The following is a 111,409-nucleotide window of genomic DNA, read 5'->3' as shown; positions in this document are numbered from 1 at the left end:
AAGCCCAAATCTGTACTAATACAGTCACGTTCCTGGGAGTCTCACTCACACCTCCTACCAAGGCCCTAACCCAAGATCGCCTCCAAGCCCTCCAGACCCTGTCCCCACCTACCAATGCAGACGAAATCCTCTCCTTCCTGGGTCTAGTAGCCTTCTTCCGACACTGGATCCCTAACTTTGCTATACACGCAGCTCCCCTATACAAAGCAGCCAAAGAAACCCCCCAAGGCCCACTCTCCAGCCCGGGATCGGTCGCAAGGGCCTTCCAACGGCTGGTCACATCTCTAGTCACTCAACCGGTCCTTTCCCTCCCTAATGTTTCAAAGCCTTTCCTCTTATACACAGATGAGAGGGCTGGAATTGCCACAGGGCTCCTAACCCAACTGTGTGGCCCTAAGTTACAAGCTGTCACCTACCTTTCTAAACAACTGGACCCTATGATCAGGGGGTGGCAACCCTTCCTTAGAGCACTTGCAGCAGCCGCCACTCTAACCCAAGACGCACTCAAACTCACCCTACACTGCCCCCTAACGGTACTTTCATCGCACCATCTGATCTCCTTACACTTAAGGCCCTGGCACACCTCTCCCCATCACGCATACAATTGTTCCATCTGCTCTTTATTGCAAATCCTGAAGTATCTCTCCAGCTCTCCCCCAGACTCAATCCTGCCACGCAACTTCCACAAATCAACCCCAAAGACACTTCACAGCCACCCTTCCACTCCTGCACTGAACTTATAGATATTCTCTCCAAACGTCCATCTAACTTAAAGGACCTTCCCCTCACTTCCCCTGATCTCCCTCTATTTGTAGACGGCAGCTCACTAGTTGACTGCAGGGCCACCGACAAGCAGCGTACGCTGTAGTTACATTAAACCAAACTCTAGAGACCCAGACACTACCCACAGGAACCACATCCCAGAAGGCTGAACTCACAGCCCTCATGAGGGCTCTCCAATTGTCCAGAAACAAAAGGGTCACAATATACACAGACTCAAAATACGCTTTCCTTATTGCATATACACACTCCCATTTATGGGAAGAAAGAGGATTCCTCACAACTAAGGGTACCCCCATCATCAACGGGCCACTCATAGAGAAACTCCTTGAGGCCCTCAAGCTCCCACAGGAAGTGGCCATTGTCCACTGCAAGGGCCATCCACCCCTAACCACAGAGACAGCTATAGGAAATCACAAGGCTAACAACACTGCCAGACAAACAGCTCTCTCTCTCGACCCAGTTCCTATGGGCATCCTCACCGAAGATACAACTCGCGATTGTACCCCAGATGAACAAAAACAATATATGGCCCATCCCGATGCCCACACCAACGCAGGCTGGATCATGCTGGGCCCCTGACTGGCCCTCCCAAATAGCCTAGGCCCGTCCCTACTAACAAAAATCCACAAAATCCTACACATGGGGCTGGAGGCCACCTTCCGCTTCCTTGAGCCCATTATGTACCACCCCCACCTACGACAACTGATCGCCAACAATGCACCACATGCACCGCAGTCAGTTCCCAAGGTAGGATGAGGCACCCAGGCCCCACTCATCAGATGTGGGGCCATCTCCCAGGCGAAGACTGGCAAATAGATTTCACTCACATGCCAAAACACAAAAAATTACGGTATCTCCTTACTATAATTGACACATTTATAGGGTGGAAAGACAGAAGTCTTCCCCACCTCATCTGAAGGGGCCTCCACAGTGGCTGAGATCCTACTCAAGGACATCATTCCCCGCTTTGGTCTACCAAGAAGGATACAGTCTGACAACGGGCCTGCTTTCATCTCAGCAGTCACCCAACAGGTCTCCAAAGCTTTGGGTATTACTTGGAAACTCCATATACCATACCACCCCCAGTCCTCGGGTAAGGTTGAAAGGGCCAATGGCCTCATAAAAGACCATCTCACTAAACTCTCCATAGAGACTCGGCTTTCTTGGCCTCAACTCCTACCTATAGCACTCACCCGACTCCGAGCCACTCCCCGAGGACCCACAGGCCTCAGCCCATTTGAACTCCTATACGGGCGACCGTTCCTGTTACCCCAACCCCTACCAAAAGATCCTCCTCCTTTGGCTGCCTATCTCCCTTACCTCAGCCTGCTCCGACACCTGATTCGACAGTACGCTGACCTCACTCTACCAGCTCCCATTGATCTCTCCTCTCCCTCACTATCTGTAAACCCAGGAGACTCAGTGCTCCTTCGAGTAAGACAAAAACCAACCCTTGCCCCCCAGTGGGAGGGTCTCTACACGGTCATACTCACAACCCCCACGGCTGCTAAATTATTGGGCCACACCCCGTGGGTTCACACCTCTGACCTCAAACGGGCCCCCCCTTTACCCCCTATACCAGAAGAGTCGTGGACCTCCCAACCAACCGGCCCCCTCACCCTCAAACTAACCCGACAGGCCCCTTCATGACGGACCCTTCCCATTGGTTTTCCACCTTCACACTCACAATATTACACAAGCTACAACTCTCCCACTCATCGGACCCCATCACCCTCCCCTTATTTCTCTCCTGGGTCTCTGACTGTTGGCTTCAGGGAACTCTCTCCGATTTCTCCCCCATCGAAATCTCCTTCTTTACCTTTTTACTAACCATACTTATATATCATGATGATACTTCCCCGTTACTCCTTGTTAACATCATCCCCCTTATGCGCTCACAACCCTCCTATAGGTGGGTTTTTTTACCTATCTGAAACGTTTAATGGACACACCTCTATCATATCCTCTACCCCTTGCCCCATTGTTGGGTGCCAAAATCAAGTCACCTTTAAATTTCCCTCCTTCAACACACTCCAAGCCTCTACGCGGATTACTCCCGCCATTTGCTTTTTATATGACCAGACCAACAACATATGCTCCCAGACCTCCCCCAACCAATATGGAGGATGCCTCTATCACTATTGTAACATACACTGGCTCAACCTATACTGCTTCACAGGGCCAAGGATGGGCCGCTTCTGCTTAAAAAATGGCAACTTTACCCTTACTGTCCCTGATCCATGGGATCCCCGCTGGCAAACCAGAATAAAGGGCAAACTGTATCAGAACGGCCACTTCTCTAACCCCATCTCCTCTTTAACCATCTATCGAACTTATGAGCCCTCTATGTCTCCTTCCCTCTCCAACCTTAAAGCTTTTACCCAAGTAATCATGGACCAAGAAGACCAGCTCAACACACAACTACAGACACCCCCTGCACAACATCCCTTCTCATGGCTTACATTGATCACACAAGGAGCGATCCTGCTTAACCACTCAGGCTTAACCAACCTGTCACACTGCTTTCTTTGTGCATCCCTTCAGCAGAATCCAGTAATAGCCGTCCCATTACCCACCCCCTTTCCCAACACCACTAACTCCATCAACCACCCCAGAAGTCAAATCTCCCCACAGATTCCCATCCTCACTGAGACCCCTCAAAGCAACATGTCTCACCCAATATGCTACTCCTCTCATGCCTCCCCAACTTGGCCCTCCCCGCTGCCTATGCCTAGCCACAACCCTCCCCCAGGGGGATTCTATTGGTGTAATGGCACAGCTTATAAACAAATGCCCAAAAATGCTTTTATCTGTCTCCCAGTCACCATTATCCCCCAATTCACCCTACACGGACAGGAAGAACTCCATCAACTCCTTGAATTCCATCTCCAAAAATGAGCCGTTTTCCTCCCACTAATGGTCGGACTATCCCTAGCCATGTCCCTATTGGCCGCCGGGGTTGGGACCGGCTCCCTCGCACACTCCATTACCTCCTCCAGGGACCTGTCAAACAGGCTCCAAATCACAATAGAAGCCTCAGCAACCTCCCTATCCACCTTACAAAGGCAGATCAACTCCATAGCACAGGTCACTCTATAAAACCGACAAGCCCTAGATCTCCTAATAGCAGAAAAAGGGGGAACATGCCTGTTCCTGAGGGAAGAATGTTGCTACTGAAAGGGTGGATCTACGCCAGCTGACTCCATCTTGTTCTGCGTCCTCCACCTTGAGTGACTATGTCCCCAACATGCCCCCTTTCTGGGAAAATCGCAGAAACCTCAGACCACGCCTCCTCCCCTTGAGTAACTTCCTGATCAAAACACGCCCAGCGACCTGCGTAACAGGACTCTGACCCTTCCCCAGCCAATCGGCTGAGGCCACAGCCATTACCTCACCAACTGCCCCTAGACCCCTATAAAACCTTTGTGCTTTTGAAACTCGCTCTCTCTCTCCGGCATCTCACCGCTGCATCAGTGCAGGTAGGGGATTGAGCTCAAGCTAGCTCGAGTGAAAACTCTTTTGCTTTTGCATCAGACTCAGCTCCCTGGTGGTCTTTGGGGATCACGAATTCTGGGCATAACATTTGGGGGCTCATCCGGGATCCCCAAGACCCCCAAGGGACCCCCGACCCGGAGAGCCTGACTGGCCACGGTTAGTGTCTGTTTGTTCCATCTTTTCTGTGTGAGCTCATTTCTGAAATCGGTTTTGGAGGGACGTGGAATCCCCTCATCTGGTAGTGCCTGGCACAGTCTAAGTGGACGCACTGGAGGACCACGGGCCAGGAGTTTTGGAAGATGTTCCGATCCTCCCTTCTGGAGGGACGTGGAATCCCCTCATCAGTTTTGGAGGGACGTGGAATCCCCTCAAAGGTCTGAGCTAGCTTTCAGTTTTGCTTCCACGGAGTTGGAAGACTGTTTCTAAGGGCCCTCTGTTTGTCTGTTTCTGTGTTTCTCTGTTTTGTTCTGTGGACTTACTGGACGGATGTTATGGGACAGACTCAGACTACCCCTCTACCCACCCTCTTGGCTTAAGCCCTTCCTAGCCCCACTCCCTCCAGAGCCAAAGCCCATTCTTGCCTTGCAGGGGACAGAGAAGAAGGAAAACAAGTCTTACCCAGTCTTCAACACCCCTCTACCCTGTCCTACAGGGGGAAACTGAAGAAGAATTAATTGTTCCTCCCCCGTATAACCCCCCTAGGATGCCGGAAGAACACCATCCTCCCCCTCCGGGGGAGGCAGACGCTGTTCAGAGAACGCGAGGTGGAAATGCTCCAGTGGGAAGCCTGCCCTTTACCAGACAAAGGGCTCAGAGGGAGCAATCCGCCTCTGCCGCCAACTCCACTATTCCACCCCTGCAAGACACCGGACCCCCAGACGCGGAGGGGAATCAGCCCCATCACTATTGGCCTTTCGCCACTAGTGACCTCTACAATTGGAAAGCTCAGAATCCTAAGTTTTCCGAGAAACCGGCTGGGCTTATTGATTTATTAGACTCTGTTCTTTTTACTCATCAGCTCACGTGGGACGATTGCCAGCAGCTTTTGCAGGTCCTGTTCATGACTGAAGAAAGAGAAAGGATTCTCAATGAGGCCCGAAAACTAGTTCCGGGCGCAGATGGGAATCCCACCACCAACCAGGCTCAGATAGATGCCTCCTTCCCCTTAACTCGGCCCCAATGGGATTTCAACACGGCAGAAGGTAAGGAGAGCTCCGGGTCTACCACCAGACTCTAATGGGGGGTCTCCGAATGGCTGCTAGAAAGCCAACCAATTTGGCCAAGGTAGGAAATGTACAACAGGGAAAAGATGAATCTCTGGCTGCCTTTTTAGAATGGATCATGGAGGCATTCCGTACCTATACCCCCATGGATCCAGAGGCTCTGGAAAGCAAGGCAGCTGTTATCACGGCCTTTGTAAACCAATCGGCCATTGACCTTAGGAGGTAATTACAGAAAATAGATAGACTAGGAGAAAAAAGTCTGCAGGACTTACTGGTGGTAGCCGAAAAGGTATATAATAACTGGGAGTCTCCTGAGGACAAGCAGGCTCGCGCCATGGTGGCTGCCAGCAGTAAGCAGACTCGAGACCTGGCCAGAATACTACTAGCTACCACTGTTGACTCCCCCGAAGAACGAGACCGCCGTCTCCGGCAGCTGGCAGACAACACAAGAAAAGGTAAAGGAACCACCAAGGGGGGGAAGCAGAGGCTGAAGAAAGATCAGTGCACATACTGCAAGGAGATAGGGCATTGGGACCGAGATTTTCCGAAAAGGGCCGGCGGGAAGGGAAGCAAGACTGATCGACTAAAAGTCCTAGAGTTGATGAACTGAGTGATTAGGGGAGTCGGGGTTCGGACCCTCTCCCCAAACCCAGGGTAACTCTTAAAGTGGAGGGGACCCCTGTTGACTTACTCGTCGACACCAGAGAGCAACATTCGGTCCTCCGCACCCCACAAGGAAAACTAGCCAGCAAGAAGTCCTGGGTACAAGGGGCAACTGGTATGAGCCAGTATTCATGGACTACCCAAAGACTGGTAGATGTGGGGACGGGATGGGTATCCCACTCCTTTATGGTAATACCAGAATGCCCCTACCCGCTGTTAGGACGGGACTTACTGACCAAGATTGGAGCTCAGATAACTTTCAGACAAGGGGGGCCTCAGGTCACCGATGGCAAGGGCCACCCCATCCAGGTCCTGACCATGAAACTGGAGGATGAATACTGCCTCCACCAGGAGGCGCTCCCAAGAGAGGATAATATAGACAGACAGATGGCTACAAGAATTCCTTTCGGTTTGGGCAGAGACGGGGGGGGGGGGGGGGTGGATAGGACTAGCCACTCACAGGACCCCGGTCCTGGTAGAGCTCAAGCCAGGAGAAAGTCCAGTAAGGATCAAACAATACCCCATGTCTCAGGAGGCCCGGAAGGGGATCCAGCCACACATCCGGAGACTACAAAGCTTAGAGGTACTAGTTCCTTGCCAGTCTCCCTAGAACACCCCCCTACTGCCGGTCAAAAAGCCTCACACAAATGACTACCGACCGGTACAAGACCTCCGGGAAGTAAATAAGAGGGTCACGGACATACACCCAACTGTTCCCAACCCATATACTCTCTTGAGCTCCTTGACGCCCTCCAGGGTCTGGTATACTGTACTAGATTTAAAGGACGAAAAAAAATAAATAAATAAATAAAATAAAAAATTAAAAAAATAAATAAATAAATAAATAAATAAAGGACGCCTTCTTCAGTCTGCCTCTGGCACCCCAAAGCCAATGCTTGTTCTCCTTCAAGTAGCATGATCCAAAGGAGGGCTACAGTGGGCAACTCACCTGGACATGGCTACCTCAGGAATTCAAAAATTCGCCCACCATCTTCAACGAGGCACTACACGAGGACCTGGGTGAGTACAGAAGGGAGCACCCTGGCCTCACCCTCCTACAGTACGTAGATGACATCCTGATTGCTGCCGACACAGCCAAAGACTGTGAGCGAGAGACCCAGGACCTGCTGGCTACCCTGGGGGCCTTAGGGTACCGGGCATCTACGAAGAAGACTCAGATATGCAGGGAGAGGGTAAGTTACCTGGGATATATCCTGGAGGGCGGACAGCGGCGGTAATCAGATGCCAGAAAAGAAACTGTCCTAAAGATCCCTACTCCACCTCCCGAAGAGAAGTAAGGGAATTCCTAGGCTCGGCCGGCTACTGCCGCCTCTGGGTTCCAGGTTTTGCTGAGATCGCCAGGCCCCTATATGAAGCCACCAAAGAGGGGAAAACATTTAAATGGGCTGAAAAAGAAAAAACTGCCTTTAATCAGCTAAAAAAGGCCCTCCTAAGTGCCCCAGCCCTGGGCCTACCAGACATTACGAAGCCCTTCCCCCTCTTTGTGGACGAACATAAGGGAATAGCAAAAGGGGTTCTAACTCAAGCCTTAGGCCCCTGGAACCGCCCAGTGGGTTACCTAAGAAACTAGACCCAGTGGCTGCCGGCTGGCCGCCATGCCTAAGAATTATTGCGGCGACAGCACTCCTAGTCAAGGACGCAGACAAACTGACCCTAGGACAGGAGATCTGGATCGTGACCCCACACGCCATTGAAGGGGTCCTGAAACAGCCTCCGGATAGATGGATGAGCAATACACGTGTGACTCATTACCAGAGCCTCCTACTCAACCCTCCACGGGTGCGGTTCCACCCCAGTGCAGCCTCAATCCTGCAACCCTGCTGCCCGACCCTGACCTAGGTGCTCCACTGCATGACTGTGCGGGAATCCTGGAACAAGTACATGGATTCCGGACGGACCTGACCGACCGGCCCCTCCCGATGCCGAGGCTACTTGGTTCACTGATGGCAGCAGCTTTGTGCGAGACGGACACAGGTATGCGGGTGCAGCGGTGGTCACCGAAACGGACACCGTATGGGCGGAGGCTCTACCCTCCAGAACGTCAGCCCAGCGAGCAGAGCTCATAGCCCTCACCAAGGCACTGATGCTGGGAGCTGGAAAACGGCCTAACATCTACACAGACAGCCGTTATGCGTTTGCCACAGCTCATATCCATGGGGCAATTTATCAGGAGAGGGGGTTACTAATGGCAGAAGGACGGACTATAAAAAATAAGCAGGAGATACTTAACCTGCTTACGGCTTTATGGCTTCCTGCCAAGCTAGCCATTATCCACTGCCAAGGGCACCAGAAAGCTGATAACCCAGTAGCTAGAGGTAATCAAAAGGCTGATCAGGCAGCCAAGGCAGTAGCCCTTACTTCAGTCCCCATCATGACCGTACAACTACCGGACCCGGGAGACCCGGTTTTACCAGCCCAGCCCAAATACTCCCAGGAGGAGTTACAGCGGATCAAGAAACTCCCCATGGCCCAGGAGATAAAGGGATGGTGGTATACACCTAACAAGGAGCTCGTGCTGCCAGACCGGCTCGGAGTCTCAATATTAGAGCACATGCATCAGTCTACTCACATGGGGGCCCAAAAATTAAAAGACTTAATCCGACATGCCAGAATCAAGATTCGCCAACAGGACACCAAAATAGAGCAAGTTGTATCTGCCTGCAAGACCTGCCGACTCACCAACGTGAGAGCCACATCAAATAAAAAAAAGGAACCAGGCTCAGAGGCACCAGACCGGGAGCCCAATGGGAAGTCGACTTCACTGAAGTCAAACCAGGAAAGTATGGTTATAAATATCTTTTAGTATTTACAGACACCTTCTCTGGCTGGGTGGAGGCATACCCAACCAAGCATGAAACGGCTCAGACGGTGGCTAAGAAGCTACTAGAAGACATCTTACCCAGGTATGGTTTTCCTGCCATGGTAGGATCAGACAATGGACCAGCTTTTATCTCGCGGGTAACACAGGCAGTAGCCAAGGCGGTGGGGGCAAACTGGAAATTACATTGTGCTTATAGGCCCCAGAGCTCAGGACAGGTAGAAAGAATGAATAGAACCCTAAAAGAGACCCTTACCAAATTAACTATGGAGACTGGCGGGGACTGGGTGACTCTCCTACCGTACGCCCTTTACCGGGTTAGAAACACTCCTTACACTCTGGGTTTTACTCCCTACGAGATCATGTTTGGTAGGCCACTCCCTATTATTCCCAACCTTCTTGCTAAGTTTAAAGATCAAGAACTTTTTCTTTCCTTGAGAGGGCTCCAGAGGGCGCACGAGGACATTTGGCCACACCTCTGTGCCAACTACGAGGCTGGCCCGACCCCGACGCCTCATCAGTACAGGCTGGGAGACTGGGTCTACGTCAAGAGGCACCAGTGAGAGACCCTCGAGCCGCGTTGGAAGGGACCCTACATCGTGGTGCTGACAACCCCCACCACTCTCAAAGTAGACAACATCGTGACCTGGCCCATCACACCCACGTTCGGCCAGCGGACCCCTCCTCGATCCGGAAGGACTTCGTCACGCGATGGGCTGTCAATTGGGACCAACACAACCCGCTCAAGCTCCAGTGCATTCGACCCACCTAATATTAGTAACTCTGTTAACTCTGCTTGTCATCAGACATGCTGCCGGGAGTCCCCACGCCCCCCAAAACATCACCTGGCAGATCATAGATACCAGCTCGGGGACAATACTTAATCAGACCTCCCAGAGCCACCCCAGGGACACTTGGTTCCCAGAACTTTGCGTAGACTTCCAAACTCTGTTTCCCTTATCACCATATGCCCCCGGATTAAATGCAGCCAGTCCCATGATTGGGTCCGCAAGCTAGATGACAAGGAGGGAATGAAAGGGCGGACCTACGCCGGCCGACTCCATCTTGTTCTGTGTCCTCCACCTTGAGTGACTATGTCCCCAACATGCCCCCTTTCCGGGAAAATCGCAGAAACCTCAGACCGCACCTCCTCCCCTTGAGTAACTTCCCGATCAAAACACGCCCAGCAACCTGCGTAACAGGACTCCAACCCTTCCCCAGCCAATCAGCTGAGGCCACAGCCATTACCTCACCAACTGCCCCTAGACCCCTATAAAACCTTTGTGCTTTTGAAACTCGCTCTCTCTCTCCGGTATCTCACCGCTGTGTCTGTACAGGTAGGGGATTGAGCTCGAGCTAGCTCGAATAACGGCTCTTTTGCTTTTGCATCGGACTCGGCTCCGTGGTGGTCTTTGGGGATCACGAATTCTGGGCATAACAGCTACTACCTCAATGAATCAGGCTTAGTTGAAACCAATATAAAACACCTAAAGGAAATCCAAAAAATTCTATCCGCCCACCCAGGATCCTCAGACCCCCTAATCTCCTGGTGGCAATCACCCCTCTTAACTTGGCTCCTCCCCATAGTCACCCCACTAGTTGCTCTCTGTATAATACTTACGCTCTTACCTTGTTTTCTCCATTTCGTACAAAAATGAATGCATGAAGTTTCCCAGGTTGCATTTCATCAGATGGTGGTCCGGTCCTATTCCCTCATTCCACCTCAGACCCCACATACTATGGCGTCACCCTTACACCCACGGGAAGCAGCCAGATCAGATCCGTCGCCCATTATCACCAATAAGAGGTTAGAATGTTAGGATGTCCCTGGAAGGGGACAGCCCTCTGGCCAGCGCGCCGGAAGAAACATCGCCAGGGCGCCAGAAGAAACTGAAGGGCAACCAATCACCGAACGCCAGCACAACCCAACGGAGAGCCCCGAGCGGCTCTCCAGAACGAACTGAAGGTCAACCAATTACCGAGCAACAGCACGACATGGCACGAGAGAAAGACCCACCCGAGCCTAAACCCATAACTGCTACAGCTTAAAATCCCTACCCCACCATACCCGGGCGCAACTTCCCTGACTCCCTCCTTGAGTGACGGAACCTCGCCCGGAACCTTAGTTCCCAATAAAGCCTTAAACTGCAAAAATTCTTTTTGACTCTAACTCCTATCTTTATGCCGCACAACGCCTGACACTAACAATGGCAACAATCACCTTCCAGTGAAAGAGTTGAGGCCCCTCTCACTACTGAAAAAGGAGTGCCCTTATCTCTAATGCTCAACAAGGGCTCTAGTTTCATGAATTTGGTGAAATATATTTTGCTGGTTTGGTGGATGGGAAATTACACCAAATCCATTGTCCTATTTTCATTTTTCTAATGATGAGTGAGGCTAGATGTTCATCACTTACAGCCATTTCTTGAATCTAGTCACTGTTCTCAGTTTTGGGGTGAACCTGCTGAACACACTCTCCTGACATCCCCAGAGGACACAGACTGTGACCCACGTCCAGCCAGGAAACTTCCCTCCTTGTGAAACCACTAAGCTGTTAGTGACTGCCTTCTAACCAACGGAACACAGAGTGATAGGAGGTCAGTTTCAAGATTTCATGACACAAATTCTGTCGTTCCTTCTTACTTGCTTTGTCTTGTGTTCCACCTCTTTCTATGTCTCTCTACCTCTCTCTCTCTCCCTCCACTCTCCATCCTCATTTCTTCCCTCTGTCTTTCCTCTACCCCTGGAAATGGGGAAACAAGCACTTAAGTTAAGTACTACCCTGTGAGAAACCTATATAGGAGAGAAACAAGTTCCCAGGTCAAAAGATTGAAATAGGCTCTCAGTTCAAATTGAATTCTGACATTGCCTGTGTGGGTGACCTTGGAGTAAAGTATCACCCTGTTGAGTCTCAGATGAGACCAGAGCCCTGGCTTCATAGAGACTTTGAGGCAGTGTCATGCAGCTAGGCTGTGCCTGGATTCCTCTCCCACAAAAATTGCGAGTTATTAAATATTTGTAGTTTTAATATTTAAGGTATTGGCATAATGCTATTAGATAGGAATGAATAACTCATGGTCTACCAGGTCCCAGCATCTGGCCTATCCTCTGCTTCCCCCCTGCTTCTCCCCTCCCACAATCCCACAGCCACACTTTCCACCTTTCTTACGTTTTCTGGACAAACTCAATTCTGTCTCCTATTATCGGCACCAGCCATATCTTCTCCCTGAAACACTGAAGACATGTGCAGGGTGGTTCCTTCTTGCCATTCTAGCCCCAGCACATGTCACCTCAGTGAGGCCTCTCACACCCTCCAGTGACTCCCCAGTCTCATACCCTCCAGTGACTCATTATTTTCACTATTACAGTTCTTGCCCTTTTTTTCACATGTCTTGTCTTTCATACCTTTGTTCATCTCCCCTCCAGACTGTGAAGACCTGGCAGGCAGGGACCCCTTTGTTATTGTAAGCCTTGCACTTAGGCCCACCAGATCCCCCAGCACAAGGTGAGTGCTTGGAGCAGTTACTGAATGAATAAACAGAAGGATCATGGAGCACTCCATCTAGATTTTGAACTGCTTATTCTATGGAGATAATTGTTGGTAATAGGAGATCCAAATTACGTCTGAGGCAGGAGAAATCCAGAATTATCTCTGCATGAACTTTCCCTGGTTCACTTCCTCTAGCAAAACTCAGTGGGAACCACGGACACAGGAGGCTGCCTGTTTCCTGGCGTCCAGCAATAACACTGGAGCCACAGGCATGAAGATATTCAAACAAAATCATCACCCTTATGTGGCCGCCATGAAGGCAGTGGTCCTATAAGGTCCCAGGGTAAATCTCGGGACCTACAGCCTCCAGAGCTGTGCAAGGGATCCCAGGATTCTGCCATTACCTTTCTCGTCCTAGTCCCAGTGTATACTTTTTACTCATGAGGCATCCTCATGTCAGCCAGGACAATGACCACACCCCCCCCCATTTCCCAATGAAGACCCTGGGGGTCTAGCAAGAACTGTTCTTTTACGTGGACTCTATACTCAGTGTATAGTGTTCTGACGTGTCTTTCCCTATCCCAAGTCTTCACCAACCTAAATCCCCAAGCCTCTCTAGGCTCTAAAAGGCTTCCAGAAAGTATAAACGCAGTGAGTCACTGATGGAGAGCCAAGGCCAATTGACACTTTATGATTATATGGAACTCTGAAGAAAACCACAGGTAACACAACACTATACAGGAGAACACGGAAGCCTTTTCTTCTGTAGCTATTATCTAAACTAAGGGGAGTTAGTTAATCATAATTCCAGGTGCCCACAGAGTTTGAATGCAGTACTCTAGTCCTTTCGTCTGGAGGCTGGGCCAAGGATAGTCCTGCATCCAGCAGAAACCTATGAACTTCAAGCATTCCTTGCCTATCTTTGGGCATTTGAGCATGCAGCTATGAAAATGGATGCTGCTGCCCCATGACAGAGTCCACGCTAACCTCTTTACTATTTCTCTCTTGTCATTTCCCCGGTGCCCACTCTTTCTTGAACACACTTTCAGTATGTGTGTGCCAGTGCACATGTAGGGATTTGGACAGTAAAATGACCCCAAATGGAGAGCAAGTAGGCACGATTCCTCCCAGAATATTAGAGTCTCTCATTTCTAAAGCAAACATGATGGGAGGGGGTTGATCCATGGCCTAAAATGGCAGAGCCCAGCCTTATCCTCTGGACTCTTCCCACTTCCTGTGATCTGATCCAGTCCTATTCTCTTGGTAAGATCAGTCATCCCATTGTACAATGAGAGATTGGATACATAACTACAAAAGCCAGTTCTCAAGAGGGTGTGATGTCAGACTCCATTATCACTGGAAGAGGCGGGAAGTGCTCAACCACACCTGTATATAGGTATAAAGTGTACTGGTTTACTTTATACAGGCATCAAAACCTGCATAAAACAGGCAAATGTTTGAAGCCAATGAAGAAGGATCAGGTCTGTCTCCACCACCAGGTAGGCAGGACATCACTAACTCCAGTGCACCAATGTGCTCCCTGCCTTATGAGGCATAGTAATGCAGCAAAGACTCTTTACGTGTTGAAAGTAGGTTTTAAGCCACCACCCCACCACAGTACCACCCACTGTTCCCTGTAGAGAGACGGCATGGATATCAACCAGGAAGAAACCCTATGTCTCAGAATCATACAATATGCTTTTATACCTGCCTCTGCTGCTAGGCATCCAGAGATCTGTCCTTCAGAAGGACATATATCCTTTCTAAAGTCACACAGTGTTCTAATGGTAAAGTTCTTGCTTTGGTTAGGGTTAAATTTGGGCACCTGTAGTAGATGTCAAAATACTAGTGCACAAACAGATACATATGTGTTTCTTTTTCATATAAATGAAACCAGGACATGGCTAGTCTATCACTGATTATACATTGTCCACCATGTGATCACATATTATTGATCTCCTGGCTCTAACATCTTAGTATAGGATTTCCTTTTTTAAAACTTAAAATAACAGAATCTATACTTAATGCATTATGGTGTGGATAAAACATCCAGGCATTTACATCAAAATGAATTTGTCCTGAAAAAATAATTATAAAATAAATGCAGATAAACTAGAACTGGTATGTTGAGCTATATATTTTTTATTGATCAAGTAATTAAAATGTTTTACTGTTTTTCCCTGGAAAACACTTTATCCACAAAAATTGTATGTTAATATATTTCTGATTTCAATGTTTCTTAGGCACAGAACCAATGTTTCTTAAGCATAAATGTGTCCCTATGTGTTTTGTGTGTGTGTGATCGAAGTTCTCCAAGATAAAATGTCTGAGTCAGGATAGCAGAGTCAAAGTGGAGGTGTAGAAATAGCAAAAATTAATAATAATAATAATAATAATAATAATAATAATCTGCTCACTTTTTTCTATTTTTTCCCCAAATTTTTGTTTAAGTTCTTGTTAGCTAACATACAGTGCAATATTGGTTTCAGGGTTAGAATTCAGTGATTCATCACTTACATACAACACCCAGTTCTCATCATAACAAGTTCCCTTCTCAACACCCATCACCCATCTAGCCCATCCCCCACCCCCCCAGAAAAAGAAATCAATGCACTGATGCCATTACAATTGCACCCAAATTCATAAGATACCTGGGAATCAACCTAACCAAAGACGTATAAGATCTGTACTCTGAAAACTTATGAAGGAAATGGAAGAGGACACAAAGAAATGGGAAAACATTCCCAGCTCATGGATTGGAAGTACCAACATTGTTAAAATGTCTTAACTACCCAAAGCAATCTACATATTTAAGCAATCCATATCAAAATACCACCAGCATCTTTCATAGAGGTAGAACAAACAATCCTAAAATTTGTATGGAATCACAAAAGACCCGGAATAGCCAAAGTAATCCTGAAAAAGCAAAGTGGAGGCATCATTGTTGAACATATTCCAAAGAGCACTTAAAAAAAAAAAGGAAAAAAATGCCTAATGAATTATTGTGATGGACTCTCTTATTCCAAGAATGCTTGTTTTTATTTTGTTTTTATGCTTATATTTCAGCAGTAACAGAATGAAATCAAATGTCTGTCTCTCAAATATTTAGAATAAAAGGGGGGGAATGAGAGCAGATGTGTTATGGTGAAGTTTCCATGTTTCTTTATGGCATTTTCTAATCAGACATGTTTCAAAATATTCAAGTAATCATTTCTAGGTGATAGTAGAATTTGAAAAAATCCAGGAACTACAAATGACAGACTGTCTTTCACCTGAATTTAGATATTTCTATCTTTCTGTCAGATATCAGTTACCTGTTTGGAGATCACACAGAATTACTCAAAGCTCAACCTCTGGAGGGCTTCCCACTTTAGTCAAATATGTTATTATAATGTCCACAGCAGCTGAAGACATAAAACAAAGAGTAATTTGTCCCTATGTGTTTAATACAATCCCCCAAAATATATCATGCTGCAAAACAATCAGATTTTAAATCAGATTGTAAATAGAGAATATAAAAACCAAATGCACATCTTTTTTTAAATCTTCTTTTAATATAATTTATTGTCAAATTGGCTCACATACAACATCCAGTGCTCATCCCAACAAGTGCCCTCCTCCATGCCCATCACCCATTTGCCCCCTCCCCCACCCCTCCCCCATCCACCCTCAGTTTGTTCTCTGTGTTTAAGAATTTCTTATGGTTTGCCTCCCTCCCTCTCTGTTTGCAACTATTTTTTCCCCCTTCCCTTCCCCCATGGTCTTCTGTTAAGTTTCTCAAGATCCACATATGAGTGAAAGCATATGATATCTGTCTTTCTCTGACTTATTTCACTCAGCATAATACCCTCCAGTTCCATCCACGTTGCTGCAAATGGCATGATTTTATTCTTTCTCATTGCCAAGTAGTATTCCATTGTATATATAAACCACATCGTCTTTATCCATTCATTGATTGATGGGCATTTAGGCTTTTTCCATAATTTAGCTATTATTGCATTTTTATACACATAGGGGTACATGTGCCCCTATGAATCAGCACTCCTCTATGCCTTGGGTAAATTCTTAGCAGTGCTATTGCTGGGTCATAGGGTAGATCTATTTTTAATTTTTTAAGGACCCCCACACTGTTTTCCGGAGTGGCTGCACCAGTTTCCATTCCCACCAACAGTGCAAGAGGGTTCACATTTCTCCACATCCTCACCAGCATCTGTAGTTTCCTGATTTGTTCATTTTAGCGACTCTAACTGGTGTGAGGTGGTATCTCAATGTGGCTTTGATTTGTATTTCCCTGATGAGGAGTGATGTTGAGCATCGTTTCATGTGTCTGTTGATCATCTGGATGTCTTCTTTGGAAAAGTGTCTATTCATGTCTTCTGCCCATTTCTTCACTGGATTATTTATTTTTGGGGTGTGGAGTTTGGTGTGTTCTTTTTAGGTTTCGGGTACTAACCCTTTATCTGATAGGTCATTTGCAAATACCTTTTCCCATTCTGTCAGTTGCCTTTTAGTTTTGTTGATTGTTTCCTTTGCAGTGCAGAAGCTTTTTATCTTCATGAGGTCCCAAGAGTTCATTTTTGCTTTTAATTCCCTTGCCTTTGGAGATATGTCAAGTAAGAAATTGCTGCAGCTGAGGTCAAAGAGGTTTTTTTCTGTTTTCTCCTCTAGAGTTTTGATGGTTTCTTGTCTCACATTCAGGTCCTTCATCCATTTTGAGTTTATTTTTGTGTATGGTGTAAGAAAGTGGTCCAGTTTCCTTCTCCTGCATGTTGCTGTCCAATTCTCCCAGCACTTTTGCTAAAGAGACTGTCTTTTTTCCACTGGATACTCTTTCCTGCTTTGTCAAAGATTAGTTGGCCATATATTTCTGGGTCCAATGCTGGGGTCTGTATTCTATTCCACTGGTCTATGTGTCTGTTTTTGTGCCAATACTGTGTTGATGATTACAGCTTTGTAGTAGAGGCTAAAATCTGGGATTGTGATGCCTCCTGCTTTGGTTTTCTTCTTCAACATTATTTTGGCTATTTGGGGTCTTTTGTGGTTCCATACAAATTTTAGGATTGTTTGTTCTAAAAGGAAGTGTTCTTTTAATTAATTAATTAATTAATTTAAAAAACAGCTCTTAGCTTTGTTGATTTTTTCTATTATTTTTCTGGTCTCTATTTTATTATTTTCCACTTTGATCTTTGTTATTTCCTTCCTTCCTTCTCCCAACTTTGTGCTTAATTTGTTCTTTTTTTTTCTAGTTCCTCGAGGTGTAAAATTAGGTTGCTTATTTGAGATCTTCTCATTTTCTTAATAAACACATTTATTGCTATAAACTTCCCTCTCAAACCTGCCTTTGCAGCATCCCATAAATTTTTGTTATGTTGTGTTTCCATTTTCATTTTTTTCAAGATATTTTTTATTTCATTTTTTATTTCTTCTTTGACTCCTTCTTTATTTAAGCATGTGTTAATTTCCACATATTTGTAGATTTTCCAGTTTTCCTTTGTGGTTGATTTCTAGTTTCATATCTTTGTAGTTGGAAAATTTACTTGATATGATTCCAGTCATCTTAAATTTGGGAAGGTTTATTGTGTGTCATATCATATGGTCTATCCTGAAGGATGTTTCATGTACACTTGAGAAGAAGAGGTATTCTGCTCTTCTGAATGGAATGTTCTATATGCTCTTTTGAATGGAATGTTCTTCTGAATACCTGAGAGCAGGTATTCTGCTCTTCTGAATGGAATGTTCTATAAATGTTTAAGTCCGTTTGGTCTAAGGTAAGGTTCAAGTCCACCATTACCTTGTTGATTTTATGTCTGGATAATCTATCCATTGCTGAAAGAGGGCTATTGAAGTCGCCTACTATTATCGTATTGTCCATTTCTCCCTTTAGATCTGTTAGTATTTGTTTAATATATTTAGGTTCTCCAATGTTGGGTACATATATATGTACAATTGTTATATCTTCTTGATACATTGATCTGTTTATCACTATATAATGGCCTTCTTTGTCTCTAGTTATGATTTTTGCCTTAAAGCCTATCTTGTCTCATATGAGTATAACTATCCGCACTTTCTTTTGGTTTCCACTAGCGTGAAATATCTTTTTCCATTTTTTCACTTTGAGCCTACGTGTGTCTTTAAAACTGAATTGAGCTTCTTGTAGGCAGCATACATCTGAGTCTTATTTTTTTTAAATCCATCTAGCCACTTTATGCCTTTTGATTGATGAATTCATGCCGTTTACATTTAGTTATTATTGACCTGTGAGGGATTACTGATGCCAGTTTGCTGCTTTGTAGTTGTTTTGTATTTCCATTGCTTCTTTTTCCCTTTATTCCTGCCTACCTTTGCAAATTGATGATTTTCCATGGTGGTATGCTCTATTTCCCTTTTCTTTATCTTTAGTGCATCTGCTCTTAGTTTTGTTTTGTGGTTACCATGGAGCTTACATAAGATATCTCATAGATAAAACAGTCCATTTAAAGCTGATAGCAACTTAACTTTGATCATCATTTTACTCCCACCTGTTCATATTACTAATGTCTTTATTATCTTCTATTAATATTGTATATTCTTTAACACATTATAGTAGCTACAATTATTTTTAATACTCTTATCCTTTGGCCTTTGTACTATAGTTAAGTAGCTAACACATTATCCTATTGTATATGTAAAGTTTCCTAGCTCTGACTATATATTTACCTTTACCGGTGTGTCATATACTTTTTTATGTTTTTGTGTTGCTGATTAGCTTCTTTTGATTTTAGCTTGAAGAACTCCTTTTGGCATTTCTTGCAAGGCAAGTCTAGTGTGGTGAACTCACTCAACTTTTGTTTGTCTAAAATATTCTTTATTTCTCCTTATATCTCCTGAAGGGTAACTGCCAGATAGAGAATTCTTGGCTAGCAACGTTTTTCTTTCAACATTTTGATTATGCCATTCTACTCTCTCCTGGCCTGTAGGATTTCTGCTGAGAATCTGTTGATAGCCTAATGAGAGTTCCTTTGTAGGTTACAATCTTTTTTCTCTAGCTGCCTTTAGAATTCTTTCTTTATCCTTGATTTTTGGCAGTTTTATTGTAATATGTCTTGGAGAAGGGTGTTTTGCATTAAGATAATAAAGTGATCTATTAGCTTCACATATTTAGATGTTCAATTCTCTCCAGGTTTGAGAAGTTCTCAGTTATTATTTCTTTAAATAATTTTCTGATTTCTTCTTCTCCTGAAATCCCAATTTTCCTATTTTTTTTATGGATCTCGTAGATCACACTAGGCTTTTCTCACTCTTTCTCATTCTTTTTTGTTGTAGTTCACTTCTAACTGGGTTATTTCAAAATTCCTACCTTCTAACTCATTTATGCTGCCTTCCACTTGTTCTACTCACTGCAGATGATCTCTATTGCATTTTTCATCTCATTCATTGAGTTCTTCAGCTCCAGAATCTCTGTTTGGCTCTTTATTATTACTTTTTTTTTTCTCTTTGGAATAAATTTAATTTTGATCACTTTTTTGAGGATGTGTTAAATTGTCTGCATTTTCTGATGGCCTGTTGAGTTTGTTCAAAAAAGCTATTTTGAATTTTTTATCAGCTAGGTCACAAAATTCTGTGCCTTTGAGCTCAGTTATTAGAGAATTATTATTTTCTTTTTGTGGTTATATGTTTCTCTGATTTTTCATGTTTCTTGTAGTTCTGCATTACTCTTTTTGCATTAAAGTAGCAAATGCTTCCTTAAATCTCTGCCAGTTGCTTTCAGATGGAGTATGCTGTTGTTATTATCTGGGGTTTAATCTCTTTGTATTGGTACATCTGCTCAACTCTTCTTGCTCCCTCTTGTGGCAGGATTCTTAACATTTTATGTCTTCTCTGGTTCTTACAAGTCACCAGGCTGACTACTAGAAACCTCTTCATTTTCCAGAAGATGGCACTACAGCTCAAGCTTGAGGTTTCTTTGCTCACAGACAGTGGCTGGTTTTCTGATTGCTCACTGCCTACAGGGAGCTCTCCCTTGATGCCACATGTGGAAGTGAGTACAAGGAGCTGGCCACACAATGGGAAGAGGTCTGGGTTAGCACTTGGGGCATTGTGGGTGCCTGTGCATCTGACAGAGAGATTCCTGGATATGGTATTCCCAGAGGTTTGTGAATGGATTTCCTGAAGACAGCAGTCAAGCAGGAATGCAGTCTCTTACCTGCCTCTTGCCCCAATCTTCTCTCTTCCCCCAATCATGGATGTCTCACATCAGATACACTGGGTGCTGTGGGGAAAAACAACAGGTTTCTCCAGTCACTTCTTGCACAGCTAGGGTAGTGGGCCCTCACTCAGTGTTATCTTTTTCCCCTAAGAGAGATTTAGCAGCTGCTGGATACATCAGCCTGGGTGCAGCGTTTTCTGGGGAAGTGGGGCAAGGGGACACACTGGGAAAGTTTTTCTTACTACCACCTCCACTGTGACCAAACTCTTATTTTTTTCTCTAGAATGGTGTGTTGGAATCTTCCCTTGGGAGGGCTGGACTTCTGCAAATTCTTTCCCATGCATGGGTATCTACTCAGGTCAGTACTCTCCAGGTTTCTTCCCAACCACGCTTTGAGGGATCTGAGCAGGCTGGCTGGCTTCCCTGGTTTTATGGCCCATACCAAGGTCTATTCAACTATTACTGGCTACACAGGTGTACATAATTCTTCCCAGATCCCTTGGCATAAGGTGCTAAATCCCACAACACCTACACAAGTACTTTTGTTCATGGATAGTTGTATGTTTCAGTGTTTAAAAGGGAGAGTAAAAAGAAGAAATGTCTACACTACCATGATGCTGACACCACTCCTAGGCAGCACATCTGATGGCCTTGCTTGGGGTCACATGAGCAGTTAGACAACAGTTTGGCTGGGAGCTGGCACTTAGTTTCTAAGGGCCTCATCCACAGATCTGGTGGTCAGTCTAGGTTGTGCACTTTGATCCTCCTTCACATCATCCCACTAGCAGGATAGCACATAATTGTTTCCTTGGCAACAGGACTCAAGAGAGCAAGTACCAATGTACAAGTGCTTATCAAGCCTCTGCTTGCTTCAGATTTACTGACGCTCCGTTGGTCAAAATAAACCCCATGTCCAAATCCAGAGTTGATATGGAAAGGACCACATGGGTGAATCCTGAGAGCCATGATTTGTTGGGAGGTGGGGGTGGGGAGTGGTGGCAGTAATGTAACATGCTACCATAGTTCTATAAGATTCAGTTTGAGAATTGGCCATTTAATTTAGCGACATAGACATTATTGATGTCCTTGACAAGTTCTGTTGTGGGGAGAAAACATGATTGGAAAGTGTTCAAGAAGACGATGGAAAGAGACATAGGAGATAACAGGAATCAACAACTCAAAGAGTTTTGTGGGAAGAGAGCAAAGAAAAGGTACATGGAGGGAGACATGACATAGAGTTTTTTTTTTTTAAGAGAAATTTTGAAACATGCTTTTATTCTGATAAAAATGACTCAATAGATGATTCATGGGACCATTATGTTTCTATAATCTTTATAAGGCAACTGTTAACATCTGCTTTAAAGTTTTTCATGGCCAAAATTATTCCACCATGCTTGAGGTTTAGAACTTTAAGGGTTCCACCAAGCATGTGCTGAAACTGATCTAAAACTGATCCAGAAAAGTCTGCCTTTGTGTACAGGTGTTCTTCTATTCAGGGTAGGGTTTGGGGTTTTTTTTGTTTTTTTGGTTTTTTTTTTTTTTTTTGGTAATTTTATAATTGGATATCAACTCTCCTCCTGCTGATGTAAATTCCAAAGCATATGGAATCTTCCAGTCGTCAATATAAGACACTAGCATTTCCATCTCTCATTAGAACATTGTGTCTTTTCTAGTCCCTAGCAAAAGCTAGGCTGGGGAAAATGACATTCAGAGAAAAGACCAACAAATAAGCTTCCATATACTCCTCCAAAATCTCTAAATTCACTCCTTAGAACAAGAGTTGGACACCTAGGGGTGCCTGGCTGGCTCAGATAGTGGACCATGCGACTGTTGATCTCACGGTTGTAAGTTCAAGCCCCGTGTTGGGTGTACAGATCGCTTAAAAATAAAATCTTGAAAAAAAGATTTGGACACTTAATGGATAAATGGTAAACATGATTTTTTTATCACCTTACTGAATCATCTTCACACTGAGTTACATTTTGATGTCATTCCCACAACCTTCCATAAGAAACAACCACATTCAATAGTTACATGTGTGTGAGGAGGATTTCAAGTGATTTTTATTCTTTTCCATGAGCAAAGTGGGGTTTTTTTTTCCCAAATAAAAAAAGTAGTTTCTGTCCTGACATGTAAAGAGCTTGGAAATGGTCATTCCCATTTTCCCAAGAAAAAAACTGGATAAACTGACAATAGCAATTCTTAGATCCATCAGAAAATTTAGGTCACAAGGCAAGCAACCTTGTGACCTTGTCTTACCAAAAAGACTAATAAACATGGCTCTCTGGAAACATGATATAAATTGTAATCAAATGCTTCTAAAACTCACAATGTTATTAAGAGAGCTGTATTGACAAAAAGTGTCCCACACATATCAAACCCGGACGATTAAAAAAACAAAACAAACAATCTGACTCTGTTCAAGATAAAAAAGGATCTTCTGGGCTTCTGTCTTTTAAAGGCAAGGAGCTGATTGAGAAAGCTGCTCTGCCCCCCAAGAAAGGCATATTATTCCCATATGGCCTCTTCAGAAGAGGCTAAGGAAAATAATGGAAAATGAAAGACTTCCTAGAGTGTAGAGCCACAGTGGTGAAGAACAATGAACTTTGGAGCCACTCCTAGGAAGAGGCTCAGGGCCCCCTAGGGCAGGAGAACCTGACACTTGCCCAGTTGTCTTTCAGAATTGCTATGAATATGGCTGCTCAGTCTCCCATTCTTCTCCCTTTTCAAATCTAAATGTTGATTTTGGTCATCCCATCCCTGTGCCATAACTCTATTTAAAGGATGCTGGGGTGGAGAGGAGATAATTTGCATTCTTTGTTCATAGGCCTCCTGACCAAGCAGACATGATGTTGTAATCACATAAAACTTCAGCGGGGGTGGGGGTGGGGCATTTGGAATGGGTGTGAGTGTATTCTGCAAGAAGGAGGGTTGTGAATAATTTTGTAGGCTGAATTATTGGTTCTAATTATTTGCTCCCTTGTCATAGCAGAATATGTTGACATTTACTATGGACTGAATTGTGGCCCTTCAAAATTCATATGTTGAAGTTCTAACCAGCAATATGACTGCATTTGGAACAGGTTCTTTGGGAGGTAAAGTTAAATGAAGTCATAAAGGTGGGTCCCTAATCCAATAGGATTAGTGGCCTTATAATAAGAGGATGAGAGAGAGCGCTCTCTTTCCACGTGCAGCACTAACGAAAGTCCACGTGAGCACGTGGCGAGATGCAGTCACCTACAAGCCAAGAGAAAAGGCCTCAAAATGAAATTTCTTTTTCTGGCACCTTTATCTTGGATTTCCCAGCTCCCAGAAAAATGAGATGTGAGAAATAAATGTCTGCTGTTTAAGCCACCCAAACTATGGTATTTTGTTAAGGCAGCCTGAGCAGACTGAGACAACACTTTTACCATGATGCCAGGGTGGACAGAGTGTATTTCTCCAGCTGTAGATGTTGGGCATGGCCATTGGACTTATCTTGACTAACAGGATGTTAATGAACATAGTATGAGCAGAGGATTGACATGTGCTTGCAGGGTGGGGCTTACCACTTATGCTCCAGGGATCTGTCATGAAGCGCTTCCTCTGGGTAACTGATTCTTCAGCTTCATCCCAGCCCTAAAAATCCGGTGGTTTATAATACAAGTATTTGTTTTTGTGTTCATTTGTCTTTAGGTCAACTATGGATCAGATGCTACAGGTTGGGCTAAGGTCTGCTGCACATGCTGTTGTCTGGAGACCCGGCTCAAGAAGCAGCTCCCCAGGGGAAACCCTTCATTTCCATTCAGAGCATCCAAGGCAAGTCCCACTGTGCAAGCACAGGTCAATTCTCTGCTCACATCCTGTCGTTGTGCAGCAAAAGCTGACTACGACAGCATTTGAATTTTGAGACTACATTTTCTCAAACAATGATGTTCTCTATCTATTATTCAGTGTTCCTTGTAAGGCACATGAGAAATTTGATGTATTCTTCTCTGCTAAGAGAAAACTTTTTTCTGTCGAAGAACTAGTTTGTTTTTTCCTTTCCAATAAAGAGGTTTCTCTGTAAAAAGAAGACAGGAAAAATATATCCAAAAATAGATGTGGGAAAATTACTTCAAGAACTATGGTATTATTGGGGTGCCTGGGTGGCTTAGTCTGTTGAGATCTGACTTCAGTTCAGGTCATGATCTCGCCATCTGTGGGTTCAAGCCCTGCATTGGGCTCTGTGCCGACAGCTCGGAGTCTGGAGCCTGCTTCAGATTCTGTGTCTCCCTCTCTCTGCCCCTCCCCTGCTTGCATTCTCTCTCTCTCTCTCCCTCTCTCTCTCTCAAAAATAAAAACATTACAAAATTTTTTTTAAAAAAATTAGAAAAAGAATTTTGATGTTATTGATCCAATAGTTTGTGGGTTCGAGCCCTGCATTGGGGTCTGTGCTGACCATGTGGTGAGCCTCCTTCAGATTCTCTCTCTCTCTCTCTCTCTCTCTCTCTTTACCCCTTGCCCACTCTCTCTCTCTCTTTCAAAATAAATAAATAAATAAACTTAAAGGGGAGTGCTCCTGGGTGGTTCATTTGGTTAAGAGTCTGACTCTTGATTTCAGCTCAGGTCATGATCCCCTGGTTTGTGGGTTTGAGCCCCACATTGGGCTCTGTGTTAACAGTGGGGAACCTGCTTGAGATTCTCTCTGTCTCTCTCTGCCCCTCCCCCACTCTCTCTCTCTCTCTCACTATTTCTCTCAATAAATAAATAAACACTTAAAAAAAGAAATATGGTATTACAAAGATCTGAGAAAACTCTGAACTGAAATATATCATAAGTAACCTCAATGGACAAGAAACCTGAAACCATGCCCTATAAGGAAGTCTTGAAGAAAACAGGAATATTTAGTGAAGACTTAAAGAGACAGAACAGGGGCACCCAGATGGCTCAGTCAGTTAAGTTTCCCACTTCGGCTCAGGTCATGATCTTGTGGTCTGTGAGTTCAAGCCCTGAGTCGAGCTCTGTGCTGACAGCTCAGAGCCTGGAGCCTGCTTTGGATTCTGTGTCTCCCTCCATCTCTGCCCCTCCCCTGCTCACACTCTGTCAATCTCTCTCAAAAAGTAAATAAACACTGAAATGTTTTGAAAAAAAATGAGACAGAAGTTTTTAAATATTGACAAGATTGTTATGTTAGATTTGGTTTTGAGTCATCTCAGGCTGAGACTAGGAGCAATCAATGAATATTGTAGAAGAGAGTGGGTTGTAGGCATGACAATAAGCTGAGAGATTAGGAAGAACCACTATGAATGGGCTCTATTGAGCTATCCTCTCAACTCCTACCCAGTGTAAATGAAAATGAGCTCTTGACCTGGGCCAGCCCTGAGGAGGAAGGTAAAGCAAGAGAGTTGCTGGATCCTTATCCCCAACTCTGTTTAAAGTCTCTCTGTCTGGTCTGACATGTAAAGAGCTTGGAAGTAACCACTCCTATCCTCACAAAAAGAAAATAAAAAGCCAAACAAACTGAAAAATCAACCAGTCCCTCAATCAAGGAATTGAGGTTACAAGAAAAATTGTCACCTCCCCCCCCAAAAAAACTAGAGAGCCAGGCAAATACAAAGAATCATAGTTTACCAGGAGCAAAAGCCACAGTTGGTGCCTGGTAGGAACACATAAAGGACAATAGACTACTAGAGACTGTGCCTAGTCTGGCTTAAGATGTAAACATTCCCCCCACCCAACTTTCCCGAGTTTTATGTCCAGAAACTCCACCAGGTTCTCAGGGTGAATATGGAAGAAAAATTCCCTTGTATTTCATACAGGGGAAGGGGGAAAGTCGCCATTTACAAATAAGCCCAGGGGCACCTGAGCAGCTCAGTCAGTTGAAGAATTGACTCTTGACTTCGGCTCAGGTCATGATCCCAGGGTTGCGGGTTCCAGCCCCGTCTCAGGCTCCACTCTGAGCATGAAGCCTGCTTAAGATTCTCTCTTTCATTCTGCCCCTCTCCCTGACTCATGCACTCTCTCTCTCTCTCTCTTAAAACAAGAAAAAATTAAAAATAAGTCCAGAGTGCTCTGTTCTCCTTGACAAAGGCTTGCCTTCAAGGGAAACTGTTTTACCAAATTTTAAACAAATTGAGCTTCTCAGAGCAAATTGGGGGAGGGGAAATACCCAATTTCAGCCCCCTGTTCTAGTCTCATTTAAAGGGGAAGAGGGAGGAACCTGAGAATCAGAGACACAGGTTTGCTAAAACACTAAGACCTAATCATAGATTATAGTATGTTGCTCCCCCCCCCAATAGTTTACCAACATATAAATGGGGCTCCAGTATAATAACAGGGGCTTGGAGCTAAAAAGAACTATAAGCTAAAAGAACTATAAGAGTCTCTAAGAATATCCAAAGACAACAAGGGACACAAAAACAAAAACACTGGAAGAAATTTTAGCCTCACCTACAGCAAAGAGTAAACACAGCCTAACTCCTAGCCCCCCAAACAATCCTTTTACCTAAGAGCTTATGTATGGCTTCTAAGAAAAATTTTAAGGTATGCTAAAAGGCCAAAAAAAAAAAAAATCACAGTTTGAAGAGACAAAATAAACATTAGAGCCAGACTAAGATATGGCAGAGATTTTGGAATTATCAAACTGGGAAGTTAAAATAACTACAATTATTATGTTGAGGGCCTTAGTGTAAACGGTGTATAATACACAAGAACAGATGGGTAATGTCAGTAGAGAGATGGAGATGCTAAGAAAGAATCAAAAAGAAATTCTAGAAATCAAAAACACTGCCACAGAAATGAAGAATGCTTTTGCTGGGCTCATCAGTAGACTAGACACAGCCAAGGAAAGAATCAATGAGCTTGAAGATATGTCAATAGAAACTTCCCAAACTAAAACACAAATACAAACAAAAAACAGGAAAACAAACACAGAACTATGAGAAAATTACAAATGGTGTAACATACCCATAATGGAAATACCAGAAGAGACAGAGAAAAGAAAAGAAGAAATATTGAAGTAATTATAGCTGAGAATTTCCCAAAGTTAATGACTGATACCAATCACAGATCTAGGAAGCTAAGAAAATACCACACAGGAAAATACCAAAAAATATACACCTAGGAATATAATATTCAAACAACATAAGATCAAAAACAAACAGAAAATCTTGAAAGAAGCCAGGGTAATAAAAATACCTTTCCTATATGGAAACAAGGCTAAGAATTACATTGGACTTCTTTTCAGAAACCTTGCCAACAGGAAGCGAGTGGAGTGAAAGAAAAAGCATCCCTGTGGTAGAGACAAAAATCCAAGCTCTCCTTTTCAGTGTGTGGAGCTGTTATTGGAAAGTGACTGCTCAGACATGCTCTACATCTCCCTGCCCCTTTTCATATAAATGTCACCATGGAAGATGGACCCAGTCTGCCCCTGGACCCAGTCTGGTTTTGAAGGTGTGCCCAGCCTGATTTTTGATTCAGTACTGTTTTCTAAGTCAGACCCTTTCCAACCCCAGACCCAGTCCCACTCCGGCTCATTTCTGGAACCAGTCAGGGGAGGAGGCCGGAGGTGGGGGCGGGTAGGGAGAAGCTCATATAAAGTCTGAAAATGCATAATGCCAAAGATTTGGAGCTAGGATCCAAAATCCAGGAATGGCTTATCCACCACCTCCAGAGGCAGCAAGAAAGCAGCAGAATTTAAGCTCAACCCGCCAGATCATGCCCACCAGGCTCAGTGTAGTCTGAATGAAGGAAGATGGCGGTGTAGGAGGACGCTGGGCTCTCTTCATCCTGCTGATTGCTTAGATTCCACCCACATCTGCCTAAATAACCCAGAAAACCATCAGAAGACTAGCAGGATGGACTCTCCAGAGCCAAGCATAGACAAGAGGCCCATGGAAGAGGGTAGGAAGGGTGGAGAGGCAGTGCATGCTACACGCACTGGCAAGAGGGAGCCAGAGCAGTGGAGGGGCAGCCCGCCTGGCAAGGCAGAGCCCCCAAAGTCTGGCTTGCAAAAGCAGAGGGGTCGGACTGCATGAGTTCTGACAGCCAGTGGGACTTGACATCTGGAATGTTAAAAGTCAACAGCTCTGCTCTCAGAGAGCTGGGAGGGTGAGAGGATGCAGGGAGGGAGAATTGTTGAGCCCCGGAAGACAGAGCTCAGCTCGGTGGGGGAACAAAGGTGCTAGCTAGCGCCATTTCTCTCTCCCATCCCCCGGCCGAAATTCCAAAGGGAGCCAGTTCCCATCACCGAACTTGCTTGCACTGCGCAAACGCCCAACGCTGTGCTTCTGTGGATCCATCCCTCCGACGGGCCTGCCTTCCTCCAGGTGCTGTAGGGCCCCTCCCAAAGGGGACCACCAATGGCAAAGTGAGCTAAGCCTGTCCCCTCTCGCCCCTGTGCACCTTGTGGATCCACCCCATCTAATACGCCCTTGGCCAGATCCCATCGAAGCAGCACCACAAGCCTGGCAGTGTGCAAGTAGCCCAGACAGGGGCCACACCATTCCACAGTGAGCCCTGCCCCTGGGAGAGGGGAAGACAAGGTACACACCAGTTTGACTGTGGCCCCAGCGGTGGGCTGGGGCCAGACATCAGATCTGACTGTGACCTCACCCACCAACACAAGTCTCTCCAGACAGCACAGGGGATGTGCCCTGCAGTTTGGAGCTACCGCAGGGACCACCCAAACTGATGAAATGGAAGAAGTCTCCTCAAAAGAAACTCCAGGAAGCAGTGACAGCTAATGAATTGCTCAAAACTGATTTAAACAATATAATGGAACAAGAATTTAGAATAATAGTCATAAAATTAATCACTGGGCTTGCAAAAAGCATAGAGCACAGCAGAGAATCTATTGCTACAGAGATCAAGGGACTAAAAAATAGTCATGAGCAATTAAAAAATGCTATAAATGAGGTACAAAATAAGATGGAGGTGGCCATAGCACCAATTGAAGAGGCAGAGGAGAGAGTAAGTGAATTCGATGATAAAATAATGGAAAAAAGGAAGCTGAGAAAAAGATTTAAAAAATTCAGGAGTATGAGGGGAGAATTAGAGAACTAAGTGATGCAATCCAATGGAACAGTATCTGTGAAGAGAGAGAGAAAGGGACTGGAGGTGCACTTGAACAAATCATAGCTGAGAACTTCCCCGACCTAGGGAAGGAAACAGACATTGAAATCCAAGAGGCACAGAGAACTCCCTTCAGACGTAACTTGAATCGATCTTCTGCACGACATATCATAGTGAAACTGGCAAAATACGAGGATGAAGAGAGAATTCTGAAAGCAGCTAGGGATAAACAGGCCCTAACTTACAAAGGTAGACACATAAGGATAGTAGCAGACCTATCTACTGACACTTGACAGGCCAGAAAGGAATGGCAGGAAACCTTCAATGTGATGAACAGAAAAAATAAGCAGCCAAGAATCCTTTATCCAGCAAGTCTGTCATTCAGAATAGGAGGAGAGATAAAGGTGTTCCCAAACAAAAACTGAAGGAATTCATCACCACCAAATCAGCCCTACAAGAGATCCTAAGGGGGACCCTGTGAGTGAAATGTTGCAAGCACCACAAAGTACCAGAGACATCGCTACAAGCATGAAACCTACAGACATCACAATGACTCTAAACCCATATCTTTCGATAACAACACTGAATGTAAGTGGATTAAATGCTCCAACCAGAAGACATAGGGTATCAGAATGGAAAAAAAAACAAAAACCCAAGACCCATCTATTTGCTGTCCACAAGAGACTCATTTTAGACGTGAGGACACCTTCAGATGGAAGGTGAGGGGATGGAGAACCATCTACCATGCTACTAGAAATCAAAAGAAAGCTGGAGTAGCCATACGTATATCAGACAAAATAGACTTTAAATTAAAGGCTATAACAAGAGATGAAGAAGGGCATTATAAAATAATTATAGAGTCTATCCACCAGGAAAAGCTATCAACTATAAATGTGCACCAAATACAGGAGCCCCCAAATATATATAAAACAATCACAAACATAAGCAACCTTATTGATAAGAATGTGGTAATTGCAGGGGACTTTAATACCCCACTTATAACAATGGATAGATCATCTAGACACAGAATCGATAAAGAAACAAGGGCCCTGAATGATACATTGGATCAGATGGACTTGACAGATATATTTAGAACTCTGCATCCCAAAGCAACAGAATATACCTTCTTCTCAAGTGCACATGGAACATTCTCCAAGATAGATCACACACTGAGTCACAAAACAGCCCTTCATAAGTATAAAAGAATTGAGATCAGCCATGCACACTTTCAGACCACAATGCTATGAAACTTGAAATCAACCACAGAAAAAAGTCTGGAAAACCTCCAAAAGCACAGAGGTGAAAGAACACCCTACTAAAGAATGAATGGGTCAACCAGGCAATTAGAGAAGAAATTTAAAAATATATGGAAACAAATGAAAATGAAAATACAACAATCCAAGTGCTTTGGGATGCAGCAAAGGCAGTCCTGAGAGGAAAATACATTGCAATCCAGGCCTATCTCAAGAAACAAGAAAAACTCCAAATACAAAATCTAACAGCACACCTAAAGGAAATAGAAGCAGAACAGCAAAGACATCCCAAACCCAGCAGAAGAAGAGAAATAATAAAGATCAGAGCAGAAATAAACAATATAGAATCTAAAAAAGCTGTAGAGCAGATCAATGAAACCAAGAGTTGGTTGTTTGAAAAAATAAAATTGATAAGCCTCTAGCCAGGATTCTCAAAAAGAAAAGGGAGATGACCCAAATAGATAAAATCATGAATGAAAATGGAATTATGACAACCAATCCCTCAGAAATACAAGCAATTATCAGGGAATACTATGAAAAATTATGTGCCAACAAACTGGACAACCTGGAAGAAATGGACAAATTCCTAACCACCCACACACTTCCAAAACTCAAACAGGAAGAAATAGAAAACTTGAACAGACCCATAACCAGCAAAGAAATTGAATCAGTTCTCAAAAATCTCCCAACGAATAAGAGTCCAGGACCAGATGGCTTCCCTGGGGAATTCTACCAGACATTTAAAGCAGAGACAATACCTATCCTTCTCAAGCTGTTCCAAGAAATAAAAAAGGGAGGAAAACTTCCAGACTCATTCTATGAAGCCAGCTTTACTTTGATTCCCAAACCAGAGAGAGACCCAGCAAAAAAAGAGAACTACAGGCCAATATCCCTGATGAATATGGATGCAAAAATTCTCAACAAGACGCTAGCAAATCGAATTCAACAGCATATAAAAAGAATTATTCACTATGATCAAGTGGGATTCATTCCTGGGCTGCAGGGCTGGTTCAACATTCGCAAATCAATGTGTGTGATACAACACATTAATAAAAGAAAAGATAAGAACCATATGATCCTGTCAATCGATGCAGAAAAAGCATTTGACAAAATTCAGCATTCTTCCTTCCTTCCTTTCTTTCTCTTTCTTTTTTATTTTTAATTTTTTAAAATTTACATCCAAATTAGTTAGCATGTAGTGCAACAATGATTTCAGGAGTAGGTTCCTTAGTGCCCCTTACCCATTTAGCCCCCCCCCAAGCCCCTCCAGAAACCCTCAGTTTGTTCTCCATATTTATGAGTCTCTTCTGTTTTGTCCCCCTCCCTGTTTTTATATTATTTTTGTTTCCCTTACCTTATGTCCATCTGTTTTGTCTCTTCAAGTCCTCATATGAGGGAAGTCATATGATTTTTGTGATTTCACTTAACATAATACCCTCCAGTTCCACCCACGTAGTTGCAAATGGCAAGATTTCATTCTTTTTGATTGCCAAGTAATACTCCATTGTGTATGTATATATATATATATATATATATATATATATATATATATATATATATATAACATCTTCTTTATCCATTCATCCACTGATGGACATTTGGGCTCTTTCCATACTTTGGCTATTGTTGATAGTGCTGCTATAAACATGAGAATGCACGTGTCCCTTTGAAACAGCACACCTGTACCCCTTGGATAATACCTAGTAGTGTGATTGCTGGGTCATAGGGTAGTTCTATTTCTAGTTTTAGTTTTTTGAGGAACCTCCATACTGTTTTCCAGAGTGGCTGCACCAGCTTGCATTGCCACAGTGTCCTTTCTTAATAAAAACCCTTGAGAAAGTCGGGATAGAATGAACATACTTAAACATCATAAAAGCCATTTATGAAAAGCCCACAGCTAATATCATCCTCAATGGGGAAAAACTGAGAGCTTTCCCCCTGAGATCAGGAACATGACAGGGATGTCCACTCTCACCGCTGTTGTTTAACATAATATTGGAAGTTCTAGCATCAGCAATCAGACAACAAAAGGAAATCAAAGGCATCAAAATTGGCAAAGATGAAGTCAAGCTTTCACTTTTTGCAGATGACATGATATTATACATAAAAAACCCAATAGATTCCACCAAAAGTCTGCTAAAACTGATACATGAATTCAGCAAAGTCTCAGGATACAAAATTAATGTACAGAAATCAGTTGCATTCTTATACACTAATAATGAAGCAACAGAAAGACAAATGAAACTGATCCCATTCACAATTGCACCAAGAAGCATAAAACACCTAGGAATAAACCTAACCAAAGACGTAAAAGATCTGTATGCTGAAAACTATAGAAAGCTTATGAAGGAAATTGAAGAAGATACAAAGAAATGGAAAAACATTCCGTGCTCATGGATTGGAAGAATACTGTTAAAATGTCAATACTACCCAAACCAATCTACACATTCAATGCAATCCCAATCAAAATTGCACGAGCATTCTTCTCGAAGCTAGAACAAGCAATCCTAAAATTTGTGTGGAACCACAAAAGACCCCGAATAGCCAAAGTAATGTTGAAGAAGAAGACCAAAGCGGGAGGCATCACAATCCCAGACTTTAGCCTCTACTACAAAGCTGTAATCATCAAGACAGCATGGTATTGGCACAAAAGCAGACACATAGACCAATGGAATAGAATAGAGACTCCAGAATTGGACCCACAAAAGTATGGCCAACTAATCTCTGACAAAGCAGGAAAGAATATCCAATGGAAAAAAGACAGTCTCTTTAACAAATGGTGCTGGGAGAACTGGACAGCAACGTGCAGAAGAATGAAACTAGACCACTTTCTTACACCATTCACAAAAATAAACTCAAAATGGATGAAGGACCTGAATGTGAGACAAGAAACCATCAAAACCCTCGAGGAGAAAGCAGGAAAAAAACTCTCTGACCTCAGCCCCAGCAATTTCTTACTTGACACATCCCCAAAGGCAAGGGTATTAAAAGCAAAGATGAACTATTGGAACCTCATGAAGATAAAAAGCTTCTGCACTGCAAAGGAAACAATCAACAAAACTAAAAGGCAACCAATGGAATGGGAAAAGATCTTTGCAAATGACATATCAGGCAAAGGGCTAGTATCCAAAATCTATAAAGAACTCACCAAACTCCACACCCGAAAAACAAATAATCCAGTGAAGAAATGGGCAGAAGACATGAATAGACACTTCTCTAAAGAAGACATCCAGATGGCCAACAGGCACATGAAAAAATGCTCAACATCACTCCTCATCAGGGAAATACAAATCAAAACCGCACTGAGATATCACCTCATCCCAGTCAGAGTGGCTACAATGAACAAATCAGGAGACTGTACATGCTGGAGAGGATGTGGAGAAACGGGAACCCTCTTGTACTGTTGGTGGGAATGCAAACTGGTGCAGACGCTCTGGAAAACAGTGTGGAGGTTCCTCAAAAAATTAAAAATAGACCTACCCTATGAGCCAGCAGTAGACTGCTAGGAATTTGCCCAAGGGATACAGGAGTGCTGATGCATAGGGGCACTGGTACCCCAATGTTTAAAGCAGCACTCTCAACAATAGCCAAATTATGGAAAGAGCCTAAATGTCCATCAACTGATGAATGGATAAAGAAATTGTGGTTTATATGTACAATGGAATACTCCTTGGCAATGAGAAAGAATGAAATATGGTCTTTTGTAGCAACGTGGATGGAACTGGAGAGTGTGATGCTAAGTGAAATAAGTCATACAGAGAAAGACAGATATCATATGTTTTCATTCTTATGTGGATCCTGAGAAACTTAACAGAAGACCATGGGGGAGGGGAAGGTGAGGAAAAAAAACCTTAGAGAGGGAGGGAGGCAAACCATAAGAGACTCTTAAAAACTGAGAATATGCTGAGGGTTGATGGGGGGTGGGAGGGAGGGGAAAGTGGGTAATGGGCATTGAGGAAGGCACCTGTTGGGATGAGCACCGGGCATTGTAGGAAACCAATTTGACAATAAATTTCATATTAAAAAAATAATAAAAAAAAATAACTGTCACCATGATCCTAACCAATGGAATATAAGCAAAAGACATATGTATTACTTTAAGGCCAAGAAAACGATGTGCCTTCTCCATTTTCTACTTTCCCTTCACTCTGGTGAATGAAGAAAACCACAAGGTCCCAAGGGTGTGGCTGAGCCACAAGATGAAAGGAGCCTGGGTCCCTAAATCACAGCATAGAAGAAAGTCACCTGTAAACTGGGAATACCCACAGAGAACTACTACATAAGTGAAAAATAAATTTCTATTGTTGAGACTCCTTTGGGAGTCTGTTATAGCAGCTGGTACTACAGTAGATATTACACTTCTCTTCTTCTTCTAGAGAAACCTTTAAGTGTTCCTTAACCCTCTGAGGTACTCGAACCACATTCTTCTTCTCCAGGAACCTTCTTTTTAAAAAAATTTTTTTAATGTTTATTTATTTTTGAGAGAGACAGAGACAGAGCTTGAGCAGGAGAGGGCCAGAGAGAGAGGGAGACACAGAATCAGAAGCAGGATCCAGGCTCTGAGCTGTCAGCACAAAGCCCGACGCAGGGCTCAAACCCACGGACCGTGAGATCATGACCTGAGCCGAAGCCGGACGTCCAACCGACTGACCCTCGCAGGCGCCCCTCTCCAGGAGCCTTCTATCTAAGCCCTTCCAGAAACTGCCCAAATCAAGATTTCCCTTACCATTTTATCAAGATCTCGCAGGAATCTTTTAAGGCTTTATTGGGAAATAGCCAATGTTGATATCATGTCTTGATCTTCTGAGGTTCCAGAATCCTGGAAAAGAGATACAGTCAGCAGTGACACACCCTTTCCCCTCTGACCAATTTGTTTCTCTCCTCCCCATCTAGCATATCTAGGAGTTTCCACCATGAGATGGCAATTCTCATTTCCCCTGCCTCAGAGCATACCTGTGAAGGCCAATATTGGGAGCCCTAAGTCCAAGGTTGCCCACTGATACTGTGTCTATTAGCCACAAAAGGCTAACTAGTAAGCCACCCCAGGACTCAATAGCTTAAAACAAAACAATGATCCCTTCGCATTTTCACAGGATGGCTGTGTAGAACAGGTCTCATTCTGGAGCCCAGGCTGGAGGGGTGTTGACTGCCTAGGCGTGGTTTTCTCACGGCAAAGGACAAAAGCTCCCGGAGGTGCAAGTGGAAACATGTGAGACCTTTTTAGGATCTACGCTCAGGAACTACACATAGTCATATTCTACTGGCCAAAGCACGTCATATGGCCAGGCCAAGTGATGGGGCATTGAAGTCCATTCTGCACACATGAGGTCTCAGCAGGTATGCTATTTACCAGCAGGGTGAACTACCACAAGGATGTATTAATTCCATTTACCACAGTCCCTGAGAAATGGAGGAAGGAAGGGCTGGTAGCTAGGCTTACCTGTAGTCTAGGGGTAACGGGTATTTTCTGGGACTTGGGCTCTTTAGAATCCCTATGGCTTGTGGACTGCAATAATTCAATAGGAAGAAGCATGAAGCCAGACCAGTAGCCTCATTAAAGAACTATTATGTTAATTTCATAGGTGTTCAGCTCATATTTATTAAGTACCTACTGACAGAAACCCATCCTACCAATTATCAAAGCCATGCACTGTCTCAAAAATGAGCTTCAGTCACTCCCCATGCAGACTCAAATGAAGTCTTTTTGGGAAATGGAATTGCTGAATTAGAGTTGAGGGGAAGCTCTGACAACATCTGGCTGGCACAATTCCCTCTTCCTTTCTTTTTTTGTTTTTAAGTTTATTTATTTATTTTGAGAGAAAGAGGGAGGGCCTGCCACTGGAGGAGGGGCAGAGAGAGGGAGAGAGAGAGAGAGAGAGAATCCCAGGCAGGCTCTGCACGGTCAGTACAGAGCCCGATGCAGGGCTCAAAATCACAAATCATGAGATCATGACTCGAGCCAAAGTCGGACACTTAATGGACTGAGCCACCCAGGTGCCCGCAATTCCCTCTTTCTGAAGCTGAGGAAACCCGGGCAGAGACGAGCAGCATGACTTATAAGTGATTTCAACATGAATGTCTGGCAGAGCATTGTGCCTACCCCAGCACTTTGTTCCTGCGAGGAAGTCCTGTTAGCAATTACGGACTTGTACCAAGGTGGGCCCCATGGCAATAATTGAGATCTTAGGGCTGTGGGTCCAAAGTCAAGAATTCAGGCGATTGTCCTCTTCCCAGAAAAAAAAAAAAACCAAAAAACTAATCACAGCCGCCGGAGAACATTAGGACTCTCAGAGTCTAAAACCCTTTGGTTTCTTCTCGACACTCTCCTCACTTTTCCATTTGAAGTCGCCATTCCTCAGAAAAGTTAAGATGGGAAGGTCAATCAACTTGAGCTAAGAAGTCAGGCCTGTTCTAACAATGCTAATTTTACACACAAAAAGAACTGTTCGTGATCGCAAACAAGAAACGCTAACATCTTCCTCGCTCCCCGTATTTGAATAACGTTCTCTTTCAGTTAAACTTGCTCTGGTCTGGGGTCGTCCACCACAATTACACTTCAAAGATGTGCTTGTCATAGTACACTTTACCAACTGGGAGCTCCACAGCTCCCCATTAGCCTCTCCATGACAGAGAGAAGTAACATTCACAAATGTTTACTTATTCATAAACAACCAGGAATGGCCACAAACACTTGGAGAGAGACGCCTCTCCCAGGAGCTACTCAGATCTCAGGGACAGTCAGAGAAGTTTGACAAAAACTCTTGACTTGATCAAATGTTAGTCGGTCTCCTCTGAGCCCTCTTCTCCGGGAGGCCTTGGTCTTCGGCTCCTCCTCCACTCCTCGGCCTGCGCAGCCCAGCTTCCTCAAGAATCCTGCAGACTCGGTTTAGAGAGAACCTGCCCCCATCGTGGAAATCTGACCGGGCTGGCCGGCCGGCAGCAAGATTCCTCTCTCCCTACTGTCTCCTCTAAACGAATTTCTGCCCACTGACTCCCTGACTTTGCCTGTGGGCTATCTTTCGCCAACTTTTAGAGTTGAGCGGATGTCTCTCCCTTCGTGTGATAGTATGGACACCTACTTCCATATTTCTAAATAAAGTCCTCCTTCCTGTTTTAACAAGTGTCAGAAATGATTTTATTTTTTCCTTAACGACTTCCCAACAAAAACCCAAACCCAGAATCTTTTTTTCTGGAATCAGAAGGGCTTCAGGGCTTGTCTGCTCTTTTTTGTGGAGCCTTTTGACGATCCTGCTACAGAGAGAGAGAGTTATGTCCTCCACGAGATTACAAGCTTGGGCTTTAGCAGGTAACAAGTACTATCAGGAAGTTCCTTCTTCGTATATACTACGAACGAAGTTCTGGACCTATGCTTGCCAGAATCCGAGCACGGTTCGGCAAAGATCCAGGACCCCTCTTCAGCCCCCTTGGTCTACTCTTCCTAACGCGTCCCTTGAAGCGTGGCGAGCCTGCCTTGAGTGCTCACCCCAGCAAATGCAAACCACCGGTGAATGCAAATCAGCACAGGGATAAATGCTCCCAGGTCACACACTCTGCTAAAGCAGAAATCCTTCATGCCCTTCCTGCCTCCGGCCCGCCGAGGGCGCCCACAGCGCACGGGAAGCCGACGACCGCGGGGGAAACGGGGAGGGCGGAGGGCACGGCGCCGCTGGCCGGCCAGAGGGAGCCGCGAGCAGGGTCGAGAACTCCGCCGGGAGGAGAGTGCCGCGCGGTCCTGCCGGAAACCGCGCCGGGAGGAGGGTCCGGAGCTGGCGCGGGCGCCGTCTCCCGGCGCCGCCGAGGCCCGCTGACATCAGCCGCGCTCCTCCCCTCTCCTCCCAACACCCTCAGCTCGCGGCCGGACCCTCCTCCTCCCACCACGTGTCCTCCCCGCTCCCTCCCGAGGGGCCGCGCGCACGGGAAGCCGGAGAGGCGGCAGGGATGGCGCTGTGACAGCGGGGCCGGAGCCCTCGGCGTCTCCTCCCGCGGCCCCGGCCCGCGTCCCGGCCGCTCGGTGAGTGCGCGCGGGCGGCGGGCCGGAGGCCCGGGGCGGCGCGGCCCTTCCCGCGGCTCCGGGGCTGCGCGGCGGCGGCAGGGGCGGGGGCGCGAGGCTGCAGCTGCGGCGGCCGCCGTCGCCTTTGTTGCGGGCCCGCCTGGTGGCAGGCGGCGCCGGCTCCGGCCGCCCGGCAGGTGCGCCGGGGACGGGGAGGGGGCCCGGCGGGGAGGCGGGCCGGGGGCGGCGGGAGCCGGGGGCGGCGGGAGCGCTCCCGGCGCGGGGCCGCGGAGAAAGGGAAATGGGACAAGATGGCTGGAGATATCCGAGCGCGCCCGGGGGCGCGGCGGCTGCGGGCGGGGCGCGGGGCCGTGGGCGGGTGGGCGGGTGGGCGGCGGCGGCGGCGGCCGCGGCCCTGGCCGCGGGCACCTCGCCGCGGGCACCTTTGCTGCGGGGCGGTGCCACCTCCGCCCCCACCTCCTGCCCGGGAGAGGGCGGGGGAGGCGGCGGCAAGTTTGGGCCCCTGCCCCGGGGATCTGAAGCCTTTTCCGCCCGCCCCTGACCTGGCCTTGCCGTGTTCGCCCGTCCCTTTTGGCAATACCGAAGAAGCACACTGAACTCTGGAAGGATCTTTTCTTCCGAAGCCCGGGAGGATGCGGCCCACAAGATGCACACTCACTCCACACCTAGGAGTTGCCCGCGCCCCTAGAGGGCAGGAGCGCGGCCCTTTGTATTGGCCTACAGCTGGACCCAAGAGAATATTCTTTTCGCCACGGAGGCATTTCCCGGTGGGGGTGGGCCCTAACAGATTTCTGCACCTTCTCGGGTATCCAGGCATACACCTCACTGTGTGTCACTGAATCTCGGGTTTGGAAAATCTCCTAAGGCAGAATGACTATTTTCTGAACCGGCTCATGGACAAAATCTTTCGCTTTGGAAAATCCAGGTGATGGGTATTCTGGGCCAGCCAACTTCCAGGTGCTTAACTGGCCTGTAGGGAGAACCCAGTTGAGCAAGTGTCCGGGCTGTGTTCGGACATCTTCATTGGTAAAGAAGCTAACACCCGTCTCCTGCCGCTTATTTCATGTTCAGGTGGCACTGGCTGTGAGAAAGTTCTGCCTTTCAAAGCACTGTTAAAACCTCTCCCAGGAATGTTTACCCACCAGCCCGTTCTGCCCCTGGGTCTCTACAGAACCAGTCTGGTCTCTTCCACAGGTAGCCTTTTTAATACATGAAGGCAGTCAGGTATACTCTCTGCCTGCAGCCCCTCTTAACATAATTAATATGCCACCTTCCAGCTTCCTGGTGCTTTTCCTAAAGCCCTTCCTCCCCAGGCCTGACTCTTCCTTCCCTTATTCCAGCCTGAACAGTGCTTGGGGATAAGAGGTTTGCACAGGCACCCCCATCCCAGGCTTCAGAGAGTTCACACTAGTGCCTGATTTTTCTCAACTGAATCTTGCTTGCAGAGATGGATTCCACAGCCTACGCTCTCAACTTGACCCTGAAAGAAGAAGAAGAGGAAGAAGAGATTCAGAGTCGGGAACTGGAGGATGGCCCCACAGATATGCAGAAAGTCCGGATCTGCTCAGAAGGTGGTTGGGTAAGTAGGAAGATGGGTCCACACAGCTGTGAGGAGAGGTCTGGGAGCCAGGCTTGTTTTAAGTCTCCTCCTCAGTCAAGCATAGGAAGTAAAAATAGCCCAGCCCAGCCCGGTATGTTTGCATTCCTGAGAAAACAGTCCTGTGGCTTTAAAAGGCACTGTGAAGAATGGAGCTGGTTATGGGAACAGTCTCTTCAGCCATGTGGCTTATCGTCGTTCGGACTGGAAATCTGAGAGGCTTGCCTCTCTCCTGTGCCCCTGAATCCCCTACGTTTTACTTAGTGCCAGGCACGTTGCAGACACCAGCTAAATGTTTGCTGACCTCTGTTAAAGAAAAAATTACTCTGACGCTTGTGAAGACGGTAAGGAAGATTGGTCGGGACTGTTGAGATGGGTGTCAGGACTCTTGCAGTGGGAGAGAGCTGGGGCTCAACACTGAATACAGTGAGACAAGCAGGGATTTCCAGCCAGGGATCCAGAGTGGGTGAAAAGTTACTAAGAGGGGACATCAAGAATAGGGGGATTCTTGCTAAAGGCAGACTAGGGTGATCAGCTGTCAAAGGTGGGGGAATCTTTCTGAGGTAAAGTAAAAGCAGGTTTCTTGCTAAAACTGGGCCAGGCAGGCTGAGGACAGGAGGGGAGCCCCCATGGAGGCCTGGTAGGGAAGAGGGCCCAGAGGCCCGTCACTGAAGTTTGGGAAGGAGAGAGTCTTTTACACCCACTGCCGGCTGAAGGGAACCTTTTTAAATAAGACTTGGGGCGTTGAGCTGACAGGAGGAGAGCTTCAGTCGGTTCCGTGTGAGGACGTCTTGTGATAGCACACCCAGGAGAGCGGCATCATCGGCCTGCCCGAATCGAGGGATTGGGGTGGTAGGCAGCAGAGAATATGGAACATATCCAAACAGAAGCGTGTGATGGAATGAGAGTAAATTCATAAGAATATAAATGCAGCGTGGCCCCTCCTAATCCCCGCCAGTCTGCCTGGGGCCTGCCAGGTTTTGCTCGTGCACCAGAGAGCTGTAGAAGCCTCCCCCAGAAAAGTGAACAGACAGCGCGCCTGTGCCCGGGGCACTTCTGGATACCCCGGGGGCGGGGAGTGATGTAAGTGCAAGAGATATTTATCCTTATAATCGTGTATAATTATTCACAGTGCATCCCGGACATCATGACATTTAGGCATGAATGGTAAAAACTTTAAATATGCAACAAGTTGCATTCCTTTTCTCCAGCGAGTCCTGTGTATGAACATTATCAGTATCCATTCTATTCCTTTGTTTCCAGTAGGAGATTGGTGTTCATAGAAACATGGCTCTCCCAAATGTCCGGTCCAGCTCCCCTCCCGCACAAGAGGTCTGGGGAGCAGAGAGGTTATCTACTTTGCCCCAAAGTTACACATGTACGCTGACATGTGTTCTTAAAAAAATAAATGTCTCTCAAGCTGGACCCTTAAAAGCAGTGCATTTTATTGTATGTGTGTCATACCTCGATGAAACACAATGCACCACCAGGCTCTGGGTTTTCAGTCGGGCTCTGTAGGCTGCACTGCCATTCTCTTTTTGTGTTCTCTGCTCACCCCCACCGCCTCTCTAGTTCTGATCCTCGCAGCTGGGGAGACCTTCGAGGACAGGAGTCAGTCCCATTTAGCCTGCAACAAGACCTCAAGGCAGTAGAAACCCTGGGCTTTAAGGCTAAATTGGCCCACCCAGAACCTCTAGGTAGCATGGAGAACCTTGGAAAATGGGTGCAGTAAAGGTGGACGTTTAAGTGTTGTCGGAACAGTGAGAAGGGAGCAAGGCAAAGGCCATTCTTAGCTGGGAAGGAAGAAGGTCGCTGGAAGAGCGGGGCTGGTTTTTGTGGCCTCCAGGCAGTCTGCCCCCTGTCCGCAGTCATTGAGCACAGTGGTGGTGTTAAGACAAGATCCCTAGTCTCCTGGAGTTGCCAGTCTCGCAAGGAAGGTGGGGAAGAGAACATAATTCATAGTACAATATTCAGAGTGCAGTGGGTGAAGTCAGCTCAAGAGCAGGGTCTCATTCAGCTGGAGAACTCAAGAGGCTTTGTTCAGGGGGCATGCATGGACCTGGTCTTAAGCAGTGGGCAGGTTGGCTCCCAGGCCCATTTCCCTCCTGGGGACATTTGGCAATATCTGGAGACGTTTTTGGCTCTTGTGATTTGGGTGGGGGTTGGGGAGTGGGAGATCCTACTAGGCATCTCCTGGGGAGAGGCCACGGACACTGCTAAATATCTCCAATGCACAGGACAGCCCTCATGACAAAGAATTATCTGGCCCAAAATGTCCATAGTGCTGATGTTGAAAAACCCTGTTCTAGGGCATTGAACTAGGGAAAGAAAAGAAATGAATCTGTTCCTTAAATATGTATTTTGGTTGTAGAGAATTGTGTTAGGGTGATCAATAAAAGCCTTTCCAACATAAGAACTATGCTATATATTAGGATAATATTCCACAGGAGAATTGGAATAGAAATAGAGTTTCAAGTAGAGAAAAAGAGGAATGTACCCTGAACTGAGTCTCGTTCATAAGTGGCACTGGCCAAGGGAGGAGAGAGAGCTTGCACTCCAGACACAGGGAAAGCAGGAACAGAGGCACCCGAGAGGAGCGCTCCTGTGCAGAGTTGGAACAGCTCCCGGAGCTGGAAGCAGAGAAGGTGAGAGAAGTAGGGCAGGCCCCGGGGCCGGCCGGCCAGCCAGAGGGCGTGGTGAGCAGTGCTGAGGGGTGTAGTTCTCTCCCCAGGAGCTCTGCGGGACAGGTCCCTTGCCCGTCTCTCTTGCGAGGGCCAAGGCTCACTACAGTCTGCGTGCTAAGTGGCCTGCTGAAAAAGTCTGGGCTTTGGAGTCAGACTATTTATTTATTTATTATTTATTTCACGTTTATTCATTTTCGAGAGACAGTACGAGTGGGGGAGGGACAGAGACAGAGGGAGATACAGGATCCGAAGCAGGCTCCAGGCTCTGAGCTGTCAGCACAGAGCCTGATGCGGGGGCTTGAACTCACGAACCGCGAGATCATGACCTGAGCCCAAGTTGGACGCTTAGCCAACTAAGCCACCCAGGCGCCCCTGGAGTCAGACTTTCTGACTCTGTGACTGTGGGCAAGTCATTTAGCAGCTGTTTCCTCACCCATAAAAGTGGGGTAGTGATTCCCATTTCTTTATTATTACTTCAAGGATTCAATAAGATAATTATTTCAACACGCGAGAGGGAGTGCCCCACGCAGATGCTCTCTCGTGCACTGGTAACGGCCGTCTGCTCTGAGACCTTCGTTACACAGCTTCGCCAGCGTGCGGCTGTGCGGGGTGTAGGTACTTCCTGACAGTTCCCCTTGGAGATGGTCTCTGGAATGCCCACTTGCCGGCAGAGCAGGGCAGTACCTGCAAGCCGAAGGAAGAACACCTATCTGATGCATCCTGGGTCTTCTGAGGGAAGGGAGGAGGACAGGGATGGAGGGTCCCTACCTGTGAGGCCAAGAAAGGGCCTCCCAACTTCGGAGTTTTGCCCGGGGCAGGCCCTGTTTACCTTCTGCTGTGCTCAGCCGGATAAAAAGCCTCTGTGGAGAGAGAGGAGGCCTGCGCCACGGGGCCTGGCTGAAGGCTCGCTCACTTCTCACAGAGGGTTGCTGTGAGGAGAATTTCTAAGCCACTGGACTATGCGTCTTGGAGTATAATGTGGGCTTGTTTGAAGATCCTCTGTGGCCCAGCCATAAATATGAGGACGTGAATCTGGCACCAGTCACCCTCCAGCCACCTTACAACTTTGGGGCTCCTGAGATTTTTACCAGGCCTAGGACGTTTTACTTCTGTGAGTGTCGGTAGCCCTTCTGAAATGACAGGCGTAGCCAGTCCTGTGTCCCGTTTTATCAGCAAAGGGAAAGGGACTATAAATAGGTATGGCCTGGATCTGGAATTTCCTAGGGAGAGAAAAGGCCAAAAGGAGAGTCGTTCAAAAGGCTGGGAAGTGAGAAGGGGTGGGGTGGAAAATTCCTGGCTGACAGGCTTTCCAGATTGATGAAGGTCTGAGGAAAGCCTGGAGATTCATCCCTTTTTACCTCCTAGTATTTCACACTTACTCCAAAGAGGAAGCTTGGTTTCGTAAGAGACTGAATTTAATGAGTATTTGAAACTATTCTAAGTGGAACAAGAGAAAGGAAATTTGGATATCGTTTGCTTAAATCTTTTATTCACATATACATTTTGGGGGCACCTGGGTGGCTCACTCAGTCGGTTAAACTCTTGGTTTCGGCTCAGGTCATGGTCTTGTGGTTTGTGAGTTCGAGCCCTGCATCGGACTCTGTGCTGATGGCAAGGAGCCTGCTTGGGATTCTCTCTGTCCCTCTCTCTCTGCCCCTCCCCTGCTCACACTGTTTCTGGCTCTCTCTAAATAAATAAACTTAAAAAATACTTTCTTAAGCGATTACTATCTACAAGAAGTGTCCTAAGTTTAGGGAGATGGAATAAACATAGGTTTTGTCCTCAATGAGCTTGAATTCTACTGTAAGAAGCAGACAAGTAAACCAAGAGAATACTGCGTTGTGATAAGTGCCACCGTAGTGTGGAGCCCAGGGTGCCACAGGGCTGTGTAGTGGGCGCACAACCCACGTCAGGGTGAGCTTCCCAGGGAACGGCACATCTGGGCTAAGTCTTGGAAGGTGGGTGGGTGGGTGTCAGCCAAGCCAAGAATGGGGAGGACCTCTGAGGCAGTGGGAGAGCCATGTGGGGGGACACGAGAGGTAAAAGAATGGTTTGCTCAGGAAACTGCAAGCGCTGAGAACCACTGAGCACGGAGGTAGGGGAGAGTGAAGGGCTGGTCGCCAGGGAGGCCACTTTGCTCTTTGTAGGAGCTAGAGCCTTGAACTCAGACAGTGCTAGGTCCACATCTCAACCCTGCCATTTGTTGGCTGTGTGACTTCCAGTAGCAACAAGGCCTCTCCGAGCCCGTTTCCTCCTTGGTGAAATGAGGTTGTTGGGGAAAACAGATGAAGCAGACACAGCCTTTCCTGGGAAGTACTCTGTACTTGTAGAGTGCTGTGAGTGGGAAGGGAGGACATGGACTTGGCGAATAAGGAGAAAGTCCAGTGTGTCCAGGTGACTGATGGCTGGACACCTGAAGAAGCTACACACTGTGCAGATGCTAATTTCCTAAGCTGGTGAAAAAACAGTCTCATGATCACCCAGGCTCTGGATTCGGCCTTGGGGAATAGCTTTGAAAGCAGTAACCCTGAAACCCCGGCCCAGTGATTTCTTACCACCGAATATGATGAACTTCAGAGTGGGATTTTTCATGACTGAAAGAAACGACATGGCAAAAAGAAGAGCAGAGTCGAGTAAACAAGAGGAGGTTGGTTTGGGCGGCCCGGCCCCTCCCACAGGGGTGGGGGAGCGGGGTCAGTGGGGAGAGGGAAGGAGAGCTGCCTTTGTCCTTGGCCGAAGGTCTAGGCATCAAAGCAAACTAGTTTGCTCTGCTGTTTCATTACATAAATTTAAGCTCTAATTAGCTCTTCTGTCCTCCTACTCTTGCTCTTGCAGATTGGAAAAGGCAGGATGAGGCCCCCTCTCTCACTGGCTCCTCCCTGGGCTTTGGGTTCTGAGTCAAATGCTAGAGCTGGTACCCCAGGAAATGGAGAACGGTGCCCAGGAGCTGCCCCCCACCCCCATGCCGGGCCAGGGATCTGTGACTTGGGGGAGGGCAGGGGGTGGCTGGGTGTGTGTATTTTGGTGGGGGAACTGCCTCAGGGTGTTTACTTGGGGGCAGTTGCTCCTGAATCTGGAGCCGGGGCTGAGCCCAGATCGGCTGGCCCTGCAGCGTGTGTCCCGATCTGGTGATCACTGCTGGGGAGTTTTCTTCTCAGGGTGCTGCTCTCCTCCTCTGTGAACCGAGGCGGTAAGCGACCCTAAGCAGGGCGTGCGGGACCTGTGCTGTGTCCTTGTTTTGCCTCCACTCGCCTAGTGAGTGTGGATGGACCGTGTCCCCCGGTCAGAGCCCCTCCCCTGTGAGACGAAGGTGTGTGAGTCTGTGTCTGCTTATGCCTATTAGTTGTTCCCTGTTCCAGGTGCCGGCCCTATTCGATGAGGTGGCCATATATTTTTCCGATGAGGAGTGGGAAGTTTTGACGGAGCAACAAAAGGCCCTCTACCGGGAAGTCATGAGGATGAATTATGAAACTGTCCTGTCCCTGGGTAAAGCTTTGTTTTTTCTTTGTCTCCTGGAAGCTCTGAGCCCAGAGAATTGTTTCCATGTCTCTTCTCTGGTGTATCCAACATCCCTTTCTCCTGAACTTGGACTCTGTCCCCTCAATGCCTGTGCCCATTTGATTTCCTGTTTTTGACTTCGGCAGGATATAAATATTGTGTCCTTCTACTCAGCAACTTGCGCCAGCTCTCAGAACCATCCTCACTCGACCTAGGCATTCGTGTAAAAAAAAAAAAAAAAAGACCTAACCTAAGAAATGTCACCACAGACCTGGGCCTGTGTTTCATATGTTCCTCAGGAGGGAAGGCAGACTTCATTGTTACCCCGTCAGCCTCAGACGCTTGGGAACTCAGCCCCAAAGAATCCTCGTTCCCCTCCTGGCATTGATGATCCGTATCATTAGAATGTAACCAGCTGGAGGGATTTCCTAGTTTCTCATCTAGGTACCAGAAGGTTCAATAGGTCAGGGACTGCATCCTGCTAAATGAAGTTGTTTTTGTTGTTGCTAGCACCAGCCCTCATTAGCCGAGATCCCAAAATTCCCTTGGACAGACTTCTTTCCTATCATGTTTTTTCTTTCGTTACCCCTCAGCCCTTTCCCCCTGACTTTTGTAAACCCCCACATGGAGAGAGTGTGTGTTGTGTGTCAGGGTGGGGGAGGGATTCCTTAAGTAGCATAAAGTACTGATTTTGGCAGGGCTCCAAGGCAGGAACACACAGCTATTACCTGTTTTATTTCCTATAAACAGAATTCCCATTCCCTAAGCCAGACATGATCACTCGGTTGGAAGGTGACGAGGAGTCTCAGAATTCTGATGAATGGCAGCTCCAAGGAGGAACCTTGGCAGGTACTACAATGAAATCACCCCAGCATACATCCAGTGGGAGCATTGTGAACCTGGACTTTAAGTTTCCATGTACCTCGTGTGGGGTGTTTAAGAGTTGAGGCAAGGTTATGAGGCAGGAAGATGATGGGCTTTGGATGTTCAAAATCTTTCTAGTGCTGTGTGACTTTAGGCCACTTCATTCACCTCTCTGAGCCTCCATTTCTTCCTCCATCAGCAGTGGGTAATAAGTCTCAATGTGCAACCTTGTACGCGCATGAAGTAAATTGAAGTTTGTATGGCGTTTGGTCCTGTGCACATGCTGGGTGAAGGAGGCCACCTCAGTAGCGCACCATATACGTTTGAAGACTAAGGAAAATAATGCGACAAAGCACGTGGCCGGGGCGATTTACCCTGGTTTCTTGTCCATCTCTTCTTGGATGGAAAAAGCAAGAGCAGCTGTAGTACATGTGTGAGTAGGTACGTCTGAGAAGCACATGGCCCTTTATCAACAACATAGTTAGGATAACAGTTGGCCAAAAACAGCTTCTAAGCAGCCAGTGATTTTATTCACCTTCTCTCTATAGGGAAGAGTGTGAAATGCCATATTTCATTGATTCTAAGACATGTTTCCCCCCCGCCCACCACATTAACATCTCTGAAATTGAGAACTCCTCTTAAAATTGATGGCATTTTTTTTTTTCTTTTCCCATGGTGTATCTTGCAACTGATGGCATCTTAGTTTGGGTGAGACACGCTATCTTCCCAAGTCCTGTTCAGTTTCCGCGACCACTTTGTAAATATAGAAGTTCTGACATTGGTGTGAGGGGACGAAGTATGCTTTTGCTATAGATTTTCTTGGCGTAAGGGACGTGAGTCAGGCCATCCCTTTAGCAGTGCATCTAAATTCTGTACCTACTGTATGGGTTACATTTGGCTTCTCGTGCCCACAAAAACCGTTTTGACCAAAGCGTGGCCCACAAAATGATCGTGTGATCCAAGTTTGGTACCTGTGTTCAAGTCCCAGCTCTGGCACTTTGTAGCTCAGCTCCCTTGATGTATTACTTCACTTCTGTAGCTCCACCTGCAAAGAAGGAGTAGCGATACACAGGTATTGTGGGAAGTAGGTGTGGCGATCCATAGGACTTAGGGGAACGTCATCTGTTACTAAAGGGCCTCCTTTGAGTGAACCTCAGATTAAGGTATTCTTAGCGTTTTCACCCAGGAAATCGGAATAGGCCAGAAGGCATTTTTCTTACTGTCGTTGTGTTCGCCCCTCCCTGTTTGTCTCCTAGAAAATGAAGAGACTGACGTCAAGCCCCCGGACTGGGCGGGTCCGATGAACGCCACCCCCCACTTTCCTCAGCCACAGCACCTGGACGGCTTTGGCCTCCGCCTGCCTCGGGACCTCACGGAGCTGCCCGAGTGGAGTGAGGGGTACCCCTTCTACATGGCCATGGGCTTCCCGGGGTACGACCTCTCGGCGGACGATATTGCCGGGAAGTTTCAGTTCAGCAGGGGCATGCGGCGCAGTTACGACGCGGGGTTCAAGCTCATGGTGGTGGAATATGCTGAGAGCACCAACAACTGCCAGGCTGCCAAGCAGTTTGGAGTGCTGGAAAAGAACGTTCGGGACTGGCGCAAAGTGAAGCCGCAGCTGCAGAATGCCCACGCCATGCGGCGGGCGTTCCGCGGCCCCAAGAACGGGCGCTTTGCCCTGGTGGACCAGCGCGTGGCCGAGTACGTCAGGTACATGCAGGCCAAAGGGGACCCTATCACCAGGGAGGCCATGCAGCTGAAAGCCCTCGAGATCGCCCAGGAAATGAACATTCCGGAGAAGGGGTTCAAAGCCAGCTTGGGTTGGTGTCGAAGAATGATGCGGAGGTATGACTTGTCCCTGCGGCATAAGGTGCCGGTGCCCCAGCAGCTGCCCGAAGACCTGACGGAGAAGCTCGTCACCTACCAGCGGAGCGTGCTGGCCCTGCGCAGGGCGCACGACTACCAGGTGGCGCAGATGGGGAACGCCGACGAGACGCCCATCTGTCTAGAGGTGCCCTCGCGGGTGACCGTGGACAACCAGGGCGAGAAGCCCGTCTTGGTCAAGACGCCGGGCAGGGAGAAGCTGAAAATCACGGCAATGCTGGGTGTCTTGGCAGACGGGAGGAAGCTGCCCCCGTACATCATCTTGAGGGGCACGTACATCCCCCCCGGGAAGTTCCCCAGCGGGATGGAGATCCGCTGCCACCGGTACGGGTGGATGACGGAGGACTTGATGCAGGACTGGTTGGAAGTGGTGTGGCGTCGGAGGACCGGCGCGGCGCCCAAGCAGCGAGGGATGCTGATCCTGAACGGCTTCCGCGGCCACGCCACGGATTCCGTGAAGAGCTCCATGGAGAGCATGAACACCGACATGGTCATCATCCCCGGAGGCCTGACCTCGCAGCTGCAGGTGCTGGACGTGGTGGTCTACAAGCCGCTCAATGACAGCGTCCGGGCCCAGTACTCTAACTGGCTCCTGGCCGGGAACCTGGCGCTGAGCCCCACCGGGAACGCCAAGAAGCCGCCCCTGGGCCTCTTCCTGGAGTGGGTCATGGTCGCGTGGAACAGCATCTCCAGCGAATCCATCGTCCAGGGCTTCAAGAAGTGCCACATCTCCAGCAATCTGGAAGACGAAGACGACGTCCTGTGGGAGATCGAGAGCGAGCTGCCGGGAGGAGGGGAGGGACCCAGAGAATGCGATACCGAGAGCGCGCCAGAGGGCAACTGACCGCGGAGGGGAGAGCCCAGGTAACCCGCAGGCACACGCACACGCCCCGCACCTTCACAGACAGGCCTGTTCGTGTTCCGCGGACACCTTCCCCCTTGCCGTGATTTTCTGTGCCTTCGAGAACTCTCAAGCCTGGGCTGCCGTACCACGGATCAGAGGCCTTCAGCTCTCCTTTGGGTCCAAGTGCCGTTGCCTGGCTTACTTTGTGGGTGTTCTGCTCTGAGGCCTGGCCCTCCCCACAAGGAGTGAGCTGCCAGAACACTGAATCTGAGGGCTGTCATGTTCAAATTATTTGGGCCTGAAGGAGCGTGGTCTATCTGACGTTGCTCAGTCCGCAAAGAATTTGGTCTGAAGAGCCAGCTTTTTCCTTCCCCTTATAAATCCCGGGGAGCGTCAGGGCCGGGGTGTGTATCTGACACGCTTGGAGCGGCTGTGCTCCCTTCCGCTGGCCTCCGGGGCCGGCCGGCGGTACGGGGAGAGCACCGGGCGCTGGGGCCTCCGCGCCCAGACTTCGCGTGGTCTGCTCGGGAGCCCACTTGGCACAGAAAAACGATAGCGTAGGTCTGCTTCTCCCTAGGAGTTCAAAAGAGTTTTAAAACATTATCTTATTCTCATAATGACCTTCACATGGGTGGTGGGAGCAATTGCAGTAATTGCTTGTCCACTGATGTCCGAAGGATATATTTCTAAATTGAATCTCGGCACCAAAAAAAAAAAAAAGAGAGAAAGAAAGAAAGAAAAGAAAGGCACATAGCTAAGACTACCATGAATAAAGTCTGAGGACTGAGAGCAAGAGGTCTGGAATTTTCAGAGTTGACTGTAGAAGGGCAGCTTCAAGAGGAAGTGGGGGACGGGGACTAACAGCTCTAGTGGATGTGAACTTAACACGTACCACCCCCCCGCACACACACCTTGGGAGAGAACAGCCAGCCAGGCACAGCGGGAAACCTACAGAAGGAGCAAGCAATTCATTTTACCCTCTTGCTCTCATTTCCCTAATTGTCAATTAATTTTTTTCCCTAGACACGTTTAGTATGAAGAAGGTCATTCCTTCCTTTACAGAGGCCCTAAAACCGTCTTGACGTGTCTTCTTCCTTTTACAGCGTAACTAAGGGGTCCCATCCTAGTTGCTTTTTTCTCCAAAGGAAATGCTAACTGAAATCTTTCACCTCACTCCTCGCCGTACAAGTGCAAGAGGGACGTAGGTCTCCTTCCCTGCCCTCAAATCAAATTGTACTCATACTGCCGAACCCCGCTGTGATTCTGGGACCCCTCGTATAACGGTGGAGCCAAGGAGGAGTTCTCAGTGTTAAATTCAAATCACCAAAATTGCTTTTTCTGTCCCTCTCATGTCCCCTACCCTTCCCCTCCATGAATTCAGCCTTTTTCTGCTAACCATGGTCAAACTTTGAATTCTAGTGAGTTGTTAATCCTTGTCTTATTTTACTTTTTGTTTTTTTCCCTCTCCTTGTTAAACAACATTTCTGTGCATTTTTTTTTTTTTTTTTTTTTTTTTTTAATTTTCTAAGCTCTTTGCTACCAGAAGAGGAAAGGGAAAAGACAGGGCGAGGCTGCAGCTGTGAAGATAGGCATTTACGTCCGATATCAACCATGACCTTCTGACCATCATGACCACCGGTTCTCTGTTCAGCTGCCCTTTTGTGAACTGAGGAAGTGATAGAAGCAGTTAGGGATTCTCAGCAAACAGGAGATTTAATAGTGGACAGATGGGCATAAAACTGGTTCTCCTCATCTATTTGGAAATCTGACTAATGGAATAATCATGTTTGCTAAAATGTATACGATTTCTAAAATCCAAGGGTTAATTCACACTTAGGTTCTCTCTGTTTTCCAGCAATTGGAACTGTTTGAAACAGGTGAGAGGAAAATCCTCAAGAAGATTCCTCAAAGTGTGGACGCACAGGGAGCAGCAGAAGGCCGGGGGGGCTGGAACAACCCCATGTCTGGACTGTGCACCCTGTCCTGTGACATAGCCCACCCCCGCCCCACATCCACGTGTCAGAAAAGTCTAGGACCCTTGATTTCAGCAGAGAACATGATTAGGGAAGAAACTGCTTCTGCCCCATTTTTTGTTTTAGAGATTAATCCATGTGTCCATCAAAAGAAACCTGTAAATATGAATGAACAAAGGTATTTGTTCCTGGAGAAGAGACCGTTTGTTCAACACCAACAGGAGACTCCTATGGGCCCAATTCCACTGATGTCCTCTCTGTGGAGAAAACCTCAAGTAAATGTTTTCTTTTGCCTTTAAAAATGCTTCCAAGAGTAGAACCTGTCCCCACACAGGTCAAGACTGCAAAGAAGGCTTTGTAGAAACAAGTCCCATACGTACACCTGCTACTTACACATTTCCTCTTTTGGAAAAATGAGATACTAATGATAAAATTCAGGCATACTGGCCTGGTGCCAGCAGATGGCTTTTCCACAGACGAACTAGGTTAGAGTGGAAGATGCAGGTTAGGAAACTATGCTGTTGTATTTCTCTTCCCAATCTCGTTGGCAGCTAGAATTTTTTAGGGTCTTTGGTGGCCCTCTGTGTCATATTTAATGATGGGGCAGCATTTAGTATACAAGCTCTTCTGTTTCTCAGGCTGCCTGCAGAAGAAGTCACTATAAATTATCTGCTATCTACATGGTACAAGGCTCATTGACTCATCGGATACTTGTTGGTTTCTTTAGTATTTTGATCACAAGGGTATGAGAGGACGTGGGCCTTTAGCCACAGCTGTTTCAAGACTTCTAATCTCCTTCTGCCCTGCGGGAATAGATGGGAGGTCTTTGAATTTTTACATTCTAGTAATTTGCATTCCCACCTAAGTTGAGTGTCACGAAAACATTCCGAGCTATCTATGCTACAAAAAAATATGCCGGGACCTTCTGGACAAAGCCATTGCCAGAAATGTCATTCCAATGTCTGATCTGAATAACAGGCTACCATAACCACTTTTCCTTCTGGTAGACTCTGCTCATTTATATACTATACTGTTCTTGGCATCCTGAAACACCTATTTCTACTCAGGTACTCATTTTCCTATTAGTGACTCACCTTTGTCATTTGTTTAAAACCAGTTTTCCTCCAAGGTAGGAAACTTCACTTAGTTTCTGGTATATCTGAATAACTTTGAATATTGGAATTGTTCCCCATTTGCTTTCACCTGTACTGTATTATTTGTTGTCTCAAATGGCATCTAAATACAGCTATTTTCCATTCCAGAAGTTTCCATTCCCTCTACTTCCACTTAATTTATCCTCCACTACCCTGGTCCCTGGCCCTTTCCTCTTTATGTCCTGTTTTACTTGCTTTGGGAGCCTAAATGATTTTATAAGATCTAATTTTGGGTTCTTGCATTGGAGCCATAGTTTTCTTGCAGAGAAGAGTAGAAAATGGGTTCAACTCCTATTTCATTCCACCAACATCTTCTTGAGTCTCATCTTCAGCTGATAGATGATGCCTTACAGGTTGCATAGCACTGGAACTTTCCTAGAGTAATGGCTCTACTGTCAGGGTTTTTCTGGGCTCATTCTTCCACTGAATTATGATCTATGCTTAACAGAGTCCCAGTACAACTATTTTGCAGAAAGGCTATTACCCTAGAATTACTATAGCACATATTGAGACATAGTTGTACTCCCTGGTAGATAGAAAATTGACCCCAACAATAAACTTTGATAATAAAGACAATAGGCTATGGTGCTTTTATTTATTATTTACCTCTAGCATTGTGAAAGGTCACATTTCAAACTATCTTTTATGCTATATTCTCAGGTCTGGGGTGTATGTATGGAATATCCTTGAATCAAAAAAGTGTCCGTTCATGGGATGGCAATATAAATGTTGGTGTCTGAAGACAGGGAAGAAAAATGGTAACATGTGGTTTTAAACTCAAAAGTCCAGGGTGGGGAGTTGGGGGGAGGCCTGGCATAAATAGCTTTTTTCCTCATTCAGTCATGTTTCAGATGTTCTCGGGGATGGTACACTACCAAATCCCGTGAAGGAAATCCATAAAGGGATATTGATCTTAAATGGGTGAAGACATGCTAGCAAGTTGAGGAGCAGATCAGAAAACTTAGTTTTCACAAATTTCTTTAAAAATGAAAGCATGAAGAACCTACCTGCCCTTTCCTGGTGTGCTTTTAGTTAAATTACTCCTGGGAATCTACCATGCCCATAGATTCAATTAAATAAGTAGTGGTCTACTCTCTAAGAAGTCTCCAGACTTTTGTCCTTTTTTAAGCCATCAGAATCAAGTGCTGACCCAATCTGTTGGCCACAGCATTTAAGTCTGACCCCTAAAACCAAGCTTCCTTACCCTTACTCTACATCCTGGAGGCATTTTGGCAGGAGCCAAAAAATGTGAGGGAACACAGGCATTTATCTAATGGTCAAAGAGTAATCCTTTAGAAGCTTGTGAGGTCCAATTGGGAACCTCAGGCAATGGTGGGGTGTTGGGGGGTGCATGCCGAGGAACGTGTGCTTGGTCACAGCAGAGGATGTTCAAGGTTATAAGAATGTGTGCTAAGCCAGCACTCTGGGTAGAAAGTAAGGTGGGCATTATGAAACTTGGTTTTGCAGTGATAACACCTATATATGAAAGACAACTACTGAAACTCCTGCAGGAAAAATAAGCTTTATTCTAAGTCTGAAATTATCTGGTTTCTTTTTTAAAAACTTTTTTTTCAACATTTATTTATTTATTATTGAGAGACAGAGAGACACAGAGCGTGAGGAGAGGGGCAGAGAGAGAGGGAGACACAGAATCCTAAGCAGGCTCCAGGCTCCGAGCTGTCAGCCCAGAGCCCGACACGGGGCTCAAACTCACAAACTGCAAGATCATGACCTGAGCTGAAGTCGGTCGCTTAACCACCTGAGCCACCCAGGTGCCCCTGAAATTATCTGGTTTCTAATAGCGTTTTCCTCATTGACAGTTATTTTTCTAAATGCTTGGGAATAAGCAGTCACAATTTCACTCAGGATCCCACAGTTGGCAACACTGCTGGAGTGGAAGCTAGCCTTTGGCGGGACAGAGGTGTTCAAATCTTTCAAATCCTAACTATCCCTCTACCTTCAACCCCATCTTTCCACTTTACAAAGTGATTCTTAAGGAAAACTGGCACAGAAAGCAGATTTTCACGTAGGCCGGAAACACGAGGCAAAGGGAGTCCTCTGGCATCCTGTGGTCCCACCAGAGTAGGTGACTGTAGAGGTGAAAGCCAGGGCCACCCATGGACGCCGCCATTGCGATGGGCGGCAGGACGGGGCTGAGCCTCCCAGCTGCCTCTCCACGTAAGGACTCCATGAAATTTAACACATACTTCGCATTAAGTTCCCGGCATATGGATGGCTCAAAACAAAACCGCTACATTCAGCTAGGTATCAGTCCAAATTCTTCTAAACCTGAAAATTATCTAAAAAAGGACTTTTCAGACTTGTGCCGAGAACTGAAACTAAGCTGTTTATTTATTTTTTTCTGTCTACACATTCCAAAAGGAAAGAAATGACAGGATCTCAAGGTTTGTGGGTTCAAGCCCGTGTCGGGCTCTGTGCTGCCAGTACAGAGCCTGCTTAGGATTCTCTCTCTGCCCTTCCCCTGTTCCTGCTCTCTCTCAAACTTTAAAAAAAAAAAGAGAAGGAAAGAAAGAAAGAAAGAAAGAAAGAAAGAAAGAGAAAGAAAGAAAGAGAGAGAAAGAAAGAGAAAGAAAGAAAGAAAAGCAAGCAATGACATACCTAAGTTGGAACCTGTTTTTTAATCTTTCTCATCTAGTACATCCCTCTAAAAGTCTGCTAAGATCTCCTAAAGCAGGGCTTTTCATACCTCAATGGAAGGCAGTATTCCTTATACGTTTACTTTAGTAAACACAGGAAAGGGAAGTTTTCTCCCAAAAGGTTTATTTGTCACATTTAAAGTACAAAACCAAATAGATCCAAATATTGAACCATGTATACATATCTATACATATATTACTTAGGCCTACACAACCCATCTGTACATTCTAATATAGTCACCAACACCTTCTCTTTAGTAAAAAGCATCACCTCTAAAAAAACAAATTTTATTATTAGTTAACACTGCCAGATGTAAATTATGTTCACTTTATCATCTGAAAGGAGAGGAACAGATACTTCATAGGAATTAGGGAGTTTTTAAGTATAAATCCCGCATGTTTACGTGGGCTTCTTAAAATATATTCTATAGGAATAATCAACAGGTGAAACTACCAATAAAAGTCTTTGGGCGTATTAACTGTAAAAGAAACTTAAGTTCTGAGAAGAAACTTTATAAGGTCAATTACATTCCAGAGTTTTTATTTTGGCTTTTAATGCAAAGAAAGGACTTTATTTTGCCTAACAGCACAGCATTTCTAAGTCCTATTTTCTACGGAGTTGTAATGAATTTTTAGGGAGCTACCCAAATCTGTTAAAAAATTAAACCGGTCACTAAAGGAGGTATATGATTTTTAACACTGTGTAGGTTATTTCAACCAAAATGCGAGAGCACAGTTCTTCAGGAGAAAGGCAGAAATTTTAGGCTTGCCAGATACAGAGTATATGCTGTCACTGAACACACAGATGTCCTGCTGATCACGGGGACTAAATTATAACGGCTTCTTTGTTCTAGGATGTCATCTACCTCACATGCAGACCCAAGGATACTAAGCCTCAGGTGCCTAAAAACATCATTCCCGGCACAGACTTTTTCTCAGTGCTCACTCCCATAACTGGGAACACATACAGACATACAGAGATATGGGTCATTATCAAAGTCAGATTTGTATGAACGGCTTCACAGTAGCAACGCAAAAGGTACTCAGTGCCACATTTCCACAGGAAAGGCTATATTTACACCACACACTTCAGTCATGAAATGTGGACCCCCCAAAACATTCAATTCTCAATAACCAATGAATTTGCTGAGGCCCCCCTACCCTCAAGTCACCCTAGTTCAGCACAGCGAAAGCCCCTCCTTGGCTGCGAGGCGCTGGCGGTGGACTTTGTCTTGCTGCAGCTCTTCGTGATTTGGATGCCAGAGTTTCGTGATGATCCTTTCAATGTTGAGAGCGTATACGGTGTGTGTAGGAATGACTTCCCTGTGTACCTGCGATTAAAACAGTAGCGTGCCTCCTGTTACGCTTTGGTATATCCCTCTTCCCGACACGCACAATTAAAAAGTAAGGTTTACATCAACGAAACACTCACACGCCAACCTCTAAGCTACAAGCCAGAGCCTAATGAAGCTCCAACTAGGAACAAGAAAACAAAGAAATGACAAGCTTCTGAAATAGGAGCGGGAACAAGAGGATTTCTTTTTTCCCCTTTTCTTTTTCACTGGGCAAGTGGGGGCTGGGAGAGGTAAGTTAGGAGGGAGGTGTGGGCCCCGGATTTGAAAAATGACGGTAGTACTAATGGCTTGAATAACAAACAACAGGGGCACCTGGGTGGCTCAGTGGGTTAAGCGTCCGGCTCTCAATTTCGGCTCAGGTCACGATCTCACAGTTCTGCGGGTCTGAGCCCCACGTTGGGTCTTGGGCACCTCTCTCTCCCCCAACTCCCACACTTGCTCTCATGTACAATGTCTCTCTCTCTCTCTCTCTCTCAAAATAAGTAAAGTGACTTAAAAAAGATAAATAACAAACAATAAAAACTGAAAACCAAAAAGCCAAGAAGAGGAAAAGCTACTGAATATCTTTGTATCTTTGCAAACTTAAAGAAACTCTGAACCCACCCATAAATCTAGGTAAACCTTAAGGAGCCAAGAGTTTTACCTGCAAAGCTTCAAAAAGGTCATACATGTTGACTGGAGGCAAAGCGGCAGGCAGAGTGTCCCCAGAGCATGCCAGCAGGAGGGCGGCCTGCTGCTCGGCGTCATCAGGGGGCGGGTGAGAGGCCGGGTTATGACCCGCACAAGGAGCAGAAAAGGCTGGAGGACTGAAAACAAGGTATTTTCAAAACATTCCCAATAACTATGAACGAGACAAGCGGATAACGAAAATAGGAATGGGCTTTTAATACATCTTGCAAAAATATCTTAAAAATAATTAAAAACCCAATTAGAAATTACTTTTTAGCTAGTATATTACGTGAGTGGCCTGTAATTTTAATTTTTAAAGGCAGCCCATCTGGCAGGCTGGAAACAAAATGTAGAGCAACTAAATTTACACTCCTCTCCCCACAATGTTGAAATATTTATTAAGCTCAGGATGCTGGGCCAAAATTGTTTCCTGCCCTTCAAATGCTTCTAGTCGGGAGCGGGGGAGAAAAAAGACCTTAACTAAAGGAGAATGAAATTGAAAAACTGACTTGGGAGAGGAAGATACATGTAACTGGAGACAACAGGATTGAAAAATTACATGCAAGAAGACACAGCGCAGAATAAGCAACAGAATAAGCAAACGGAGGATGAAGAAAATCCAAATCTTGCCAGTTTCCCAAAACAGGACCCAGATACAGTATCAGCGGGGAAGTCGGGCATAATTGGTGTGTCCCGATACAGTAGGAGATGACCTATACAGTTTCGAAGAACACCCAGAAGGTAAAACAACAGTGAGGAGGCAGCTCAGACGAACGCACAGGCGGGTAGAAGCGTGGGGGTGAGCACCGGACAAAGGCGGCCCTGTTGGGCAAACAAGCAGTGACAGGGAGCCAGTCGCCCTCCAGGGGCAGGCCAGCGGCGAGGGGGCAAGCTCGGGAGGCCTGGCAGGGTCACAGACGCTGCTGTCAGCATTCACCCACTTTGTCGGTTGGGTTTTTCTTCTAGAAAAGGGAGGACTTACAAATGAGAACAAATACTCCCACACAGACATGCCTGAATGAGACTGAGAGTAGAAATCTTCACATTTGACGATCTAAATATAAATAGTGAACCCAATTTAAGATGGCGCTCTTCGGGACGCCTGGGTGGCTCAGTCGGTTAAGCATCCGACTCTTGGTTTCGGCTCAGGTCACGATCTCATGGTTTGGGAGTTCGAGCCCCCGTGCCAAGGCTCTGTGCTGTCAGTGTGGAGCCTGCTTGGGATTCTGTCTCTCTCCCTCTTGCTCCCTCTCTCTGCCCGCTTCCCTGCCCACGCTCTCCCTCGCCCTCTCAAAATAAGTAAATAAACTTAAAAAAAAAAAGAGGATGCTCTTCAAAACGGGCCTTGTGAGCCACCTCAAGGTTTTCAGCCATGAAGCAGGCACTGGTCCGACCCCTTTCCATGTGGTGTCCACACTCTTGGCCGTGTCCAACTCTCTTCTTGGTTTTCCCACCCGCACTCTCCCCTACCACACCTCCTCCCTTCCTTTCTTGTCAGTTCCTCACTATCATCACTCCCACCAGGTTCCGGGTCACACTTTTCTCTCTGGACTTGTACCTCCCTGTCATCTCCCTCACCAACCAGCTAACGAGCGCTCAAAGAAACCCAGTCACTTCAGTTACCACAAAGAACATTACATCGCTGCTTTTTCTTTCCCAAAGGGCTTAAAACTTGGACTACATTATTTGCAGGGAAGGCAGAAAGGAAGTAGAGGGCTGAAGACAGACAACACACGGACGAAAAGAAAGGTAATCCAGGTCATCTCGTAAAGCGAAGACTGAGGACATCAGAAGTCCTGGGAGACCCTCCGTGGAACGTGGATGGAGGAAGCCCAGAGACGGGGGCAGGGACCAGGCTGCACACCAGCATGCCAAGAACAACCTGATGACACCCAACACAGGCCACTCTCTCAAGGTAGAGCTACAGAACCTGGAGGAACACCTCCCACCCCTCCTCCCGCCATCAAGATACCCAACCCTGACCCAACAATCATAGGCCGTGCTTCTGACTGAAAGCCCGCCTCCACGACCAAGCAGGTGCTGCCCCTTACGAGCCCTCAGAACTCCTCACCTCGGGGAACCGCTCCAATCCACCTGAGAAAGTGGGCCCGGGGCGCTTGCATAACCACATGCGGCAGCCAAACTCTGCGCCCTCACTTGTGACAAGCGATACCAAACTAATTCACTAGTTATCGTGCAAGGATGCAACTTAAAATAAAACTGCACTGCTCTCAAAGGTACCTTAGACTGACAGAAACACAGTTATTTAACAGCGGTCTAACACATAATAGTAGTGTACCAGCTGGAAAGGATGGATGCAAAACCACAAGAAACTTCATATACCTTTCTATTAAGCTGTTGTAAGCTACTACGCTATTCTTCAGGTATGGCTGTGGGGTTACGTTACTACCAAAGGCATATTTAAAATGACCATCACGTAACCGATAAGCTTTCCTTCTCGACACGACTGATGTCAATATATCTTTAAGGTGATTCTGTAAAAACAAAGAAAAGAAAAAGAACATGAACGCCTGTTTAAGAGCAAATCATAAAACTTCCATTGACCAAAAAATGTTTCCTAGCACTTAGCGGATGGAGATATGAGACAGGCTAGCATGTGGTGGCACCAAAGTTCACCAAAAGGCCACAGAACCACATCAGAGCAGGAAGGTACGGGAAAGAGAGAGATGCGTTGTTTTTATTTGGTTCCATTTAATAGGTGCTTGCTCTACATGAAATTTATTAAAGTTATTTATGGTTTCTAAATTGACTCCTCTCTCAAAAGAGATTTTCAGACAGTTTTAAATAAAAGTACAAAAATAAATACATAAAATTTCTAAAAGGAGGCAAACTACCCTGAAACCTGGTTTAAAATAGGACAAAAAGTTCCAAGATGTCAGATTTATTGGCTACAATGCCCAATCTACTAGAATCCTGCCATAAAAGAACCATGGCTCTCTCAAAAGTCACATACACAACAGATATATAGGAAATAAACCAAAAATTAGGTATTTGATACTTCTTTATGACAGCCAAGTACATAAGGGATAGAAAGTGTCTGTGAAAATAAAAAGAGCTGATCCCAGCCTGCCATTAATAACAGGTGAGGCAGGATCACCTGTTTCAACTATACCAGTAAGATAATTTCATATCCAGGCCTTCATGATACAATTTGTAATTTCCACACACTGAATTTATTAAATGTGTGTAACTTCATGAGATAGCGATTATAATCTTTGAGGTACATGTGAGGAAACGGGAGGCCCCAAGTACTGGAAGAATTACCCAGTATTATCTGACATGTCCGTGCACTATAGAACCCAATGTGTATTTTGGTAAATAACTAAATGAATAAAGTGAATGGATAAATGAGTGGGCTGAGAGAAGGATCCTACTGTTTAGACACCAAGTCTAATGCTCCTTAACTGCTGGGACACAACAAAAAACAGTGATTTTCATCGTTAGGATTCTCAATCTCAATTTTTTTCCTTAAAAACTGTGCCGGTGTTAACAAATTAAACACCAAAACACGCCAAAGTGGTAGGCCATAAGTAGCCTCTCTGAAAAGCTTAGTCTGCTAACTGAAGGCAACTGCATGGACTATGAGGTGTTTCTCCCCTCAAAAGAACACAATTCCGGGGTGCCTGGGTGATTCAGTCGGTTAAGGGTCCGACTCTTGATCTCAGCTCAGGTCTTGATCTCAGGATCATGAGTTCAAGCCCCGCATTGGGCTCCACGTGGGCATGAAGCCTACTTGAAAAAAAAAAAAGAGAGAGAGAAAAAAAGAAAAAGAGGGAAAAAAAAGAAAACAATTTCAATGACGACAATTCTGACATCGGTAATATTTTGATTCTTTTCTTGCAGTACCAACTTTCAACAACACACACAAGCTCGTTACATTCAACCTGTAAAACTGTTTCTGCCACCAGCAAACCAACCTCCACCGCGTAGACAACAGCTGAGACGGCCTCCTCCGTGACGTTGTCCAACCCGTGCTCGTAAGCTGTCACTATCATTCTCCCTTCAAGCTGACCCCGGGTGGGAAGCATCATTGTGTGGGAACAAAGTTTCAACTCATCATCATCTTGGGGATCCTTTGCCACAAACTGCTGGGCTCCCGAGAGGGGATTTTGAGGCTGGAATCTATGCTATGGGCAAGAAAACTTTTCAAAATGATTCATCACAGTGGCAAGTAAGAAGACACGATATATCGGACTCGGGCTCCCACAAATTAATGCCACCAAAACAATACTACAGGATTTAAAAAAAAAGAAGTCACTCATGCACAAATAATCACAGATTCACACCCATTACATAGCAATAATGAAGACATGAATTAAGGGGAATAATGGTAGTATACCCAGCAGTTTATTCTATTCAACTGATACCTTGGTGATCACAGAATATACGGCTCTGTGCTAAAAATAACAATTAGGGGAAAGGAGAAGATATAAAACTATTTTCAAACAACTCAGAGCATTCTCAGTATACTTGTAAGTAAGCAGGTTCTGAAAGTAGAAATATATAGTAATACTTCGTTTAAGCTCTAAAAATAAGCGTAGCTAACCAACATAACAGACCTAATAACAGATATTCCAAGAGAATGCCAGATAGTATAAACTATCTTGCTATCATCTTCTACTTACAATTCTCAACACAGAATCTTGCTAAGACATAGTCATTCGAATTATTTAAAATAGTTTTTGTCAAACTTTTTCCACTCGTAAAACCTCTGCCTCCTCTGGTAGACTCTGACAGCCCATCTGTATTCTCCATCATCAGTGGTAGCTCCTGCTTAAGCTCAACATATAAGATTTAATAGCGAAAATGGCTTGTCCCTGTTTGAAGTTTGTATTATAAAAGAAACATTGGTTGTTTTCTCCATTGTCCAAGTATAAAACTGTATTTTTTATCAAATATCCCTTTCTAAACTAAGGTATGCCTCTCTAGAGGTACCGATGCCCTCCATATTGAATAGTATCGATAGAAAACACAGAGCAAAGGTACAAATGAATGTTTGTTGATGTTAATCAATAAAGCTATCAACACCCAGTCAAACCTATAAAAGGAAGACTTTTGGGAAACTGTTCCCCAAATACAAAAGGAAAAAACAATTTATCCTAAAATGTTTGCAAATTTTATAGCCAAATGCCTTCATGACTTCTCTGCTGATTCCGAAAGGCTCAGGGCCTAGCTGGGCATCGCCAGGATCCTGCCAAAGACCTACAGGCCTCCTGGAGCTGTGGAACAGAAGTCTTCAATGTAAGAAACATTCCCGAAAAAGATTTAAGAGGAGAAATAATACAGGCATACTTTTTGAGTCATTAAAAAATCGTTAGGTTCTAATGAAAACATATTAATATTTATGCAGTAACAAACTAGAATTATAAAAATTCAGACACCTGGGACTCACACTCTTTGAAACTCTTGTCAACCTCAAATATAATAACACCTTTCTTCCCCAAATCATGCCCTCCTTTTTTTCAACTCTACTACCAGTATTTTAAGATTTAAAAACTAAAGCCTGTTCCATCACACCAGCACTTAAATCAGTTGTTACCAAGATCTACTGGAGAACAACCTACGTCAAATTTCTGACGAACAGAAGAAAGCTTTTTCTTTCCCTTTGGTTTTCCAGGTTTAGCTGCAGAACCCCCCGTCCAGGGTAAAGATCCAGCACCCTCTGTAAGACAGAAAAATAACCATAAGAGAAAACAGAGACAGTTGTCAACTGTTGTGTTTGGTTTCATTACAGGCTAAAAAAGTATGGAATGCTCAAGTAATGAAAATAATCAATGCTTAAATTCAGATCTCTATTTCTCCAAGCAAAATTATGAATTCTCTCAAATCACATTTTTTTCTAGCTGTAACCAAAATTATTCCTTTAGGAAGGCAAATTTGTTTTTCATATTTTAAATTAATGTTTATTGGGTGTTTTGTTTGCTTTATTAGTAGCATTATAAGTAGTATTACCAAAGTAGGACAAAATTTTCTAGTTCAAGATGGTGAACTGAGCACATGAATGTATCTCACCTCTCTTTCTAGACCCTACTAAAAAAAGGTAATAGCAGAAAGTAAACAGCACACATCCGCAACTGAGATAGAAAGGAAATTGAAACAAGATGAGATGTCAACAAATTTCAACAATGGGCTAAAAAGGTGTTCACTCACATGGAGACACACAGAAGCCATAACCTAGGCTAGGCAAGATTTGGAAATGAGGTGGAAACAAGTTAACCTGCAGAGCAGAAATCCACAAAGAATCTGGATTTGGAGAAGGTGAGTACAGTGGAAACCAGGGAGGGGTCAGTGAAGCCAAAAACAAGATCAATGGGAGGTCTACATTCGAAAGTCGTCTACACAAACCCCTTCCCCCTCACCACTAGCAGTGGGCTCAGTACAAAACAAAAATGCAGGGTCTCTTATTCAAACACTTAGAATTGCAAGGCAACCACAGTTGAGCACTAAGCCAAGCGTGGGGCCCTTCTGAGTTCACAGGCAGTTCACAGGCCCCGGAGCCAGCCCTGCTCTCTCCCATACATAGCACAGTATTTACAATGGCAGGGGGATGCTGTTGGGGGGTATGGAGGACAAGAGAGTGGAGAACTCTCCTCTAGTTAAACTGGACCAAATTTCTGGGATTTACTAAGGTGGTTGATATGGATGTTGACACCCTAAAGCACAGCTCTCTGCATGCTGGCATGAGGATCCCCAGTTTAGCTGGCTTCCTGTCAGATCACTCTACAGCAAAACCCCCACACAACTGTATACTTCATTCTTAAATGTGAATCACCCGACATTTGATGACAATCTATAACAGAATAAGAAAGACCCAGATAAACAAACAGAAAATAGAAGTCCTAGATTAAATAATTCAGGGGCACCTAGGTGGCTCAGTCGGTTGAGCGTCCGACTTCGGCTCAGGTCATGATCTCACAGCTTGTGAGTTCGAGCCCTGCATCGCACTCTGTGCTGACAGCTCGGAGCCTGGAGCCTGCTTCGGATTCTGTGTCTCCCCTCTCTCTGCCCCTCACCTACTCGCGTTCTGTCTCTGTCTCTCTCAAAAATAAATAAACATTAAAAAAAATTTTTTTTTAAATAATTCAAGCAACACGGACTTCAAAAATACTTTCTAACTGGTATATTCAGAGAAGTCTGAAAAGACGTGTGTCCATAAAACAAAAAGAAGGTATTATAAAAATTGCTGAATTAAAGAATGCATTGGGCAGAAAGGCTGAAAGAACTGAGGAAATCTCATAAAGCATAAGCCAGATGTCTAAAATCAGTAAACCCAGAAAGAGATTTAAGCTCCAATGAGGAGCTATCAAAGTCCTACCAGAAGAACAAAAAACAAAGTAGTTGTCTTTGAGAAAAGTCTAGAAGTGGGAAGAAGCTTTTCATTATAAGACCTTCTGTATTATTTCTAACCATGAGCACATTTATATATAGTATTAAAGAAAAACAATCAAAGCAATTCAAGCTCATTACAGTACACTTGAAAAAACTACACCCCAAAATTTTTATAGGCAAAAAAAAAAAAAAAAAACATCATCTTAGCAAAAACATTATTTCCGTTTTGATGTTTTTTTGAAGAATGAGTTTTTAAAGCTTTGAAAAAAAAAATACTCCAAGTTCATCAGTTAAAAAAGGGCTGTTTGGACACTTACCATGATGAGCACTGAGTCATGTAGGGAATTGCTGAATCGCTATATTGTACCCCTGAAACTAAACTCTGTATGTTAACTACACTGGAATTACAAAAAAAACAAAAAAAAAAAAACAAAAAAAAAAACAACCTGCTAGGGAAGTCAAGCTCTTCTCTCCACCGCTTTAAATGTCTCTGGTACATCCAGGTCTCACTGATGAGGTCAGCCAATCTTAGAAGATTGCCAAAGAAACCCACCGCTGCTGGATGGCCCGGATGCTAGGTGATGCCACCGATGTGTGGCCAACACACTCCAGGCAAGGAAGCAAAGCTTGGTGAGTCAGGCCTGACTGACAACCAGGACAGCTTTCCAGCGGCGGGCAGGTTTAGGGGTGGATCCAACACTTCCATCCACTGGCTGGGTTATTTCTCTATCAAACCCCCAAAATGTATTTCCTCAAAATGAAATTAACAGTTGCTGGCAACAAAGAGATGATTTGTATTAAAAGTAAAATATAGAAATGTAGTTCTTCGTACTTGCGGGTGGGTTTTCTGTTTTCCTAAGCTAGGTGGGAAAGATGATTTTTAATAATATTATTGATCGAGTGACCGCTGTGTAACAGACACTTTGCATTCTTTTTAATCCTCACAGCAACTCTTCAGGGTAGGTATTAGCCTCTTTATAGATTAGCAAACCAACTTCAGAGAAAACAAAATGAAAGAAAAAGCAAAACAGAGAGGGAGGCAAACCATAAATACAGAGAAAATATATTTTAAATACAGAGAACAAACTGAGGTTTGCTGGAGGGGAGGTGGGTGGGGGGATGGGTTAGGTGGGGGGATGGGCATTAAGGAGGGCACTTTTTGGGATGAGCACTGGGTGTCATATGTTAAGAGATTAATCACTGGGTTCTACTCCTGAAGCCAAGACTACACTGTATGCTAACTAACTTGAATTTGAAAGAAAGAAAGAAAGAAAGAAAGAAAGAAAGAAAGAAAGAAAGAAAGAAAGAAGGAAGGAAGGAAGGAAGGAAGGAAGGAAGGAAGGAAGGAAGGAAGGAAAGAAAGAAAGAAAGAAAGAAAGAAAGAAAGAAAGAAAGAAAGAAAGGAAGAAAGGAAGAAAGAAAGAAAAGGAAAGAAAGAAAACAAAGAAAGGTTTTTAATCAATGATCAACACAATCACCACAGGCCCTTTAAAAACAACAACAAAAAATTCAACTTAATCTACAGTAGGCGGTACCTACAAATCTAAGTTTTTAACAACAGTTCAGGATAAGTTTTATTGTGAGGCAAATTGTTTAATGTATTTAATCATTTATTTTTGACTACTTGATTAATATAAGATGGATGAAAGAAGTACCTTGTACCACTTAAACTCCAAACAATTTGGGATAAAGGGGGTCATTGTTTCTACCTATACCTAATTAGGTTGAAGTGACAGATTTAGCTTCTACCTAACTCCCCAACATGCTGAAGCTCTAACCTTCCAGGTGCTGGTATCTTACTTGAGAATACAACTGAAAGCCCAGGTTCTCACCACATGTTGTGGTTTCCCCTCCACCTAACCCTAACTCACCTTCCCTGCATCTATGGAAACCCTCGTCTAATACCAGCTGCCCTCAAGTTTCTTCACCCTGACTGCCCACCCACTTCCTCACTTGTCTGTCATTTAAGTAATCTAAAATCCAGCTGAGTGGACAGTAAAGACCAAAAGTCAACGTAAGCACAGGGAAATCACCTGCTTTACCCAGGTTCTACAAAAAAATCTGCACCTACATAATAAATTTTTTCTTGTGAGCACTTCAAAGAACATGTCGTTTGCACACAACAGACGTGTCTGTTAACGGCAGCTAAAGCCAAGGGCTCTGATGGCTCTGTTGACTGACATCCCTGGAAGTACTTCCGCTCCCTTACCTGGGGTAGACACCAAAATCTGACAACGCGTAAGAATGGCCAGGAGGAAATCGTTGTGAGAATGGACTGAAAAAGGGAAGATTGTCACAAGTCAAATACAAAATATTTACAACATAAGGAAACCATTATTTGACTCTGGATATCCCCTACCCTGCCATTCTTTACACTTTATTTGAAATATCCATATTATTAAAATAATCTTACACACCATTAAAAACCCCATTTTATTTTTTTAAGTGAAAAGACTTACTGCAAAATTTACTGCAATTTATTATTGCAGTTATTTATTTGCAATTTATTGCAAATCTGGGAAAACTTCAAAATAGTAAAATAACTCCCCAGATAATTATTTTACCATTATCCTGCGTGAGAAGTCTATGAGCTTCAAGGTCAAACTCTTCTTTGCTGATCTTCTGCTTGAACCACAACTTTAAGTTAGCCCAGTATCTGCAGAGACAGAAGCAGTATTAAGAACCAAGGATTTTGCTTCTTTCCCAAGTTTACCTTACCTGCTCCAAAACCCAGGGAAGGAAATTTTGCATTCCCCACCATATGGGCAGAGTTGTGCATCTCCCCCCAAATTTATATGTTGAAGCCCTTGACCCCCAGCACCCAGGACGTTAAAGAGTTGATTAAATTAAAATGACCTCTTTAGGGTGGGCCCTAAACCAATGTGATGGGTGTCCTTAGTAAGAAGACATTAGGACTGTGACACACACACACAGACCAGACAGTAGCTATCTATAAGCCAAAGGCAGAGGCCTCAGAAAAAACAACCCTGCTGAAGGGTGTTGTCAGACTTCCAGCGTCCAGAACTATGAGAAAACAAATTTCTATTGTTTAATCCACCCCATCTGTTGTATTTTGTTACCATGGCCCTTGAAAACTAATACACCTAGGAATCAGAATACTGACAGAAGGGGGCGCCTGCCTGGCTCAGTTCGTAGAGCCTGTGACTCTTGATCTCACAGGGCCGCGCGTTCAAGGCCCATGTTGGGTGTGGAACCTACTTAATAAGAAAAAAGAAAAAAAAAAGAGTATCAACAGAAGAAAAAGGAAGAAAAGTTTTTCCCCAAAAGGGACTGACAGGTTGTCACATAATTGGATTCACAAGTCCTTTAGCCAAAACCACAGCTGTACCCTTCCTTCCTCACTGCTGCCTTTCTAAAAGACCTATCCTCCAGAATCTTACATTTAATATTTATATTTTAAAAGTATTATTATTGGGGCGCCTGGGTGGCTCAGTCGGTTAAGCGGCTGACTTCGGCTCAGGTCATGATCTCACGGTCCGTGAGTTCGAGCCCCGCGTCGGGCTCTGTGCTGACAGCTCAGAGCCTGGAGCCTGCTTCGGATTCTGTGTCTCCCTCTCTCTCTGACCCTCCCCCATTCATGCTCTGTCTCTCTGTCTCAAAGATAAATAAACGTTAAAAAAAAAAAAATTAAAAAAAAAATAAAAGCATTATTATTAAAAGTATTAACTTTTAAATATTAATTTCAAATACACTAATTTTCCAATTATTAACTACAGTTAATAATACTGTATTGTATATTTGAAAGTTGCTAAGAGTAGGTCTTAAAAGTTCTCATAAATAAAAAAGTTCTCACAAGAATTTTTATATATCGTGACAGATGTTAACTAGACTTACTGTGGTGATCATTTTGCAATATATACATGTATTGAATAACTGTTGTATACCTGAAACCAATATAATGTTATATGTCAATCATACCCCAATAAAAAAAAAAGATTTATATTTTAAAAAGTATATGTGTTTTATGGGTTGGGAAGTGGTCATTAAGACTGATCCTGGTAACCTCTTTCCTTTCAGATGATCTCAAGTTTTAATCTAACTGGCTGAAGTAATGAGTTTCTAAAACACCTCACCACAATGAAAATACCGTGGATATGAGAAACTTAGTGGTTTGTAAAGTGAAAACCAACCACTAATCATAAAAATCACTAGTTACCTGGCAGGAAAAAACACAATGATTTGATCCCTTTATACCTTAACAACAGTATTAGAGATAGGAGTAAAATATGACTTTTCACATCCACAGCCTTTGATTCAGTGCTGAAAGAAGCTGCTCTTTGTTCATGAAACAATTAAAAATTACTCAGGACACGTCTTACAATCAGTTTCAATTCACACTTAGCTACTTTCTAATGCTAATTTGAGTTCCTAACAGAGGAAAAAAAAGAAAAAAGATTTCTAAAGAAGACGGTCTGATGCTCTCACTGCCTTATATCCTCGCAGGTCCTCTCCTGTACACAGATTAGCTTCAATTCACCTTAGTATGTAACTCTGTATGTAACTGGCTATGTGTGCACATCACTGCAAGCAAAGCTTTGGGTTCACACGCATTTTTTTTTCCCCAGGAGAAAACCTATAGCTTTAACGGGGTCAACGTTGCCCAAGACCCATTTCACTCAATAGCAAAATATGTTTAGTTTTAGAGCTTGGCATGACTTTTCACCTGATATTCACACACTCGTTAGTCAACAATAACTTCCCAACAATGGACACTTAAATGTTTTGGGTTTTTTTTGTTTGTTTGTTTGTTTGTTTTTTAAGGACGCAGGAACCATTATGAAATGAAATAAAGCTCCACAGGAAAAAAAAAGTATTTTCCCGTCCCATTCTATCCAACAAAAGAGGGCAGTGACATGAGACAGCTTCATTATTTAAAAGCCCTGGGCCACTATTTTATAAGAAAGGTGCAAATATATCCATATTTTGAGGGTGAACTTATTCCAGAAGTAAAACAAGACTCTACCAGGAAGTTCTACCAACACGATGCTACCTATCTCCTCTAATGGCAAACTTTCCAGCCGTACCCCTTCCAAGATTCAGAAGACCTGCTCCCCAATCCTGGTGCCTATGTTAACTTGCCATATAACCATGGACAAATGACTGCTTCCCTCAACAGAACTGAAAACAAAGTTAGTTAACCTCTATGAAGGTGAGGATGATGGGTGACAAGTTGAAGTGGGTCAGACTAGCAAGCACTGGGGACACCTGCAGTAAACTAAAGAACATATGATCAAGTCACCAAAAAATTCAACACCTATTTAAACCGGACACTCTCTTGGGTACTATACAAAGGAAATTAGCTAGCAAAGGCCATGTCTTTTCTAGAAGCTGGTGTGGGCATGCAACCTAACATAAGAGACATTCGGTCCCTAGATAAATTGAACACAACGCTTATCTGGGGTCCTTATACACTTTCTCTGTTTTACCTACCACCAAGGACCATGTTTAAATGGTCAGGTTATATATAAACCAAAGCATACTACTCATGAAGAAATATGAGAAATTACTGGATGGCAACATTACAGAGTATTAAACCAAGAGGCACTTTTTAAGGAGCAGGAGAAAAAGACAGTGAAAGAATAGAAAAACAAATGCAAAACAACACTGTACCACTAACTACTCATGGCACAAAAGCATATTTTGATTACATTGTTAGTGGAGATTTACGCTACAGATACGTCAAATTTAGCTTTACCATCTGTATTTGACCGACATCTGAGAGCCAGCATTGGCCTTTATAGGACAAATAGGGAATACTAACTTCAAATTTCTGGCAAACCTGTGTGGTAAGTGTGGGATCATAGAAGTCACCATCACATCTAATCAGTAAATTATACACACAAGCCAGGTCTTTCAGATTTATTATAGTACGGAAACACTCACTTTCAGATATTCGTGAGCATCCTAGACGTAACAGAGTAAACGTCAACTGTGCTTAAAAATGTAAATTTTAGCCGTCAGTATTACAAAAGTAACAAACTGTGGTAACTAATGGTGAAAACTGTTAATTTTGCCTATTAAAGTAACTAATAATTTCCAATTAATTAAATAAGCAAAGAAATAGACTGACAGCAAACATGACTATTAAAACATAATTTTAGGTAGGGGCGCCTGGGTGGCTCAGTCAGTCAAGTGTCCAACCTCAGCTCAGGTCATGATCTCATGGTTCGAGAGTTTGAGCCCCGCATTGGGCTCTGTGCTGACAGCTCAGAGCCTGGAGCCTGCCTGTTTCAGATTCTGTGTCTACCTCTCTCTCTCTGCCCCTCTCCTGTTCACTCGCTCGCTCACTCTCTCTCACAAAAATAAATTAAAATTAAAAAAAAATTTTTTTAAAACATATTTTTAGGTAGAACATTTTATCTTTGGGAGTCAATCAATGTTCACAAAAAATTAAATAATTATGCCAAAACAATAATTTTAATTCTAGCATTTGTAGAAATTTGATTTATTGACGTTCATAAAATAAACTTTAAGAATTATATTTTGTTTTTAGTTATTCTGTTTAGGCCATGAGTGTTTCAAGAAGTCTTACATGGGAATTCTGCATATCTTGCTAGGATAAAAAGCAGAATGTCAACTCCACTACCCCAAAATTTCAAAAGAAGGAAAAACTCCACAAAAATCATGTATGACATCCAAGTAACTTCAATCTAGTCATACTAAAGAATATAAATGAAAAGATGAGAAGAAAGGGTCCCCCAAATACCTTGCCCCGCCAGCAACATGATATTTAAGCGAGCATCTACCGGGTAAGCAAATGTGTGGAATATCACAGAAGTCATCTAGCAGCAACCACATAGGCATTAGAATTTTAAACATTTAAAATCTGCTACTTGTATCTTTGGAAAATAAAATTATAATAATGATTAATGTTCTGAAATTTTCCAACTCGTTCTTGTGTGTCAGAAATATATTATCTGGCTTCAGCCTTGGCTGAATTATTGATTTTACATCCCGCCATTCAGCATCTGACCTCTGATTGTTTACTCGGTCCCCTGCTATAACCTAGGTCTGGCTGGGCGCTTGTTCCTTTGGAACCCCTTGTAGGGTATCAGAACCAGGAATCAGACACTAGGGGTCTAGTGACTTTTGAAGAGTTACGTAACCTCTCTAGATCTCAGTTGTCTCATCTATCAAATGGGAATAATAATTGTATCTACCTCACATCTCTGTTGTGAGGATTAGATGAAATGGTACCTTGAGAGTGCTTAAAAGGTGTTCAATTAATGTCCACTACCGCGATCGTCACTATAACTGCAGCGATGTTCGGTGACTTATCTTAAACGTAGGGTCTATCCACCTTCCGAAACTACTCTCAATGCTCTTTCTTAAACGCAGTGTCTACGCATCACCCGACCTCAATAAACTTCCGCCTCCAGGAAGCCCTCCAGGGTCCGGCCGCCGCGCGCGCGGTGCCCACTCCAGCCGGGGCGCGTCGGGCTCCGGGTCACTCGGCCCGGGGCAGGCCTCACGCGAACCGAACTGAGAGGGGCCTGCAACCGTTCGGTAGGCCCTTGGGCGTGGAACGCGCCTCTCCCGCCCCACCCAGAGCAGAGAGCCCCGGGCGAATGCGCCCGCCCGAGTCCCGAGGGAGCCAGGGAGGCCGGCCCGTCCAGCTGAGCGAGTCCGGGTTCCGCACCCGGAGCCGGCCGAGAAACCCAGAGGCCCCGCCACCCGCGACGCGAGGCGACACAGGCCTCGGAGCGGCGGGAGGCGTCTCCAGGGTGGGTCGGCAGCCCGAAGCCTGAGGAGGAGCGGCGCGGAGACCCGGAGGCTGCGCCAGGACAGCTCTTACTGTTTCACGTTGTCCCCTAGGGCCTCGCTCAAGTTCTTCTTGGCCGCCTCCAGCTCGCTCACAAAGGTCGCCATTGCTCCCCACGTCTCAGCCCGACCGCAGACCGCTCTGCCACAGTGACCAACAACCGAAAAACCAATTCGGTGAGAGCCTCGGCGCAGGAAGCTCAGTCCGCCCCCGTCTGTCCCGCCCCTAATCGCACAGCAGAAGTTTGTTTGGTTTTCGGCTCCGCCCGCCTTTCTGAAGAGAAAGTGAGGAGGCAAATTCGCTGTTTTCTCAGTCCTCCTCCTCCCGCCCCCTCGAGTCACGTGATCCATTTGGTCCGGCCTTTCCGCACCCGACTTCAACACTTGGCCAGAGGAGCCAGCTGCGGCACCTGCCGGGGTGTTGTATCACAGTACCTTCAGTTTGTTACCGGCTGGGCAATATTTTCAATTCTTTTTAAACGTTTATTCATTTCTGAGAGACAGAGAAAGAGAGCAAGCAGGGGTGGGGCAGAGAGAGAGGGAGACACAGAACCTGAAACAGGCTCTAGGCTCCGGAGCTGTCAGCACAGAGATGATGACCTGAGCCTAAGTCGGATGCTTAACCCACTGAGCCACCCAGGCACCGGTGGGCAATTTCTGAATTCCGCTCTTTGTCCTTCCACCTGGATGAGTTTCTTCCTCCGCAGATCAAAAAGTAAATGCAGTATCAGTTTTGTTCTCTTTCTTCGCCTTATGTTTCGCCAAGCACTCATCATTTAATATGCCACTTAATAGGCTGTTCTTGTTAATTCTCTGCCTCGTCCAGCTAAAATGTAAATTCCATGTGGAAAGGATTTGTGTGTTATTCGGTGCTGCTTTCCCCAGTTCCTAGAGCAGTGCCTGGCTCTCAATAAATATTTGCTGAATAAATGAAGTAATCGTGAGAAATAAGGAAAATAAACACAGAAGGATAGAGAAAAAAGAAAGAAAAAGTGTTTACCACCTCCAGACAAACTTCACTGATAGACATTTCTCCCCCACCTGCCACACTTCCCAAAATTTATAATCTTGGTCTATCTTCAACTGTGCATCTTGGTGGGGGGGTTTTAAACTTAACATAATTATATAAATATTATCCTCTGGCATTATAGTGTCTTTATAATCATAATTTTAATGACAGCTTGTTAAACACCCCCCACAAAAAGAATGTACACAATAACTTGTTTCCTAACTGTTAGCCTGATTGTTTCCATTTTTTTCTCTATTAAAAGCCTTACTGTAATACACAATGCATAAAGCTTGTCTTCATTTAGGATTATTACTTTAGAATAGAGCCCCACGAATAGACGTATTGGTTTAAACGGTAGGGATATTTATAAGAGTCTTGGTGTGTATCGTCAAATTGCCTCACAAAGACTGAAAATAATCCTAATTGCTTTTAAATCTTGTGTGATTACCCGACAGAGGCCCCTTCAAGCTTATTCGTTTGTTCAGCAAATACTATTATGTATCTGGAACTCTATTGTGGGCTGGATTTACGAAGATGAACGTGGCAGGTAAAGTCTTACTATCTGTGTTAGAAAACTCCAGAGAAATTTTGACTTTTAAAAAGTAGCTGTCCACTTCCACTTTTTCTTGGCTACCCCCTGTAGACTGAGTAGAAAGCCAACCTCAAATTAGGTTAGTAAATGCTTTATTCATGGTGTTACTGAGGACTGGAGCCCAGGAAACATTCTTCCCAATTGCTCTGAAGACCTGCTTGGAAGCTTGTTATATATTATGTATGCAAATTATATACAGAAAATTATTATATATTCAAAAGGGGCAACAGGTATATGTGCTTGCAAGCAGTTCCAATACTTATGTGTCACAAGGTATAATTTGTTGTAATTATAAAAAGAAAGGTTTACTGATTTCCACACAGACGTGAGGAAGACCCTTAAGTCACCTTAATATATGTTTCTATCATATCTGATTATTTAAAAATGTTGCTCGCATGCCTCTGCTTAGCCTGATTTTCGGCTCTTCCTAGTCTTGATTTTTCCCTGAGAAGGTCACAGAGGCTGACCTCAGTCACCTATTGCAGTTTGAGTGCATACCACTGAGTATTGAACAAATTTCAGGCTCTCTAAACTGGCATTCGCATTTTCTTACGAGCTGGACTCTGCCTATCTGTCCAACCCGCGTACATCCGGGCCTGTCCCCACTACCCCTTAGAACACTCTTGCATTCCAGTTACTTGACTTTCTATAACAAACCATATCACTCAGTCCCTTTACACATATCTCTCCCTCTGCTGGGTTTGACACCCGTGGGTGGCTACCTACATTTCTTGCAAACAGGTCCAAACATATGTAAGTACCTGTCAAAGGGCCAATTCAGCAGCACTAGACATGGGCACAAGGAAATGTTTAGGTATATCTTCCAGGAACAGTCCCTGTTTCTCACCTCTATCGCTACTTATCCCCTAAGAAAAATATGACATTCATCTCTTTACATCTATCCTTGTTAACACCCTAAGTGGATGCATCTAGTTCGATGAAATACTCCTTTCTCTCTCATCACTTTATACACCTATTAGCACCAATTTCAGTATAATTATTCCATTAAATGTCCATTGAAACTGTAGTGCTAGACTATATAACATACACAGAAATCTGACCAAACAATGTGCTTAATAGAAATAAATATGCAAACCACTTGTAATTTGGTGATTTAAAGAACCTAATTCTAAATCTTCTTTTAGTGATAGCAATAGTTACACAATGCATACTACATGCAGACAACTATTAAATAGCTTCAGAGAGGGGCGCCTGGGTGGCTTGGTCAGTTAAGCGTCCAACTTCGGCTCAAGTCATGATCTCATGGTCTGTGAGTTTGAGCCCCGCGTCGGGCTCTGTGCTGACAGCTCAGCGCCTGGAGCCTGCTTTAGATTCTGATTCTCCCTCTCTCTCTCTGCCCCTCCTCTGCTCACGCTCTGTCTGTCTGTCTGTCTCTCTCAAAAATAAATTTAAAAATAAATGAATAAATAAATGGCTTCAGAGAATGTAAGTGAAAGTAGTGCATAAAGTGTAAAGAATTCTACAAATGTTAGTTTCATCTGATTTTTAAAAATCTATTTTTTGGACTATCCCACAGCAATTTTCTCTTCCCCAACAGCAGGCTAGTTTTAGAGTAACTAGTAAAGCCAACTCAGTAGGATGTCGGGAACAGACGATACAAAATAAGAATTTCCATTATTTACATTATCTATATCTTCTTTCCACTTCATTCAGATGAACAGTTAAAGGTTGATAGTATTATTTATAGATCGCCTCTTTTTATACGACTTCTTTCAACATGTAATTATATAAATCATAGATATATGAGTATATAAATATAATTGTGTACAAATATAATACAAAGCAAAGCCCTGAAAAAATTTATTCTCATACCAATTTTTTTTAGGTGTCTATGAAAGTCTGGCCCCTGCTTGCTGAATTCTTCCAAAAGCACTGGATTTTTGTCAATAGGATTGGATGTTGCTGGAGTTGTGAGATGTCTCAGCTCTGGAGATTATGTTATTACTGTCATTCTCCCTCCCAGGTACCATATTTAGGATTTTTAGACCTATTTATAAACCACTGACTCCTTGTTTACACTGGCTGGTGCCTACCGCAGAAGAAATACTTGTTGACTGACTTTCTTAGTCCATTCATTAAAATTGGCTTATTAACCTTCTTCCCAGAGCACTGCCAGCAAATGTGTGAGCTCTTCCATTTCAGGCATCAGCAGCTCTGCTTTACTGGAAGAACGCTTACAGTTCAGCTTTAAAATAGTATTGATAATATTTTAGTTGCCCTGTTGAATTTACCATTATAACATTCACTATAATTTGTAATACTTACTATGTGGGCTATGCATTTATATACAGTTATACACAATGGTACATAGGGGCTCACACTCAATATATGTGTCTGTCAGAACAAAATACTTTAGAAAATTCTATATAGTATTCTTCCTAATCCATATCTATATTGATGTACAGAGTTGAATATAGTTAAAGGTTATAGACTAGTGGGGCACCTGGGTGGCTCAGTCGGTTAAGTGTCCAGCTCTCGATTTCAGTTCAGGTCTTGATCTCAGGGTTGTAAGTTCAAGCCCTGCATTGGGCTCCATACTGGGCATGAAGCCTACTTAAGTAAAAAAAAAAAAAAAAAAAAGGTTATAGACAAGATTATATTAGACCCGAGTTAGATTTATGGCTGAAAACAATTAGAGAGGCAGGTCACCCTGACACCACATGTATTTATTTTATGTCTGCCAGAAGGAGGTGAAGAGGTTCTTAATCTTTTTTTATGCCATGGACTTCATTAGCAGTCTGGTGAAGGCTTTGCAGCCCTTCTCAGAGTAATCTTTCTAAATGCATGAACTACATAGAGGGTTACATTTTAAACAGTTTCATTGGAACACAATTCTATCCTTGGGTCCCAGCTTCAAACCCTCTGAAGCTCTATGGGTACTTAGTTTCCTCAGGCTGCTACAACAAAATATCATAGACTAGGTGGTTTAAACAACAGAAATTTATTTTCTCACAGTTCTGGAAGCCAGCAAATTTGGTTTCTTGTGAGGGTTCTGTTCCTGGCTTGTAGATGACCATCATCTTTTTGTATCTTCACATGGCCTTTCGTGTGTGTGTGTGTGTGTGTGTGTGTGCGTGCACACACTCGTGCGTGGGTAGGGAGGGAGAGAGCACATCTCTGGTGTCTCTGTCTCTGCTTGTAAGGACACTAATCCTATTGGATTAGGGTCCTACCCTTATATCCTCACTTAACCTTAATTACTTCCTCAGAGGCCCCATCCCCAAACACAACCACACTGGGAGTTAGGGCTTCAACATATGAATCTGGGGGCAGGGGGCGGGGTAACAAACGTTCAGTTCAAAATAGTACTACAGGAAGTTAACAATAGTTCCCATGTCCATTCTCAGAAGCTCTCGGAGATTAAAGTTTGAGGACTCTGAGAAATGGAAGAATTTAGAATCTAGGGATTCTAGTAGATGAAAGCTACCTAAGCAACCCCAAGAATACTGAAAAGTAAATGCTGTTTTTACATGTGTTTTGATACTATCATGGTTGTAACTTAACTTGATCAAAGCATTTTTGCTGGAGTTAGTCTCAGAATAGTCTCAGAATTTAGGGGACAGAATAAAGAAGTATGATCTATAATATAGATGGACAATGATTAAGAACCAGTCTGGGGCACCTGGGTGGCTCAGTCGGTTAAGCATCTGACTTCGGCTCAGGTCATGATCTCACGGTTCGTGGGTTCAAGCCCCGCTTTGGGCTCTGCGCTGACAGCTTGGAGCCTGGAGCCGGCTTCAGACTCTATGTCCCCCCTTTTCTCTGCCCCACCCCTGCTTGTGCTCTCTTTCAAAAATGAATAAACATTAAAAAAATTTTTTTAATAGATAAAAATTAAGAACCAGTCAACTGTACAATACTTATACATTATAAAAGTCATCTGGGTGACTCAGTTGGTTAAGCGTCCGACTCTTGATTTTGTGGCTCAGGTCATGATCTCAAGGTTCGTGAGATCAAGTCCCACCTCTGCACTGATGATACAGAGCCTGCTTGGGATTCTCTCTCTCCCTCTCTCTGTCTCTGCCCCTCCCACTCATTCTCTCTCTCTCTCTCAAAATAAATAAATAAACTTTAAAAACCCTTTGAAATGTAAATAATTCTACAAACATTACCTAGTCTAGTTTTGAAAATCTATTTTTAAAAGTACCCTATAACAATTTCTCCAGTTAGGGAAGTATGAGTAAAAATACAAGTATTGTAAAACACTAAAAGAAGATTTAGAATTAGGACAATCAGAGAGCCCTTCTGTGGCTCAGTAGGTAGAGCAGAGGACTGTAGGTGTGATGGCTAGAGGTAGGACAATCAGAAGAGAATAGAGACCCAGTAGAGCTTACTATTCAGCTAAAAGGGCAGAATAGGGGCCAGAGCTGGACCATAGACTAGCTTCTGAGGACACAGAGGGGCGGTCAACCTTGGGCATAGCCCCTAAGATCTCCCTGGGATATTTCTATGCCCTGAAGGGAATCTCACAAGCAGCTCTTCATTCTTTTGCTGTTTCTCACTCTGAGAGCCTGACAGTAAGACCCCTTTGGTTCTGTGATGATAGTAAAAACACTACAGACTGTAATGAGACAGCAGATAGCTCTGAGAGCTCCCATTAGGGATGAAGGATATCAGAGGTATTTGTGGGGCCATCCTGTAAACTGTCTCAAGCACAAATTCTTAACCTGCATATGTTGGAAAACAACCCCTTCAAACCTCTGTAAGCAGCTAGCCAAACTGAAATTTGGAAAACTTGGCCGAAACCTTTGGCCACTACTCAGAATGTAAGACCTTCTCCAGGGTGCTAAAAAATATTTTTGTGTAGTGATGGAGGTCAAGCATTGGAGGGATCTTTGGCACTTGGGGCAGGTGGAGATTCCAAACGGACATACTGGCCCTGGAGTTGCACATGACATCCAGACTGTGCTGCGTGGAGACTAGACTCCACACCTCACCGTCTGGAAAGAGGGAAAGCCCCAAGTGCTGATCCAGAAAAACACACCGCTGTCTGCAGTTGTCCCGAAAAGCCTGGCCTCAGGAAAGAACTTGATAAGTAAATTTTTAGATCTGGCCAGTGCTTATTGTTTGAAATCCAGGAGGTGCTTTGCTGCTACAGCTGCAGTCCGATCCACCTGCTGAAGTCCCAAGTTCACTATCCTCGTCAGAAGCATTAAGCCTGCTGAGAGGAAACCAGCATCTCCTCCAAAGTAAGGAGCTCGGTCTTGTATACCTTTTGTTAGCTTTATGCCTCATTTCTTTAAAATGTTGTGTCGCTTTTGTAAAGACATCTTTTTCATCTGTTCCCCTATTATATTATCTAATTTGTTTTGTTCATGTAACGGAACGCAAGGAAGGCAACATTGCATAGGGTTCAAAGTGCAAGCTTTAGAGCCAGGCCGCCTGAGGTTTGAATCCTGGCTGTTCCTATTCTAGCTCTAGGAGCCTAGGAATTGCCTAATCACTCTGCCTCCGTTTCCACACCTAAAGGTGGGCACAGTATTCGTACTTACCTCAGGGTTGTTGTAAGAATTAAACTGTACTATGTAAAAGTACATGAAAGCCCTTGACACAGTAGCAGACACGTAATAAAAGCATGTGATAGCTGTTATTATGCTGATCTTGTATAGAGCAACGTTGCTACACTTAGTAATTCTAATAGTTTATGTAAGTTTATCCAATAGTTTATGTTAGATGCTCGATGTAGGCAACCATATTGTGTGAAGGTAGGGGAACGTTGTTTTCCTTTTTTTTTTTTTAAATTTTTTTAATGTTTATTTGTTGTTGAAGGACAGAGAGACAGAGCATGAGCAGGGGATGGGAGAGAGAGAGGGAGACACAGAATCCGAAGCAGGCTCCAGGCTCTGAGCTGTCAGCACACAGCCGGATATGGGGCTCGAACCCACAAGCTATGAGATCATGACCTGAGCTGAAGTCCAAAGCTCAGCAGACTGAGCCATCCAGGCACCCCTAGATTTCTTTTTTTAATTGCCAATTCCATTCCCTGATTATTTGGGTTTCCTATGTTTTCTTATATTATTTTTTGTTCATTGATGTGTTTTTCTGTATACTTGTCCATTTCCTCTAAGTTTTCAAAGGAGCTCTGTGTTGATAGGTACTTATTTGTGGGGTCAGGATGGGCTGCTGAAGGTAGGTGGCTGCTTTGCATGTGGGTGGACGGAAGATAACACTGTTACAATTTTTCTGACACCTCAAAGAATGACCCCCACCTCTTGCCTAATTCACGGAAGCTTTATTCCAAAGAAAACTCAGGAGGGTCACGTGATAAAGGAAAGCCCGAGTTGTAGGTTCTTTAATATTGGGTCCCAGCTTTTCCACCACTTCTTTCTAAAGAGGCAGTTTGGGTTCTTGGATTTGCAAACCCAATTTGGGTTGCCCGGTCTCCCTTCGGGCAATTGGAGCTATCGCCGACCTGGGATGTCTACGTTCAGCCCCACCCAAGGGTACCCCGCCAAGGCTGCTCTAGGGCAGCCCCCAATAATTTCTGCGTGGAGAAAAAGGAACCCCCTCCCGGCCCGGGCGGGTCCTGCCCCTCCTCGAGGAGGTGGTGGTCCAGTGGTGACCAGCCGGCTGTTGGACTGGAAGTGGCATTGCGCAGGTTTCGGTAGCCTCGAGCGCAGAACGGCCTTTCGGCCCGGGGCCAGCCCACACGCTGGCCTCGGTCCCATCCCCTTGGCCTAGGTTGAGTGTCGCGAGCAGCGACGCACGTGCGTGCTGGGCTCTAACAAGTCCCAAGAACCCACCTGCTCTGGCGGCGAGGTCGGTGGGCCTGGTCCCGCGGGAAGGACATTCTGTGCGGTCGCCCAAGTCCTGGGGGCGACTCAGCGAACTCCGGGTCCTAGCGCCGCGCACACGCCCCTCGGATTTCAAGTCCCGCCTCCCGCAGGCGTGGATGGAACCGGTAGGTGGCTTTGGGCAGAGGAATCTTTCTGCGGAGCCGGGCAGTGCTGGGTACGGCACCAGAGCACCTGTCTCCGAGAAGCAAGGCAAAGATTCAGAGCTGGTCCCCGCCGCGGCCGAGGTGTCCCGCAGCAGCTCCGCCCGTCTTTCCTACCTGCGGGAGGGACCGCGCGGGCGCGCACCGACTGGCCGGTGGCTGCTGGCCGGCCACAAGGGGGTGATGTGCGCTAATCCCTCTTCCGGGACGCCGGGGCTGCGGGCGAGGATTTCGGGTCTTACGCATCCGGGTCTTAGGCATCCGAGTGCGGAGCGCCGCACCCCTCTCCCCGCCCCTCTGGAAGCTACGATTGGCCACTGGCGGGGCTCGGGTGGCCCCTTGGTAGGTGGCCGCTTTCCTCCAACGGATTTGAAGCCTTCCGACCCCCACACCTTGGACGTCCAAAGGTGGGTGTTCTCAGACCCTCCAAGAATTTTGAAGGACGCTGCCCACTGGACTGTTCAGGTTTAACTGGTCGACAGTGACCGCACATTAGGCCACCATAAAGCTTCTGCCAGCGATGGACTCAAAAGCATTGCCAAACTCCCGACAAGGTTGTTACCTACAGGAAGAAATTGAATTGCCATATTTGGGAGCAGTCTGGGAGCTGAGGACCAAAGGGGCCTTAGAGCAGTGGGGGTGGTGAAGGCCTGCAAAGCTCACCCAACCCTGAGAGCTTGGGCTTGGAAGGAGAAAGAGAGCAGAAAGTCCCCTGTGAGCTGCCTTTCTCATCAGACCCTAATCAGTAAAGATAGCTGGCTCCTGCTAGGAGCCAGGCAAAGCTACAGACGTTCCCTCCTTTAGTCCAGACCGTAACCCACTGGAGGTACCAACGGCTGCTATCTGCATGCCACAGGGGAGGAAACTGAGGCCCAGGAAAAGTAAGTTGTCCTAGGTTATAAAATGAGTGGTAAAGACTGGAACCCAGGTCTGACTGATCCCAGCCCACGGGCTTATCTCCTTTGCCGTGATAACCATAATAATAAACGTTAACTCCCCTGAGCACTTAATGTCTGCCAAAGCGTCGAGCGGAATGTTTTCAATGTTTTCGTAATGCTTTGTTTAATCTCCACAACAACCCTATGAGGAAGGTACCGTTATTATCACACTACCTTACATTTACATCACGTAGGGGCCACTTTTAGGCAACAGACTTGAGCAATGGAAACTTGAACAAGGCAGGGCCCACAGCCACCACCTGAGCTGAATTAAGCCACCCACCTGCAGACCTCCGTAGGCCCTAACTGACCAATAGGCCACTTACAACCGGTCACAGTTACCAAAAAAGGGACACTTGCGAACTTTCCCATAACTCCTCACTCTGCCCTTTAACTACAGCCCCCACCCACCGCTGCTTCCCGGCAGACAGTCTCTGCTTTGCTATCCTGCCCGCTGCTCCCTCGCGGTGTATTCGATAAACTTCTATCTCCTTTGCTCTTCCGTGGGTGAATTCTTTCACCACGCGTGCCCCAGGCCTCCACCCAATCAGGTCGCCCCAGGTACAGTACCTTGTTAATACCATAGTACTCTGTTTCATCCTCCCCACAACTCTCTGAGGTGGGTACCATTCTTACCACTCTTATCTGACGGGGAGATAAATTGTCTTGGAGGGGTGAGAAACTTGCCTACAGTTAGTTACACAGCTAATCCCTGGCATAGTTGGAGTTGAGCCCAGCCAGTCCCACTCCCGAGCAGATACGCTAGCTACCGTGTTCTAGTGCTCACTCTATTATGGGTTGTGCGAAGTAAGGGAGATGATTCATTTTCAGAAATAGCAAATAAAAGCTGTGCTGTCTAATTAACAATAGGTTTACAACCTATTGGAAGTATGGACGAACCCACGCCCCCACCCCACCCCCGCCTTACAATGGAGTCCCAAACCTTCAACATTTCACTTCCTGGTTCTTCTTCCCACCCCCCCCCCCCAACCTCTTTGTTTCAGAGGCTTATTTTCACAGGCTTCCTGGTTCTTCTTCCTCCCCCCCCCCCCACCTTTGTTTCACAGGCTTTGCAACGAGCAGAGGGAGGAGGAACTGAAAGTCCCTGCATCACCTCAGGGAATGTACATTTGTTCCAAACAGACTACTTTTTGCCTTACATGGGCATAGGCGACACCCAGGTAAGGCTGTAACCTCTGTAGTGCTCGGCCAATGAGGAACCAGGGGAGGGACCTGCGTGCTGGGAGATAAATTGTCTGCTGTGACTGCCCCAGTGTGCCTGTCCATCAGACACCCGCTCTTGCAAGAACATTGATTAAAGCCTTGCTTTCCTGTGCTCCGAGTCTCCGCATCCCTCCTTTGACTGGGTCGGCAGGGTGATTTCTCACAGGTGTTTCAGACCACCTCTTCCCAAGGATTTCATCTGAGACAAGCTGAAGAACGGTGAAAATTCCTGATGCCCTCCAACCACTACAGCCGACGCCATCCTTTCAACCGTCTGCCTTATACATTATACTACAGCTCCCTGCAATCCCATGATTCCTGCACACTGTGGGGACAGAGCTCATGCACGTCCTGTATCCGTGTTACAAGAGACTCCTCTACGCGCTGCCCTGGCCTCAGCCTGTGCACATCAGCCAGGTTAGGAGATTTAGGCAGAATATTCTTTTCTTTCTTTCTATTTTTATTTTTATTTTTAGCAAAAATATGTCTGGTGCCTGGGTTTATTGCGTCCCCCAGTTACCACGTGTCCTGAAGAGTCCAAACCTAGAAAATAATGTCTGAACGGTTGACTCCAGTCCAGGAACACGAGGCAAGTTCCATCCAGGTTTCTCCCACATGGAAGTAGGGCTATTGCCTGTTCTATGTGTTATTTGAAACAAACTCTGTGACATTGTATCTGTTGGCTTTACTCTTAGGTTCCCCGGTAGGGTTCTCGAGGCTTGGGACTTCAAAACAAAACGAAAACAAGCAAATAAAACATGCTACTCCTCCATCATTATGATCTGTTGGGACCCTCTGTTTAAATTTGTGTGTGGAGAAGCTTACGGCCCATGTAAACCAGATTCATGAAATTTGGCTGCTTCTATGAGAAGTGACTTTGAGGGACGTCTGTCTAATACCAAATGGACAGTAATGGGAGGTCACTTCATTACTAGCTATGAGGCACTGCTAAGCAGCCTCATACCCCACAGTACCTACAGAATTGCTGGGAGACTGGGATGACGGGGTTTTGTAGGATGCCAGTAACAGGGGCCTCGGCCTTTTCTTTATGTGCCAGTTGGAAGGAGGGCACCATCTACCTAAGGCCCATCACAGCCAGCTTCTGATCAGATGATAATGTTAATAACCAGTTACCAAGCACTTAATATATCCACACAAATTACTCTCATATCCAATCCAGTAGGGTGGTTTCCATTTCATGAGGGGACCCCTAGGAACCAAACAGCCCAGGGCAATAGAATTGATTCTAGTTGCTTACTCTGGGGAGCTCCAAGGGACCTACGGGAGACATGAAAGGTATCCACCCTCCATTTCTGAAATCTGGTAAGGCCCAAGATGACTGGAGTTTGCTTTCTCTAACAGAATTATTTGTGTTTAATTTGCCCCAGTAGAACTTTGATGAAAGTAGTTTCTCAGCTTTGGTGTTAGAATCACCTGAGGAAATTTCCAGTAACTCCATGCCCAAGCCACACTCCAGACTGATTAAATTAGAACGTCTGCAAAATGAAACCGAGGTATCGGTATGTTTCGAAGCGCCCCTCCCCCAACCAGGTGATTTCAGTGTGCAACCGTTCCTCACAGTTTTCCTCCTAAACCCCCCCGAGTGGTTTACGGTGCAGAGCGCCTGTGGCACCTGTTAGAGCAGAGGTCTGTGGGCCGGGAACCTCAAACATTCCTGGAGGGAGTGAATGCTGCTGTGACTGAATTAAAAGAGGCAAGTTCCAAGGTGTTTGCTACGGCTCAAATCAGAGACCAATTTTACAGGATCACTTTATGCAAAGGAATATAGATGTGTTGAGGGCATTGGAGGTTGGAGGTAAATTGGCCTCGGTCACACGGTGGAGACTGAGCCTGGGCCTGGCTCCTCTGATAAAAGTAGTCTCCTCTGATAACCAGCTATACGCTGCCCTTTGGTTGTCCTTGAACTTTAAGAAAATACCCACCCAAAGTGAAAATCTGATTGGGGCTAAGCTATGGGGATCAGGGAAGACTATAGGGTGAACTGGTAAAACGGGAGCAGTGACCTACCTTGTTTAGGCTGACAGGGTGGCTGGGCATCGAGGGACACAGTCAGCGGTGACATGAGCAGGGGTCACAGGCGGGGCAAGGAGCGTGGCAGAAATACAGTGGCGTCAAAGGCTGACTAGCACTTGTATGAATCCCCCTGCCCTGGGGACTGCCCAAGTCCCTCTCATCCCTGAACATGGGGCTGGAGGTTCTGTGTGAATGGATGGGAGAGAGGGGCTGGGAGGCGTTATTATCTGGACGTTGATAACAACCTGTACTGATGAGCCTGTGAAGCCGACCGCATATTGGTATAATCAAATGGCACAGGAGTATACCTCAAGCCCAACAGATTTCCCATTAAAACAAAGCCCCACTCCCAACCATGCGTAAGTTTCTCTTGGGGCCGTAAGTGTCGGAAAGGCATCTTTATGATTGCTGCAGGGAAGAAAGTGTGTGAGTAGCACTCTCTCCCCACAAAAAAAAAAAAAAAAAAAAAAAAAGGTATCCTGGCAAGCAGATCTCCAAACCATCAGGACACTTTATATGTAATACATGTTATATTAGATAGTAAGTTCTTTGACTAAAAGGCTGTTCCCTGGCTGGTGCATTCATGACTAGCAATGACTGAGTCAAGCTCGTGCTTGTCTGAATCCATATTGTCTTTGAACTATTTTGTCTCTGGCCTCCCTGAAATGAAAACACTGGGAAAAAAGAGCCAATAACCTCCACCGAGAGAAACAGTGTCATTTTGAAACATCTGTAACAACCTGTTTACCTTTTTCAAAATCCTCACCAACAGAGTCACACTATCCCTCTAGTCATAATTTCAAGCACTTTGTCTCCATAGTGATGATTCAGGCTCCCGTTGCCATGGTGATCATTCTATGAGCTAAACACTTTCATCAATTCTTCCCTTCCTTCCCATTACCATCGTCAATGCCGCAGTCCAGGCGCTTATTATGTCTTCAGTACCTAGCACCGAACCTGACAAATAATAGGTGGTCACTGTATTAAAATAGCTCTTACCTGATGTTTCCACCTCCAGGCTTTGTCCTGTGGGTTTTTACCCTTTATCTTCTTCTTCTTCTTCCTTTTTTTTTTTTTCCTTTGCTGGAATTTTCAAACTGCCAAAGCAAACGTATGCTCATTTTAGACAACTCAAACAATACAGATGTCTACAAAGTTAAAGTAAACATTCCTCTCCTCTCCAAAATAAATTCTGGCTGGATCAATGATGTAAACATAAAAAACGAAAGAAGTTAGAAGGATTTATGATCTGTGATAAGCAAGATCATTTTCAGTAAGAATGAACTCCAGAAGCCATCAAGAAACAAAATATATTTGACCATATAAACATTGCTAAAGCTGCACGGGAAAGGGGCAATACTCCAGAAAGCAAACGACAAGATGCACAACCTCACTCATAATTAAACAAATGCAAATAAACTACAGTGAATAAAGATATGAGATTGTTGTTTCACTGATCTGATTGGCAAACACCAATTTTTAGTGGTGCCTGTTTCTGCAAGACTGAGGAGAAAGGGAGCCTTTTCATAAACTGTTGGTGAAAATGTACATTGGTGCATTCTTTCTGGAGGATACTTGGACAATATTTATCAGAACTAAAAATGCCCATCTCCTTTTACCATTAATCCCTCTGCCTTAAATTTACCCCATATATAGTTGCAAATGTTGAGCAAGATGTACGTACCTGTTTACCTATTTAATGCTACATTGTTTGGAAGCAGCAAAAGATTGGAAACATTCAGTGTTCAAAAGTAGGGGTCAAGTTAACTGAATTACAGTAAACCTATAGAATGGACTAAGGATGACCCTGAGAAAAGAATAAAGTAGTTCTATATCCTCAAGAGTCAAAAGAACAAGTACATTTTTACAAGAATAAATGTATATATGATGTGAATATAGGCATTAAAATATTTTTTGGCAATAGGGGTGCTTGGGTAGCTCAGTCAGTTAAGTATTTGAATTCACTCAGGTCATGATCTCACCGTTCATGAGTTCAAGCCCCACGTCGGGCTCTGTGCTGACGGCTCAGAGCCTGGAGCCTGCTTCAGATTCCGTGTCCTCTCTGTCTCTCTGTCTCTCTCTCTCTCTCTCTCTCTCTCTCTCTCTCTCTCTCTGCCCCTCCCCCACTCGTGTTCTGTCTTGCTCTGTCTCTCGAAAAATAAGTGTTAAACAAATTTTAAATACTTTTTGGCAATAAATTACAGGAAACAGTTATCAGTGGGATGTGAGCTGGTGTGAAGAAAGGAAAAAAATGTTCACTTTTATGTATGTGTTCACTTGGTAAATTTTCCATCTTATACATGTTTCGTGTATGACCTTTCAAAAACTGACCACAGGAGTTTCCCTTTCTCTACTTCTCCAACAGCAATGCCCAGAGATACTTTTTACATTTAGTTTTTTTTCTGTATGTAGATAAGAAAGATACAAATATGCATTTTTGCACATGCACAATTACAGTGTTTTGTTGTTATAAAAATGGGATTTATATAGTTCTGCAATTTGCTTTTCCTAATTTATATATCATTCACATCTTTCCATGTAAAGACATACTGCATAAAATTTCGTAGCTAATTAGCTGCCTACACTCTCTGATTCACTGATTGAGCACATGTGCATTAAGCACCAAACAGATGCCAGGCCTTGTGCCAGGCAAATGGGGACGAAACGTTGAATCAAACGGTCCCTGTCCTCAGGAGGCTCACACCCTCGCAGAGGAGAGGAACGAGTAAATGGATGTGGTCGGGGTGGTCCTTGCAGTGAGTACCTACCTCACCCAACTTGGGATTCAGGGGACTTCTGAACCTGCCTTTTCCTCAAGCACCCACAGGAGTGCATGGACAGAATTTTCCTCATTCTAGGGTGTTTTCTAATAGGCTTTATTTTTTATAGCAGTTTGAGGTTCACAGCAAAACTGAGAAGAATATGCAGAGTTTCCAAATCCCCCTTGCCCGTACGTACATAATGTCCCCCCACTATCAACATCCCGCATTAGAGTGGTACATTTGTTACCACCATTGTAATTGCCCTTATCAGCCAAAGTCCATTGTTTATATCAGGTTTCTCTCTTGGTGTTGTACGTTCTACAGTTTTTGACAAATGCATCATGACATTATGGCATCATTGTAGAACCATACAGAATAATTTCATTGCCTTAAAAGCCCTCTGTGGTCTGTCTATTCATCCCCTCCCTACTTCCTAATCCCTGGCAACACTGATCTTTTCACTGTCTCCAAAGTTTTGCCTTTTCCAGAATGTTACATAATCGGCATATACAACATGCAGCCTTTTTAGATTGGCTTCTTTCACTTAGTAAGATGCATTTAAGTTCCCTCAATGTCTTGTCAAGGCTTGATAGCTCATTTCTTTTTAGCACTGAATAATATTCCATTGTGTGGATATGCCACGGCTGATTTACCCATTCCCCTGCTGAAGTACATCTTGGTTGCTTCCAAGTTTTGGCAAGTATGAATAAAGCTGCTACAAACATGCACGTGCAGATTTTTGTGTGAACATCACTTTTCAGCTCCCGTGGGTAAATACCAAGGAGTGCAGTTGCTGGATTGTATGGTGAGATTATATTTAGTTTTGTAAGAAACCACCAAACTTCAAAAGTGGTATAGCACAGTGTATTTTTGAAATGACTTAGTCTTGTCCCCACAGTACCTATAAGAGGTTATGCTTTCAGAGACTCCAGAAACTTCCCTGCTCAGGCAGTGTTTTCCCTCTCACTGAAGATGGCTCTCCCTCTGCCCTTATGTTCCGTATTCTTAGTTTGAGTCTTTGAACTCTGTCAAAATGCAAACCCCTATACAATCGGTAACAATTTTCATTGTTATCAATTAGGCATATTGTGAACAGGAATAAACACACTGAGAGTGTTTTGATAAAGCTTGAAGTGAAGGTTAAGGGGAAGAAGTACAGTATATACAACTGGTCTATCTTCTTCTTCTCCCAGGAGTGTTTGCTGTATCGAGAGAGACAGATTGGTCCCGTTTAATCTAATAAACGGAGAAGGAGCTAACAGTCACCAGGCCCTGGACTGGAACAGGGGATACAGAGGTGAAGAGCTCAGTTTGTGTCCTTGTGGAACTCACCACCCAGGTATGTACAAACACACTTTTGATATAACATAAGTACTATAATTGCAAAAACCATTTATTGTTGATGTTTAAATAGTCTGCCTGGTTGTCAGTTGATGTGTCAGATCATGTATTGCAATGTCTGATGCAGAAAATATGGTTGGCACTAACAGAGGAATTAACCACAGAAGTTTAGCAGTGAGCATGACTGACTCAGCCTGGAGGGTCTGAGATGTCTTCACAGAGCAGGCAAAATACTCAACCGTATATTGACCATTCCTAGCACAGGGAGAGACAGGTTTTAAGGCAGACAGGTCAGTATAGGCAAAGATGTGGAAGTGAGAAAGAGCATGGTCTGTTGGGAGAAAGAACAGGGTCGGGAGTGGCCACAAGAAAAGGTGTCTGTGTTGGGAGGGGCCGGAGGGATGGGTTGGTACAAGAAAGGATTAAAGGACTTTTACATCATGGGCAAGAAGTTGACCTTGTACAGTAGACCTGTGCTGTCCAGCAGGATAGCCACTAACCATACATGTCTCTTGGGTGTAGGAAATGTGGCGAGTGCAGCTGAGGGGCAGAATCTGTTTAATTTGAAAATGGAAGTATTCTGGGGCACCTGGGTGGCTCAGTGGGGTAAGCATCTGACTCTTGATTCGGCTGGGGTCATGATATCGTGGTTCCTGAGATCGAGCTTCACAGCCAGCTCTGGGCTGACAGCGAGGAGCCTGCTTGGAATTCTCCCTCTCTCTCTCTCTCTCTCTCTCTGCCCCTCCCCCGCTTGAGGGCACACAGGCTTTCTCTTAAAATAAATAAACTTTAAAAAATGGAAGTAGTCTAAACTAAGTAGAGGTAGATTGCATGTTGATAATATTTTAGATATGTTGGGTTAAATAAAATACATTATTGAAATTAATTTCAACTATTTCTTTTCACCTTTTAAGGATGAGGCTACTAGAACCTTTAAAATTACATGTTTAGGGGCGCCTGGGTGGCTCAGTCAGTTAAGCATCCAACTTTAGCTCAGGTCATGATCTCAGGATTTGTGGGTTCGAGCCCCGTGTCGGACTCTGTGCTGACAGCTCAGAGCCTGGAACCTGCTTTGGATTCTGTGTCTTCCTGTATCTCTGCCCCTCCCCTGCTCATGCTTTGTCTCTGTCTCTGTCTCTGAGAAATAAATAAACATTAAAAAATTTTTAAATTACATGTTTAGCTCATGTATATCTCTTTTGGACAGTGCTGCCATAGGCAGTTGGGAATCATTGAGAGTTTTTGTGCAGAGGAAAGAATGTGATCAAGTTGGGATTTTATAATTGCAAATCTGAGAGTGGAGTGAAGGACGGCTTGGTGGGAGAGTGCACCTAGGAGTAAGGTGACCAACCAGTTAGAAGGCTATCGCTATGGTTCACTTGAGAGTCAATAAGGATATACATGAGGCAGCAGGAATAGAGTGGAGGAGTTATATTGAAAATATATTTAGGAAGGGAAGTTGAGAGGGCTTAGTAATGGATTGGCTCTGGGGATGTGTTGTACAATAAAAGAATTTAGCTTTTGTTCCTGCTTCCTGGGAGATAATCTCAAAACCCTTGGAATCTCCCAAGTGATAGGAGTGTCTTTGTTATTCATGGTGGACCCCTTGGACCACACTTGAGTTATGTTAATGAAGTTACTCATGGTGGGCTTCTAGATAGTTTCAGGATGGGGGCTAACCATGCCAGAAAGACCCACCATATGATTGGGGGTTGGGGCTTTGAGCTAAGTGATATCAGCTGGACCTCCCAACCTTGGGGAAGGAAGGAGGGTTTCACATTTGGGACCTTCCCAGACCTTTTACTATGGTTTCTTTTGGGGGCTAGTCTTGATTTGAATCCTTTATTATAAACTATAATCAGAAGTATAACACTTTCCTGAGTTCTGTGAGTCATTCTAGTGAATTATGAAACCTGAAGGGGTTATGGAAAACCCTTTCATTTTTAGCCCATTGTGGTTGGCATCTGAAGTGAGAGCAGTCTAATGGGGGGATGTGCCCTTAACCTATGAAATCTAATCTAATTCTGTAGAGCTAGTGTCGGAGTTGCTCTGCAGGGTAAGAGAGAACAGGTTGAGGATGATTCCACAGATTCTAAATTAAAAATGTAGGGAATTCAGTAGGAGATGCAGATCTGAGTCAGAGCAAGGGAGGATGGATTGAGTGCTCTTCCTGTCAACTTTGAGGAGGCTATTGTCTTCAGGAGACTTGTTGAGATGTCTAGGAAGCTACACAGTTGGAGTTCAGGAGAGAATCTGGGCTGCAGAAGAAGATTTTGGAGTGCCCCACGTACAGGATGTGGAAATAGGGATTTTTCTGCCTTTGTGTCCTCTAAAGCCCCCTTGCTCCTCCCGTCCACAGTCCTCCTGCTAGACAGATCTTCCTGTGCCTTTGCCTTTTCTACCAAAACTGCATCGAAGTTATTCCTTCCTCTTCGTGCTCTTCCCACTCTGGCCTAAAGTGATCCCTAGAACTGTCCTCCTGCCCAAGTGTTGAGCCAATGATCTGGATAGGGTAGATAACCAGGTGGCTGGAAGCACACCCTCCCCACCCTGTGTGCAGTCCATCTGCTCATACCAATTTTCATCTGATAATCTGCCTACGCAATTCTTTCCCTTTTCACCTCTTCTTCTGGATGGTGAGGACACATCCTTGAACCTTTGCAAGGTTAAGCTTGTCTTATCACTCGTACATTACATAACATGATGAGATAGTTCATTGTTTTGAATGCCAAAGGCATTCATATTTCTTTTTCCAAACAAATATTTGAGCACCTAGTGTGTGCTTACTGTTAAAGACATAAAGATGAAAAGACACAGTTGCTACCTCCAAGGAGTTCACAGTCTGAGGGAATTCAAACACTTATATGCTCACCAAATTCTTTTGATCGTTTGATTATGTATAAATTTTATTTGAGGAGGTTATCTAATATAAATCCATTTTATAAGCTGACAGGGGTTAGTATATTCAAGATGAAACCGTTTTGCTGACTTCTCAAGAATTGCCCACGGAAGAAACTGGATTTCAGAAAATTAAATGTTTCTTAATTTTTGGTTTTTTAATTGACACCAAATGTTTATTTCTTTTGTTTGTTTGTTTAGCATTTTTTCATATCCTATCTATCTATCTATCTATCTATCTATCTAATCTATCATCTATCTATACAAGCTTCTCCCTACCCAACCCCCTTTCCACTGCTCTAGCACTACTGTGAATATGGACAAGTGGTCTAGGGAAAAAGAAAGTTATTTTGGGACAAGCTCTAGGAAAGCATAATGCAAATAGATCTATAGGAGTTCCAAAGATCGCCATCGAGGTCAAAGGATGATGCGAGAATCGGCTCTATTCTCTTGCTGCTTTGGACTGTTCAAAACCTGGCAGCATCCACATCACCTGGGAGCTTTGTTAGAAATGCAGGATCTCAGGGGTGCCTGGGTGGCTCAGTCAGTTAAACATCAAACTCTTGAGTTTGGCTCAGGTCATGATCTCATGGTTCATGGGTTCGAGGCCCACATCCTTCTCTGCACTGACAGTGAGGAGCCTGCTTGGGATTCTCTCTTTCTCTCCCTCTATCTGTCCCTCCTCCACTCATTCTCTCTCTCTGTCTCTCAAAATAAAGTAAACTTTTAAAAAATGCAGAATCTCAGGCCCTACCAAGACCTACTAAATCGGAATCTGGATTTTTTTTTAAGATTTTATTTTTAAATAATCTCCATACCCCAAATGGAGCTCAAACTCATAACCCTAAGATCAAGAATCACAGGCTCCACTGACTGAGCTAGCCAGGCACCCCCAGAATCTGAATTTTTAACAAGATCACCAGCGATTTAGAATTTGAGAAGCACATAAAATTTGCACATAAAATTTGAGAAGCACTGCTCAGAGAATTTCATGTGGAGTTTTGTGAAATGCTATTACTATGCAAGGGAAATTAAATTTCAGTCCCACTGTAAACACTGACTGCTTGGTAAAGACTCTTGATGTGGTGGTGATCATTTTTAATGAGCTGGTGGAGAAAAGAGCTACCTCTTGCTTAAACACATTCTCCCACCTTAAATGTGGAGAAGAATCTTGAAAGAAGGAACTTTCTTTGCTCAGCACAGTTGTACAGATGGGCTGTGTATTCAAGGTGGCCCTGAGCAAAGTGAACTCAGTTTCTCCATTTCTTGGGATGGAGTTGGGGGAAGAAGTTGGTCTCATGAGCGACAAGACTCACTTGTCACTACCTGAATGTCAGGACTGTTTTAGAGCACATTTATCCCCTCTTTTGGTGACTTAAGAATTCAGATTTCAGAATTCAGAATTCAGATTTTCTTTCCTTGGGTTTCAGCTCTTAAAGGTTTTGCTTGGGATTCAGATGTGTACCTTCTTTTGAGTTAGATACCTTCAGACTCGAGGGCTAATGGTTTGGTTTGTCTCTTGGAACTTGATTATATTATAATTATTCAGTCACTCTGGGAACCAGGAGCTCATGGAAACTCCACTGATTAAGATATATGGGTTGTAGTTCCTTGCTGTGCCCCTGTATTAATTTCCTGTGGCTGCAGTAATACATCACCACAAATTTGAGGGTTTTAAACAACAGAAATGTGTTTTCTCACAGTTCTGGAGGACAGAAGTTAGAAACCAATCTGTCTGCAAGGCATGCTCATTCTGAAGGTTCTAGGAAAGAACGTTTCCTTGACTCTTCCATTTCTGGTGGCTCTTGGTGTTCCTTGGCTTTAGGCTACGTAACTCTAATCTCTGTCTCTGTCTTCAGGTGGCTTTCTCTATCTCTGTCTTTTCTCTTCTCTTATAAGGACATTTGTCCTTGAATTCAGGGCCTACCCAGATAGTCCTGGATGATCTCATCTTGAGATCCTTAACTCCATTACACCTTCAAAGATTTTTTTTCCCCCAAATCAGGTTACATTCACAGATTCTTATGGTTAGAACATAGACATATTTTGGGGGGAGCTACCATTCAATACACTACAGACCCCAGCAAGCTGTGTTGCTCTGGACAGGACCCCTAAGCCTCAGGGTTCTCATCTATGAGATCTCTTGAACTATAGCACCAACATTTTGTGACTCTAAGAGTCTTTTACTTGAGAGTTCTATCCCTAGGCAAAATAGGACAAATAAAGAAAACACTCTCAAGTATTTACTTTTGTAAAGTAATCTTTTAAAATCTTTTAATCTCTATGGCTTGCTGTTTTTACATGAATTAATTAATTAAGCAAGTATTGGACCAGGACACAATTCTCAGCAAGGTGTTGGAATACAGTTACAAAGAAAATAATAAGATTCCTGCTGCCCTCTTGGAACTTACATTCCATGTAAGCTCACATTTTATTCCACTGGAAAAGAGAGGCAATAAAGAAGTAACAAATAAATACTCAAGCTAGCATTACACACCATGTAAGAAAATAGAGCGATGGAGAGAGGCACTGGAGAGGTTGACCAGGAAGGCTTCTCCAAGGAAGGGACCTTTAAGCTAAGGTATTAAAATTGAGGAGGAGCGAAGAATAGGGTAGTTCAAGAAACTGACAGGAGGCCACTGAGACTGGAGTAGATTTCTTGAAGCTTCCACGTGATCAATGAATTACGGAGAACGAAAAGTAGCAGCATATGTGAAAAAGCTTGCAGGATTTTAGTTGACAGTATGTCAGTACTGTGATGTGACTGTCACAGACGTCTGTGTGGTCTTACACTGTGCCAGCAGAAATCTGGTCTCTGGCTCAGGAAAGACGATGGTCCTCCACTGTCCTGTGCTATGTCCTGTCACTATGGAGAACACCCCCATAGTGCTGTGTTCCATTCTGGGCACTGCAGGTGCCCCAAGTAAAAGTAGATCAATTAAAGACCATCTTGGACGGTGCCATGTTTAAAAGAAATCCAAATATCACTCCAAATGACTTTAAAAATAATGTAGATCTTCACTCTGGGTTTTCTTGAAGTCACAATACAGATGTTTATATGAGCATCACAAAGAAAATATCTTAAACATTTTCTTTTAGGCATCTCTTGCAACAAATTCCACACACCTGCCAGTCTCAGCTTCTCTTCTCTCTGTTGTTGTCCATTCTTTAAATTCTTTTAATGTTTATTTATTTCTGAGAGAGAGAGACAGAGTGTGAGCAGGAGAGGGGGCAGAGAGAGGAGGGAGACACAGAATTTGAAGCAGGCTCCAGGCTGAGCTGTATGCACAGAGCCCAAGGTGGGGCTTGAACTCACAAACTGTGAGATCGTGACCTGAGCTGAAGTCAGACGCTTAACCAACTGAGCCACTCAGGCACTCCTATTGCTGTCCTTTCATACCTTCCACCCCACTGCTGCCTCACAAGGACCCCCTTCAAAAAGTCTGAGCTGTCCATGTCTGCCCCTTGCCCGCTGATGAGTATAGTTCCCTCTGATTTCTCCTCTCACAACAAGCAGCATGCCTGACACAAATAGAGCCTTTCATCTCCATGCACCTACTTTAAGATGTCCATGGAGGATAAATGCATGAGATGTTTCAAAAGTAAAATCAACAGGACTCAGTAATTGGTTGGTCAATCGTAACATTCTCTAACATTTATTTTATTCTTACAATCTGTCACGGCCGGTGCTACTCTGTGAAGTAATGTTCTTATTCTCGTTCAAAAATGGGGGAACCAAGCTTCAGAAAGGCCCTACATGTTGTCTAAATCAACAGAGCTATAAAATGGCAGCTCTGGGATTTGAACCAAAGAAGTCTGACTGTGGGCTCAGGGTAACTAACTGGGACTGGTGAGGTCATCAACACAGCCAGGAAGAATAAGTGAAAGGACAGGCCTTTGGTTTCAGGAGGGGTATGGGCCATGCTAAGTTACTGTTACGCCATGTTAAAACTCCCACTTAATTTCTAAGGTTAAATCTAAAGACTGCTTGTTTTCTATTTTCCTACCTTCTTTGTTCAATCTTCGTAGTAACGGTTAACTCTGATTTTTAAAATTCAACACCCCCAAATCTTCCTGAAGAAATATAAAATGATAGATGAGGCACTCCAAAGAAGATTCAAAATCAGAAAAGAAGCACTGATAGCTTCATAGATTTTCCTGGTTTCTTTGGCTACCCTTCCATCCTTAGCATTGAAGCTGATGGCTTGGGGTACAGTCTGGGACTAAAGTGGGTTCAGACTCTGTGTGTCTGATGCAAGCTAATTGTGTATTGCCCAAATGCTTCATGCCCCCTGGGTTTGTTAGGTTCTTGGTAGCGACACCTACGATAGGGAATAAACCCTGTTCTCTTCTTGGGGGGAAAGAGATGACCCCAACCCACATCAATATTACAATCACTGGTGCTTCAGGGTTATCACAAAGGTTGACTAAGACCTTTTCCTAACAGCACCTTTCCATGGTAAACTCTGAACAGCTTTCAGACAAATTTTTTTTTAATATGAAATTTATTGTCAAATTGGTTTCCATACAACACCCAGTGCTCATCCCAACAGGTGACCTCCTCGATGCCCATCGCCCCCTCTTCCCTTCCTCCCAGCCCCCATCAACCCTTAGTTTATTCTCAGGTTTTAAGAGTCCCTTATGGTTTGCCTCCCTCCCTCTCTAACTTTTTTTTCCCCTTCCCCTCCCCCATGGTCTTCTGTTAAGTTTCTCAGGATCTGAATGCAAACTGGTTCAGCCACCCTGGAAAACAGTGTGGAGGTTCCTCAAAAAATTAAAAATAGATCTACCCTATGACCCAGCAATAGCACTGCTAGGAATTTACCCAAAGGATACGGGAGTGCTGATGCATAGGGGCAATTGTGCCCCAATGTTTACAGCAGCACTTTCAACAATAGCCAAATTATGGAAAGAGCCTAAATGTCCATCAACTGACGAATGGATAAAGAAATTGTGGTTTATATACACAATGGAGTACTACGTGGCAATGAGAAAGAATGAAATATGGCCTTTTGTAGCAACGTGGATGGAACTGGAGAGTGTTATGCTAAGTGAAATAAGTCGTACAGAAAAAGACAGATACCATATGTTTTCACTCTTATGTGGATCCTGAGAAACAAATTTCCTATTCATAGAATGGTAACCAAGAAAGCAACTCACCCAGGTTGGGCCTCCCTGGAGATCAAGTATGGCTTATAATACTGTATTATTCTTATCAGTCCTCTCTTCATACTCCCCTCATTCTGGACGGAGGCTCCTTTTGACCTCTATGGCACAATCCCACTTTATTTTTTGTATTCAAGACCTGGTTTCCAAAAATGTCACAGGCCTGACTTAAAAAAAGAGAGACAGTTTTAGAATCCTTTGTGATCATCCTCCAAACCAAAAGACTGGGTTTCTAAGACCCGGAAACCAGGACGAGAAAGGGTTTTATTTTGCTGCCTCCTGCCCAGATCCCCTACAGGGCTACATGGACCCATCAGTCTCAGACAGCGCATTTGTGTCACCAAAACAAAGTCACTGGTATTCACATGCCATCATTCGTGCCGCAGTTTTGCCCTGTGGGTCCCTTTGATATTAGAAAGAACCTTTCCTCTTGGTGCCAGACAGACTTCAGCTCTAGTTTTCTTTCTTCTGATGGAGGCAAAAATCTCTCCCCCTCTGTCTGCTAAGGCTTCCACAAATCTTTCCCCCACTTCTCTAATTGGAAGAAAGGAACAAAGAGTTGAAATGCAAGGACGCACACCCTTAATCAATCCTTCCTCTGGTCATTCCCAAGAGAACTCGATCCCCCAGTCTGCCACTCCTCCCCACCTATGTCATCTACTACCCTCCGTGAAGCATTCCAGACTCAGAGGACAGTGACTCCAATTCTAGCACTTATTCATCTAAGCTAATCAGAACACGGCGGACCTGAGACAACACACTCAGGCTAGCAGAAAGGACTTGCATTACATGCTGAAAGGAATGACTTCTCCTTCTTTCCTGCTGGGTGTGAGCAAAACAAAACAAAACAAAAAAACGAAAACCGTTGCCCTAGTTGCTGACCGTGAAGGGAATCACCTTGAGGATGAAGCTTCAACTTGGATGGCAAAGAGCAGAGTTGGAAAGAGACCACTAATAACACAAATTTAAGCCATTGAAGCAACCAACCACTGTGGCCCGTTCTACCTTTTTTGGCTAATCACCTTGCTTGTTGTTTTTAACAAGTGTGTGTCAAGATTTCTGGTTTTGCTGTTACTGTTGTTTTGTCATTTTGGTTTTTGAGGGTTTCTTTTTTTTTTTCCTCGTCAAAAGACCCCATCCTGCCTTGTACTTCGGTCTCCTCCTCTTCAGGACATCCTATCACTGTCTCATCAGTTATTCACGTCAGAGACACAGGAATCAGATTGGTTTTTCCTCTTCCTGCATCATCTCCAGAACTTAATCAATCAGAAAGCCTACTTGCTCTAACCTCCAAAATATCTTCGTAATCCATCCTGTACCCCCATCTCTAACGCCATCATCTTATTCCATTGTATCTCACATAAAGTCTGCAATAGTCTTCTAACTGTTTTCCCTTCTCACTAGCCGGTCTTCCTATAATCTGTTATCCATGCAGATCTCAGAATGATCTTTTTAAAAAAAATTTTTTTTAACGTTTCTTTATTTTTGAGAGCAAGAGGGGGAGAGAGAGAGAGAGACAGAGTGTGAGCAGGGGAGGGGCAGAGAGAGAGGGAGACACAGAATCGGAAGCAGGCTCCAAGCTCCGAGCGGTCAGCACAGAGCCCGACGCAGGGCTTGAACCCACGACCGTGAGCCATGACCTGAGCCGGAGTCGGACGCTCGATTGACTGAACCACCCCGGTGCCCCATTAGAATGATCTTTTTTAAACACAGGTCATGCTATTCGTGTGTTTAAAAACTTTCTAATGACTTCTCACTTAGAAAAAATCCAACTATCTCATAATTATAGTAAAGACTATATCACTATAATTAAAGATCTCAAATAGAAGTTTGTTTCTCTTTCATATAACAGTCCAGGCTGGCAGGACAATTCTTCTCCATGAGGGTACTCAAGAGACCCAGCTTCCTTCCATCTTCTCACTCTGCCCTCCCGTAGGCTGGCATATTGTCTTCATTTGCAAGGGTGGTCACTCAAGGGAAAGGAAAAGAGAGGAAGTTAAAGAGGAGCATTTTCCCTTCAACCAAGTGAGGTGGGTGTTACACACGCCTCCTTTGTCCATCTTCCATTGGCAATAACTTTGGTGGTACGGCCATACCTCACAACAAAGAAGACCAGGAAGCTTAGCGTCTGGCTAACAAAGAAGAAAAGGAAAATAGATTTTGGAAGGTTGGCTACCAAGGTGTGCTTATTGTGGCCTTCAAGGCTGTATGACTGGTCCCTGCAGCTCCTCCAATATCATCTTCTATGTCATCCCTAGCGTACTAATTCTGAGCCATGGTGGCTTCCTTTTTACTCCTTCAACATTCTAAAATCATTCCTACCTTAAACCCTTTGCACTCACTCTCCCTTTGCGTGGAGCACTGCCCAATGAGCCTCACATCTGGGCGCCTTCTTAATCTCCAGGTAGCAGCACGAACATTCTCTTTCTTCGAGAGGACTTCTCTGACCACCCTTCCCAAACTTGCCTACCTCTTAGCTGTCAATGGCTATAACTCTGCTTCATTTTCTTCATAATGCTGATAGTTTCATGAAATCATCTATTTGTTTGTCTATTGGCCGCCTACCTCACTGGAATTTGAACCTTCCCACGAAGGGAGAGGCTTTATTTGCCTTGTTCTTGTTTACCGAGGTTACAAGCTCAGTGCCAAGAACATTGTATAGTCATGGTAGACACCTAAACAATCCTTTTAAAAATCAACTAGAATAAAAAGATCCTAAGCAATATATCCCTACCTCATCCCTTTGCAATTGCCTTCCAGATCAACATTTGAGACTTTGCATTTATCCCTTCTAATTTTATTTTCTTAGATTTGGCCCATTGCCCTGGTCTATGGATCTCTCTTGGGATTTGATCCTGGACCCGTCCACTACCTGGCCCAGGATCAGTACCCACGGATCCTCCCAGCGTCCCAGGCAAGTTGGCAGTCAGCGTCTCGCACTGTGTCAGTGGGCACTCACCATTCCCAGGGTCTCTAATTTATGTTTCCTTTTCATTTCATCTCCCTTTTGAATATGAGCTCCTACAATCTCTACACTGCTTCCAAGCAGGAATTATGTGTCTTGAGGAATAATGAACCAAGATTCGGGAGATGTGGGTGCTAGCTTCAGCGCCGCCGCACTGTTGTCCTTTTTTTTTTTTTTTTCCAAAAAAAATCACTTCATGAACGTCATTCCCCCTCTTTGTGGTCTTGATATTCCCATACGTAAAAGAGAGGGGGACAATGCCTGCTCTGCTTTCCTCACAGAGTTGTTACAAGAATCAGATAATGATGTATCTAAACATGCCATGGGACAATCTAAAACCCTTTTGAAATGGAAGGTAGTACTCCAGAACAGCCAGAGCCAGATGACAGGAGTCAGGGAGAGTCTGTGCCATGTGGGAGACTGCTAGGGAGTCTCCAAAACCATCATTCCCACCCCCCCCACCCCATTCACTGCACCCAGTAAGGCATCTTGGCCTCCCCCCCGCCCCCCGCACCAACCCCCGCAAGTTTTCATGTCAAGCGTGGAGACCCCTCCTCAGAGAAGACATCCCAAAAAATCCCTCTGTGCTCGGTGGCAAGAGGGCAGTCTTCATAAGAAGGGAGACTTTTAAAGTGCTGTTACAGCCAGTTTAACCTGTGGCCTTATCATAGCACATGTTGAAGTTTCTCAAAAATTGTCAAAGAAGATTGCATTCGTCACAGCAACGAACCCTTAGAATCTTCTTTTCATATGTTCCTCAAGAGCTCAAATAAATGATGGTGATACCCTAAATCTGCATCTTTTTAAAAATGTTTGTTTATGTATTTATTTTTGAGAGGGAGAGAGACAGAGAGAGAGAGAGAGAGAGCACAAGCAGGGGAGGGGCAGAGAGAGAGAGAGGGAGGGAAACACCGAATCCAAAGCGGGCTCCAAGCTCTGAGCTGTCAGCACAGAGCCTGACGTGGGGCTCGAACTCATGAACTGTGAGATCATGACCTGAGCCAAAGCCGAATGCTTAATCAACTGAGCCCCCCCCAGGCTAAAACTCTGTGTGTCTGTAACCCACTAAATGCTCTACTCTTTTTGACCCTTGTCCTTTCCTCCCCTCTCCCATAGCCCAAGCCTTCCAGGTGAGTCAGTCAGGCCACGCTTGGATCCTCCGCATCTTCTCTCATTCATTACCTTGTTTGATGCTCGAAAATTGCAGACACTGAGTTGGCCGTTCAGAAATGGGTGTACACGGAAAGAGAAAGAGGTTGACGAGTGCTCATAACAGTGATATTTTCTACCTATGTTGCCGATTTGTTGCCTTTCAGACTAAAAGAATTTGCGGCTCAGATCGGGTGGGGAGGAAGGGCACAGACACAGGGACCATGGCAGACACAGAGACTGAGCAGATTGCTGAGTAGCTCCTGAGTCATCCTCCCCATGACCCGAATAGAACGTCTTCCAAGCCCCTCAAGTTGTCCGATCCTAATGTCTTTACCTTGTATACATAGCTTATATTCTCGTTGGTTCTCTTGAGCATGGGGATGGGCATTGGTGAAAACGCATGCAAACAGCTGTTGGCCTGTGGAGTGGTTGCCTCCTTCAATAACCTCTTCAGTAACCTCTGTGGATATGATATGGATATGAATCCTCAGATGGAGTGAGCACCTGAGGTTAGCAGCCAGTGCAGTGCACCTCGGGTATTTCCACCTCCAAAATCTTTGGCCTCTTACCCATGGCTTACAAGTGAAAACAAGCCCCATCCCCTGCCCTCCAAACCCCACTAGGCTTGTATGTCATCGTGAAAGGGAGCAGTTTCTTGACAAGTCCCTTTTAAAGGTTTTCAAAGTCTGCTCTAGCATACAGCCAAGGAGAGAGCCCTCAAGTGACGGAGATCGTTTGTATTGGCTGAGATGTGACCTGGATGTAAAAGTGTTTGGGTACATTCAACCACATGGCCAGCCCTCCCGAGGTCAGAGCTTTCAGCCTGTCATACATGATCCTGCTTTGGTTTAGCGAAGCTAACACTGAAGAACCAATGCTGTGCCATGTACCATAGTGATTTAAAGGAAGGAAGGAAGGAAGGAAGGAAGGAAGGAAAGAAAGAAGAAAGAGGAGGGAGGAAGGGAAGGGAAGGGAAGGGAAGGGAAGGGAAGGGAAGGGAAGGAAGGAAGGAAGGAAGGAAGGAAGGAAGGAAGGAAGGAAGAAGAAAGAGGAGGGAGGAAAGGAAGGGAAGGAAGGAAGGAAGGAGGGAAGGAAGGAAGGAAGGAGGGAAGGAAGGAAGGAAGAAGAAAGAGGAGGGAGGAAAGGAAGGGAAGGGAAGGAAGGAAGAAAGAAAAGAAAAGAAAAGAAAAGAAAAGAAAAGAAAAGAAAAGAAAAGAAAAGAAAAGAAAAGAAAAGAAATACTTTCAAAGGACTTGCATTGCACTGGGTGGACAGACACAAAAAGACACCAGTCTGAAATAACGGGTTGAATGCGGCAACAGGACGAACAGTGCTGGGGAGCACGAACCTGGGGCTCTTAGCTCAGCCTGATGAGACCAGGGCTTCCTGGAGGATGTGACACCCAACATGAATCCTAAAGCGTGCCTAAGAAAAGGCACAAAGACAGAAGAGGGCATCCTGCAATAAGGGCAGAGGTGCAAAACAATATGCCCATCCGGTTGCCACAAATGGGTCTACACCTGAGAGCATAGCAAAGACGTAGAAAAGAAGCAGAAGGAAGAAACTGGCAACGAAGCTGCAATGGCAGGAAGGGTCAGAGCACAGAGAACCTCTCGTGTGTCCTCAGGGACCTGATTTTGTGTCCCAAAGACTGTGGAGAGCCAGAAAAGTTTTAAGAAGGGAGCGACGAAGTCATTACTTTGGTCTTTAACTGTTTGTCATTTGAGTTTTCTGCTCAGGACATATTTGCACATGTGGAGTTTCCTAACTGGGGGTGATTATCAAGGTGTTATGTGGCTTGGGTGTGAATGTTCAGGCTTTGCCCTGGGTGAACTGTGCGCTGCTAATTTTGTTTGTTTGGGGGAGACGGGCTGGATCCAGGGGCCCAGGAGCCCATCGGTTCGTGGCACACGGCCCAGGGCCCCCCTTTGTGTGGGCCAACACTGCCTCATGGCAGGCACCTTCAACGGCAAGGCAGAATCAGAGAGCTCCCTTTTATGCCTCAATTCTTACAGTGAGAGTCTTGAGGTAATTTTTTTCTTCTTTCTCAAACTGTGAGGAGCATTTGGCAGCTTTATAAAAAAAAAAAAAAAAAGCTGGTTTCCTAAAGTCAAGAATTTAAAATATTTTATTTAGTTTTGAATTTCCTTGAGAGATAAAAATGTGTTGATAAATTTCTTGGAATGAGAGATATGTTTGCTGTGAGGCAGAGCTGTTTGCCAAATCTTGAAGATGTTTCCCTCTGAAGCATTGAAAGTGGACGCGACAGCCCTCAAGTGCCTGGAGAACTTTATTTATTTATTCATTCTGAGAGAGGCAGCACTAGCAGGGGGAGGGGCAGAGAGAGAGGGAGAGAGAGAATCCCAAGCGGGCTCCACGCCATCAGCGCAGAGCCCTGTGTGGGGCTCGATCCCCCAAACGATGAAATCATGATGCGAGCCAAAATCAAAAGCCAGACACTTAATCGACTGAGCCACCCCGAAGAGTCTCCATGGGAAAGTGAGCACTCCCCAAGGTCTTATCGTGAGGAGCACCTTGGACATGGTGCTCGCTTCTCTTGAGAGAAGAACTCTTAATAAACAGATCTTTCCCCCTCAAGAATCGGCTGCTCTAGACACATGAAGAGATGCCCCACGTCACTAATTATCAGGTAAATTCAAATTAAAACCAAAATGAGGTATCACCTCACACCTGTCAGAATGGCTGGTATCGAAAACACAAGAAATAACAACAGGGTGCGGAGAAAAAAAGAACGCTTTCACGCTGCTGGGGGGGAATGCAAACTGGTGCAGCCACTGTGGAAACAGTAGAGAGGTTCCTCAAAAAATGAAAAATGGCATTACCAGATGATCCCGTAATTCTCCTGGGTATTTAAGAAAACAAAAGAAAACAAACAAAACACTAATTCAAAAAGGACATATACATGCCTGTGTTTGTTGAAACATTATTTACAATAGCCAAGATACGGGAGGAACTCAAGTGTCCATTGATTGATGAATGGATAAAGACGATGTGGTTATATATGTACTATGGAATATTACTCAGCCATAAAAAAGAACAAATCTCGCCATTTGCCACAACATGGATGGACCTAGAGGGTATCATGCTAAGTGAAATAAGTCAGTCAGAGAAAGACAAATACCATATTTCACTCATATGTGAAATTCAAGGAACAAAACCAACAAGGAAAAGAAGGGACAAAAGACACACTCTTAAATACAGACAACAAATTGGTGGTTGCCAGGGTGGAGGTCGTTGGGGGGTGGGTGAAACAGGTGAAGGAGGTTAAGAGTATACTTATCATGATGAGCACTGAGAGATGTATAAAATTGTTAAATCATTATATTGTACACCTGAAACCAATATAACACCGTATGCTGATTATACTCGAATAAAAATAATATTCTAACATCAGAAAAATCTGCTGTTCTGAATTTGTTAAAATGTGTTCAATACTTTGAATTCCTGAGCCAAATGCTGGACTAGAAAGGAAGTGTAATGCCATGTGTAATTTATAGTCCGATGAGTGTGAGATATCGGTTGCTTGGAAATAATTAATGAATTTTTTGAAAATACAGATTTTAAAGGTGACATAATTTAATGTAAAAATTACATATAAATACCCATCAAGAAACTTTCCGTACCAAGTGCCAAAATTTTCTGGTCACAAAATGTCCCGTCAAGGCTTAGGGGTTTGAGGTGGCACAGTTCTATTGTTTCGTGACCAATGCCACGTACACATACATATATATAAAGATTACAAGTCAAATGAGGGTTTCAAGGGACAGATAAGTCCCCAAATGCAGGGGACCCGTATTAGAGAATGCCGCCTTGGTCTGAAACCAAGGTGCCTAGAGATAACTCTACCCAAGTGTGCCCTCCGGTGAGAGAAGGAAACACAGAGATGCCAGCCATCCCTGAGAACGAGAAATGAAAGGGGACGTGGGACCAGGAAGGAGAAGGGGCTTTACGCTGGGAAATATGGCATGGTGAAACTTCAGACTCTCGGGAATCTAGTCAGTCTCCCTTTCCTGCTTGTACAGAAAAGAATGAAAATGTGGACAGGGAAGCAAAAAAGTCTCCAGTTCTACGGAACTGCGAGAGGAAAAGGGAAGCCCGTGCCCAACATCAAGTGTTTGTCTTGAAATGGTCTAGAACCTCTGGCAACAAGTAAGGGTGAATTATCAGGGGACAGCGCTGGAGGTAGGGTAGAAGACAGGAGAATAACCCTAGAAAGAGAGGAAAAGTCTTAACACGGTGACACAGAGTTGGATTTCTGAATTCGGAATGAGCTGAGTGTAACCAAGGAGACGTGCTGGTATGTGGAAGGGGCCGGTGGGATCTTTTAATGAATTGCAGTGAAAACAGCCTCCCCAATGCCCTGGGTAGGCATGTTATGTCTGAGGGCTGTTCGGGCCTCTACGACTCTAGGCGAAGAATCGTTTTGGATGTAGTAGTGCATACCTGTTGTTGCTATTGTCTTTGGTCTGCCCGGCATCCCATTTCCCATTCCCACTCATACCTTCCTCTCTCCTGTGGAGAAATGTTCTCATCCCAGCCTCCAGCACTTGACAGGATCTCATCTTCTTGGTCGTAAGTGGACTTGCCATCTTTCTGGCCACAACGATTGGGTCAAAGATGGGCACATGACTCACTAGGGGCCAATCACAGCCTTTCTTCATTGTCCTCGTGAGTAAGGCCCTTCACCTGTCTTGTCACGTAAGCTGGAACGCTGTGACTCTTGGACTGCTAGTGGCTTGATTCCTGCCCTGTAGAGAACGCCTGTCCTCACTGGGGGAAAATATAGGTGTAAAAAGACCAGTAGAGGGGCGCCCGGGTGGCTCAGTCAGTTAAGCATCTGATATCAGCTCAGGTTATGATCTCTCGATCGTGAGATCGAGCCCCACATCGGGCTCCATGCTGACTGGGCGTGGAGTCTGCTTGGGATTCTTTCTCTCTCTGCCTCTTCCTCTCTCTCTTTCTCTTTCTCTCTCTCACAATAAATAAATAAACATAAAAAAAGACCAGTAGATGTGAGTGATGGATACAGGAGAATCTGACTACATTAAGACCCAGATTTTCCCTCAGTTCCTCTAAGCTACCCCCGGGATCTTTCTAATAAACTCCCTCCCCGCCCTCCTTTTTTTTTTTTATATATATATAGCTAGTCTGAGTTGGCTTTTTGTCATTTGCGACCAAAATATTTTTGACTAATATCTCTGCCAAAGGAAAAACTTCGGCTGGAACTTCACGTCTCCCTGTCATGAAGGAATGAGAAAAGCCAATTTCCAAGACCACAGCAGCAACACCAAGAGGCTATGGGGGAGGAGGGATGCTAGCATGTCTATTACAAATGAATTCCATTCAGTTGAACAAGGATCTTTTACAAGAACAGGGCTAAACAGCGGTTGGCATTTATATCTTTTTGGCTTTGTTCTGCTGGACCCTGAACGCATCAGGAAAAAACAAAATAAGCCGGGAAGAATACATCGGTGCCAGGCTGTTGCACAAGACATGTAAACAAAATATAGGAAAACATCTTCTGAGAGCAAGGATTGTAATTAAAAAGTGTTTTGATATAAAAGGCCATAGCATCTTCTCTGCTTGTTTTTTGGAGAAAGAGAGAGACTGATTCATCATTTTATAGCCAAAGGCCAGGGAATGGAGTATTTAGATCCTTTGGTTGCACATTTAAATGACATAATTTTTGCTTGTTAATGAAAAACTGGCTTCACCATAATTCTGCAGCATCAGAGTCTGACCTGACTTCAGAAAAGACTTCTAACTCAACGGTTTTAAAAAGGACACTTTAACAGAGCCTTAAATCAAGGGAGGCACGTGCTTCATTCCCACTTGTCCCAAGGATGTGACATGAGATTTTCCCCACATGGTATCCACAAAAGTCTGCCCTGAAAATACAACGTGGCAAGGTCTACACTTGAAAAACATACAGAAAAACTCATCGCTTCTAAAACAAACAAACAAGCTCTTAATTAACTTTAATTTTATTTGCCAAAAGTGAATTCATACATGGCTTTTTAAGAATACACCTCGTAGGGGCGCCTGGGTGGCTCGGTGGGATGAGCGCCCCACTTCGGCTCAGGTCATGATCTCACGGTTCGGGAGTTCGAGCCCTGTGTCGGGCTCTGTGCTGACAGCTTAGAGCCTGGACCCCGCTTCGGATTCTGTCTCCCCCTCTCTCTCTGCACCTAACCCACTCGCATTCTGTCTCTGTCTCTGTCAAAAATAAACATTAAAAAAAAAAAAAAAAAAAAAAAGAATACCAATACCTGGAATCCTGGGAGGTTGGATCCATTCCCATGGATGTGAGCCGCTAGGTGGCGTGTCAGGCTAACTCACTGCCCTTCTCTTGAGCAGGCTTGCAAGCGACGTCTACACCTCCTGCCATACTTGGTGAGTCACCTCAGACCACCTGATAAGCATTCAGGAACCGCTTAAAACCAAATTCAGCAGAAAATCTTTCACCTTAATGGTGTGATGAGTATTATTAGGGTGTCTCTGTCAAGATTTTTCAGAACCTAGTTCTGAAAACTAGCTCAACCTAGTTCTTGATTTCTTAAATGTCTATAAAAATATGACTTTTCCATTAAACAAATGGGAATCGATAGGGTGCAAACAAAAAATAACGTATTTTTCCCCACAACTGCTTAATTATAATCCATCGTATGGATCTAATCCTTCCTTGCTTCTTGAATAAAATCTAGATCCATACTTTCTTTGGTCGCTCTTGACTAATAAATGGCCTTTTGTTCACTTTTAACCCCCAAATAGACTTATTTCTATAACTGAAATAGAAATTCTCTTAGAGTGATCGAACTATTAACAACATGTAAAGTTAAAGCTTCTTGTTCTCTTTTATCTTAGGCTCATTTTAGTCTAGAAGCTTGCATTAAAGAGAAATGCATGTACCGTCTAGATTTATCCCACTTAGCACTTCATTCCCTCTTCACTCAATTACCCATTTCTCTTGGACCCTTCACAGTTACTGTGTGTATGTAGAGTCATTATGGAGAGAGGGAGGGCAGGCAAGGAGCGAGAAAGGTCTTTCTCGACTGGCACCAATGCACTATGGCATTCTACCAAACATGATAACACTCATAAGTGAGCGTTAGCAGAAGTAACAAACTTCAAAATGAGACCTATAAAGACTGAAGATAGAATTCCTGGGTATAAGGTATAAAATTAGATCTAAGAATTGTCTACAAGAATAAGGAGCAAGACAGTGCCAACGATGGCTATGCAAATTTGAAAAAGAACTAAGCTTTTAGAAATGCAAAATTTAGGGGCACCTGGGTGGCTCAGTTGGTTAAGCATCTGACTCTTGATTTCAGCTCAGGTCATGATCTCACAGTTTGTGGGATCCAGCCCGTGGCCGGGCTCCATGTTGATAGTGCAGAGCCTGCTTGGGATTCTCTCTCTCCCTCTCTCGCTGGCCCTCCCCCACCTGTTCTCTCTCTCTCTCTCTCTCTGTCTCTCAAAATAAATAAACTTAAAAAAAAGAAAAATGTATTAATTAAAATTAAAACAGAGAAGATCAGAGCCAACTGAAAAGTAGTGAACTATATAAGATCAGTCTGAAGAAATTACATAAAATACAGCACAGATAGACAAAGAGATGAAAAATACAAAAGACGGATTAAGCAATATGGAGGATGGAATGAAAAGCTCTAACAGACATTGAATTGGAATTCTCAAAAGAGGGCTTAAAGAGAAGACATATTTGACATGTTCATATTTCCATCATTAATGGAAAATCCAAGCCACAGATTCAGGAAGCACAACAAATCCCAACCTGAATAAGCAAAAAAGAAATCCACACCATGTTTTGGGTGGTTTTTTTTTTTTTTTATGTTTATTTATTTATTTTGGGAAAGAGAGTTGAAGAGGGGCAGAGAGAGAACCCCAAGCAGGGTCTGCACTGTCAGCCTGAAGCCCGAGGCAGGGCTCGATCCCACGACCTATGGGATCATGACCTGAGCTGAAATCAAGAGTCTGACGCTTAACTGACTGAGCCAGCCAGGCACCCCAACACCATGGTAATTAAACCAAAGAACGTTAGAGACAAAAAGAAAATCTTAGAAACAGCCAGGGAGACAAGACAGATTACTTACAAAGGAAGGATAATTAGATTGGTAACGGACTTACAAGCAACAATAAAAGCCAGAAGGGAACAGAACAATATCTTCAGCGTGCTGAGGGAAAATAACTATTAATCTAAAATTGTATCCATTCATCAGTTGATGGACATTTAGGCTCTCTCCATAATTTGGCTATTGTTGAAAGTCCTGCTATAAACATTGGGGTACAAGTGCCCCTATGCATCAGCACTCCTGTATCCCTTGGGTAAATTCCTAACAGTGCTATTGCTGGGTCATAGGGTAGGTCTATTTTTAATTTTTTGAGGAACCTCCACACTGTTTTCCAGAGTGGCCGCACCAGTTTGCATTCCCACCAACAATGCAAGAGGGTTCCCGTTTCTCCACATCCTCTCCAGCATCTATAGTCTCCTGATTTGTTCATTTTAGCCACTCTGACTGGCGTGAGGTGATATCTGAGTGTGGTGTTGATTTGTATTTCCCTGATGAGGAGTGACATTGAGCATCTTTTCATGTGCCTGTTGGCCATCTGGATGTCTTCTTTAGAGAAGTGTCTAGTCATGTTTTCTTCCCATTTCTTCACTGGATTATTTTTCGGGTGTGGAGTTTGGTGAGTTCTTTATAGATTTTGGATACTAGCCCTTTGTCTGATACGTCATTTGCAAAGATCTTTTCCCATTCCGTTGGTTGCCTTTTAGTTTTGTTGATCGTTTCCTTTGCAGTGCAGAAGCTTTTTATTCATGAGGTCCAATAGTTCATTTTTGCTTTTAATTCCCTTGCCTTTGGAGATGTGTCAAGTAAGAAATTGCTGCAGCTGAGGTGAGAGAGCCTAAATGTCCATCAACTGATGAATGAATAAAGAAATTGTGGTTTATATACACAATGGAATACTACTTGGCAATGAGAAAGAATGAAATATGGCCTTTTGTAGCAACGTGGATGGAACTGGAGAGTGTTATGCTAAGTG

At 44.7% G+C, this 111,409-nt stretch overlaps 3 protein-coding genes and 2 long non-coding RNA genes across 13 annotated transcripts; 3 read left to right on the top strand and 2 right to left on the bottom strand.

The window, feature by feature from the left end:
• Positions 1–17,838: 17,838 nt before the first annotated feature.
• LOC113595656 (basic proline-rich protein-like) lies at positions 17,839–39,792 on the bottom strand. Its single transcript, XM_053209164.1, has 4 exons — positions 39,518–39,792; positions 37,065–39,434; positions 35,691–35,783; positions 17,839–20,741 (listed from the first exon to the last, which is right to left on the bottom strand). The coding sequence occupies exons 1-2, from the start codon at positions 39,790–39,792 to the stop codon at positions 38,534–38,536; spliced, it is 1,176 nt and encodes a 391-aa protein (XP_053065139.1). The 3' UTR covers positions 17,839–20,741; positions 35,691–35,783; positions 37,065–38,533.
• Positions 38,827–54,049, top strand: POGK (pogo transposable element derived with KRAB domain). Of its 7 annotated transcripts, none has more exons than XM_027046338.2 (7): positions 38,827–38,975; positions 40,421–40,554; positions 45,741–45,903; positions 46,616–46,742; positions 47,505–47,603; positions 48,875–50,366; positions 52,202–54,049. In XM_027046338.2, the coding sequence occupies exons 2-6, from the start codon at positions 40,505–40,507 to the stop codon at positions 50,344–50,346; spliced, it is 1,911 nt and encodes a 636-aa protein (XP_026902139.1). In that variant the 5' UTR covers positions 38,827–38,975; positions 40,421–40,504; the 3' UTR covers positions 50,347–50,366; positions 52,202–54,049. The 7 variants fall into 7 exon arrangements, with proteins under 7 accessions (XP_026902139.1, XP_026902143.1, XP_026902141.1 ...); XM_053209666.1 differs by lacking the exon at positions 45,741–45,903 and adding an exon at positions 40,047–40,169 and having other exon boundaries at positions 38,840–38,975; XM_053209665.1 differs by lacking the exon at positions 38,827–38,975 and adding an exon at positions 38,996–39,151.
• On the bottom strand, positions 48,122–73,487 carry TADA1 (transcriptional adaptor 1). Of its 2 annotated transcripts, none has more exons than XM_053209668.1 (8): positions 73,321–73,454; positions 68,069–68,160; positions 67,714–67,779; positions 63,740–63,837; positions 62,093–62,302; positions 60,498–60,649; positions 58,129–58,291; positions 48,122–50,919 (listed from the first exon to the last, which is right to left on the bottom strand). In XM_053209668.1, the coding sequence occupies exons 1-8, from the start codon at positions 73,392–73,394 to the stop codon at positions 50,740–50,742; spliced, it is 1,035 nt and encodes a 344-aa protein (XP_053065643.1). In that variant the 5' UTR covers positions 73,395–73,454; the 3' UTR covers positions 48,122–50,739. The 2 variants fall into 2 exon arrangements, with proteins under 2 accessions (XP_053065643.1, XP_014917800.3); XM_015062314.3 differs by lacking the exon at positions 48,122–50,919 and adding an exon at positions 56,238–57,461 and having other exon boundaries at positions 73,321–73,487.
• On the top strand, positions 72,910–77,965 carry LOC106966224 (uncharacterized). 2 transcript variants are annotated; one of them, XR_008293326.1, is made up of 3 exons: positions 72,910–73,463; positions 74,751–74,842; positions 76,734–77,965. It is a non-coding gene; the product is annotated as an uncharacterized LOC106966224 (long non-coding RNA). The 2 variants fall into 2 exon arrangements; XR_003416208.2 differs by lacking the exon at positions 72,910–73,463 and adding an exon at positions 73,607–74,001.
• A 4,133-nt stretch (positions 77,966–82,098) lies between these two features.
• On the top strand, positions 82,099–101,951 carry LOC128313024 (uncharacterized). Its single transcript, XR_008293130.1, has 4 exons — positions 82,099–83,402; positions 83,851–84,424; positions 89,997–90,142; positions 101,018–101,951. It is a non-coding gene; the product is annotated as an uncharacterized LOC128313024 (long non-coding RNA).
• The last annotated feature ends 9,458 nt before the right edge of the window (positions 101,952–111,409 follow it).

Source organism: Acinonyx jubatus, chromosome E4 (assembly GCF_027475565.1).
Source record: "Acinonyx jubatus isolate Ajub_Pintada_27869175 chromosome E4, VMU_Ajub_asm_v1.0, whole genome shotgun sequence".
Classification (NCBI taxonomy): domain Eukaryota; kingdom Metazoa; phylum Chordata; class Mammalia; order Carnivora; family Felidae; genus Acinonyx; species Acinonyx jubatus.
Note: the sequence above shows the minus strand (reverse complement) of the source record. Positions and strands in the feature narration are given on the sequence as shown.

Excerpts from the sequence above, each read along its gene's own strand:
- TADA1 (XM_053209668.1), bottom strand. The coding sequence starts at position 73,394 with ATGGCGACCTTTGTGAGCGAGCTGGAGGCGGCCAAGAAGAACTTGAGC. Across the intron at positions 63,838-67,713 it reads GATTTTGGTGTCTACCCCAG|AGGGTGCTGGATCTTTACCC; the intron begins GTAAGGGAGCGG and ends TCTGTCTTACAG. Across the intron at positions 62,303-63,739 it reads CTGTTCGTCAGAAATTTGAC|CATAGATTCCAGCCTCAAAA; the intron begins GTAGGTTGTTCT and ends TCTTGCCCATAG.
- POGK (XM_027046338.2), top strand. The coding sequence starts at position 40,505 with ATGGCCCCACAGATATGCAGAAAGTCCGGATCTGCTCAGAAGGTGGTT. Across the intron at positions 45,904-46,615 it reads AGTCGAGTAAACAAGAGGAG|GTGCCGGCCCTATTCGATGA; the intron begins GTTGGTTTGGGC and ends TCCCTGTTCCAG. Across the intron at positions 47,604-48,874 it reads CCAAGGAGGAACCTTGGCAG|AAAATGAAGAGACTGACGTC; the intron begins GTACTACAATGA and ends TTTGTCTCCTAG.
- LOC113595656 (XM_053209164.1), bottom strand. The coding sequence starts at position 39,792 with ATGCCTGGATACCCGAGAAGGTGCAGAAATCTGTTAGGGCCCACCCCC. Across the intron at positions 39,435-39,517 it reads GGCGAACACGGCAAGGCCAG|GAGGTGGGGGCGGAGGTGGC; the intron begins GTCAGGGGCGGG and ends TCTCCCGGGCAG.